A 142,310-nucleotide genomic window follows, 5' to 3' on the forward strand; every position below is an offset into this window, starting at 1 on the left:
GGAAAACAGCTTCAGCACGGGGATATAGCAACCCTACTGACTATAGTGGAAAACAGCTTCTGTACAGGGATATAGCAACCCTACTGACTGTAGTGGAAAACAGCTTCAGCACAGGGATATAGCAACCCTACTGACTGTTGTGGAAAACAGCTGCAACACAGGGATATAGCAACCCTACTGACTGTCGTAGGAAACAGCTTCAGCACAGGGATATAGCAACCCTACTGACTGTCGTAGGAAACAGCTTCAGCACAGGGATATAGCAATCCTACTGACTGTCGTAGGAAACAGCTTCAGCACAGCGATATAGCAACTGTACTGACTGTAGTGGAAAACAGCTGCAGCACAGCGATATAGCGACCCTAAACACTGTAGTGGAAAACAGCCGCTGCACTGGGATATAGCAACCCTAATGACTGTTGTTGAAAACAAACATTATCACAGTGAACAGATGTCCTATCTGAGCACAGTGTCCAGTCTCAACACAAAACATCGTGAAGTGAAGCTGCGAAAATACAGCAGACAGGCAAAGTGTTTGGACATGACATTCGTGTCGAGCAAGCACTTCAAATACATGGCCTACTGCCACCCGTGATCGGACGAGCTGAGTGAGTGAGTGAGTTGGGTTAACGCCTATTTGAACATTATTCCATTTATATCACGAAGTGTCAATTTAATGTGGGAGGAAAGCCCGAAGTGATGCAGGTCTCCGACGTTTACCACTTCGGTGAAACCAGGGAGCACGGGTATGGTGCTGACAAACGTAGAAACATTTCCGTGACAAACTGGAATTGGAACCCACAATCATAGGTTTCTGACGTGCCCAGGAGACGCAACTCGACACAGCAAATTCCGGTGCCTTGGACGACTGGGCCACCCGTGCCCCTCGGACCAGCTGAGGAGATGTCGTTCATCGAGGAAGATAAAGCGGCATCTCCTTTCCAGAGCCTACTTAGCGACTGAGTGAGTATGGTTTTAAGCTGCTTGTGGCAATATGCCAGGTCCTTGGCATAACGAGCGAACGCTTTAACCACTAGGCTACCCGACAGAACCCTAATATATTAGAGCATTGGTGTGAAAAGGCTAGCAAATGATACAAACATGAATGGCACACGTAACAGTAGACGCATTTCAATAAACAATACATTCCAGTGAATTCCATTTTCTATTAAAAACAGTTATATGTTTCTGTTTTGTATTCAGCTTAACAAATATTCCTTCAATTCTATAAGTTGATAAAGAATAACCTTTGATAATAGAAGGATAGACATAGAGAATCTCACTCGAGCGTCTTTTTATATATATCAACGAGTGTTGATATTTTTTAGATCAAAAGACACGAGGGTGAGATTTTGTTTATCATCCAACACCATTCTTCCAACTTTTTCAGTTTGTTGACAGTAATAAGCAGTCTCTTAAGTGTTAAAAGTACTGCTAACAGCTTCAGTAGCAGTGCCTTCAGTGATGTTATTTGATTGTGACGTCATAGTAACGAATGATGTCACAATGATCTGCAAAGCATTGTGAGGCAGTTTCATTGCAGCGATATCTACAATGTACCATTATTAAATTTTCGTTGTGTTCATTGAAATTCCTGTATTCTGATTAGCTGATTTGGTCACGTGTTATTGCATTCATTTCCAAATGAACGTAAAAAATTAAGCCACGCCGACCGAGGCGCACTACTTTTATTACTGCAGAATGTCGGGGAATCCCAATATTACAGTCGAGGGAATTCCCTTTCTGCTCAGGTGTATCGTCATGCACAGGACATTTAGCGACTTTCATGCATATTGATTGTACAAACTACCCTTTGAAACCGAAGGCCGAGAATGAATGAAACAGCAATCGTGCAGGCTCGATCGCCTGTTTTTTCCCGCTCGCCTAGGTTCAACTTTCATGTCTTCTGGTTTCATTTCTAACTAGCATTTTTCCAACTGTGTTTTGGCGGTAATTGACCATGTTATTTGAAAAAGCCGCCTTCTCCCGGACATATTTCTTCCGGTTCGTTACAGTCTGACTGTTGCAGTTCTTTTCGCCTCTTGCCTTAATTGACAGGTCCAATGAACATTGTTTTGATTGGCTACTGACTGTGTAGGCGTGTCAAGTTATGTGCATAAATTAAACGATGACCTGATTCATGTCACGCCAAAATATCTATTCCTGCACCTTGAATGTTTATCAAACTCGTCATTTGTGTCTGTTTTGATAACTGTTTTTGGTTAAATTATTGTAGATAAAACATGTTTTACGTTGTCGAATTTAATCATAAGCATTGACTGTGTATATTTTTCGGTTCCTTGAGGTATAAATCGAAAAACCGATATGCAAACTTTTGTAAGAATCCGCTTCATTCATTTTGAGAGCATTGCAAGTTTTCCTGGAATGTGCGCATTAATATGTATTACGTCATTTGGACAGTGACAACAGTCAATATAGTTCCAACTTAAACCTGTTTCGTGTACAGTGGCATAACAACATGTACACAATTGCCTACACAAATTGTTTCTACTTGCCTTTCGCGGTAGTCCATCGGCCAGAGCAACTGTCCTTTCTAAAAGGGAAGCTACACTCACCCTAATCTATGCGAGGTCACGTTTGTTTGGAGTCTACATGTCCTGTCATAACGTTACGAGTGCAGTCAGATGTACACGCAGCGACAAGGTAACAATTCTGACATATTTCGGCCAAATCCATCTGTTTTAATTTGGGGACTATGTTTCAAGCAACAGAGGTCTACAAGCACAGATATGGAAACTGATCCCGCTAGACTAGTGGCCTCGAATTGTTTCGCAATTTATATCTCCAAAGATTCCGAAACTTGTAAAATGCCTTAGCTAAGTCACAGTTAGACACTGATTTTCAATATATTATCCCAGCAATTATTCCAGATTCCCGATGGTTAATTGTGACTGGATCGCCGAATGACAAGGGCGACGCAATGTTTCTTTGTAAACATTGATCGAGTCCCTACTTGACCTTTGATATTTTCATCTCTATTCGCATATGACCCCAACTGATATCGCTTTTATACGTTGGCTTTATCCTGCCGAGAAACCTACATGTGTCCACAATATGATGAAGTAAATATTGTATCAGTATCAAGAGTGCTATATGTTGTGTTATGCGTTCCGTGTTTCGTATTATACCACGAGCCGGGCATGTTTAAATCTGCCATTTAAAAGAATTGAAACAAATTGAAAATTGATGGAAACAGCTGCTCGATTGAGCTCTCTCATGTGCTTCAAACGTGATTTTCACTGTCACGTAAGCAACGTTCAGTTTTGTGCTCTGTAGTGGGGTGTGTGGGATTTATTCTCCAGCTCTGAAATCCACGTGCAGCCTGTGTTCTTCGTGGTGGGGTAAAAGGGATTTGTTCTCCCTCTCAGATATTTATTTCCCGGGATTCATTGTATTTTATCAAGATCACGTGAACCAGTCAGATTTCTAATTAGTACATTAAGAGTAGTAGAGTCCATTTATTTTCCTTGTATCTCATTGCTTTATAAAGATAAAGCGACGATTTTTGTGAAAGTAAGCAATCTAAGTTGTTTAACAGAAATGTTAAAGAAATTGGTATTTACGAAGTAATATTCAGGGATGTACCTAAATCTTAATATGGAACGAAATGGACTTATAAGAAACTTATATTCATCTTCAATGTCATTCAGGGCGCATTATTGACAAATGCGATCCACCACGTGGTTGGTATGAGGTTTTATTGAAAACAAGAATTGTCCCCGAAAATTCTTGAAAAAAATAATTATGCTTCATTGTGTTGAAACAAAATTGTCTGCAAGAAAAATGACATTGTTGCAATGTGTTTTGCAGAGAGAAAAAAATTGGCTCAAAGTTTTAATAAAAACAAGTGAGTGAGTGAGTGAGTGAATGAGTGGGCGGGCGGGCGGGTTGGTGGGTTGGTGGGTGAGTGAGTGAGTGCCAAGTCACAGAGAAGGGGCCCGTCACGAAAGAATATTATACATGGGATGTACACAGAGAGAGCAGCCATGTTTGTATTCTTTTAGTTATTGACTAGAGTGCAGCCATGTCTCTGAGCTGTTAGTCGACCCGTCTCTTAAGCAACTTAAGACAGTTAGTAAGAATTGTTTTTTAACTGGTTTTAGCGGTACTCTAATATCAGAGAGGGGCACCAGAAATGAGCTCACACATTGTACCCTTGTGGGGTCTCGAACCAGGGTCTTCGGTGTGATGAGCAAACATCTTTAACAATGAGGCTAGCCCCACCGCCACAATTTTATACAATAACAATAAACCAGCAAAATAATGTATAGATTTATACTTCAATTCGATGGCTCGTAATTTGGACACGATGACGTGCCTCACGTTCATTAGCATTCGAGAAATAGGTATGAAATACATGATTCATGTCTTAGTCATACGCTCCTTAACTGACACCAGTCTATTAATATTGCCGTGTACTATTCACCATACTCACCAATGACGTACCAAATACGTACATACGAAATACATGAAAATAACTTCCTTGTCTGGAAAGGTCATGATTGCAACCTTATTAGTGACTAACAGTAAATAGACTTCCTTGCACTCTGATCAGTGGCTAACAGTATACAGACATGGCTGCACCCTGGTCAGTAAGTAACAGTATACAGGTACGGCTGCATCTTGGTCAGTGACTAACAGTACAGAGACATGTCTGCATGTCTGCTGATCAATTTAACTGTCGTAACTGATTGATATAAGGTTCGAAGAAGTTCGTTCGAAATGTTGAACATTCAAGAATATAGGAACAAACTATTCTGGAGAATTAAGAATGCAATCTCTATCGTTTCCATTTCAAATGTGAAGCACTTTTCAAATAAAGTTCAAAATGTATCTTTCTTTCAATAGTGATAGTTCTAAATAGTTCATGTGCCTTTGCTTTGAAGTTTTCAATATGAATTTATTAGGAACTTTATCATGAAAATATCTAGCCGTTTCAGAGATCCACAACTCACAAACACGAAAAGAACAATACGTGAACATGTCACACAGGAGACTCTCTGTGTACATCCCATGTATAATATTCTTGCGTGAAAGCCGACAAGCCGGGCCCCTTCTCACTCACTCACTCACTCACTCACTCACTCACTCACTCACCCACTCACTCGGTGTAGACGTAGGTCGGGGCTCGCGATAGCAATCACTGGGTCGTCTGCTCCAGACTCGGTTTTTTATCAATAAGCACACAAATGTACCTGCAAACCCGTGTAGTAGACAGCATGAAGGGTTTATGAATGCCAGTTCAAGCTGTGGCACAAATACGTCATATACAACACATGTATGTGCAGTGTATACACCTTTTCGGAGAGATGATGGTGGCAGGCTTCGGTTGTGCTGAATACACGGAGGGTGAAGGACTACATGTACACATTTTGCTCCAGTATTGGCAGTAAGTACATTGTTTTACGGGACGTCATATCGACAATATCAAATTTACCCTTTTATTGAAACTATTGAATCATCCACTGGTTCATATAACAATATTTTCAGTCAGTCAGGATCTCCCCGATCCAGCATGTATACTGATGGTAATAAATAGCGGAACGACTTTGACGGGGAAAATGATTTTCATAGGACATGGTCAGCGATGTTTGACAGAACATACCATTTTTAACCAGGACTTAGTGTCTGGAGAGTGTTTGACGTCACGTTATCTATTAAACAAACGCTGTAGAAAGGCACACGTGAAAGGCCGTGTCTCGTGAGGGTTGCAAATTGTCTGACATTGTAGTTACATGACAGTACCTATACACTATAACGTGTGTCCAAACTGCGTTAAACCATATTCACTTAACTGACTGTGCATACTGTGGCATAACCAGTATAGAGCCTATCTGCCATGCAATACATTTCCATAACAACCCCCCCCCCCCCCCCTTGCTCCTACACAACAATATATCAATAAAGCTCCATAGCACACCACGCCTTGCTCCTACACAACAATATATCGATATATCTCCATAACACACCCTGCCTTGCTCCTACACAACAGGGCACGCCAGAAACCTATGATTGTGGGTTCGAATCCCAGTTCGCCCCGATTATGTTTCTAGGTTTGTCAGCACCATACCCGTGCTCGTGGGTTTCACCGAAGTGGTAAACGTCTGAGACCTGCATCACTTCGGGCTTTCCTCCCACATTAAGCTGACACGCCGCGATATAACTGGAATACTGTTAAAAGCGGCGTTAAACCAAACTCACTCACTCCTACACAACAATATATCGATATATCTCCATAACACACCCTGCCTTGCTCCTACACAACAATATATCGATATATCTCCATAACACACCCCGCCTTGCTCCTACACAACAATATATCGATATATATCTCAATAACATACCAAACATTGCTTTTGCACAACAATATATCGATATATATCTCAATAACATACCATGCCTTGCTCCCATACAACAATGCATCGATATATCTCAATAACATACCCAGCTTTGCTAATATACAACGATATATCGATATATGTCATAACATACCCAGCTGTGCTTATATAAAACAGTATATTGATATATCTCCATAACAAACCTAGCTTTGTCTTAGCTTCCAAATACAACTCTAAATCGATATATGTCCATAAGATACCCAGCTTTGCTAATATACAACAATATATCCATCAATGTCCATTCAAATAGACAACGTTGCTCCTATACAACAATATATCTATGTCCATGACATACCAATCTTTGCTCCTTCGCAACAATATATTGATAAATGTCCATTGACATAGACAATGTTGATCTTATACAACAATGTATTGCTGTATGTCCATAACATACCCAGCTTTGTCCCTATACAACAATGCATCGATATATTTCAATAACATACCCAGCTTTGCTAATATACAACGATATATCGATATATGTCATAACATACCCAGCTGTGCTTATATAAAACAGTATATTGATATATCTCCATAACAAACCTAGCTTTGTCTTAGCTTCCAAATACAACTCTAAATCGATATATGTCCATAAGATACCCAGCTTTGCTAATATACAACAATATATCCATCAATGTCCATTCAAATAGACAACGTTGCTCCTATACAACAATATATCTATGTCCATGACATACCAATCTTTGCTCCTTCGCAACAATATATTGATAAATGTCCATTGACATAGACAATGTTGATCTTATACAACAATGTATTGCTGTATGTCCATAACATACCCAGCTTTGTCCCTATACAACAATGTATCGATATATTTCAATAACACATCCAGCTTTGCTCATATACAACACTATATCGATACATCTTCATAACATACCCAGCTTTGATCCTATACAACAATATATCGATATGTGTCCATTAAAATAGTCAACATTGATCCTAAACAACAATGTATCGATATATTTCAATAACATACCCAGCTTTATCCCTATACAACAATGTATCAATATATTTCAATAACACATCCAGCTTTAACATTAACATGAGCAGCATTGCTCCCCCCTCAGGTACATGTATAATCAACTACGTCTCCAATTCATACCATCCGATCCATGATGTCGCCTCGTACGTCGAGCATAGGTTGCTGGGTAACAATTTTGACCCCTTCTCACTGCTCCCTATAAACGATTCTGATGTATAAGGAGACCATGTGGCAGTACGTTGCTCTGTGTAGCGAAAAGTCAAAATAATAAACTGACGTCCAAAAGAAACTTTACCAACTGAAAATATAAATTTCACACAAAGTATACATTTTTTGACGATGAAGTTACCTAAAACACATAACCTAAATACAACAATAGTGTATGCAGAAATATTTCATCGCCTGTTACATGTTTGCGAGATAACACGCGAAAAAGGGAAAAACACGTGCACCACGGACAACTGCAAATGCACGTACGGGTAAGGGTATAAAACGATTGCAACGGAAAGTCAGACATCCACAGTGATACAAAAACACAAAAGAAATGCCACGACTCACAGTCGAACAACGTGAACGAGCCTTGGGTATGGTACAGATGGGAGCCACCCACTCCCATATTGCACGAACCTTTGGTTGCTCCCGTGTTGCCGTTACCAACTTGATGCAACGTTACAGACAGACAGGGAGGAACGCTGACAGGCCAAGAACAGGCAGACCCAGGGTGACCATGCCCCATGATGACCGGTACTTGCCTACCTTGCACCTCAAAAATCGCTTCCTGACAGTGACGTCATTGGCGACAAATGCCTTAGGTCACAGGGTTAGTCGACAGACAGTGGCCAGGAGACTCAGGGCTCATGGAATCAGGGCTTTTAGAACATACAGAGGACAGCTATTGACAGCGCAACATCGTCGTCTGCGATTGAGATGGGCCCGGACTGTACGACGTTGGCAACGACGTGACTGGCAGAGGGTTGCCTTCACAGACGAAAGTCGATTCTGTATGTTTAGGGCTGATGGAAGACAACGTGTTTACCGCCGAAGGGGTGATCGAACGGCGGCGTGTTGCGTGCAGGAGATCGTACCATATGGTGGAGGGAGTGTCATGGTGTGGGGAGGGATCTGTGGGCAGGAGAGGACACCGCTGGTCATCGTTGACGGAAACTTGACAGCTCAGCTAGAGCCCATACAGCCAGAATTGTCACTAACTTCCTCGCAGCCAACAACGTCAACGTCCTGCCGTGGCTTCCACGCTCACCCGACATGTCCCCCATAGAACACCTCTGGGACTTGATGGATCGTCGTGTTCGACAACGACCACACTCTCCAGCCAACCGGCAAGAACTGATCTTGGCCCTCCAAGAAGAATGGCGTCAAATCCCACGTGACCTCATCAGACAACTGACTTTTTCTGTGCGTCGAAGGGTTTTTGCGTGTATTCAGGCATTTGGTGGTCACACAAGCTACTAATGACTTGTTATTGAACGTGAGCGATTGTTTATGTACTCTGCCTATTGTCCATGATTCTGAAAGCTCGAGTTTTGTACCACACCCAACTTTGGGGGGTCTGACGTCATTCTCGGTCGCGGTATGATTGTCATTTTCAGTGTTGATTATGTTGATATATTGATCTTCTCAATACACTTTACTTCATGCATGTATGTTTTGTTGTTTTTGAGCAAGAGTGATTTCAAACACTGGTAAAGTTTCTTTTGGACATCAGTTTATATAGGGAGTTAGTGGTGATGGTTATTGGCCTGAAGTTTGTATTGCAATTTACTGCAATAATGCTTCCTGTATTGCGATACGTACCACAATATGTTGCATGCATTCTTTCATCTGTAATTTGTTATGAACCTGAATAAAACAAACGTCCCACGCGTTAGTTTGACACCTTCGTATTATGAGGGATATTGCTATGGTTACACAGCATTATATACAGGAAACTAACACCAATAGTTTCCAATTTTCGCCATAGGAAAAACTCGCTAATTAGTTAATTTCCGTTTGAGTTGTCACCAGTGTAAAATCTTCCACCAAGATGATATGCCTGATTTTGAAAAACACAATATACCTGTATTTTCTAAACGTATTGTGGTGTGTATTCATTGGTAACTCATATCGTGGTATACCGGTATATCGGAAATATCGCGCAACTCTAGGGCGTAGGACAGAGATACCATTACAGGTAACGCAGGTAAAGGCAAATTTGTCATGAAACGATGTCATCATCTGGAATGTAAAATACATGAAAGAATACAACATCATCAACCAGACAACGTCTAACAGTTTTACTACACTGTGTAGACCGTGTCTAATTGTGTATCCACATTCTGACCCGGCCTTATTCGTTATCCCCTTCTTTAATGTGATTCGTCCGTGATATGTAATGATTCTGTTTGCCTAACGAAACATCACACGTGTGTGTAGCATGACTCAAGATTGACAAAGCACATATTAAACTCAGCTTAATCAAACAGCTGTTTTCTGTCAATTTTCAATTTGTTTCAATTCTGTTACAATGGCAGATTTAAACATGTCCGGCTCTCGGCATAAAACCAAACGCGGGACGCATAAACCAGATACACCTCTCGTGATACTGCTACAGCTTTGAATTTACTCATCAGTACGGAAATAACGACTGTGAGCAACAAACTCTCATGTGTGAACAACCTCGTCATGCGTCATGCGTCTGCTGCTTAGTGTGGGCGTCTGAAAATCCAAATAGGATTCTCAATAAAAGGTTAAAAGGTATTTTGCATACACGCACACAAATTTGCAGAAAGAGAATTAGAAACGGACCCAGAAAATACACACACAAGGAACATTATTCAGATATTACAGAACTCTATGTGGAGTGTTTCATTACTGAAGAAGATCAACTTGCTATCTAAGAGTATATTGTCTCCTGCATAATGTCTGTATCAATCAATGTAAATGTCGCTAAAAGTGGCATTAAACCATTTGTACTCACTGTCTAAAGTTGCCTTAGACATTGGTCGACAACTTCCTCTCCAGTTAGATGTTCGCAGCAGTTCAGATGGAGTAACCTTCAACTTAGGTTTATTTTGAGAAAGCAGAGTTGGAAAATCAGCTATTGACAGCGCAACATCGTCGTCTGCGATTGAGATGGGCCCGGACTGTACGACGTTGGCAACGACGTGACTGGCAGAGGGTTGTCTTCACTGACGAAAGTCGATTCTGTATGTTTAGGGCTGATGGAAGACAACGTGTTTATCGCCGAAGGGGTGATCGAACGGCAGCGTGTTGCGTGCAGGAGATCGTACCATATGGAGGAGGGAGTGTCATGGTGTGGGGAGGGATCTGTGGGCAGGAGAGGACACCGCTGGTCATCGTTGACGGAAACTTGACAGCTCAGCGGTACATGGATAACATTCTTCGTCCAGTTGTCCTACCATTTCTCCAACAGCAGCCACGTGGTGTCATTTATCAGCATGACAACGCTAGAGCCCATACAGCCAGAATTGTCACTAACTTCCTCGCAGCCAACAACGTCAACGTCCTGCCGTGGCTTCCACGCTCACCCGACATGTCCCCCATAGAACACCTCTGGGACTTGATGGATCGTCGTGTTCGACAACGACCACACTCTCCAGCCAACCGGCAAGAACTGATCTTGGCCCTCCAAGAAGAATGGCGTCAAATCCCACGTGACCTCATCAGACGACTGACTTTTTCTGTGCGTCGAAGGGTTTTTGCGTGTATTCAGGCATTTGGTGGTCACACAAGCTACTAATGACTTGTTATTGAACGTGAGCGATTGTTTATGTACTCTGCCTATTGTCCATGATTCTGAAAGCTCGAGTTTTGTACCACACCCAACTTTAGGGGGCTCTGACGTCATTCTCGGTCGCGGTATGATTGTCATTTTCAGTGTTGATTATGTTGATATATTGATCTTCTCAATACACTTTACTTCATGCATGTATGTTTTGTTGTTTTTGAGCAAGAGTGATTTCAAACTCTGGTAAAGTTTCTTTTGGACATCAGTTTATATAGGGAGTTAGTGGTGATGGTTATTGGCCTGAAGTTTGTATTGCAATTTACTGCAATAATGCTTCCTGTATTGCGATACGTACCACAATATGTTGCATGCATTCTTTCATCTGTAATTTGTTATGAACCTGAATAAAACAAACGTCCCACGCGTTAGTTTGACACCTTCGTATTAAGAGGGATATTGCTATGGTTACACAGCATTATTTACAGGAAACTAACACCAATAGTTTCCAATTTTCGCCATAGGAAAAACTCGCTAATTAGTTAATTTCCGTTTGAGTTGTCACCAGTGTAAAATCTTCCACCAAGATGATATGCCTGATTTTGAAAAACACACTATACCTGTATTTTCTAAACGTATTGTGGTGTGTATTCATTGGTAACTCATATCGTGGTATACCGGTATATCGGAAATATCGCGCAACTCTAGGGCGTAGGACAGAGATACCATTACAGGTAACGCAGGTAAAGGCAAATTTGTCATGAAACGATGTCATCATCTGGAATGTAAAATACATGAAAGAATACAACATCATCAACCAGACAACGTCTAACAGTTTTACTACACTGTGTAGACCGTGTCTAATTGTGTATCCACATTCTGACCCGGCCTTATTCGTTATCCCCTTCTTTAATGTGATTCGTCCGTGATATGTAATGATTCTGTTTGCCTAACGAAACATCACACGTGTGTGTATCATGACTCAAGATTGACAAAGCACATATTAAACTCAGCTTAATCAAACAGCTGTTTTCTGTCAATTTTCAATTTGTTTCAATTCTGTTACAATGGCAGATTTAAACATGTCCGGCTCTCGGCATAAAACCAAACGCGGGACGCATAAACCAGATACACCTCTCGTGATACTGCTACAGCTTTGAATTTACTCATCAGTACGGAAATAACGACTGTGAACAACAAACTCTCATGTGTGAACAACCTCGTCATGCGTCATGCGTCTACTGCTTAGTGTGGGCGTCTGAAAATCCAAATAGGATTCTCAATAAAAGGTTAAAAGGTATTTTGCATACACGCACACAAATTTGCAGAAAGAGAATTAGAAACGGACCCAGAAAATACACATACAAGGAACATTATTCAAATATTACAGAACTCTATGTGGAGTGTTTCATTACTGAAGAAGATCAACTTACTATCTAAGAGTATATTGTCTCCTGCATAATGTCTGTATCAATCAATGTAAATGTCGCTAAAAGTGGCATTAAACCATTTGTACTCACTGTCTAAAGTTGCCTTAGATATTGGTCGACAACTTCCTCTCCAGTTAGATGTTCGCAGCAGTTCAGATGGAGTAACCTTCAACTTAGGTTTATTTTGAGAAAGAAGAGTGGGAAAATCCGTTACCAACTTGATGCAACTTTACAGACAGACAGGGAGGACCGCTGACAGGCCAAGAACAGGCAGACCCAGGGTGACCATGCCCCATGATGACCGGTACTTGCGTACCTTGCACCTCCAAAATCGCTTCCTGACAGTGACGTCATCGGCGACAAATGCCTTAGGTCACAGGGTTAGTCGACAGACAGTGGCCAGGAGACTCAGGGCTCATGGAATCAGGGCTTTTAGACCATACAGAGGACAGCTATTGACAGCGCAACATCGTTGTCTGTGATTGAGATGGGCCCGGACTGTACGACGTTGGCAACGACGTGACTGGCAGAGGGTTGCCTTCACAGACGAAAGTCGATTCTGTATGTTTAGGGCTGATGAAAGACAACGTGTTTACCGCCGAAGGGGTGATCAAACGGCAGCGTGTTGCGTGCAGGAGATCGTACCATATGGTGGAGGGAGTGTCATGGTGTGGGGAGGGATCTGTGGGCAGGAGAGGACACCGCTGGTCATCGTTGACGGAAACTTGACAGCTCAGCGGTACATGGATAACATTCTTCGTCCAGTTGTCCTACCATTTCTCCAACAGCAGCCACGTGGTGTCATTTATCAGCATGACAACGCTAGAGCCCATACAGCCAGAATTGTCACTAACTTCCTCGCAGCCAACAACGTCATCGTCCTGCCGTGACTTCCACGCTCACCCGACATGTCCCCCATAGAACACCTCTGGGACTTGATGGATCGTCGTGTTCGACAACGACCACACTCTCCAGCCAACCGGCAAGAACTGATCTTGGCCCTCCAAGAAGAATGGCGTCAAATCCCACGTGACCTCATCAGACGACTGACTTTTTCTGTGCGTCGAAGGGTTTTTGCGTGTATTCAGGCATTTGGTGGTCACACAAGCTACTAATGACTTGTTATTGAACGTGAGCGATTGTTTATGTACTCTGCCTATTGTCCATGATTCTGAAAGCTCGAGTTTTGTACTACACCCAACTTTAGGGGGGTCTGACGTCATTCTCGGTCGCGGTATGATTGTCATTTTCAGTGTTGATTATGTTGATATATTGATCTTCTCAATACACTTTACTTCATGCATGTATGTTTTGTTGTTTTTGAGCAAGAGTGATTTCAAACTCTGGTAAAGTTTCTTTTGGACATCAGTTTATATAGGGAGTTAGTGGTGATGGTTATTGGCCTGAAGTTTGTATTGCAATTTACTGCAATAATGCTTCCTGTATTGCGATACGTACCACAATATGTTACATGCATTCTTTCATCTGTAATTTGTTATGAACCTGAATAAAACAAACGTCCCACGCGTTAGTTTGACACCTTCGTATTAAGAGGGATATTGCTATGGTTACAAAGCATTGTATACAGGAAACTAACACCAATGGTTTCCAATTTTCGCCATAGGAAAAACTCGCTAATTAGTTAATTTCCGTTTGAGTTGTCGCCAGTGTAAAATCTTTCACCAAGATGATATGCCTGATTTTGAAAAACACAATATACCGGTATTTTCTAAACGTATTGTGGTGTGTATTCATTGGTAACTCATATCGTGGTATACCGGTATATCGGAAATATCGAGCAACTCAAGGGCGTAGGACAGAGATACCATTACAGGTAACGCAGGTAAAGGCAAATTTGTCATGAAACGATGTCATCATCTGCAATGTAAAATACATGAAAGAATACAACATCATCAACCAGACAACGTCTAACAGTTTTACTACACTGTGTAGACCGTGTCTAATTGTGTATCCACATTCTGACCCGGCCTTATTCGTTATCCTCTTCTTTAATGTGATTCGTCCGTGATATGTAATGATTCTGTTTGCCTAACGAAACATCACACGTGTGTGTAGCATGACTCAAGATTGACAAAGCACATGTTAAACTCAGCTTAATCAAACAGCTGTTTTCTGTCAATTTTCAATTTGTTTCAATTCTGTTACAATGGCAGATTTAAACATGTCCGGCTCTCGGCATAAAACCAAACGCGGGACGCATAAACCAGGTATACCTCATGCGTCTGCTGCTTAGTGTGGGCGTCTGAAAATCCAAATAGGATTCTCAATAAAAGGTTAAAAGGTATTTTGCATACACGCACACAAATTTGCAGAAAGAGAATTAGAAACGGACCCAGAAAATACACATACAAGGAACATTATTCAAATATTACAGAACTCTATGTGGAGTGTTTCATTACTGAAGAAGATCAACTTACTATCTAAGAGTATATTGTCTCCTGCATAATGTCTGTATCAATCAATGTAAATGTTGCTAAAAGTGGCATTAAATCATTTGTACTCACTGTCTAAAGTTGCCTTAGACATGGGTCGACAACTTCCTCTCCAGTTAGATGTTCGCAGCAGTTCAGAAGGAGTAACCTTCAACTTAGGTTTATTTTGAGAAAGAAGAGTGGGAAAATCGACTGTTATCTCTTGAATCTTTAAGCACTACAGAGAACTGACAGTGAATTGGAAAATGGGCTCGTTGAAACATCAGCTGAGAATTGTCCTTTGTGTCATCTAGTTGCTGGAACAGATCATGATAGCATCACAAACATGTTTTTGAGAATGATGAAGAGACGCCCTAAAGTTTTTAGCGTCATATCAAGAAATAATCGAAAATTTAGGTCTTATTTTGTCTGTAAATCGTTGTCTCATTTGGTTAAGGAAGGTATCTGTCATCAGTTGAAGAGTAAAGATGTAGATATGGTCGGCGGTAGGGTACGTAGACCTGCATCGAGTCGTCAAGACACTTTTTTCCTCAATACTCCGTACTCCGTTACTGCTTGGAATACCATGAGAAATGTCTGTATTTCAAATCATCACAGGAAACGATGGCATATCAAAATGAATGACGCTATTGTTATTTATCGTGTTCATTACATACCTAATTTTTTATTCTGTAAAGTATTGAGTTCGCAATGCGTGAAGGTACATGTCCAATCGCCTTCAAGAAACCTTGGAGCTCACGAAGGATTCCCTTGCACATGATTTCAACACTATTTCATAGTGATTCATAAACATGCTAAGTTGGAATCGTATAATCAACTCATTTGTGCAAGTCTTTCTTATGGTCATGGAAAGTGTTTTGTCGCTTTTATTTACTCTGCATGAAAACTGGAATGTGTGTAGTGCTTGAGTCAATGTTTTGAAAACAATTTTTATTGTAAATGCTGGAAAGCCAGCCTGCGCAGGTTTTACAAAACTAACAGAACAAAACTTGATTTCACTCAAACCGAGAACCTCGGCTTGTGTGAGATACAAACGGCGATTACATATTGAAGCGGACAGAGGTTTAGCTGGGAGTTTAAAAAGGTTTCATCATCAAAACGGTATGTTCACAAAGTTTCTTCTGAATCGAAAATTTAGAAAACTTAAACATTTCTATAAACTTTTGCATATTTGGTTGATTTCTATATTTTTACATGAGAGACACAATTTACGAGCATCGTTTAAATATGTCCATTTAAACTACATGGCACTCCTCACCAGCATGTTTCATTTCACATCATTTATGAACACGATCACTTACTAGTGTGTTATTCCATTATCCTGTTTCAGTTGGCAAGCGGTGACACGAGGCTAAAATAGAGCAATTCAAGAGTTAAAAGGAAGGGAATACTTCATAAATTCGATTCCAGCTTATTCCCCGTGTTCCAAGTTTGCCAATATATATCATGTAGTTTGCATGAAAGATTTACTTTTACTCGGGAAGATGATCTGGAACTTTTTGACAGCCAAACATAGCTCTGGTCAATCTAAAATGTTTTGAATAAAAGTGAATCTTTTGTAATGCCTACAATTGATATTTGTATCTTTATGCAAGAGCATGTATAAGATATGGGATCTGTTTATAAATATTCCAGATAAAACTTTTGAACAAAATGTCATCATTTTTACTTCAATATCTATGAGAAGTGAAGTTCTACCAAGTTCACCATTCAACATTAAATGTGGTGTAATTTCTTTTAACTGGGATAAACGAAAAACGTTTTTAATTTCCAAACCCCAAACTTTACATCCTTATAAGAGAATAGGTTTCATCATAGGATCAAATTATTAAAGTTGACATTTAGTGATAGGTTATATAAGCCTGATTTGTGTAGAACATGACTTTAGTAACTTACCCACACACGTTTCTTACTGATTTTATGATTTTTTTTTCTTTCTGAAAATGAATTCCGAGATACTTATACTCATCAACAAATTCAAACTTAGTTACATTTAAAATTTGCATCCTTTCTTTTGTCAGATGCATTACCCCACAAAAAAGCAAAAAGCTATTTTGTTATCAGTATTTGCGATTTGCGATTTTTTCATTTGTTACGATATAAATCAATACAATCTAACGAATTCAATACATATTTTCTTGAAAGGGTTAGAAGGGCTTGTCATCTGCATATAATCAGTACAAACAATATCAGCGGGCAATCAATCATAATGTCAAGAGAGAACGAATCGAATTTTGAACTGGTGCAGCTTTGTTTATTAAGATAAGATTCAATAACAACATCAAAAGAGAACACCAAGATCACATGGGAATAAGTAAGAGTTTAATCCATTTACATATGCATACGATTTAATACCATTTTACAGCAACTTTATTATCTTAAATATTTACCTTCATCTCCAAGAGAGAGATTTACACCATAAGCCAAATCTCAACAAACTATCAAACCCTTTCTTAAAATCAATAAAAAAAATTAACAATTTGTTTTCCCTTGTTTCAGATAAATAAATTAAACCATGTAGTGTCAATATATGTTCACAAGTAAAATATGTTTTGCTGAAATCATGCTTGAGCTTCTGAAAGAATATTTTCACTTTCAATAAGATTTTGATGTCTGAGACATAATATACAAAGGATTAATTTGCTAAAACAACTGATGAAAGTAAGGGGGCGATAATTTTCAGGAATTTGATAATCTTCTTCCCCTTTAAAAATTGGTCTAATCATGACAGTTAACCATTGTTCTGGAATTTTTTTTTCTCAAATTTCAAATAAAAAAAGTTTCATATATACTGGCAACATAAACAAGCTCTGAACGTAATGGACAAAGGACAAACACATCTAAACTTGCTCAAGTTTAATTACACGTCGCAATGATATGTATGACCAGCCCCCTGCTACAAATAGCATGCGCAAACTGCCCAGCGCACAGAAACAGTCAGTTACCTGATGACCTTACGTGGGATAAGTCGCCATTTTTCAAAGAGGGCCTCGGTTGAGTGGAGGATGTGGTCGCTGTCGAACCCGACGATCCATGACATCCAAGAGGGGAGCGTGCAGGCCACGGTAGTACGTTGACGTTATTGGCTGCAAGGAAGTTCTGTATGATTCGGGGAGTCTGGATGAGAGATGAATCGGGGAGATGAAAGTCTGGCGTTGTCGTGCTAATAAAGGACACCACATGGTATCTGTTGTAGAAATGGCAGGGCAATCGGGCGAAGAATATCATTTATGTATCGTTAAGCTGTCAAATTTCCGTAAAAAAATGACCAGTGGTCACCTTTCCTGCCATTTAATTCCTCCCTACACTATAATATCCCTCCACAATACGGCACGACCTTCCAACGCATCGTGCCGCCATTAGTTCCCCCCTTCTGCGGAAGACATACTATCTTTCATCACTTTGGAACAGATAGAACCGGTTTCATGAGAATGACGACCCTCTGCCAATCGCATCGCTGCCAAAGACGTACAGTCCTGGCCTACCTCATTCTCTGACGATGATGTTGCGCTGTCAATAACTTCGAGGTGTGTAAGCCCCAAACCATTGAGCCATGAGTCGCCTGGCCACTGTCTGTCGAGTGATCATATGCTCTAAGGCATTCGTCGCTAATGACGTCACTGTCAAGAATCGATTATATAGATGCAAAGTACGCATGTACGGGTCTTCATGGGGCGTAGTTACCCTGGGTCTGCCTGTTCTGGTCCTGATATCAGCCTGGACTGTCTATAACACTATCATGCTAGAGAAGCAGCCAAGAGTTCTTGCAATGTGGGCATGGATGTCTTTATGTCATATTTACAAAAGGACTTGGTGCCTTTTTATCACAAGGTAGATAACTTACTTTGTATAGTACTTCTATGAAAGCTGTATGAAACCCTATGCCGTTTGACAACGAATTTATGTCACCGACATTTATTCATACAGACCCAGACAATAAACCCTTGATTGAGCAGTTTTGACAGCATGTAGATGTCGCAAACGAAACAAGTTACTTCCCTTTGCCCTAAACATCGATTCATTACGGATTATACATATGCGAGATAAGCAAGTTACCTTAGGTGTGTTACGATTGATTTGAGGGAACATGGAAAATAATTGTATGCTCCTTAACCAAACAGAAGCTAGTATTTGAATAGGAGGTGAGATAAAGCTATCTATAACATCTTCAACAATGATAGCAACGCCACCAGATCTGGTTCTTGGGTTTCTGTTTTTTGTATAGTGTGGAATGGCAACAGTATCACAATCACCTGGTTTAGTTTCAGCAAGGAGAGTTATATTAGATGATTTAATCAAATGCACAAAGTCAAATATAAATTGACTGGCTCGTAAACATTCATAAAAGAAATTGCTATAGCATCTGGGAGATCACTTTAATGACCACCCTAGATCCAGATGGATTCACATCATCTCCTGGAGTTAAGCCTTGTTGTCTTCTCCGTTGGTGTGGGGCTTGGGTGAGATTCCTGGGTGCTGGTCTGCCTGACATGAGGGCGGGGAAATCCACATTCTCTTTCGCTGTCACAGTGAGGGGTATTTGAATAATATGTTTCCCTCAATGTCCAAAGCATGTCCAATGAAAAGACCTTTGTGATTCAACTGACCTAACATGTGATCAAAATATTCATTCTAAACATTATTGTGTATGTTGTTAAGCAAATGTGGGGGTTAAGAAACAATAATATATATTAGCATCAGGTAGCGTAGATGTGAATAACCATGTCACAGCAGTGCTCCCGTGGAACTATGTACAAGTCTCAGGCAACATTTGTTTTGTGAATACACTGATCCAAGTGAGCAATCCCCGGGTGCATTATCAGTATCAATGATTTTGTAGAATCGGAAATTCATTGTCACAGCTCATATCACATCAAACAAGAAACAAGTGCATGTTTCGAATATCTATTGTTACATACATTAATTTATTTCAAACAGTTCACAACAGTTATCCACTTTCCTGCCCTGGAATTCTCATAATTCTGCCATACTCAATGTGTTTCAGAAATAAGATCGATCCATACACATTTTTGACATGCTAAACAAAGAAACAGCTGGTGTTTTCATTGAAATATCAAAAGGATACTATATGTTTTTCTTTATGTTTTTAATACTTTGACATGCCTACAGTAAGGAGTGCCGCTGGATGTCAGCGTGGAAGAGATGTTCACACATTTGTCTTGGCAAATGAGAAAAGTGGAGGACATGTTAATTCAGACATTACTCATACTTAGTAAGGGCCGAGGTTTTTTTATAGAGTTATGGAACATGTCTACAACTGGAACATAAGCACTTCCTCCTCTATAAAAGAATGTTATATTGTCTTGTCAATTTATAGTTTCGAATACTATTTAATAACGACAGTTGAAGCCATATTACTGCCTTCACCATGAGTCGCAGATTTACTCTCCACTCAGACACAAGGAGGAGTTCAGAAGAAGATACCTTCAACCTGGCTGTCATTGGAGATGGCAATGTGGGGAAGTCAACCACCGTCTGCAGACTCATCAAACACTGGACAGAACTGGGCAGCCAAGCCCACAAAAAAAGTAAGAAACATAAAAAATCTCACGGTGATCTTGGAATCAAAGGGCGAAGTCTGACAGTCGAGATTGTGGACACATCATCAAAGAAGAGGTTCCCTTTCCTGCAGAGACTCCCCTCCTGTGACGCCTACGTGTTGGTGTACTCCTTGGTGTGTGATGACTCCTTCGACTTTGTGGTGGCAGCCAGGGACCAGATCCTCCAGCAAGAGGGACCCTCAGTCCCAATCGTGTTCGTGGCCAACAAGACAGACATTGCTGACTCTGTAGACAAAACAGTGAGAGTGTACCGAGATCTGAACATCAGCTGTGAATGGGACAATGGGCATGAAGAGATCTCGGCTGAGAAGGACACGAGTATCATCCAGGTACTGGAACAAATCATGAAGCGGCATCACAAATATGTTTCTGGGAATAAAGAAGAGACGCACTCGGGTATTTCTAAAAAGTTGCGATCAATCAGAAAATTCTTTTCAAGGAATAAACGACAGTAAAGTGGCATTTCTATTGAGGTGCGTTTACTGTACCTTGCAAAACATTGACTGAAATAGTTGAAGTTAGATATTTTCATGTTTTTCAGCAATATGTCATACTCATTACAAATGTGCATAATGCCAATAAATAATCGAATATTTAGATCTGATTTGTTTTAAATGGTTGCTATAATAACATTTTACAATAAAACTGTGCATGTTAACGTGGTCAGGGATTACTGATTTCTTCAATGGTTGTTTTTAGTTTGTTGTTTAACGCCGCACTCAGCAATATTCCAGCTAAAAAACGGCGGTCTGTAATCTAGTCTGAACCGGACAATGCAGTGATTGATATCATGAGCATCGATCCACGCAATTGTGATACGATGACATGCATCAACCAAGTCAGCGAGCTTGACCACATAGTCGCCTCTTACGACAGGCATAGTCACCTCTTACGGCAAGCTTGAGTTGCTGAAGAGCTATTCTAACCCGGATCTTCACGGATAGTTAGTTATTTGTAATGAATCCCAGCTTTACTGCTCAGTAAAGGCATCTGCGTGTGAGTTGATTCCATGTTTATGATCAACAAAGATATAAACGAATGAAGACGATTCCTCTTTTAAAAATGAATTCAATCATATACAGATATATCGTCAGATCAATATCTGCGAACATCAATAAGTATTACTAGTATGATACCCACGTGATGATCATTGTTTCCAAGGGGAAAAATACCTACACGTTGTAGAAAATGATACTAAATAAATATATCTGTATAGTAAATATGTTAAAAACAATACTGAACACGAATTGGCAGTGAGTCCCTGTGGCCCTGAGGAGTCTTCAATGAGTGTCTGTGACACTTCTGCCGAGCGGGCAATCTGTGTCTGGTGTATCAAACACATGCTCTCTTTTATTAGTTATCCAATCACACATCTATACAACAGAACAGGCATAATGGCCAATAGTGTATGAGTGAGTGGGTTGGGTTTAACGCCGCTTTTAACAGTATTACAGTTGTATCGCGGTGCGTCAGCTTAATGTGGGAGGAAAGCCCGAAGTGATGCAGGTCTCAGTTGTTTACCACTCCGGTGAAACCCATGAGCACGGGTATGGTGCTGACAAACCTATAAAAATAATCGGGGCGAACCGATAATGTCCAATAGAATTAGAAGGGTCTGGATATAGAGTCTCTTTTGATCAACTGAAACTGAATTATCTAATAACTTCCCAGTACCTTTTGATATTCTTCTGAAATTCTTCAGAAGTGTTCATTTGGGCAATACGTTTGTGCCTGACCATATGTTCAAAACTGGCAAGTGATAAAAAGATAAATAGGTAGTTGTTATCCTATTCATTATATTTTCTGTAACTTCAGTAATTAAGATTTCCACGTGGACCATCATGCCCTTTTAACACCGCGTACTTCGCGCCACTTGTATTGGGTCCCAATCCCCGAATTAGTGCAAAACATAATTGAGTGATCTAGGATTCACGACGCCATCATCAATATTTCAGCAGCATCACGGTCGGTGCGCCTACCCATGGGCTCCACACACGGTACCCATGTAGGGAATCGAACCCAGGGCTTCCCACTAGCTAACATGTCCACTATCCACCAGATGACATGTCCACTATCCACCAGCTGACATGTGTCACTATCCACCAGCTGATATGTCCAATATCCACCAGCTGACATGTCTCACTATCCACCAGCTGCTATGTCCACTATCCACCAGCTTCTATGTCCACTATCCACCAGCTGACATGTCCACTATCCACCAGATGACATGTCCACTATCCACCAGCTGACATGTCCACTATCTACCAGCTGCTATGTCCACTATCCACCAGCTGCTATGTCCACTATCCAACAGCTGACATGGCCACTATCCACCAGGTGCCATGTCCATTATCCATCAGCTGATATCTGATATCTGTTAAAGCTACGCATGCTTTCCGCAGTTATACAAAGCCAATGTGATATTATCACTCACGCTCTTATTACGTCTGGACAGAGACTGAACATAGTCCCTCTTTAGTGTTATTCGGGTCGACCGTATTACATTCAAAATCTCATGATCGAGCATAGTCCCTCTTTAGTGACATTCGAGACTACCTGACTACATTCAAAATCTATGATTAACTTTAACTAAGCCGTTCCTCCTTGTATTCAGTTGGTGGATAAATCCTAAGACAACTACCGTGTTAGGGAACTAACTCTCTGTTCATATTAAACTAGTGTCTTTGAATCAGTGTAGAATCAGCACCAATAAACGCAGCATTGAGCATGACGTCACAGCCTACATGACCTTCACCTTCACCTCAGCAGAACATCGTGTACATGAGAAACTGAAACATGGATATAAATATGCAGCAGTTGGTTGAGATATTAATAGTAATAGTTTAATATATATTTCATAGTGGCATGGTCGGCCAAGTCTTGTTAGGCGCCCAACGTTTGATCTTCTGGGATTTGTGTTGGAGGCAGGACAATGTTTCGGTGGTCGATTCTATTCAATGTATTTGAATGGAGCCGAATTTCAACTTTCTCACAGAACACTTTTCACATTTCAGTAAACACCGAAAGACATGTTTTTCATTTTGTTTTTGACTAGAATATTAAATGGTCGACCCCGAACGTGCCGCGACGTCGATATTAGCGTGCAATGTTAAGATCATAAGCATTATGTGTCAGCAGATTTGCGAGTGTTATTGAGTGTTTGATGCACGGAAATTCCATTTGAAACCGACGGTGTCACCCTGAGATGTAATTGGTGTATTCTAGATATCATACAAGAAGTTGCACTATAAGCTACATCTGTTTGATTAGAGAGAGTGACTGGCAAACCTAGAAACATAATCAGGGCGAGCGAGGATTCGAACCCACAATCATAGGTTTCTGACTTGCCCAAGGGACGCAACTCTGCACAACGAACTGCAGCGCCTTGGACGACTGGGCATCCCTTGACCCTTGATCAGCAGGAGTTCTATGATACGTTGTTATATGACATTCATGTCAAATTAGTATGGTCTGTCCATTCCAAATGTATCGTGTCACAAGTACCTCCAGTCACCATCACGGTGTGTCTTGGTTCTATACGTTCTATACGTCACGCCGATGACCCGAGTTCGATTCCCGACATGTGTACAATGTGTGAAGCCCATTTCTGGTGTCCCCCGCCGTGATATTGCTGGAATATTGGTAAAAGCGGCATTAAACCATACTCATTCATTCATTCATTCTTGGGTTTATAAAACACTGTTCGATACCTTCTCTCCGTGGGGATCGAGGAAAGGACAGGTCCTATGGTTGCCATGTTCGTCGTAATAACCAACTGGTGTTCCTAATCAGTGACTTGGTGATTCCGTGTTATCTTATACAGATCCATGTTTTCAGACAGTGGACTGTCTCGTCCAGAATATTAACAGGGCGCCTGATGCAGCTGGTGAATTGCTGAGTGCGGTAAAGCAACATTCGTTTTCATTCATGGTTACGACCAGAACAACAGGCGCGCAGGTTCTTCGTTCAGTTTACCTCATTCCTGGTGAACTCAGCCACGCCCTCCCTGTTTCCCTGACCTTTCTGGTGCTTCACGAAAATACCTGGACAAAAAAACGACATTCATTGTCTGATAGCGACATGCTCAATCTGTGTTTGACGTGGAACATATTACGAGCTCTTCATGTATGTCTAAGATGAGGTGAGGTGAAATGGAGTTTAACGTCGCGTCCAAGATTATTGCACTTATATAGCAGCGTGCATGCACTCGTGTGTGTGTGTGTGACTGCTTATACTAGTCCGGACTAATGCCGATTTATATTGCTAGCTCTCTGAGATACCATGCCACTGAGAGAGTGCATAACGTACCTTGTTTTAGCCCCTTAATGTCGAGCGTAAGACTGGGTAACAACAAGTACCATCTTTTAACGTCTTTTGGTATGACGCGGCCGTTGATCGGACCCTGGACACTCAACTCATATTACTTTAACTGTTAAATTATAAGCTACTTTCCTACTCATATTCATATCGACACAAAACAAATTTCCCACTGTGGTTTGTGTTTTGATTTCGTTAGATTAATTTGCGCTTCAGTACACAGCTAGGAGTACCGCCCCGTGAAGATCCGGGTTAGACTAGGTCTTCAGCAACCAATGCTTGTCGTAAAAAGCGACTATGCTTGTCGTAAGAAGCGACTAACGGAATCATGTGGTCGGACACGCTGACATGGTTGATGCATATCATCGTATCCAAATTGCGTGGATCGATGCTCATGGTGTCAATCATTGGATTGTCGTCTCCAGACTCGATTATTTACAGACCGCTGTCATATAGCTGGAATATTGCTGAGTGCGGCGTTAAACAACAAACAAACAAGCTGGCATCTGTGTCAGACTGCTAGCATTACTTACCGTACATGAGGAGAAGCTTGGACATGACGATGACGAAGTCTTCGAAGATGTTGCGGTTGTCACGGCCGCCTTACCGCCTCACCATGGCTGTCAGAACACTGCGACTCAGGGGGAAGCCTGATTCATGAAGAGCTCGTTAGATTGGTTTTATTTGGAGGTGAGGTGAGGTGAGGTGGGGTTTAACGTCGCGTCCAAGAGTATTGCACTTATATAGCGACGTGCATGCACGTGTTTGTGTGGCTGCTTGTACTGCTGCGGACTAATACCGATTTATGGTGCTAACCAACTGAGATACCATGCCGCAGTTTTACATGAATACCCCACTCAGACATCGTATACTGACTCCGAGCCGCCTAGTCCTTGTTTTAGCCCATCAATGCCGGACGCCAGTTCAAGTAAAACCTGATATGTAAGACCAGGTATGAGGTTTTACTTTGTTCAAGTAAGACATGATGTGTGCGACCGGGTATGAGGTTTTACTTTGTTCAAGTAAGACCTGTTGTGTGCAACCGGGTATGAGGTTTTACTTTGTTCAAGTAAGACCTGATGTTTGAGACCGGGTATGAGGTTTTACTTTGTTCAAGAAAGACCCGATGTGTGATACCAGGTATGAGGTTTTACTTCATTCAAGTAAGACCTGTTGTGTGCGACCGAGTATGAGGTTTTACTTCGTTCAAGTAAGACCTGATGTGTGAGACCGGGTTTATTTTACTTCGCTCAAGTAAGACCTGTTGTGTGAGACCGGGTTTATTTTACTTCGCTCAAGTAAGACCAGTTGTGTGAGACCGGGTTTATTTTACTTCGCTCAAGTAAGACCTGTTGTGTGAGACCAGGTTTATTTTACTTTGTTCAAGTAAGACCTGTTGTGTAAGATATATAAGTGCAACAATCTTGGACGAGACGCTAACCCACATTTCACCTCACCTCTAAAGTCGAAAACAAGAATTGATTGTTTTATTTTAGAGGACGGGGAATAAACCCCAAACCTCCTTATCGGTTGCCAGGTACTCTAACCTTAGACCACAGAACTGCTTCATGAGGAGGTCCCATGTTTAGCGTATATTTCCTGGCCAGATATATTTTAGGAGCGCTTCTTTAGACATTCGTAACGCACTTTTATACATAATATAAAACAAATATTGATATGTTCTTTCCACGGTTCATAAGTCGGATATAATCTTCCACGATTTTGGTAGAAATAGTAAACCATTCGGGCAGCAGTGACCTGCCTAGTAAAACTAACGCCCTTGGTCTTTCTATCTCAGCCACTGCTACCCTCAGGTTGTACTTGGGGAGTGTTTTATACCTCACTTCAAACATTGTGTACGTGGCCAAACACTGCTCATCGCCTTGACACAGTCAGGGTATTGCGTACGGTGAAAAACAGTCATTCCACACAGTGTAGGGAGATTTTACTTACCTAATATAATGCGTTGAAGAGGGATCCCAACTCCAAGGTGTCACTGCTCCCTGTCTTGTCTGCAACAAACTTTCTGTATACGCCCTGCCAATGAAACAGAACACTGTTAAAGAAGAATCATTAAAAACAGATTTTTGTTTTTCGCGATGTTCAGCAGTCATGGTCTACAGCCAGGCATGTCGTCTAGACAACGACAGCGAGCTACATTTCATAGCAACCGTATATTAGTGAACCGTCAGAGTGAGTGAGTGAGTTGTGTTGGAGGCTGTCTTCTATAGAATTGAATCAAAGCCTTGGCAGGAAACACATCACATATCGATCTCAGGCGAACGCCGCACTCAGCAATATTCCAGCTGTATGGCAGCGGTTTGTAAATAACCGAGTCTAAACCAGACAATCCAATGATTGACATCATGAGCATCGATAAACGCAATTGGTATACGATGGCATGCATAAACCAGGTCAGCGAGCCTGACCACCCGATCCCGTTAGTCGCCTCTGCTTCACGGGTCGGGAACATGTGTTGCACCGTCACCCTAGTGTATGCATGTTTACTTTTATTCGTGATAACAGTGTTGTTGCTGCTTACTGAATGTTTAGGAAAACAAAAAACTTATATTCATGTGTGATAGTGTTTTCCAGTTGCTTTCTCGAAGACGGAACAAAATCTATAAGACTGGGTAAACTTACGGAATACGTCTTCACCTCCTTCCACATTTTCTTCACATCTTCAAAGTTCACGAACCCAGTCTGGTTTTGCTGACATTGTCAAGGTTGTACATGTAGATGATAAAACGTGTTGTACAGGAGCACCTCGTTAACTCAAATGAAAATGCAGTAAACTCCGTTTATAACGAACACGCTTTTAACGAACTTACTTTTAATACCGGCAATTTGTTGTATATATCCTTGTAACAAACTACGGTTACTACGAACTAAAATTAGTGGTCCCTATGAGTTCGTTATAACCGTAGTTTACTGCTCTCTTAATCAGAAATTCGAAACAACGTTTTTTTTGGAGGTTTGGGTACAGACTATCAATGTGATTGTATATTAAAATGGAGAGTTGGGTTCAGGGCCGGTTGAAGAATATTTCAGTTATTTCACGGCGTGTTGGGGTGACGTAGGGGGTAAGTCTAACGCCGGGTAAAGGTATTATCAATTTGGTGAAAGCTAAGGTCGGCAGACCCACTTCGTGGTCTGGGGATACAGTAGCTCGCCGGAAATCGGAATGTCGGTGGTTCGATCCCCGGCCGAGTTATACCAAAAGACGATAAAAGAAGGTACTTGTTGTTACCCTGCCTGGCGCTCGGCATTATGGGACTAAAATAGGACTGGTCAGCTCGGTACACAGTGTTTTTCATTCTGTTTAAACTGCAGTATGACATCTCAGTGGGACAGCATTATAAAAATCGGTATTTTGTCCCGACTAGTACAAGCAGGAACAGACACAAACGCACACACGCACGCACGCACACACGCACACACGCTCGCACGCACATGTACATCCACATACAATAATCTTGAACGCGACGTTAAACCCTATGGCACCTCACCTCACCTAAGATCAGCGGATTATTGAGTGAGTGAGTTTGTTTTTACGCCGCTTTTAACAGTATTACAGTTATATCACGGTGTATCAGATTAATGTGGGAGGAAAGCCCGAAGTGATGCAGGTCTCAGACGTTTACAACTTTGGTGAAACCTACGAGCACGGGAATGGTGCTAACAAACCTAGAAACATACTCGGGGCGAACAGGAATTGGAACCCACAATCATAGGTTTCTGGCGTGCCCAGGAGACGCAACTCGACACAGCAAATTCCGGCGCCTTGGACGACTGGGCCAGCCGTGCCCCTCGGACCAGCTGAGGAGTGTACTTAGTTACTGAGTGAGTATGGTTTTACGCCACTTTTAGCAATGTGCCGAGTCCTTGGCGTGACGAGCGAACACTTTAACCACTAGGCCACCCGATCGCTCCTAATATATTAGAGCATTGGTGTGAAAAAACAAGCAAATAATACAAATATGTATGACACACGTCACAGTAGACGCATTTCAATAAACAATCCATTCCAGTGAATTCCATTTTCTATCAAAAACAGTTATATGTTTCTGTTTTGTATTAAGCTTTAAAAATATTACTGCGATAAAGAATTACATTTTATAATAGAATTATAGTCATAGAGAATCTCACTCGAGCGTCTTTTTATATACATCAACGAGTGTTGATATTTTTTAGATCAAAAGACACGAGGGTGAGATTTTGTTTATCACCCAACATCATTCTTCCAACTTTTTCAGTTTGTTGACAGTAATAAGCAGTCTCTTAAGTGTTAAAAGTACTGCTAACAGCTTCAGTAGCAGTGCCTTCAGTGATGTTATTTGATTGTGACGTCAAAGTAACGAATGACGTCACAATGATCTTCAAAGCATTGTGAGGCAGTTTCATTGCAGCGATATCTACAATGTACCATTATCAAATTTTCGCTGTCTTCATTGAAATTCCTGTATTCCGTTTAGTGAATTGGTCACGTGTTATTGCATTCATTTCCCAATGAATGTAAAAAAATAAGCCACGCCGACCGAGGCGCTCTATTTTTATTACTGCGGAATGTCGGGGAATCCCAATATTACAGTCGAGGGAATTCCCTTTCTGCTCACGTGTATCGTCATGCACAGGACATTTAGCGACTTTCATGCAAACCGAAGGCCGAGTGAATGAAACAGCAAACGTGCAGGCTCGCTAGCCTGTTTCTTCCCGCTCGCCTCGGTTCAACTTTCATGTCTATGGGTTTCATTTCTAACTAGCATTTTTCCAACTGTGTTTTCCTGTAATCAGGGAAGTAATGTTTGAATCTGGCGGTATTTGACCATGTATTTTGAAACAGACGCCTTCTCCCGGACATATTTCGGTTCGTTACAGTCTGACTGTTGCAGTTCTTTTCGCCTCTTGCCTTAATTGACAGGTCCATTGAACATTGTTTTGCTCCTACTCTCCGTTGATTGGCTACTGACAGTGTAGGCGTGTCAAGTTATGTGCATAAATTTAACGATCACCTGATTCATGTCACGCCACAATATGCATTCCTACACCTGGGATGTTTATCAATCTCGTCATATTTGTCTGTTTTGATAACTGTTTTTGGTTAAATTATTGAAGAAAACACATGCTTTACACTGTCGAATTTGATTATAAGCCTTGACTGTGTATGTTTTTCGGTTCCTTGAGGTATTTATAAAAAAAACGATATGCAAACGTTTGTAAGAATCCGCTACGCGGATTCATAGAGTTTGCGCATCGGTTTTTCGATTAATACCTCAAGGAACCGAAAAAATACACAGTCAATCCAGAAATGTATCTCACCCAAGCGATATCTCCGGTGGAGCCAGTTTGGGATGATAAATATCTCATGTCGACAAGCACTATTTAATCATTAGAAAATAAGCTGGATATCCATGAAAATCAAAATATACGGTTTGGGGTAAGTATGTATGTGATAAAAACGACAAAACCAAGATCAGATTGCAATAAATCGCTGCTGAATGAAGAGTCCATCGTACGATTCCGATTATTACATATGTGTATATGAATCACTATAACAAATAGTGATGACATCAGGTGTTTTCACAAAATGAGCGTATTCTGCCCCAAAAGGCCTCATAATCACACGCAAATGTGTGTGGCTGCTTGTACGTATCCATTTTTTAAGTGCTACCCCACTGAGATACCACACCGCACGAATACCCCAAGTATACTGACTTCGAGCTGACAAGTCCTTGTTTTATCCACTTAATGCCGAGCGTCAGGCAGGGTAACAACAAGTACCATCTTTTACATCTTTGGGAGTGACGCGCCCGTTGATCGTATCCCGCACCTTGCGCTCTCCTACCGGACGCGGACCACCAGGAAGGCAGTCACCTCCTCTCTTGAAACGTGTGTCGCCCACACGAAGCAGCTGGCGTCTGACGTTGTTTACTCCCAAGTATTGTTGTCCATAGTCATTATATTTGTACTGAGAAGGACACAAAAATTATCACGCAAGTGTGTTGGGGATAAAAATAAACATTCATTTTGAGAGCATTGGCAAGCGTGATTTCCTACTTTATCATATAATGCCTTTCTTCAAATCTGTGCTCCAAACCTCTCTTCCCATCTCTCACAAACATTATCTCAACAGAGCAAGTTTTCCTGGAATGTGCGCATTAATATGTATTACGTCATTGGACAGAAACAACAGTCAATATAGTTCCAACTTAAACCTGTTTCGTGTACAGTGGCATAGCAACATGTACACAATTGCCTACACAAATTGTTTCTACTTGCCTTTCGCGGTAGTCCATCGGCCAGAGCAACTGTCCTTTCTAAAAGGGAAGCTACACTCACCCTATACTATGCGAGGTCACGTTTGTTGGAGTCTACATGTCCTGTCATAACGTTACGAGTGCAGTCAGATGTACACGCAGCGACAAGGTAACAATTCTGACATATTTCGGCCAAATCCATCTGTTTAAATTTTGGGAAAATGTTCCAAGCCACAGAGGTCTACAAGCACAGATATGGAAACTGATCCCGCTAGACTAGTATCCTCGAATTGTTTCACAATTTATATCTCCAAAGATTCCGAATCTTGTAAAATGCCTTAGTTACGTCACAGTTAGACACTGATTTTCAATATATTACCCCAGTAATTATTCCAGATTCCCGATGGTAAATTCTGACTGGACCGAATGACAAGAGCGACGCAATGTTTCTTTGTAAACATTGATCGAGTCCCTACTTGACCTTTTATATTTTCATCTCTATTCGCATATGACCCCAACTGATATTGCTTTTATACGTTGACTTTATCCTGCCGAGAAACCTACATGTGTCCACAATATGATGAAATATATATTGTATCAGTATTACGAGGGGTATATGTTGTGTTATGCGTTCCGTGTTTGGTTTTATACCACGAGCCGGACATGTTTAAAACAAATTGAAAATTGATGGAAAACAACTGTTCGTTTGAGCTCTCTCATGTGCTTCTCACTTGATTTTCACTGACTCGTAAGCAACGCGCAGTTTTTTGCTTTGTAGTGGGGTGTATGGGATTTATTCTCCAGCTCAGAAATCCACGTGCAGCACCAGTGTTCTTCGTGGTGGGGTAAAAGGGATTTATTCTCCCGCTCAGATATTTATTTCCCTAATTTCCCAGGATACATAGTATTTTATCAAGATCACGTGAACCAGTCAGATCTCAACATTTTCACATTGAAATACTCTAAAGTCCTACAGTAATTTTTAATCACATTTAGAGTATTAGAGTCTATCTATTTTCCTTGTATCTCATTGCTTTGAAATCGTCCACCCTATGCAAACTGCCGAGTAAAAACGTATTCAGTCATTATTGATGGTGGTTAAAAATGAAACAAAGAGTTTCGACAGTGACGTATTTGACACGCTTATCAACTTTTGTTTCAACTGTTTCCACTCTAGTACTGATTTGGAAAAAAGGTATTTGTTTGGGCAAATCCTCGTTTCAAGAGTATACTTTCCTAAGACCAAGACCTGACTGGGATTTTGACACACTGGCAGCAAAACAAGATGAAAGAACTGCAGTTAAAGATTGTTACTAGAATTGTTCCTGGCAGAAATTGGTTGTTCAAAATTGATTCGGTAGATACTCCCATCTGTGAAGCAAGTGATGATACGGAAAATGTCTCTCATTATTTCTGTCAATATTAGTATGTTACTGCTTTCTAAAAAGAATACAAAAACCTTCCTAGTAAATACCCTTCACAGCAATGGTTCTCAGAGACATATATGCATGGATCATCAGATAACGTGCACGACTTCCTTAACTTAAATTAATATCACACTTTTTAAATGTAAAAATATCAATTTTGAACGTTAATGCTGAATTGAAACGATTCATGTGAACACTCAAATGTAGCAAATATGGTAGGTGTTTTCATAGTCTAATGCCTATGTGAAAATTACATTGAAGAGACTCGTGAAGATCCGGGTTAGAATAAGTCTTCAGAAACCCACGCTTGCCGTAAAAGGCGACAATGCGACAATGCTGGTCGTAAAGGCGACTAACGGGATTGGGTGGTCAGGTTCGCTGACTTGATGCATGTCATCGATCCCATTTGCGTGGATCAATGCTCATGATATCAATCACTGCATTGTCCGGTTCAGACTAGATTACAGACCGCCGTTTTTTAGCTGGAATATTGCTAAGTACGGCGTTAAACAACAAACCAAAAACAACCATTGAAGAAATCAGTAATCCCTGTCCACGTTGACATGCACAGTTGTATTGTAAAATGTTATATATCCCCCCCCCCCCCCCCCGGGCAGTTTAGGTTTTAGTGTTTTGAATCACCGCCCCCAATTCTTACAATGTATATTCTCCAACACATGACACGACAGTAAAGGGAATACGTTGTGCTAACCATCAACTCATGTTCTGAATCCAGGTCAGTACCAAGTACATATCCAAAGCCTACTAAAAATGGTGGTTAGACACAAAGACTTGGCTGATAGCATGTCATCGTACAAGGAATCCTTCTTTACCACATGAAGCAACCATTTAAAACAAATCGGGTCTTAATATTCGATTATTTATTGGGATTATGCACATTTGTAATGAGTATGACATATTGTTGAAAAACATGAAAATATCTAACTTCAACTATTCCAGTCAATGTTTTGCAAGGCACAGTCAACGCACCTCAATAGAAATGCCACTTTACTGTCGTTTATTCCTTGAAAAGAATTTTCTGATTGATCGCAACTTTTTAGAAATACCCGAGTGCGTCTCTTCTTTATTCCCAGAAACATATTTGTGATGCCGCTTCATGATTTGTTCCAGTACCTGGATGATACTGGTGTCCTTCTCAGCCGAGATCTCTTCATGCCCATTGTCCCATTCACAACTGATGTTCAGATCTCGGTACACTCTCTCTGTCTTGTCTACAGAGTCAGCAATGTCTGTCTTGTTGGCCACGAACACGATTGGGACTGAGGGTCCCTCTTGCTGGAGGATCTGGTCCCTGGCTGCCACCACAAAGTCGAAGGAGTCATCACACACCAAGGAGTACACCAACACGTAGGCGTCACAGGAGGGGAGTCTCTGCAGGAAAGGGAACCTCTTCTTTGATGATGTGTCCACAATCTCGACTGTCAGACTTCGCCCTTTGATTCCAAGATCACCGTGAGATTTTTTATGTTTCTTACTTTTTTTGTGGGCTTGGCTGCTCAGTTCTGTCCAGTGTTTGATGAGTCTGCAGACGGTGGTTGACTTCCCCACACTGCCATCTCCAATGACAGCCAGGTTGAAGGTATCTTCTTCTGAACTCGTCCTTGTGTCTGAGTGGAGAGTAAATCTGCGACTCATGGTGAAGGCAGTAATATGGCTTCAACTGTCGTTATCAAATAGTATTCGAAACTATGACTTGACAAGACAATATAACATTCTTTAACAGAGGAGGAAGTGCTTATGTTCCAGTTGTAGACATGTTCCATAACTCTATAAAAAAACTCTCGGCCCTTACTAAGTATGAGTAATGTCTGAATTAACATGTCCTCCACTTTTCTCATTGGCCAAGACAAATGTGTGAACATCTCTTCCACGCTGCCATCCAGCGGCACTCCTTACTGTAGGTATGTCAAAGTATTAAAAACATTTAGAACAACATACATAATCCTTTTGATATTTCAATGAAAACACCAGCTGTTTCTTTGTTTAGCATGTCAAATGTGTATGGATCGATCTTATTTCTGAAACACATTGAGTATGGCAGAATTATGAGAATTCCAGGGCAGAAAAGAGGATAACTGTTGTGAACTGTTTGAAATAAATTGATGTATGTAACAATAGGTATTCGAAACATGCACTTGTTTCTTGTTTGATGTGATATGAGCTGTGACATTGAATTTCCGATTCTACAATATCATTGATACTGACAATGCACCCGGGGATTGCTCACTTGGATCAGTGTATTCACAAAACAAATGTTGCCTGAGACTTGTACATAGTTCCACGGGAGCACTGCTGTGACATGGTTATTCATATCTACGTTACCTGATGCTAATATATATTATCGTTTCTTAACCCCCACATTTGCTTAACAACATACACAATAATGTTTAGAATGAATATTTTGATCGCGTGTTAGGTCAGTTGAATCACAAAGGTCTTTTCGTTGGACATGCTTTATGCATTGAATACGTGTTTTCGCTCTTCCATTCAGAGAATACAAGTATGTGTCTTGAAGCAGTGACAAAATTAAAAAAACAATTTTCAACCCTCTCAACCATGTAGGTGACAAAGTGATACCCTTCCAGCTGTTTTATCCTCTCCATCCTATTGGTTACAAAGACGATAGCCTTCTATCAGTATAATGTCCCAAGTGATACCAAGTGATACTTTGCTACCTGTGTAATTTCATCAACCCTGTACGTGACAATGAAACCCTTTCAACATTAAAACTTCACTCTACCCGTGTAATCCCCTCACTTGTGAACGCGATATGGATTATGGAAGTAGAATACACTACCAACAAACTGGAGGGTAAGCTAGATATTTGACTTCAGAATTGATAGAAGCATTCATCATCTTGTAGGGGAAGTTATCAATGTTAACAGATGGTGAAAGACTTGTTGTTTACTAGTGTGACAGAAAGTGAGGGGGGTGGGGTGGGGATCTGGAGGTGAAACAACTGAGCACTCAACAGTTCAGTGACATGTACAGTCGAGGGGAAAGGTATAGTGGAAAGGTGAGGCCAATCTTAGTATCTTTCAAGACTATGAAGGATACAGACATTGACTGAAACATATTACTCAAATACCCCTCACTGTGACAGAGAAAGAGAATGTGGATTTCCCCGCCCTCATGTCAGGCAGACCAGCACCCAGGAATCTCACCCAAGCCCCACACAAACGGAGAAGACAACTAGGCTTAACTCCAGGAGATGAGGTGAATCCATCTGGATCTAGGGTGGTCATTAAAGTGATCTCCCAGATGCTATAGCAATTTCTTTTATGAATGTTTACGAGCCAGTCAATTTATACTTGACTTTGTGCAATTTATTAAATCATCTAATATAACTCTACATGCTGAAACTAAACCAGGTGATTGTGATACTGTTGCCATTCCACACTATACAAAGAACAGAATCCCAAGAACCAGATCTGGTGGCATTGCTATCATTGTTAAAGATGTTATAGATAGCATATCTCACCTCCTATTCAAATACTAGCTTCTGATTGGTTAAGGAGCGTAAAATTATTTTCCATGTTCCCTGAAATCAATCGTAACACACCTAATGTAACTTGCTTATCTCGCATATGTATAAGCTGTAATGAATCGATGTTTAGGGCAAAGGGAAAAAACTTGTTTCGTTTGCGATATCTACATGCTGTCAAAACTGCTCAATCAAGGGTTTATTGTCTGGGTCTGTATGAATAAATGTCGGTGATATAAACTCGTTTTCAACCGTCATCGGGTTTCATACAGCTTTCACAGAAGTACTTTACAAAGTAAGTTATCTACCTTGTGCTAAAACAGCACCAAGTCCTTTTGTAAATATTACATAAAGATAGTAAAGACATCCATGCCCACATTGCAAGAACTCTTAGCTGCTTCTCTAACATGATAGTGTTATAGACAGTCCAGGCAGATATCAGGAGGACCAGAACAGGCAGACCCAGGGTAACTACGTCCCATGGAGACCCGTACATGTATACTTTGCATCTCTGGAATCGATTCCTGACAGTGACGTCATCAGCGATGAATGCCTTAGAGCATATGATCAGTCGACAGACAGTGGCCAGGGGACTCATGGCTCAAGGATTTAGGGCTTACACACCTCGCAGAGGACAGTTATTGACAGCGTAACATCATCGTCAGAGAATGAGGTGGTATGAAACCGATTCTATCTGTTCCAAAGTGATGGACGACATCGTGGCAACCGTAGAAGGGGGGAACTAATGGCGGGATGATGCGTTGGAAGGTCGTGCCGTATTGTGGAGGGATGTTATAGCGTGGGGAGGAATTTGATGGCAGGAAAGGTCACCACTGGTCACAGAAATTTGACAGCTTAACGATATATGAATGATATTCTTCGTCCGATTGCCCTGCCATTTCTTAAACAGATACCATGTGGTATCCTTTATTAGCATGACAACGCCAGACTTTCATCTCCCCGATTCATCTCTCATCCAGACTCCCCGAATCGTACAGAACTTCCTTGCAAACAATAACGTCAACGTACTACCGTGGCCCGCACGCTCCCCAGACCCCTCTTGGATGTCATGGATCGTCGGGTTCGACAGCGACCACATCCTCCATTCAACCGAGGCCCTCTTTGAAAAATGGCGACTTATCCCACGTAACGTCATCAGGTAACTGACTGTTTCTGTGCGCTGGGGAGTTTGTGCATGCTACTTGTAGTAGGGGGTGGTCATACATGTCAATGCGACGTGTAATTAAACTTGAGCAAGTTTAGATGTGTTTGTCCTTTGTCCATTACGTTCAGAGCTTGTTTATGTTGCCAGTATATATGAAACGTTTTTTATTTGAAATTTGAGAAAAGTTTTTTTTTCCAGAACAATGGTTAACTGTCATAATTAGACCAATTTATAAAGGGGAAGGAAAATTATCGCCCCCATACTTTCATCAGTTGTTTTAGCAAATTAATCCTTTGTAAATTTATATTGTCTCAGACTTCAAAATCTTATTGAAAGTGAAAATATTCTTTCAGAAGCTCAAGCAGGATTTCAGCAAAACATATTTTACTTGTGAACATATATTTACTCAACATGGTTTAATTTATTTATCTGAAGCAAGGAAAAATAAAATATTTAATTTTTTTATTGATTTTAAGAAAGGGTTTGATAGTGTGTTGTGATTTGCCTGATGGTGTAAATCTCGCTCTTGGAGTTGAAGGTAAATATTTACAATAATAAAGTTGACGTAAGATGGTGTTAAATCGTATGTATATGTAAATGGATTAAACTCTGACTTATTCCCATGTGATCTTGGTGTTCTCTTGTGATGTTGTAATTGAATCTTATCTTAATAAACAAAGCTGCACCAGTTCAAAATTCGTTTCGTTCTCTCTTGACATTATGATTGATTGCCCGCAGATTGCAAGCCCTTCTAACCCTTTCAAGAAAATATGTATTGAATTCGTTAGATTGTATTGATGTATATTGTAACATATGAAAAAATCGCAAATCGCAAATACTGATAACAAAATAGTTTTTTTTGTTGCTTTTGAGGGGGTTATGCATCTGACAAAAGAAAGGATGCAAGTTTAAATGTAACTAATCTTGAATTTGTTGATGAGTATAAGTATCTTGGAATTCATTTCACAAATCACAAAATCAGTAAGAAACGTGGATGATTAAGTTACTAAAGCCATGTTCTACATAAATCACGCTTACATAACCTTTCGCTTAATGGTCAACTATAATATTTTGATCCTTTGATGAACCCTATTCTCTAATAAGGATGTAAAGTTTGGGGTTTGGAAATTAAAAACGTTTTTCGTTTATCCCAGTTAAAAGAAATTACACCACATTTAATGTTGAATGGTGAGCTTGGTAGAACTTCACTTCTCATAGATATTGAAGTAAAAATGATGACATTTTGTTCAAGAGTTTTATCTGGAATATTTATAAACAGATCCCATATTTTATACATGCATAAAGATACAAATATCAATTGTAGGCATTACAAAAGACTCACTTTTATTCAAAACATTTTAGATTGACCTGAGCTACATGTATGTTTGGCTGTGGAGTAAAAGTAAATCTTTCATGCAAACTACATGATATATATTGGAAAACTTGGAACGCGGGGATTGCAAAAGCATCTAAATGTTCAGAATATCGATTCTTCTAAATTGACAATAAGCTGGAATCGAATTTATGAAGTATTCCCTTCCTTTTAACTCTCGAATTGTTCTATTTTAGCCTCGTGTCACCGCTTGCCAACTGAAACAGGATAATGGAATAACACACTAGTAAGTGATCGTGTTCATAAATGATGTGAAATGAAACATGCTGGTGAGGAGCACCATGTAGTTTAAATGGACATATTTTAACGATGCTCGTAAATTGTGTGTCTCATGTAAAAATATAGAAATCAACCAAATATGCTAAAGTTTATAGAAATGTTTAACTTTTCTAAATTTTCGATTCAGGAGAAATTTTGTAAACATACTGTTTCCATGATGAAAACTTTAAACTCCCAGCTAAACCTCTGTCCGCTTCACTATGTAATCGCTGTTTGTATCACACACAAGCCATGGTTCTCGGTTTGAGTGAAATCAAGTTTTGTTCTGTTAGTTTTTCGTAAAACCTGCGCAGGCTGGCTTTCCAGCATTTACAGTAACATTTGTTTTCAAAACATGGACTCAAGCACTACACACATTCCAGTTTTCATGCAGAGTAAATAAAAGCGACAAAACACTTTCCATGACCATAAGAAAGACTTGCACAAATGAGTTGATTATACGATTCCAACTAAGCATGTAACGGAGTACGGAGTATTGAGGAAAAAAGTGTCTTGACGACTCGATGCAGGTCTACGTACCCTACCGCCGACCATATCTACATCTTTACTCTTCAACTGATGACAGATACCTTCCTTAACCAAATCAGACAACGATTTACAGACAAAATAAGACCTAAATTTTCGATTATTTCTTGATATGACGCTAAAAACTTTGGGGCGTCTCTTCATCATTCTCAAAAACATGTTTGTGATGCTATCATGATCTGTTCCAGCAACTAGATGACACAAAGGACAATTCTCAGCTGATGTTTCAACGAGCCCATTTTCCAATTCAATGTCAGTTCTCTGTAGTTCTTAAAGAGTCAAGAGATAACAGTCGATTTTCCAACTCTTCTTTCTCAAAATAAGCCTAAGTTGAAGGTTACTCCTTCTGAACTGCTGCGAACATCTAACTGGAGAGGAAGTTGTCGACCAATGTCTAAGGCAACTTTAGACAGTGAGTACAAATGGTTTAATGCCACTTTTAGCAACATTTACATTGATTGATACAGACATTATGCAGGAGACAATAAACTCTTAGATAGCAAGTTGATCTTCTTGGGTGATGAAACACTCCACATAGAGTTCTGTAATAATTGAATAATGTTCCTTGTATGTGTATTTTCTGGGTCCGTTTCTAATTCTCCTTATGCAAATTTATGTGCGTGTATGCAAAATACCTTTTAACCGTTTATTGAGAATCCTATTTGGATTTTCAGACGCCCACACTAAGCAGCAGACGCATGACGCATGACGAGATGTTCACACCTGAGAGTTTGTTGTTCACAGTCGTTATTTCCGTACTGATGAGTAAATTCAAAGCTGTAGCAGTATCACGAGAGGTGTATCTGGTTTATGCGTCCCGCGTTTGGTTTTATGCCGAGAGCCGGACATGTTTAAATCTGCCATTGTAACAGAATTGAAACAAACTGAAAATTGACAGAAAACAGCTGTTTGATTAAGCTGAGTTTAACATGTGCTTTGTCAATCTTGAGTCATGCTACACACACGTGTGATGTTTCGTTAGGCAAACAGAATCATTACATATCACGGACGAATCACATTAAAGAAGAGAATAACGAATAAGGCTGAGTCATAATGTGGATACACAATTAGACACGGTCTACACAGTGTAGTAAAACTGTTAGACGTTGTCTGGTTGATGATGTTGTATTCTTTCATGTATTTTACATTGCAGATGATGACATCGTTTCATGACAAATTTGCCTTTACCTGCGTTACCTGTAATGGTATCTCTGTCCTACGCCCTTGAGTTGCTCGATATTTCCGATATACCGGTATACCACGATATGAGTTACCAATGAATACGCACCACAATACGTTTGGAAAATACCGGTATATTGTGTTTTTCAAAATCAGGCATATCATCTTGGTGGAAGATTTTACACTGGTGACAACTCAAACGGAAATTAAGAAATTAGCAAGTTTTTCCTTGTAGCGAAATTAGAAACTATTGGTGTTAGTTTCCTGTATATAACACTTTGTAACCATAGCAATATCCCTCATAATACGAAGTGTCAAACTAATGCGGGGAATGTTTGATTTATTCAGATTCATAACAAATTACAGATGAAAGATTGCATGCAACATACTGTGGTACGTATCGCAATACAGGAAGCATTATCGCAGTAAATTGCAATACAAACTTCAGGCCAATAACCATCACCACTAACTCCCTATATATTATTTTGACTTCTCGCTACACAGAGCCACGTACTGCCAGATGGTCTCCTTATACATCAGGATCGTTTATAGGGAGCAGTAAGAATACCGATGAATACGCACCACAATAAAAAAATACCGGTATGTTGTGTGTTTCAAAATTAAGCATATCATCTTGGTTGAAGATTTTACACAAGTGACAACTCAAACGGAAGTTAAGAAATTAGCAAGTTTTTCCAGTAGTGAGATAAACATTATTTGTGGCAGTTTCCTGTAGGTTAATCTTTGTGGCCATAGCAACATCCCACATAATACGAAGTTTTTTTCAGGTTCATAACAAATTACAGATGAAAGAATGCAAGCAATATATTGTGGTTCGTATCGCAACATTATTTCAGTATATTGCAATACAAACTTCAGGTCAATATAACTACTAACGCCCTATATATTATTTTGACTTTTCGCTACACAGAGCCACGTACATGTACTGCCCCATGGTCTCCTTATACATCAACATCGTTTATAGTGAGCAGTCTGAGGGGATCAAAATTGTTACCCAGCAACCTATGCTCGACGTACGAGGTGACTTCATGAATGGGATGGTATGACTCGGAGACGTAGTTGATTATACCTGAGAGGGGAGCAATGTCGATTATGTTAATGTTAAAGCTGGATGTGTTATTGAAATATATTGATACATTCTTGCATAGGGACAAAGCTGGGTATGTTATGGACATATATCGGTACATTGTTGTTTAGGATCAACGTTGACTATTTTAATGGACACATATCGATATATTGTTGTATAGGAGCAATGCTTGGTATGTTATGGACATATATCGATATACTGTTGTATAGGAGCAATGCTGGGTATGTTATGGACATATATGGATACATTGTTGTGTATGAGCAAAGCTGGATGTGTTATTGAAATATATCGATACATTGTTGTATAGGGACAAAGCTGGGTATGTTATGGACATACAGCGATTCATTGTTGTATAGGATCAACATTGTCTATGTCAATGGACATATATCAATATATTGTTATATATTAGAAAAGCTTGGTATGTTATGGACAGATATCGATATATTGTTGTATAGGCGCAACGTTATCTGTTTTAATGGACGTGTATCAATATACTGATGCACAGCAGCAAAGCTTGGTATGTTTTTGAGATATATTGATATATTGTTGCAAAGGAGCAAAGATTTGTATGCTATTGACATATAAAGATATATTGTTGTATAGGAGCAACGTTGTCTATTTGAATGGACATAGATGGATATATTGTTTATATTAGCAAAGCTGGGTATCTTATGGACATATATCGATTTAGAGTTGTATTTGGAGCAAAGCTAGGTTTGTTATGGAGATATATCGATATACTGTTTTATATAAGCACGGCTGGGTATGTTATGACTTAAACAATATATTGTTGTATGTTAGCAAAGCTGGGTATGTTATTGAGATATATCGATGCATTGTTGTATGGAAGCAAGGCATGGTATGTTATTGAGACATATATCGATATATTGTTGTGTAGGAGCAAGGCGGGGTGTGTTATAGAGATATATATTGAGATATTGTTGTGTAGGAGCAAGGCGGGGTGTGTTATAGAGATATATATCGATATATTGTTGTGTAGGAGCAAGGCGGGATGTGTTATGGAGATATATCGATATATGGTTGTGAAGGAGCAAGGCAGGGTGTGTTATGGAAATGTATTGCATGGCAGATAGGCTCTATACTGGTTATGCCACAGTATGCACAGTCAGTTAAGTGAATATGGTTCCACACAGTTTGGACACACGTTATAGTGTATAGGCACTGTAATGTAACTACAATGTCAGACAATTTGCAACTCTCACGAGACACGGCCTTTCACGTGTGCCTTTCTACAGCGTTTGTTTAATAGATGACGTGACGTCAAACACTCTCCAGACACTAAGTCCTGGTTAAAAATGGTATGATCTGTCAAACATCGCTGACCATCATTTTCCCCGTCAAAGTCGTTCCGCTATTTATTACCATCAGTGTACATGCTGTATGGGGGAGATCCTGACTAACTGAAAATATCGTTATATGAACCAGTGGATAATTCCATAGTTTCAATAAAAGGGTGAATTTGATATTGTCGATATGACGTCCCGTAAAACAATGTACATACTGCCAATACTGGAACAAAATGTGTATGTGCTGTCCTTCACCCTCCGTGTATTCAGCACAACCGAAGCCTGCCACCATCATCTCTCCGACAAGGTGTATACACTGCACATACATGTGTTGTATATGACGTATTTGTGCCACAGCTTGAACTGGCATTCATAAACCCTTCATGCTGTCTACTACACGGGTTTGCAGGTACATTTGTGTGCTTATTGATAAAGAAATCGAGTCTGGAGCAGGCAACCAGGTGATTGCTATCGCGAGCCCCGACCTACGTCTGAGTGAATGAGAAATCACAGAGAAGGGGCCTGGCAAGTCGGCTTTCACGCAAGAATATTATACATGGGATGTACACAGAGAGTTCTTGTGTGACATGTTCACTTATTGTTCTTTTCGTGTTTGTGAGTCGTGGATCTCTGAAACGGCTAGATATTTTCATGATAAAGTTCCTAATAAATTCATATTGAAAACTTCAAAGCATAGACGCATGAACTATTCAGAACTATAATTGAAAAGTGCTTCACATTTGAAATGGAAACTATAGAGATTGCAGTCTCAATTCTCCAGAATATTTTGTTCCTATATTCTTGAATGTTCAACATTTCGAATCAACTTCTTCGAACCTTATATCAATCGGTTACGATAGTTAAATTGATCAGCAGACATGTAGACATGTCTCTGTACTGTTAGTCACTGACCAAGATGCAGCCGCACCTGTATACTGTTAGTTACTGACCAGGGTGCAGCCATGTCTGTATACTGTTAGCCACTGATCAGAGTGCAAGGAAGTCTATTTACTGTTAGTCACTAATAAGGTTGCAATCATGACCTTTCCAGACAAGGAAGTTATTTTCATGTATTTCGTATGTACGTATTTGGTACGTCATTGGTGAGTATGGTGAATAGTACACGGCAATATTAATAGACTGGTGTCAGTTAAGGAGCATATGACTAAGACATGAATCATGTATTTCATACCTATTTCTCGAATGCTAATGAACGTGAGGCACGTCACCGTGTCCAAATTACGAGCCATCGAATTGAAGTATAAATCTATGCATTATTTTGCTGGTTGTTATTGTATAAAATTTTGGCAGTGGTGCTAGATTCATTGTTAAAGAGTTCGCTCGTCACAGCGAAGACCCGAGTTCGAGACCCCACAAGGGTACAATGTGTGAGCTCATTTCTGATGCCCCTCACTGATATTAGAGTATCGCTAAAACTGGTTTAAAACAATTCTTACTCACTGTCTGAAGTTGCTTAAGACATGTGTCGACTCAGAGACATGGCTGCACTCTGGCCAGTAACTAACAGAATACAAACATGGCTGCACCCTGTTCAGTGAAGTTGCTAGGAAGTTTTCAATATGAATATGAATGGGAACTTTACAATGAAATTATCTAGCCGTGGCAGAGATCCACAACTCACACACGCGAAAAGAACAATAAGTGAACATGTCACACAAGAAACTCACTGTGTACATCCCATGTATAATATTCTTGCGTGCCGGGCCCCTTCTCTGTGACTTGGCACTCGCTCGCTCGCTCACCCACCAACCCGCCCGCCCACTCACTCACTCACTCACTCACTCACTAACTCACTCACGCACTCACATGTACCTACAAACCCGCGCAGTAGACAGCATGAAGGGTTTATGAATGCCAGTTCAAGCTGTGGCACAAATACGTCATATACAACACATGTATGTGCAGTGTATACACCTTGTCGGAGAGATGATGGTGGCAGGCTTCGGTTGTGCTGAATACACGGAGGGTGAAGGACTACATGTACACATTTTGCTCCAGTATTGGTAGTAAGTACACTGTATTACGGGACGTCATATCGACAATATGAAATTCACCCTTTTATTGAAACTATATTTTCAGTCCGTCAGTCTGATGGTAATAAATAGCGGAACGAGGAAAATGATTTTCATAGGACATTGTCACCGATGAGTTAACCTTGTTTGACAGAACATATCATTTCTCACCATGACATAGTGTCTGAAGAGTGTTTGACGTCACATCATCTATTAAACAACCGCTGTAGGTCGTGTCTATTGATGGCTGCAAATTGTCTGACATTACAGTTACATTGTTACATTACAGTACCTATACACTATAACTTGTGTCCAAACTGCGTTAACCATATTCACTTAACTGACTGTGCATAATGAGGCGGTAATCTTGTGTTGTGCCTATTTGCCATGCAATACATCTCCATAACACACCCGGCCTTGCTCCAGCACAACACTATATCGGTATATGTCCATAACACACACGCCTTGCTCCTACACACCAATATATCGATATAGCCCCACACCATACCTGGCTTTGCTCCTATACAACAATATATCGATATATGTTCATGTCATTCCCAGCATTGCTCCTATACACCAATATATCGATGTATGTGCAAAACATACCCAGCTCTGCTGCTATGCAACAGTATATCGATATATGTCCATAACATACCTCGCATTGCTCCTATACAACAACATATCGATATATGTTCATAACATACCCAGCACTGCTCCTATACAACAGTATATCGATATATGTTCATAAGATACCCAGCACTGCTCCTATACAACAGTATATCGATATATGTTCATAACATACCCAGCATTGCTCCTATACAACAATATATCAATATATGTTCATAACATACCCAGCATTGCTGATATACAACAATATATCGATATATGTCCAAAACATACCCAACTCTGCTGCTATGCAACAGTATATCGATATCTGTCCATAACATACCCAACACTGCTCCTATACAACAATATATCGATATCTGTCCATAAAATGCCCAGCTCTGCCGCTATGCAACAGTATATCGATATATATCCATAAAATACCCAGCTCTGCTGCTATGCAACAGTATATCGATATCTGTCCATTAAAATAGTCAACCTTGCTCCCTGAAAACAATATATCAATATATGTCTATAACACATTCAACTTTGCAAATAATGAATATACAATAATATATCGATATAGCTCTATAATGCATTCAGCTTTGCTAAAATACATTGATATATCGATATATGTCCATTCAAATAGACAACGTTGCTCGTATACAACAATATATCGATATATGTCCATAACACATCCATTTGTGTGAGACGCGTGAAGATCCGGGGTAGAATAGGTCTTCAGCAACCCATGCTTGCCCTGAAAGGCGACTATGCTTGTCGCCAAGGCGATTAACGGGATCGGGTGGTCAGGCTCGCTGACTTGGTTGATGCATGTCATCGATCCCAATTGCGTGGATCGATGCTCATGATATTAGTCACTGGATTGTCTGGTCCAGATTATTTACAGACCGCCATCATATAACTGGAATATTGCTGAGTGTGGCGTAAAACAACAAACCAACCATCTTTGCTAATATACAACAATGTAACAATATATGTCCATTAACATAATCGACATTGCTCCTATACAACAATATATCGATATATGTCCATAACACATCCATCTTTGCTAATTTACAACAATATATCTATATACGTCTCCGAGTCATACCACCCGATCCATGAAGTGGCCTCGTACGTCGAGCATAGGTTGCTGGGTAACAATTTTGATCCCCTCAGACTGCTCCCTATTAACGATGTTGATGTATAAGGAGACCATGGGGCAGTACATGTACGTGGCTCTGTGTAGCGAAAAGTCAAAATAATATATAGGGAGTTAGTAGTGATATTGACCTGAAGTTTGTATTGCAATTTACTGCAATACTGTTGCGATACGTACCAAAATATATTGCATGCATTCTTTCATCTGTATTTTGTTATGAACCTGAAAAAAAACTTCCCACGCATTAATAGAGTTGTTGCTATGGCTACAAAGAATTACCTACAGGAAACTGCCACAAAAGAAATGTTTATCTCACTACTGGAAAAACTAGCTAATTTCTTAATTTCCGTTTCAGTTGTCACTTGCGTAAAATCTTCCACCTTGATTTTGAGAAAACGCAACATACCGGTATTTTTTATTGTGGTGTGTATTCATTGGTATTTCATTTCGTGGCATGCCGGTATATCGGAAATATCGCGCAACTCTAGGGCGTATGACAGAAATACCGTTACAGGTAGCGCAGGTTAAGGCAAATTTGTCATGAAACGATTTCATCATCTTCAAAGTAAATAACACGCCAGTATACAACATCATCAAGCAGACAACGTCATTTACCAGACAACGACTAACAGTTTTACTACACTGTGTAGACCGTGTCTAATGGTGTACCCACATTCTAACTCAGCCTTCATTCGTTATCCTCTTCTCTAATATGATTCGTCCGTGATATGTAATGATAGCGTTTGCCCAACGACACAAACTTCGGAATAGATGTCAACAAGCTTGACACGAGTGGGTAGAACTCTTGACCCCAGCAGTGATAACCCATTGTTTGGATGTCCATTGTGTAATTCCTATTTTTTTAATGACATTGTTGTATACTTGTTACAACTGCTCAATAAATCTAGTTTGTGTTTATAATCAAGTTGGTATTTCCGCTATCCGAAGTGTGCAGTGAATGTGTGTGAATATGTCATGGTGTTAACGGCGAAAGTTTAAAGTTTGTATATGTGATTCTATGTAATGAATGCGCATGTGAAAGCAGTTTGAATCTGTGCTTCGTTTTGCTTACATGGTTTGAATCACATGGACAACAATATTTGTGATCCACAAAAGGGACCTTTTGGGTGCTACGATACAATTGTGCCGTGACTTGAATAAAGATGGACGTTTGACGTCATGTCAGTATTTTTATGCTCAAGACAACATCAATGGACATTGATCTCATAGGCAGTAATATATGGCACTCGCCAGGAGAAAAAAGATCTTATGGATGCTAGAGCAACATTGTGTTTTGGCTTCATAAAGAAAGACGTTTGACGTCAACTTGCTTCCATAAATATCGGACCCGTGAAGATCCGGGGTAGAATAGATCTTCAGCAACCCATGCTTGCCGTAAAAGGCGACTGTGCTTGTCGTAAAAGGCGACTAAAGGGATCGGGTGGTCAGACTCGCTGACTTTGTTGATGCATGTCATCGATCCCAATTTCGTGGATCGATGCTTATGATATTAATCACTGGATTGACTGGTCCAGACTCGATTATTTACAGACCGCCGTCATATAGCTGGAATATTGCTGAGTGTGGCGTAAAACAACAAACCAACCATCTTTGCTAATATACAACAATGTAACAATATATGTCCATTAACATAATCGACATTGCTCCTATACAACAATATATCGTTATATGTCCATAACACATCCATCTTTGCTAATTCACAACAATATATCTATATACATCTCCGAGTCATACCACCCGATCCATGAAGTGGCCTCGTACGTCGAACATAGGTTGCTGGGTAAGAATTTTGATCCCCTCAGCCTGACTCTATAAACGATGTTGATGTATAAGGAGACCATGGGGCAGTACATGTACGTGGCTCTGTGTAGCGAAAAGTCAAAATAATGTATAGGGAGTTAGTAGTGATATTGACCTGAAGTTTGTATTGCAATTTACTGCAATACTGTTGCGATACGTACCAAAATATATTGCATGCATTCCTTCATCTGTATTTTGTTATGAACCTGAAAAAAAACTTCCCACGCATTAATAAAGTTGTTGCTATGGCTACAAAGAATTACCTACAGGAAACTGCCACAAAAGAAATGTTTATCTCACTACTGGAAAAACTAGCTAATTTCTTAATTTCCGTTTCAGTTGTCACTTGCGTAAAATCTTCCACCTTGATTTTGAGAAAACGCAACATACCGGTATTTTTTATTGTGGTGTGTATTCATTGGTATTTCATTTCGTGGCATGCCGGTATATCGGAAATATCGCGCAACTCTAGGGCGTAGGACAGAAATACCGTTACAGGTAGCGCAGGTAAAGGCAAATTTGTCATGAAACGATTTCATCATCTTCAAAGTAAATAACACGCCAGTATACAACATCATCAAGCAGACAACGTCATTAACCAGACAACGACTAACAGTTTTACTACACTGTGTAGACCGTGTCTAATGGTGTACCCACATTCTAACTCAGCCTTCATTCGTTATCCTCTTCTTTAATATGATTCGTCCGTGATATGTAATGATAGCGTTTGCCCAACGACACAAACTTCGGAATAGATGTCAATAAGCTTGACACGAGTGGGTAGAACTCTTGACCCCAGCAGTGATAACCCATTGTTTGGATGTCCATTGTGTAATTCCTATTTTTTTAATGACATTGTTGTATACTTGTTACAACAGCTCAATAAATCTAGTTTGTGTTTATAATCAAGTTGGTATTTCCGCTATCCGAAGTGTGCAGTGAATGTGTGTGAATATGTCATGGTGTTAACGGCGAAAGTTTAAAGTTTGTATATGTGATTCTATGTAATGAATGCGCATGTGAAAGCAGTTTGAATCTGTGCTTCGTTTTGCTTACATGGTTTGAATCACATGGACAACAATATTTGTGATCCGCCACAAAAGGGACCTTTTGGGTGCTAGGATACAATTGTGCCGTGACTTGAATAAAGATGGACGTTTGACGTCATGTCAGTATTTTTATGCTCAAGACAACATCAATGGACATTGATCTCATAGGCAGTAATATATGGCACTCGCCAGGAGAAAAAAGATCTTATGGATGCTAGAGCAACATTGTGTTTTGGCTTCATAAAGAAAGACGTTTGACGTCAACTTGCTTCCATAAATATCGGACCCGTGAAGATCCGGGGTAGAATAGATCTTCAGCAACCCATGCTTGCCGTAAAAGGCGACTGTGCTTGTCGTAAAAGGCGACTAAAGGGATCGGGTGGTCAGACTCGCTGACTTGGTTGATGCATGTCATCGATCCCAATTTCGTGGATCGATGCTTATGATATTAATCACTGGATTGACTGGTCCAGACTCGATTATTTACAGACCGCCGTCATATAGCTGGAATATTGCTAATTTACAACAATATATCTATATACGTCTCCGAGTCATACCACCCGGTCCATGAAGTGGCCTCGTACGTCGAGCATATGTTGCTGGGTAAGAATTTTGATCCCCTCAGACTGCTCCCTATAAACGATGTTGATGTATAAGGAGACCATGGGGCAGTACATGTACGTGGCTCTGTGTAGCGAAAAGTCAAAATAATATATTGGGAGTTAGTAGTGATATTGGCCTGAAGTTTGTATTGCAATTTACTGCAATACTGTTGCGATACGTACCACAATATATTGCATGCATTCTTTCATCTGTAGTTTGTTATGTGTGTGGACTCTACACAAACATCGTATTCTCCTCTCGTTAGTTACTTTCAATTAATCACCCATTATTTTTAAAAACAGTAGTTATAAGTCTGAAAATGGGACTTTGGAGAAAATAAGTCCACATGTTTGATGCCATGTATTTCTGAAATAAATGGTGAAGTGGAGCTTTTGAATTGTAATTTTGTGTTCCTAAGATCCCGTAGTTTTAAAATGTAATGGAGAATACCCTTATCCCATGGTTGGTCACAATTTTTCCACATTGTCCTTTCGCCTGTTGGGTCGTGTTTGAAAGTGAGGTGCGGGGAGGTGTAATGGGTTTAACGTCGTGTTGACGATTATTGCAATTATATAGCGACGTGCACGTGCGTGTGTGGCTGCTTGTTGCAGTTTTATAGTGCTGGCCTATTAAGATAACAAGAGGCGGTTTAACATTTATACCCTCCTCAGACTCCGTGATGACCAGACATGTTATCCCCTTAATGCCGAGAGCCAGGCAGGGTAACAACAAGTAAAATCGTTTAATGTCTTGTGGTATGACGCGGCCGGGCATCGTTGCTTACATTTATATCAAAATTATTTAACTTTAGATTTGACTGCTTAATGTGCTTTCAGTTTGGGTTTCTTGATTGTGAAAGTGTGGAAATTCACTTGGATTAAATGTGTGTATTACAGTGTACGTCATGTGAACCCCATCACAATGCATCGACGTTCTGCTTGCTAAAAGTGTAAAGTGCGATTTCGGGGTAAATGGTTTTAAACGACGCAATCATCAATGACGGTCTGTATGTAACCATGTCTTCACTGGGCAAACCAGTGACTGATTGAATGATCATCGGGGAACGCTACTTTATAGTAAGCCTCCTCAAGACTCGACACTTGTTATTATCAATCTCCTCACGACTGGATACTTATATTATAATTCTCCTCAATAATTCATATCTGTTATCACGAGGCTCCTCAAGATCGGATACCAGCATCATAATCCTCCTCTTAAATGGATGCCTTTATTATCAATCTCCCCTAAAATGGATTCTTTTTTTACAAGTCAAAAATGTACATACTTAGTATAAGTCTTTTCAAGAATGGATACTTTTCTTGCAAGCTTTTTTATACGCCTCGCTAAGAGTGAGTACGTTTATTGTAAGTCTACACAGCAATGGATACTCTTATAATAAGTCTCTTAAAATGGACACATTTGTTTAAAGTCTTCCCAAGAAGGGGCACGGGTGTTAGAAGTCTCCACATGAAGGGATCATATCATGGTAATTCTCAGGAATAGATAAAAATGCCTATGTTGAATCTGTCCTGTAGAAATTGGAGGCTATGCATGTCATAGACATATCAACGCTATGTTCAATCTTGTAAACGTATAAACTCTATCAAATGTACATTTATCAAACTTTGCGTACATTCTCCCAGAAATAAGTCTGTTTGTTTAAATATCTGAATGTGCCTGCATAAATTGTTGTCAAGGTTACGTGTCTTTAATATTTTTTGCTTTTGCATGTTTGTCTGTCTACGAAGCGATATATATATTCATATGGAGATATACACTCTCACGGCGTTAATCCATTTACACACCTAAAATACTAACAAGGTCAGATGATTGATGTGGAAGAATTTGAACCGTGTCACTAGATGCTGAGTTGTGTAGATTGGATTTGCTCAGGCTCTTTCTCTTTGCGATGTCACGAAACCATGGGTTTATTTGACAAGCTACACTCACTTTTGTTTCATTGGACGCTATCCCTCCACCTGACCTCCCTGCTAGAGAAGCAATAGCATCTCCCATATGTCAGATCCTCCTCATCGGACCGGTCATTACCCTGACCTCCACCGTCTGCAACATGGGGACCCTGTTGATGTTCAAATACCTCTTGGTTATCGGTAACGTCAAATACTTCTTTTCGATTTATTTATATTTAATGCAAGCATCGTCGCATATTCATGAATATATTAAAAAGAAAGTATGTAATAGCTTATTTTGGGGATATTTTGTCTTACGTTCGATTAACGTTGATCAGGCTGGGTATAACGCTTCATGACAGATTTCTTTACAGAATTGAGTACTTATTGACGGGTGAGTGAGTTGGGTTTAACGCCGCTTTTAACAGTATTCCAGTCATATCGCGGCGTGTCAGTTTAATGTGGGAGGAAAGCCCGAAGTGATGCTTTTCAGACGTTTACCACTTCGGGGAAACCCACGAGCACGGGTATGGTGCTGACAAACCTAGAAACGTAATCGGGGCGAACTGGGATTCGAACCCACAATCATAGGTTTAGGGACGCAACTCTGCACAGCGAATTTCGGCGCCTTAGACGACTAGGAAACCCGTGCCTCCTTAATGACAGGTGAAACAAGACGTTGTTGAAGTACCCAATCATCTGATATTGTCTTTGAATATTACCTGTTACAGAAAATATGTAAATACGATTGACAGTTTCTGGCCTTTCATATTCGAGTGCAGGTATTTGGCCTTCTACATCTGCGATATTACAAAACGTTTCAGAAATTATCATGAACAGATGCCTTTGATAAGTATTCACAAGTTGAAAGTACATGAAGAGTAAGACCGTTTATCGATAACGATTTCTCTTTGTGAAGGCGGACCGCCTCCGTGGTCTAGTGGTAGAGCGTCCGCCCGGAGAGCGGAAGGTCTGGGGTTCGATCCCCGGCCGCGTCATACCAAAAGACGTTAAAAGATGGTACTTGTTGTTACCCTGTCTGGCGCTCGGCATTAAGGGGCTAAAACAAGGACTGGTCGGCTCGGAGTCAGTGGGATATTCATGTTAAACTGCGGCATGGTATCTCAGTGAGCTAACGCTATAAATCGGCATCAGTCCGGACTAGTACAAGCAGCCACACAAACACACACACACACGTACATGCACGTCGCTATATATGTGCAATAATCTTGGACGCGACGTTAAACCCCATTTCACCTCCCCTTGTGAAGACGTTTCCCTCAGCAACGTTTGACGACAACGGACTTCCATAAAAATCGCCATGTGTGCGAACTGTGCAACAATATCGTATTTTCCTCTCGTTAGTTCGTAATGAAAAGGGGCGGTCGGGTAGCCTAGTGGTTAAAGCGTTCGCTCGTCACGCCGAAGACCCGGGTTCGATTCCCGACATGGGTACAATGTGTGAAGCCCATTTCTGGTGTCCCCCGCCGTGATATTGCTGGAATATTGCTAAAAGCGGCGTAAAACCATACTCACTCACTCACTCGTAATGAAAAATCATCATTTCAAAATATTTCAATACATGTCTATTTAAAATTAATCAGATAGTATTTCTAAAATCAGAAGTTATTTCATAAACAGTCTGAAAATGTGACTTTGCAGAAAAAGAGTCCAAATGTTTGATGCCATGTGTCTCTGTCATAAATGTGAAGTGAAGATTGTGATTTGTATTATTGTGTTCTTAAAATCCGCACTTTTAAGATATAACAAGTAGTCAAAGTGTGATTTTCCCCCCACAAGGTCCTGGTTACATTTATTCCACATCGCCCCCTGGCCTGAAGGAAGGTGTTTTTCACGTCACTACTTATTTGTTATAAACAAGTTTATTTTCGGCACAAGCATATCCGTCAGAATGTCATCCTTGACGCAATCTCAACCTTTACAGTAAAACCCTGTCCACATTTATAAGATATATCTCTGAATCACTATCAAGTAGTGAAGATACCAGGTGTTCGCCAATAGGTGTGCGTATTCTGTCCCACCGGTGGCAAACGTCACAAACACATGCACAGGCAAGTCAATTGTTCACCTGAAAAACACAGGAACATATGGTGCATGTCAAAATACTCATGCATCAAAATACCAATATATGTTCAATAACATTCATAACACTTCCGAATCTTCCACTAAAAATAATATTTCAAGTGGGCATTATATTCCTTTATTATCCATGTACCTGTCCTTTTTTCACATTTGAATATGAATGATCAGCATCCATATGATATCGTGTCCAGGTCTGCATACAGCATGCGGCGTGGTCGTAAACACTACTGACCGGACGGTAATTGAAGGACCAAACCCAGTCGACGTTACCTGCTCCTTCAGTTTGTCTGAAGCGGAGGAAGTGGACTATGTATATATTGACACGTACGTAGACAGTATTGGTTATGTGGATCTGGTGATGTTCTGGCCCCTCAACAACACAGCGGAGTACTTGCCCGGGGGAGCCTGGATGAGGAACAGGACGACCCTGGTGGTGGAAGGGGATCGGGTGGCTCTTAGGTTTAACCTGGTGGAGTGTGGAGACGCCACCAGCTACTACTGCAACGTCCAGACCAATGTGACATACGCCTATGAAGGCATGGACCTACATGTTATAGGTGAGTCTGGAGTGAGTTAACGACGTTTTGAACAGTAGGTCCCCAATCTAATGGCGTGTCAGCTTCATGGAGGAGCAAGCCCGAGTATTCCAGGCAAAATAAGATTTCACTTGGAACAAATTGAACAGAATCTATTTCACCATAATGCATTTCCACAATTAACCCCCCCCCCCCCCCCCCAAAAAAAAAAAACAACAACCAAAAAACAAAACAAAAACATACTGAAAGTCCCAAGCAATCCCAGTTTGGGAAATATGTCTTAGTTGCATAATTCAATATGGCCTCCAATTATCAATATATCTTCCAAATTTCAGATGAGGTTCAATGTTTTGATGAAAAAAGCATCTATCCTTGGGTCTGTTTACCCAAGTGTGCTTGTTTTCGGGACCTTGGCCGCCAAGAGTTTGATGGCTAGACATAGAATATCACCACATTATTGGTTTCTGATGACATATTTCAGTGATTTGAACTTCTGTCCTGGCGTAAACAAACCCAAGGATGCATGTAGAATACTTAATCATTTGCATAAATCCAATACAACCACCAAATATCAACATTTACCTCTTAAATTACATGCTATGGCGAGTTTAGATATCAATGTTGTTTGGGGCTGTCCATCTGTGAGACATTGAGATACATTACAGGGTGTCCATCTGTGAGACATTGAGATACATTACAGGGTGTCCATCTGTGAGACATTGAGATACATTACAGGGTGTCCATCTGTGAGACATTGAGATACATTACAGGGTGTCCATCTGTGAGACATTGAGATACATTACAGGGTCTCCATCTGTGAGACATTGAGATACATTACAGGGTCTCCATCTGTGAGACATTGAGATACATTACAGGGTGTCCATCTGTGAGACATTGAGATACATTACAGGGTCTCCATCTGTGAGACATTGAGATACATTACAGGGTCTCCATCTGTGAGACATTGAGATACATTACAGGGTGTCCATCTGTGAGACATTGAGATGAATTACAGGGTGTCCATCTGTGAGACTCCATTTAAGAACGTTTGGGATACATTGGGGTGTCCACCTGAGATACATTTCCTATGTCCTTTCACGAAAATGACAATCGAGTTATATGATTAGTAGCAGATAAATAATGTGATACCTTATGCATCAGAAGTTAAAAAATTCTCATTGACCGTCTTCAAATTTCCGACGAAATGAACTAGATATGTAACCATTCTTGTTTCTTATCGTCTTCAGGACCAATATCCAAACCAAAAATATTACTCCCTACCGATTGCTATGACGAGGGCCAGGGCCTAGATGTTGCCTGCCTGGGAGCAGTACGAGGCTCTGATACCGAGTTCAGGTGGTATGGTTATCGGGAAGGTCGTGCCCCCGTTGACCTGACGCCGTATGCTGATCCTGGTGCTCCCTATCAACCGGATGGAAGCTGTGGATACAGACTGGTCAGTCATCTGATGGTCAACACGACGAGCGAGGACGACGGCATGGTCCTGCGCTGTGTTGTGAGCGATCAGACAGAGGGGTTGTCGCCATCCCCTGGGGATCCCTGCGGTGAATACTGCACTGATACAGACAATCTCACAATGTCAGGTAGGGCATGTGGCAGTTGCTCCCTTTACAAACTGATAATGTATGTTCCAGATAACATCTAAAGAATACGTTATCCCCTTTTCAAACATCACACCATTAGATGGAGGTAAACGTGTCACACCATACATCACGTCATTAGATGGTTATAAAAGTGTTATATCATACATCCTATCTTGAGATGGATATAAACGTGCCTTATCATACATCATATCATAAGCTAGTTATAAAAGTGTTATATCATACATCCTATCTTGAAATGGATATAAACAGGCCTTATTACACATTATATCGATATAAACGTGCCTTATCATACATCATATCATTTGATGATTATAAAAGTGTTATATCATACATCCTATCTTGAGATGGATATAAACAGGCCTAATCATACATCACATCATTAGATGGTAATAAATGTGTTATATCATAATCCTATCTTGAGATGGATATAAACGTGCCTTATCATATATCATATCATAAGATGGTTCTAAAAGTGTTATATCATACATCCTATCTTGAGATGGATATAGCGTGCCTTATCATACATCATATCATAAGATGGTTCTAAAAGTGTTATATCATACATCCTATCTTGAGATGGATATAAACAGGCCTTATCATACATCATATCATAAGATGGTTATAAAGTGCTATACCGTACATCTTTTATTATTTGGTTATAAACATGTTATAGCATTCATCACATCAGCAGATGGATAGAAACGTGTCCTATACATCAGATCATGAGATGATTATTAACGTTATATATCACACGTCATATCATCCTCTATAACCCCCTATTGTTCTGCAACTGTCACGAGGACTTATGTTGGTATTCTAGGGCGCCCCTCAACCCCTACATTGACTGTGAGCAGAACATCGGGATGTGTTGGTGATATCGTGAACTTCCAGTGTTCTGGACCCGTTGGAGGTCCATCTGCTTCCTTCACGTGGACCTCACGCCGGCCGGGGCAGGTGCCCGTCGACCTGACATCTCTAGCTGACTCAGGGTATTCCCACCGACGTCAGGGGTCCTGTACATATGAGAGGCAGAGTCGCCTCACCCTGACCCTGGTGCAGGCAGACCAGGATATGTCGGTGAGGTGCGAGGTGTCTCACCCATCTCTCAGCATCTCAGCAGGAGGGAGCTGTGGGCTATACTGTGCGGAATCAGAGAGGATCAGTCTTAAGGGTAGGTACAAGGACGGATAGGATTAGTCTTGGGTAGCAACGCTCTTGCTTGTCGGTTCAAGGAACGATAGGATTAGTCTTGGGAAGCAACACTCTTGCTGGTAGGTTCAAGGACCGATAGGATTAGTCTTGTGTAGCAAAACTCTTGCTTGTCGGCTAAAGGACCGATAGGGTTAGTCTTGGGTAGCAACACTCTTGCTTGTCGGTTAAAGGACCGATAGGGTTAGTCTTGGGTATCAACACTCTTGCTGGTAGGTTCAAGGACCGATAGGATTAGTCTTGGGTATCAACACTCTTGCTGGTAGGTTCAAGGACCGATAGGGTTAGTCTTGGGTAGCAACACTCTTGGTGGTAGGTTGAAGGACCGATAGGGTTAGTCTTGAGTAGAAACACTCTTGGTGGTAGGTTCAAGGGCCGATAGGGTTAGTCTTGGGTAGAAACACTCTGGCTGGTAGGTTCAAGGATAGATAGAACGATGGTTCAAACGGACAGGTCGGCCGACGTATACAATGTAACCCATCTAGCAAGAATCCTGCTAGTTCGGAATTCCCGCCTCGCCGATCGCGACTGCTTGACTGTACCGAATGTTCATATGTGTACACACGGCAATACTGCCAAACAATATGCGTTATTTCCAACATTTAATAATCCCAGAGGATTTCACCAGCACTGACGGATTGACGAGGTTTGTCCACTGTTTCAGGGGTGACGACGTGTGGCTGTTCCCCAAATCCCATCAACGGCTTCATCCTCATCTGCTCCCTGTTGCTGGTACGACTACGTCACAACTGGATGCTTGTGTGACACACACCAACTGTATCTACACACACACACATATATATATATATACATACAGAGAACATTAACATCGGTACAGAACACTATTTATTGTAAAATGATTGGGTGCCTGTGTTGTATTTTCATTGGTTGCTAAAGGTTGTTGAATAGCCTTTTTAACAGATTATAAATATTTTTCTCGACAAGTTTTATTCTTAATCCCAAATTTAAAACGTAACATGCCATCGATACTATATTCATTAAAGATTTAATTTGATTCGATTTAGTGGACTTCTTGTCATATTCTTGAATCAAGAAAGTTTCATTTACCACGAACGCATAATGCATTGTATCATGAAATTATGGTATCATCGCAACTTTGGACTGCATCCAATGGATAGAGCATCTGGGATTCAACCCCCGGTCGCATCCAACAAAGACGTAAAAAGATGGCACTTGTTGTTGCCCTGCCTGACGCTCGAAGGAATGGTCGTCACGAAGTCATTACACTGTCTGAGTAGGGTATTCATGTCAAGACACGGCTAGCCCAATGTCCACTTGTTGTGAGGGTGTGTTTGTAATGGGACGACTTTACGCATATTACCTGGGTACCGTTTCTAAAACAGTCCCTAGTATTACGTGCGTGTAAAACATGCGTAACTTAGGGAAGCTGAACTAGGGGCGTTTCACAAAGCCAGTGTAATATTACGTCGCTGTATAATTGGCGGACCGTCGGGTAGCCTAGTGGTTAAAGCGTTCGCTCGTCACACCGAAGACCCGGGTTCGATTCCCGACATTGGTACAATGTGTGAAGCCCATTTCTGGTGTCCCCCGCCGTGATATTGCTGAAATATTGCTAAAAGCGGCGTAAAACCATACTCACTCACTCTCTCACTCACTATAATTGGCGCCCTTGGGAGGTGTAAATATTTAGGCAAGTGATAAATATGGCGGCCAATCTAAACACGGATGAGATAGCCAACAAAGTATTTCGCGACCCCTTCGATCGTGACGTCGTCGAGAGGTACCGCCTATCACGTCAGATAGTTATGCCAAATTTATTGCAGCTTTGGGAAACAGTCTTTGACCTTGGCGTAAACATTGCTTAAATATGACGTTAACTCTACGAGTGTGAAAAGTTACGACTATTTTGTGAAACGACACCCTGGTCGTTGTATTTTACATGACCTTATTCCCAACGTATTTACCATATAATACATAGAGAATACTACACTTCTTCTTGTTAGATACCATTTTTACGAAACGAGTGGACTTTTCATTAAAAGGAGGTCAACCTTGTACGACACACGTGTGATGTACGGATTTAATATCTTACAACCTGTATCTTCACCAAGTGGGTATATAAAAACCCAACTTTACCTTTAGATTGTTATAAGAGTAAGAAGTATGAAAGCACAAAGCACAGTATTGTGCTAAGATAACTGGAAGTGTAATAGCGCAGATCTAGAAATCTTAAAATTTCTGGCATGACAAAGGGGCATAACTCTGCTAATCAAATTGCGTCGCCCTTGTCCTTCTTCAACAACACAGACGTACAATGCTGACGTCGCAACCTGGTTGAACTATTCGTACACTCGGTTGTGGCTGGGACTGAGACATCACATACAGCTGATCATACCACAGGATTACAGGCAGGATTTGTTTGCGTGATGCTAACATTATAACGCATATCAACTATCACAGCAAGGTGGCTCACACAGGCGTTGCTTATTTGTCAGCAGTTGTGATACAAACCAATGTCCACATGTAACAGAGAGAGGGTAGACGACGTGTGGGGGTTTCTGCGGGTCTGGAGGGTACATGTTTACATGCCCACCATCCGTAAACTACGTTTATAATGAACACGCTTATAACGAACTGACTGATATAACGAACCTATTTTTCAGTACTGGCCATTTGTTGTATATATATATGCTGAATATATGCTTATAACGAAAAACCATAAACTGCGGTTATAATGAACCCAAAGGGACCACTAATTTTAGTTCGTAGTAACCGTAGTTCGTTATAAGCATATATACAGCATATATACAACAAAGTTCGGGACTAAAAATCAAGGTTTGTTATTTCGGTCAGTTCGTTATAAGCGTGTTCTTAATAAAAGAACGTAGTTCACTGTACAGTTATTACAAACGACAGTCTATCTATGTATCAACCCATCATCTGTCAATACGACGGTCTATATTTGTATACACCCACCATCTGTCAATACGACGGTCTATATTTGTGTAGACCCACCATCTGTCAATACGACGGTCTATCTATGTGTAGACCCACCTTTAAATAACAGTCTATCTTTGTATAGGCCCACTATCTGTCTATACGAGAGCCCATGTATGTATAGGCCCACCACATATTTAAACGACACTCGATCAACGTATAGGCCCATCATCTGTCTATACGACAGCCTATCTATGTATACGCCCATAATCTGTTTAAACGACAGTCTATATATGCATAGGCCAGCCCAGTTGTCTTCACGTCAGCCTTTCTAGGTAGGGACCCGCCCATCTTTTTAAACGACAGTCTATCTTTGTATAGGCACACTGTCTGTCTATACGACAGCCTATCTATGTATACGCCCATAATCTGTTTAAACGACAGTCTATCTATGCATATGCCAGCCCAGCTTTCTTCACGTCAGCCTTTCTAGGAAGGGACCAGTCCATCTTTTTAAACGACAGTCTATCATTGTATAGGCACACTGTCTGTCTATACGACAGCCTATCTATGTATACGCCTATAATCTGTTTAAACGACAGTCTATCTTTGTATAGGCACACTGTCTGTCTATACGACAGCCTATCTATGTATACGCCCATAATCTGTTTAAACGACAGTCTATCTATGTATATAGGCACACTGTCTGTCTATACGACAGCCTATCTATGTATACGCCCATAATCTGTTTAAACGACAGTCTATCTATGTATAGGCCAGCCCAGTTGTCTTCACGTCAGCCTTTCTAGGAAGGGACCCGTCCATCTGTTTAAACGACAGTCTATCTTTGTATAGGCACACTATCTGTCTATACGACAGCCTATCTATGTATAGGCCCATAATCTGTTTAAATGACAGTCCATCTTTGTATAGGCCCACTATCTGTCTATACGACAGCCTTTCTATGTATAGGCCCATAATCTGTTTAAATGACAGTCCATCTTTGTATAGGCCCACTATCTGTCTATACGGCAGCCCATCTAAGTATAGGCCCACCACATACTTAAGAGACAGTCGATCAACGTATAGGCCCATCATCTGTCTACACGAAAGCCAATGATCCGTTTAAACGACAGTCTATCTATGTATAGCCTTTCTTGGTAGGGACCCGTCCATCTGTTTAAACGGCAAACCATCTATGGATAGCCCCCAACACCCCCTGCCGCCAGCCCTATCCATATTAGCTATAATCCATCATAATACATAGCATGTGGCAATGCTGCCATGACATGATAGGCCGCAACCGAGAGTCGTCAAGATGGCAGCACGCTGGCCGCTGGTGTGGACCCTCCTGTGTGTCGATAAGCACAAACACTTCAGTATTTCCATATTATGTCACAGGAGAAGACCGACCCAAGCCGCGAAATTACTATCATAACCAACCCCGGACTAAGTGGGTTGGGATATCTGTTTCTGCAATCACAAATATAAATCAGCTAGAAACAAATTGATGCACTCACTATTGTTAATTGTGAAAGATACTTGTTATGTAAATATTAATCTGATGCTAGTTGGCAATGCAATTTTACCTAATCATGTGAACGAATGTAAATACATATATAAAGAAAACAAAAAGGTTTGAGTGAGCAATGTGAATGTACATGTATATGCTTTTCTATTTCTTTTCTTTCCTTTGTTAATTAATTTATTAGCTGTAAATAAGAATACATGTAAATCTATAGGAGAGGTCGTTCTAAGTTGTGATAACTTGTGCCCAATCCTTTTCATGAGAATAAAATATGTTTAAACTAAACTTTAATCATAGGAGTCCATGGAATAGCAACACATGTACATAGTGCTAATCCAGCCTAGCCACTGTCCGAGGGTCAAGTCCCGACTAACACCAAGTCTTCTACTTTTTACCCGAAAGTGAATCACTGCAAGGTCACTGCCAAGTCTCGTGCATGGTCAGCCTTCAGTTTCCCGCACCTCATCCATAAAACCATGATTCACTGGCCTATCGGCCGTCGCTAACTTTAATAACAGGATGCTGATCCGGACCTGACTTACTTCCGGTAATTTCCTAGCTGCTGTTATCGAATAAGTGTTGAGAGCAATGTGATAATGAAAACAGTATTATTCAATTCCAAAAGTCATGAAATATATATTAACTCCTACGTCAATCTGATACGCCTATTTTAAACTCCTATAGTCTTGTACACCATCAATATAGTACGCCTGTTTGATACGTCCTTAGTCTTGTAACACCATCAATATAGTACGCCTGTTTGAAACGCCTTTAGTCCTGAACAACATCAATCTGGTACGCCTATCTCATACGTCCTTTAGTCTTGTACACCATCAATCTGGTACGCCTATTTTTGGGGAGGATTGGGTGGCTGTTAGGTTTGGTGCAGCTGTCTGTACTAACACGGGAACCTACACCTGCAGCATCAAGACCAATGGTATTACACCCCAGACAAAGATGTCCCTGGAGGTAGCAGGTTGGTCATGAGAGTAGGATGTGTGTTCATGACGTGTGATGTGTGTTATAGACTGGTGTGTCTTCACAACGTGAGAGTCTGTACATATTGGTACGTGTCTTCAGAGTACCTGTAATTGGAGAATTGTGACACAGTAAACGTGGATGCCATCTCTTGTAAAATATTATAACCTGGTAAAATCTCCCCGAGGCACAAGAGTTAACTGACTCTGAACGTCCAGTTTCCACCCTTGCTGTAATTGCTGTTCTCGATCGTAGCGCTACCAGTGGCTATTACTAGTTAAGTCCCTGCTTTGCCCCTACTATTGACCAAGACCACCTCCGTGGTCTAGTGGTAGATGGTTCTGGGTTCTATCCCCGGCCGTGCCATACCAAAATACGTTAAAGGATGGTACTTGTTGTTACCCTGTCTGGCGCTGTCGGAGTCAGTATACTGTGTCCGAGTGGGGTATTAATATTTATCTGCGGCGTGGTATCTCAGAGCAGCCACACAAACACCTGTATGCACGTCGCCATAGAAGTGCAATACTCGACGTTAAACCCCACCCGACGTTCATCTCAACTCATATTGACCAATCAGATTGCTTCCAACTAATTGCGACGTCCAGTCATGACGATCTGATCGATGATTGAGATCTATATTGTAATAAAACGGGTCTTTCGCGAAGTGCATCAAATCATTTGAGCACCTTGATTAAAAACATGAACAAATTTGGAAAATATCTGTCGATGCCCAGTCCGATTGACGGTACGCATGTTTTGCAAACCCTGCAGTCTACCGCAATCTGCACGTTGAAATCCATGTTGTATACGAACCGGTTGTCGATTTCGTTACGCGAAATTTATAGGACTATGCATAGGACTATGTTAGTCAGGCCCAAATATAACTCAATAATTCCAGCCTAGTTCGGCAAGAGTGGAAACTGGACTTGTATAGTCAGATAACGGCCTTGCCTCGGGAAGATGTCTAGTAAATGCCGAACCTATTTTCAATCAAACAGACACGCGATCATTGAGCACATTTACATATGTGCATGTCTTCCCTCCTAGGACCAGCGTTTACGCCAACCCTATTTCTTCCATCCTCCTTCTACGACGGTCAGGCCCTGAAGGCTCTGTGCGTGCGTTACATTGATCGGTTAACTACAACCTACAAGTGGTACGGCCATCGTGCTGGGCCTCACTGACCAGGCCCGCACTGTCCCTGACACTACCTATGGGAGCTGTAGGGTCAGTCACATGCTAGTGTTCAACATGGCTAAAGACGCCATTCAGGGTAGCAGGTTAAAGTTCGGAACTGACTGAGTGAGTGAGTTATATGTCCATGTGAATCAGTTATTTAATATATGTCCATGTGAATGAGTTAAATAATTACAGTATATGTCCATGTGAATCAGTTATATGATAACATTATATGTCCATGTGAATCAGTTATATGATAACAGCATATGTCTTTGTGAATAAGTTATATGATAATAGAATATAATATAGCTATAATAACGGCAACGCTATTTTTAAGGACATTATCATTTGCAGAAGCCCTCGGGCTTTTCAACTGCCCTCCATCGTCGGACAGTTAATGGAAGACCTCGGGCTTCTGCAAATGATAATACCCTGAAAAATAGCGTTACCCTTATAATATAAGACGTTGTACTCAACATCATTGTACGGGATGGACAGTTCGGTGACTAGATAAACACAGGCTTGATGTCCGCGATGAACAAAAGCACACCAGAAATGGCCTGTATGTGTTTAACAAATCAAAATATTTTTAACCCAACAATGTTTTTTGATAAGGAGATAAAAAGACTACTATGTTTTGAACTTGTATGTAGTCCCACTTTGGATCAGATACCTCTTATGTTTAGGTCTTTGAAAGGCATTTAGAAGTGATACACATAAGGAAGAGAATATATGGATGTCAACTTCTTTATTATGTTGTGTTCCTCATAATAAAGATGTTGACATCCATATATTCTCTTCCTCTCATGGGGGCGGTCGGATAGCGTAGTGGTTAAGGCGTTCGCTCATTACGCCGAAGACCCGGGTTCGATTCCCGACATGGATACATTGTGTGAAGCCCATTTCTGGTGTCCCCCGCCGTGATATTGCTGGAATATTGCTAAACGCGGCATAAAACCACACTCACTCACTCACTCACTCTTCCTCTTATGTTTACATTAGAAACCACGCCCTACATCGTTCCGTTTCAAATTGAAATAAGAAGTACCTGTCTACAGTGGGACTTCATCAATGTCAATACACAAGTGTATCTCCATTCCACATCATGATCAGAACGGTTTCAAAACGGAAATCTTTTGGAACGTGTAATTGCACATGGTTCAATAGGTCAGCGATCTTAGAACGTTTCCATAAGAGGTCACAGGTAGTGATAAAAGTGACATATTACTCAAGTTCAGCATTATTTACTTGTGCTGACTAATTCAAAATAAAGGTTACACAATGCTGTTCGAGTCAGCAGGAGAATTTTATGCTTAATTTTGGAGTTCGAGACAACCTGGAATTCGACATCCAGTTCGACAGATCCAAGTATAAACGATGATGGTGATATATAAGGAATTTGCAGGTCCGGAAGGTGATTCGAGAAAGCTAGGAAACATCGACACAACGAAATTCGACCGTAGGTTTCCAAAAAGAATTGATTGCATATTTAAAAGCAGCATATTGTAAATCATTCAAAAATCACAACAAATGGAGATTAATACTATCGGTGAGTGAGTGAGTGAGTGAGTGAGTGAGTATGGTTTTACGCCAGCAATATCACTGCGGCGGACACCAGAAATGGGCTTCACATATTGTACCCATGTCGGGATTCGAACCCGGGTCTTCGACGCGACGAGCGAACGCTTTCACCACTAGGCTACCCGACCGCCCCTTAATACTATCAAAATATCATCAGAAAGGGTAAATCAAATGTAAATTTTCGATAAATAAATGTTAAAAACATATAAAGATAACACAACAGTGTAATCAAACTGGTGCGATGCAGAATCATATATAAAATATATCTCGTATTTCCGTTCGAACATTTAAGAAGGAACGTTCGTCAATACTGGCATTATAAATTACACTTTTTAGGAGTAGCCCAGGGCGCCAGTCCAGTGCCAGACCTATTTCACTAGCCCTCCGAGTTTGTAGCTTGTCCTGCTAGAGTCCTGCTTGACAGACAGTTCAACATAAAAAAACAAATAACTACAGTGGCAATATATCATTGTTCCATCAATTTATTTATCACAACTTTTGTGACAATGGTGTTTATTTTCGATTTGTAGAAAAATAAGAGCATGGTGAACTGGTTGAGTATAATAACCCTCAAATATTACAAGTCATTTAGGAATACCATCTGCACAATGTACAGTACACTACGGTAATAAGAACTCAAAGGAATCGTACATTTTAATTCGTTATAAACGTAGTTCGTTATAAGCATACATACAACATATATACAGCCAATGGACCGGACCCCAAAACAGTTCGTTATGTCCGTCTGTTCGTTATAAAGATGTTCGTTATAAACGTAGTTTACTTTATCATATAATGGGTGGGCTTCTCGGCAGGATAAAGCCAACAGATAAAAACGATATCCATTGGGGTCATACGCGTATAGAGATGCAAATATCAAAGGTCAAGTAGGGACTACTTTCACTGTTTATAAACAAACATGGCGTCTACTTCTACGTCTATTAAACTACAAGGTTAATTGCTATCATAAGCAGAATAACAGTCTAATATACTTAAAATCAGTGTCTAACTGTGACGTCGCTAAGGCATTTTATAAGTTTTGGCAAGTTTGGAGATATAAATTTCGAAACAATTTTGCGAGGGCACTAGACCTAGCCAAGCGGGATCAGTAGCCATATCTGTGCTTGTAGACCTCTGCGGCTTGAAACCTTTTCCACAAATTAAAATAGTTGGAATTGGCCGAAATATATTTGAATTGTTACTTTGTTTCGTTTTGTCGCTGTGTGTACATCTGATTGCACTTCTAAGTTTTGACAGGACAGGCCGACTGTTAACAACGTCTGATCGTGGCCATGACGTCTCATAGACTAGGGTTAGAGTAGCTTCCCTTTGACAAAGGGCAGTTACTCCAGCGGACAGACCGATGGATTGCCGCGAAATGCAAGTAATTTTTGTTGTTGTTATGCGTATATTTTGCTTCGCCACTGTAAAAGAAACAGATTTCAGTTGGAACTATATTGGCTACTGTCACTGTCCGACTGACGCATCACTTACCCTGTGACGTAATAAATATTAATGCGCGCATTCCAGGAAAACTCGCAATGTTTAGGTATTGTTTGTGAGGGAGGGAAAGCGATTTTCAAGCACAAAATTAAAGAATGACATTATATGATAAAGAGGTTATCACGCTTGTGTGTTTGGGGATGATAACCTCTATGTAACCACACGCCAAGTGGTGTGAATGGGATAGAAATACATGGGAGCCTCGCCAAGACGCCGATGGAGATCATCTACATCCACACATTAACACTGGAGCTAGTCTGTGATGCTCAGACTGCCTCCGTGGTCTAGTGGTAGAGCGTCTGTCCGGTGAGCGGAAGTTCAAGGGTTCGATTCCCAGCCGCATCAGACCAAAAAACGTAAACAAAATGGTACTTGTTGTTACCCTGCCTGGCGCAGCTGGGTATTTTTGTTCAACTGCGGCATGGTCTTTCAGGGGGCTAGCACTATTAAATTATACATTATTCCCTGGTGGTGTAATCGGTGATGGTTGCATCATATATGCTAATGTCCATATTCCCCTACTGAGACTGACATCAACTGACTATGCCGGCATCCCTGGCCAGGTTGTAGAAGGAACCAGCCTTGTCCTGCAGGAGTCTGTCCGGGGTATCAAACTCCAGGATCTGTCCTGCAGACAACACAAGGATCCTGAAACACAAACTGACCATAAATATTATATACTAGTAATTGGTGATGTGCTTTGGGGATCGTATAACTACACTCTGAGACAGTCAGGTCACAGTTTAAAGTGCCTTGTTTTCATAATATATCAGACCTGACATAGACTAGGATAGTGTTCAGCCTGTGAGCTATAGTGATGACACACTGACCTGTCATAGTCTAGGATAGTGTGCAGCCTGTGAGGTAAAGTGATGACACACTGACCTGTCATAGTCTAGGATAGTGTTCAGCCTGTGAGCTATTGTGATGACACACTGACCTGTCATAGTCTAGGATAGTGTTCAGCCTGTGAGCTAAAGTGATGACACACTGACCTGTCATAGTCTAGGATAGTGTTCAGCCTGTGAGCTATAGTGATGACACACTGACCTGTCATAGTCTAGGATAGTGTTCAGCCTGTGAGCTATAGTGATGACACACTGACCTGTCATACTGAAGGATAGTGTTCAGCCTGTGAGCTAAAGTGATGACACACTGACCTGTCATAGTCTAGGATAGTGTTCAGCCTGTGAGCTATAGTGATGACACACTGACCTGTCATAGTCTAGGATAGTGTTCAGCCTGTGAGCTATTGTGATGGCACACTGACCTGTCATAGTCTAGGATAGTATTCAGCCTGTGAGCTATAGTGATGACACACTGACCTGTCATAGTCTAGGATAGTAAACAGCCTGTGAGCTATAGTGATGACACACTGACCTGTCATAGTCTAGGATAGTATTCAGCATGTGAGCTACAGTTATGACACACTGACCTGTCATAGTCTAGGATAGTGTTCAGCCTGTGAGCTATAGTGATGACACACTGACCTGTCATAGTCTAGGATAGTGTTCAGCCTGTGAGCTATTGTGATGGCACACTGACCTGTCATAGTCTAGGATAGTGTTCAGCCTGTGAGCTATAGTGATGACACACTGACCTGACATAGTCTAGGATAGTGTTCAGCCTGTGAGCTATAGTGTTGACACACTGACCTGTCATAATCTAGGATAGTGTTCAGCCTGTGAGCTAAAGTGATGATGACTGACCTGTCTTAGTCTGGGATAGTGTTCAGGCTGTGAGCTATAGTGATGACACACTGACCTGTCATAGTCTAGGATAGTGTTCAGCCTGTGAGCTAAAGTGATGACGCACTGACCTGTCATAGTCTAGGATAGTGTTCAGTCTGTGAGCTACAGCGATGACGCACTGACCTGTCATAGTCTAGGATAGTGTTCAGCCTGTGAGCTATAGTGATGACACACTGACCTGTCATAGTCTAGGATAGTGTTCAGCCTGTGAGCTATTGTGATGACGCACTGACCTGTCATAGTCTAGGATAGTATTCAGCCTGTGAGCTGTAGTGATGACACACTGACCTGTCATAGTCTAGGATAGTGTTCAGCCTGTGTGCTATAGTGATGACTGTACAGTCACTGAAGGCGGTCCTGATGGTGTTCTGGATGAGTTCATCCGTCTCCATGTCGACAGCTGCTGTGGCTTCGTCCAGGATCAACACCTTAGTCCTCCTCAGCAGACTCCGAGCTAGACAGACCAACTGTCGCTGTCCTACACTGGAATACAACACAATAGATTGATCTAGTGTCAGACAGTACGAGCTAGACAGACCAACTGTCGCTGTCCTACACTGGAATACAACACACTAGATTGATCCAGTGTCAGACAGTACGAGCTAGACAGACCAACTGTCGCTGTCCTACACTGGAATACAACACAATAGCTTGATCCAGTGTCAGACAGTACGAGCTAGACAGACCAACTGTCGCTGTCCTACACTGGAATACAACACACTATATTGATCCAGTGTCAGACACTACGAGCTAGACAGACCAACTGTCGCTGTCCTACACTGGAATACAACACAATAGCTTGATCCAGTGTCAGACAGTACGAGCTAGACAGACCAACTGTCGCTGTCCTACACTGGAATGCAACACAATAGCTTGATCCAGTGTCAGACAGTACGAGCTAGACAGACCAACTGTCGCTGTCCTACACTGGAATACAACACAATAGCTTGATCCAGTGTCAGACAGTACGAGCTAGACAGACCAACTGTCGCTGTCCTACACTGGAATGCAACACAATAGCTTGATCCAGATTCAGACAGTACGAGCTAGACAGACCAACTGTCGCTGTCCTACACTGGAATGCAACACAATAGCTTGATCCAGATTCAGACAGTACGAGCTAGACAGACCAACTGTCGCTGTCCTACACTGGAATGCAACACAATAGCTTGATCCAGTGTCAGACACTACGAGCTAGACAGACCAACTGTCGCTTTCCTTCACTGGAATACAACATACTAGATTGGTCCAGTGTCAGACACTACGAGCTAGACAGACCAACTGTCGCTGTCCTACACTGGAATACAACACACTAGATTGATCTACTGTCAGACAGTACGGCCTAGACAGACCAACTGTCGCTGTCCTACACTGGAATACAACAAACTAGATTGGTCCAGTGTCAGACACTACGAGCTAGACAGCCCAACTGTCGCTGTCCTACACTGTAATACAACACACTACAGTGATCTATTGTCAGACACTACGGGCGGGACAGAGACAGACCAACTGCCACACTAAAGTGATTCTTCTGTCAGACAGTATGGACTAGGCAGACAACCTGTCGCTGTCCTACACTGTAATAAAACACACTAGATTGATCTAGTGTCAGACACTCCGGGCAAGACAAAGCAACTGTGATTCTACAGCAGACCATAGGAGAGTTAAGTAACTCACAAACAGCACGAATTAATGTCATCAGCGAGGAACGCGGCTTGTTCCCAATCGACTTGCACTGGAATACATCTTACATCTCATTATTCCTTCTGTTAAAGTGAAATCCTTCCCCCCATCCCTCTCGACACACCTTTTACATTCAGGGTATAGTTCTACCGGGAGGTTGTGAGGCAGGGAGGGAGTGACCTTTCCTCAGATTCTGTCCCCTTTTCTCACACTCATGCTGTAGTCTGGCAGGGAGTGAGTGACCCTTCCTCAGATTCTGCCCCCCTTCCTCACACTCATGCTGAAGTCCGGCAGGGAGGGAGTGACCCTACATCAGATTCTGCCCCCTTTCCTCACACTCATGCTATAGTCTGGCAGGGAGGGAGTGACCCTACCTCAGATTGTGTCCCCCTTCCTCACACTCATGCTATAGTCTGGCAGGGAGGGAGTGACCCTACCTCAGATTCTGTCCCCCTTCCTCACACTCATGCTATAGTCTGGCAGGGAGAGAGTGACCCTACCTCAGATTCTGTCCACCTCCTCACACTCATGCTGAAGTCCGGCAGGGAGAGAGTTACCCAACCTCAGATTCTGTCCACCTCCTCACACTCATGCTGAAGTCCGGCAGGGAGAGAGTTACCCTACCTCAGATTCTGCCCCCTTCCTCACACTCATGCTGAAGTCCGGCAGGGAGAGAGTGACCCTACCTCAGATTCTGTCCACCTCCTCACACTCATGCTGAAGTCCGGCAGGGAGAGAGTGACCCTACATCAGATTCTGTCCTCCCTCCTCACACTCATGCTGAAGTCCGGCAGGGAGAGAGTTACCCTACCTCAGATTCTGCCCCCTTCCTCACACTCATGCTGAAGTCCGGCAGGGAGAGAGTGACCCTACCTCAGATTCTGCCCCCTTCCTCACACTCATGCTGAAGTCCGGCAGGGAGAGAGTTACCGTACCTCAGATAATGTCTCCCTTCCTCACACTCATGCTATAGTCTGGCAGGTAGGAGGGACCCTACCTCAGATTCTGCCCCCCTTCCTTACACTCATGCTGAAGTCCGGCAGGGAGGGAGGGACCCTACCTCAGATTCTGTCCTCCCTCCTCACACTCATGCTGAAGTCCGGCAGGGAGGGCGGTGACGTGTGCCTTGAGATGAGCCTGCTCCAGAGCTCGCCATACGTCCTCATCAGGGTGAGCATCAAAAGGGTCCAGGTTCATGCGCAGAGATCCAGAAAACAGCACAGGGTCCTGGGGGATTTATTTTTTTTAGGTGAAGTTAAGCTAAACCTAAACTTAACATTATTCCAGAAAATAACATGATCGTAAGGGTCGTAGTCGGGCCAAGTTGACATATGTTTCTTGTTACTAGGCATAGGATCTCGTGTCAGACTGTTATCTAATGTGTACTGGCCACCGACAAGTTGTCGCCATTCCTTCATGTTATTTCTGAAATTTTCCGTTTACAAAAATGTTTTGGAAATATAGCTCAAATAGGTTTCAGAATTGTATTTTAAGAAAGAAATAACAGACAGATAGAGTGCAACGACAGAACTGAAACTGCATCATCGTGTTGTTTTTTCGCTTGAATTAGTTACGTGACACCGCCTGCGTGTCTTTTCTAAAGGTGCATTTGCGCAAGGGTGATTATCGTGTTCTTTATTTAAATAATTTCTTACAAGGGTCCGTTTTGTTAAACTTTTTCGGATCAGTATTTTTCTCTTCTAATGGCAACGAGCAAAAGTAAAATGAGGCGCACTGTGACGGGGAGTTGGCGACAACTGGTCGCTAGCCAGTACGGTTTGTGAAAATGTGATCACTAACGTGAATACAGACAACAGGCACCGAAGCAAGCAAAGCAATCGTTCTCTATGGTGGCCGAGAGGGGACATCACTTTCTCGCTTTCTCGCTTTCTCGCTTGATTGCTCTATCGATTTCTCGCGGTTGAGCAATATCCCCTCTTGACAACTATCGGTGCCGCACGGGATATCAGCTGTAATTAGGAGGCAATGTTTATCTTTTCAGACTATTTATTTAAAACATAATTTAACTGTACAGACAGTGGTGATTTTAAATTAATCCACAGAGTTTTGCGTAAAATGTAATTGATTGATTTACGGCCCTATTCAGCTGAATGTGACCATCACGCCGAAAGTGCGTGGCAATACGCTCTAGATAAATCAGGTTAAAATCAAAAGAAAACACTATTGTTTTTTAGGAAGTACGTACTACTCAGCGCTAATGAGCGGTGTTATTTGCTGTTTGTTTTGATAACTTGGCCCGGGGGCGGGGGATCCAATAAAACTCCGTAATAGGACCATAAATCAATCAAATTCTTCTTCTTAATTCTTAATTCTTAAAATTTCTTTTAGAAATGCGTTGGTTTTTATAAAAGCACCTACGTCTGTACTGTTAAATTATGCTTTAGTAGATAGCGAGAAAATTTTAACATTCCATTCATATGTATAATTTGAAATATGACTGGAAAATGTCAGCGCTCTTTTATGATTTAAACCCACCTCAGCCTCCGCCCACTGAGGTCAAGTTTAACAATTTATTAATGTTGTTTTACGTGTATACTTTTTATCGTATAGAAACACATAACACATGCGACCCATATAGTGGCCAAGAGGGAATATTGCTATACCGCGAGAAAGCAATAGAGCGATAAAGCGATAAAGCGAGAAAGCAAAAGAATGAGAAAGTGATAGAATGAGAAAGCGATAGAACGAGAAAGCGAGAAAGCAATGTCCCCTCTCGGCCACCATAGTTCTCAATGAACCCTGTGTGGTCTGTTGAATAGATGGCGGGTGTCTGAGGCATATGCAAGTATATCTTTGTTGTGGGACAAAACCAGGGTCTACCGCGTGACGAGCGAACGTTTTAACCACTAGGCTACCCGACCACCATTTTACTGTATGTGCATTCCCACAAGGTGCATATTGGTATTGCCACAAACGCACAACCTTAACAATGTTCATAGCACTAAATCATTACTCTGGTAAAGGGATCAGTGTGCACTGGATTTTCATTATCAGCACCTGGGGACCATACAACTCACTTGTGGTAGGATGGTGAGTCTGGAACGGAGGTCATGCAGACCTATGTTGGCGATGTCCTGTCCGTCTATCGTGATACTTCCCCCTTCAGCTTCCAGGATGCGGAACAGGGCCAAGGTTAAGGATGATTTACCTGCCCCTGTCCTGCCAACGACACCAACCTGAATGAGAGAAAACCAACATGGTTAACACAAACCTGGGCCAGAGGAAACAGACATGCTTAACACCAACCTGGGCCAGAGGAAACAGACATGTGTAACACTAACCTGTCCCAGAGGAAACAGACATGCTTAACACCAACCTGGACGACAGGAAACAGACATGTTTAACACCAACCTGGGCCAGAGGAAACACATGTGAAACACCAGCCTGGGCAAGAATAAACAGACATGTTACACACCAGCCTGGGCCAGAGGAAACAGACATGCTTAACACCAACCTGGGCCAGAGGAAACAGACATGTTAAACACCAGCCTGGGCCAGAGGAAACAGACATGTTTAACACCAACCTGGGCCAGAGGAAACAGACATGTTTAACACCAACCTCGGCCAGAGGAAACAGACATGTTTAACACCAACCTGGCCCAGAGGATACAGACATGTTTAACACCAACCTGAGCGACAGAAAACAGACATGTTTAACACCAATCTGGGCGACAGGAAACAGACATGTTAACACCAGCCTGGGCCAGAGGAAACAGACATGTTTAACAGCAACCTGAGCCATAGGAAACAGACATGTTTAACAGCAACCTGAGCCAGAGGAAACAGACATGTTTGACACAAACCAGGGCGACAGGAAACACACATGTTTAACACCAACCTGGGCCAGAGGAAACAGACATGTTTGACACAAACCAGGGCGACAGGAAACAGACATGTTAAACACCAACTTGGGCCAGAGGAAACAGACATGTTTAACACCAACCTGGGCCAGAGGAAACAGACATGTTTGACACCAACCTGGGCGACAGGAAACACACATGTTTAACACCAACCTGGGCCAGAGGAAACACACATGTTTGACACAAACCTGGGCGATAGGAAACACACATATTTAACACCAACCTTGACCAGAGGAAACACACATGTTTAACACCAACCTGTTCCAGAGGAAACAGACATGTTTGACACAAACCTGGGCCAGAGGAAACAGACATGTTTAACACCAACCTGGGCCAGAGGAAACAGACATGTTTAACACCAGCCTGGGCCAGAGGAAACAGACATGTTTAACACCAACCTGAGCGACAGGAAACAGACATGTTTAACACCAACCTCGGCGACAGAAAACACACATGTTTAACACCAACCTGAGGAAACAGAGGAAACAGACATGTTTAACACCAACCTGGGCGACAGGAAACAGACATGTTTAACACCAATCTGGGCCAGAGGAAACAGACATGTTTAACACCAACCTGGTCCAGAGGAAACAGACATGTTTGACACAAACCTGGGCGACAGGAAACAGACATGTTTAACACCAACCTGGGCCAGAGGAAACAGACATGTTTAACACCAACCTGGGCCAGAGGAAACAGACATGTTTAACACAAACCTGAGCGACAGGAAACAGACATGTTTAACACCAACCTCGGCGACAGAAAACACACATGTTTAACACCAACCTGAGGAAACAGAGGAAACAGACATGTTTAACACCAACCTGGGCGACAGGAAACAGACATGTTTAACACCAACCTGGGCCAGAGGAAACACACATGTTTAACACCAACCTGGGCCAAGGAAACAGACATGTTCAACACAGTCTTTAGCACATCTTTAGGGATGGTGCATATCCTGTATTAGGAATGAACATTGTGTTTAAAGAGCCTTTGCGATAGAGGATATTTGCTAGGAATGCCACGATTTACCTATATATTGATGCATCGATAATATTCTCAGGCGATACGATAAGCGATACATACTTACCTGCATCGATTCATGTTTGAATACAATATCGATTCAGATTGCATTCCCGTATTGTTGGACACATGAAACATTTAGAACATCAGTGAAACGACTTTGCTGGCAAAATGGATCCTGCCTACATTTTAGTAAACAATTTAATCCACTTTGTAGAATGTACACAGGTTTAAGACTAAATTCTGTTCTAGTCATTTTCTAACTGGTGTTGACATTCAAATTATATTTGAAATACAATATTGATTGAAATGAGACATTTTGACAAATGAAACCGAAATGAAGTTTTAAACCATTTTAATAATATTAATGCCATAGGAAATTTTAAGATTCACGCACAATTGCCGTAAATTAAATATAGTGATACTTATCCTTCTGGGGGATAGTCGTATCGTGACATCCCCAAAATCCGCCATCCCCAAATACACAAGCATGATAAGCCCTTTATCATTAATGTCATTATCATATTCTCTCATAAAAACCTGTTATCGTTTTCTCACAAGCGGTACCTAAACATTGCAAGTTTTCCTGGAATGTGCGCATGAATATATAATACGCCAGAGGGTCAGCAATTAGAAGTTTGTTAGCTGGACAGTGACAGCAGTCAAGATAGTTCCAACAGAAGCTTGTTTTAGACAGTGGCTTTACAGTTGCCGACACAAATTTCTTCTACTTGCCTTTCGCAGCAATCGATAAAAGCGGTCAGATGTCTACGTAGTAAAACAAGGTAACAAATCCATCTGTATGTATGTTAAGGAGTAATTTGTAATTGTATTTTTTTTCAACATTTGGACTTTTAAGGAGCGGCGCATCCGTAAACCACGAAATAAAAAAAATGTCGTCTTATATGTTAAAAAGTAGCATCTTAAACCATTTATGTCTTGCAAAATGAAAGTATCCTTCATTTAGAAAGAATGCCTACAAAAATAGAAATTGTCATAGCCCTTACATGAATCTATCTGTAAAACCAAACTTACTATAATGGTCAATGCATGATATACTTGGTAGACATGTATCTTCAGACAGCTAACATTCACTATCTGCACCCAAATTTTACTTCCTAACTTCTCATAAATAATCATTAGGGCTAAATACATTTGGAAATCAAATCCCTTTTATCATACCAATGAGGAACAGCCACTGGCCAGTTCCAAATGGAATCTAAGATAATGTATTCCGTCAGTGTTTCACTTAATGTGGACCAACCTTCTGCCCAGGTGTGATACGAGCTGTTATCCCCTGTAGCACCAGGTCCAGTTCCGGCCGGTACCTCACCTGCAGGTTGTCCAGCTCCACCTGCCCCCCTTCCGGCCACTCCGGCGGTGGGCGCTGGTCATCAACTATCCAGGCTCCCTAGGAAAAGGGGGAGGAGTCTCAGTGACCTGTTGCTCATTTTCGGTCATGGTCATATGCTAGTACTGTCAAATAGTCAGTTGGCCATCAGCGGAAAGGAGGCATAATTTAGATTTTCGTTCCCACATTTTCCTGTATACCTTTAACATTTACTATTGCATAAAGAAGGTATATGTACACAATTTTCATTTGGTAGTAAGCTTGCAAGTGTGTGCGTAAATTTTCACGGCGTCAAAATTGTATAAATTGAAGGAAAAATGCATAATTTCACAAACTTGGCTGTAACATTTTCATTAGTCATTAAGCTATCCAAATTATGTCTTTGATTACAGGTAGTACGTTCGGTTATATGAATTTGGCAAACGTTTTGTTTCATATAACTGTTATTCTAATTCTCAGTGAAAATATTGTTAAAAATCATGGTTTTTTTCCCTCCTTTTTCAAATCTTGTGAGTAGGTAAAACACTAATTCCATCGTATTTTGGCAATAAAACCACTATAACTGCATATCAAAATCTGCCTTAACCATTGTGCCATCCTTTACAGAAAACAAAATGAAAATATATTAAATAAAGGCTGTTATATTTTATACAATGTTACACCACCCCCACAACCAATTTTGAAGAAAATTGCTTATTGACATATGGTGGTAGATTATGTTGATATAGTGGATGAGTGGGATAATTGCATTGTATAATTAAAGCCATCACCACTGCTTGCCTGATGACAGATGTCTCAACCACCTGACACATGACCAATATTCTCTAACCACTACTCCCTGACCACGACAGTAACCACCACTCCATCACCTGACACATGACCAATATTCTCTAACCACTACTCCCTGACCACGACCGTAACCACCACTCCATCACCTGACACATGACACATACTCTCCAACCACTACTCCCTGACCAAGGAGTGCTATACACTGACCTCTGCAGGGAGTTCTGTGTACTCCACGATCCTCTCCACGGACACGATATTGGTCTCCAACTGTGTGGTCACCTGGACCAGGATGTTGAGCGCTGACGTCACCTGGCAGCATACACGTTATCATAATTCATACTCAGTATCATGATTATTGAAGATATGTAATACAGAGCACTGAGTCAGCACAAACATTGTCCTACGTGTACAGTGTACATGACAGACAGTCCCACTATTGTCATACCTGTACATGACAGACAGTCCCACCATTGTCATACATGTGCATGGCAGACAGTTCCACCATTGTCATACCTGTACATGACAGACAGTTCAACACTTGTCATGCCAGTACATGACAGACCGTTCCAATATTGTTATACCTGTACATGACAGACCGTTCCACAATTGTCATACCTGTACATGACAGACAGTTCCACCATTGTCATACCTGTACATGACAGTCCGTTCCACTATTGTCATACAAGTACATGACAGACAGTCCCACTATTGTCATACCAGTACATGACAGACCGTTCCACTATTGTCATACAAGTACATGACAGACAGTCCCACTATTGTCATACCTGTACATGACAGTCCGTTCCACTATTGTCATACAAGTACATGACAGACAGTCCCACTATTGTCATACCTGTACATGACAGTCCGTTCCACTATTGTCATACAAGTACATGACAGACAGTCCCACTATTGTCATACCAGTGCATGACACACAGTCCCACAATTGTCATACCAGTACATGACAGACCGTTCCACAATTGTCATACCTGTGGATGACAGACTGTCCCACTATTGTCATACCTGTACATGACAGACAGTCCCACAATTGTCATACCAGTACATGACAGACCGTTCCACTATTGTCATACAAGTACATGACAGACAGTCCCACCATTGTCATACCAGTACATGACAGTCCGTTCCACAATTGTCATACCAGTACATGACAGACCGTTCCACTATTGTCATACAAGTACATGACAGACAGTCCCACTATTGTCATACCAGTACATGACAGACAGTCCCACAATTGTCATACCAGTACATGACAGACCGTTCCACTATTGTCATACAAGTACATGACAGACAGTCCCACTATTGTCATACAAGTACATGACAGACAGTCCCACTATTGTCATACCTGTACATGCCAGTCCGTTCCACTATTGTCATACAAGTACATGACAGACTGTCCCACTATTGTCATACCTGTACATGACAGACAGTCCCACAATTGTCATACCAGTACATGACAGACCGTTCCCCTATTGTCATACCTGTGGATGACAGACAGTCCCACTATTGTCATGCTAGAAGATGACAGACAGCCCCACCATTGTCATGTCAGTGCATGATAGACAGTCCCACTATTGTCATGTCAGTGCATGGCAGACAGTCCCACAAATATCACACCGGTACATGACAGACAGTCCCACTATCGTCATGCCAGTACATGATAGACAGTCCCGGTATTGTCATGTCAGTGCATGACAGACAGTCCCACTATTGTCATGTCAGTGCATGGCAGACAGTCCCACTATTGTCATACCTGTACATGACAGACAGTCCCACACTTGTCATGGCTGTACATGACAGACAGTCCCACTATTGTCATACCTGTACATGGCAGACAGTCCCACTATTGTCATGCCAGTACATGACAGACAGTCCCACTATTGTCATACATGTGCATGGCAGACAGTCCCACAATTGTCATACCAGTACATGACAGACCGTTCCACTATTGCCATACCAGTGCATGACAGACCGTTCCACTATTGTCATACCTGTGCATGGCAGACAGTCCCACCATTGTCATACCTGTGCATGACAGACAGTCCCACTATTGTCATGTCAGTGCATGACAGACAGTCCCACTACTGTCATGTCAGTACATGGCAGACAGTCCCACTATTGTCATACCAGTACATGACAGACCGTTCCACTATTGTCATACCAGTGCATGACAGAGAGTCCCACAATTGTCATACCTGTACATGACAGACCGTTCCACTATTGTCATACCTGTGCATGACAGACTGTTCCACTATTGTCATACCAATGCATGGCAGACAGTCCCACCATTGTTATACATGTGCATGGCAGACAGTCCCACTATTGTCATACCAGTACATGACAGACCGTTCCACTATTGTCATACCAGTGCATGACAGAGAGTCCCACAATTGTCATACCTGTACATGACAGACCGTTCCACTATTGTCATACCTGTGCATGACAGACCGTTCCACTATTGTCATACCAATGCATGGCAGACAGTCCCACCATTGTTATACATGTGCATGGCAGACAGTCCCACAATTGTCATGTCAGTGCATGATAGAGAGTTCCACTATTGTCATGTCAGTGCATGATAGACATTTCCACTATTGTCATGTCAGTGCATGACAGACAGTCCCACTATTGTCATGTCAGTGAATGACAGACAGTCCCACTATTGTCATACATGTGCATGACAGACAGTCCCACTATTGTCATACCTGTACATGACAGACAGTCCCACACTTGTCATGGCTGTACATGACAGACAGTCCCACTATTGTCATACCAATGCATGGCAGACAGTCCCACCATTGGTATACATCTGCATGGCAGACAGTCCCACAATTGTCATACCAGTACATGGCAGACCGTTCCACTATTGTCATACCAGTACATGGCAGACCGTTTCACTATTGTCATACCAGTACATGACAGACAGTCCCACCATTGTTATACATGTGCATGGCAGACAGTCCCACCATTGTCATACCTGTGTATGACAGACAGTCCCTCTATTGTCATACCTCTGCATGGCAGGCCACTATTGTCCTATATGTGTATTATAGATAGTTATAATATTGTTCCACCTGTACAGCTTACATCATAGACATTCCCATATTTTCCAAATCCGTTCATGTTTTTAATCAAAGTGCTCATGTGATTTGATGCCCTTCGCAAAGCATGACCCGTTTTATTACAATATAGATCTTGATTATCGATCAGATCGTCTGCGCCGCCATTTTGAAGCAAATGCAAGTGATATTGGAGGTGGAATCTGATTGTCAACAGGGACTATTTTGGCAAGGGTGGAAACTGGACTTTTACAGTCAGTTAACTCTCTTTCCTTTGGAAGATGGTCCCACCATTGTCCTACCTGAACAGCATACATCACAGACAGTCCCACCATTCCACCTGACACCCCTGGGGTCACCACAGCAAAGAAGGCGGCGCTCACGATGACGAGATTACCTAGGAATTCTAGTCTAATTTTCAACCACCTGAAAATACCAGAAATGCAGTCAGTGATTTGTTTGTTTCCCACTCAGTGTGAAGGTGAACATGTTTCAATCCATGGTTCACAGACTTATCTAGGTAACAATCGTCAGTCTGATCTGACCCAGCACATGACGCATCTGTAGAATGACACACCTTTGAACACATGGAGGCTGAAACAAGACTTGACTCAGCTGTAGAGTTGAACATGACATGATGGATGGCAGCGCATGACACCAGTTGATTGAAAATGGAACTCACCTGTTGACACGCCATATGCCTCACCTGTTGATACATAACATGGCTCAATTGTTGGGGGACACAGCACATACTTCACCTGTTGATTGATGCACTACATATTTCACCTGTTGGGAGACACAGCGCATGCCTCGCCTGTTGATTGACACAGCGCATGCCTCACTTGTTGATTGACACAGCATGTGCCTCACCTGTTGATTGACAAAGCACGTGCCTCACCTGTTGATTGACACAGCACATGTCTCACTTGTTGATTGACACAGTATATAGTTCACCTGTTGATTGACACAGCACATACCTCACCTGTTGATTGAGACAGCACGTGCCTCACCTGTTGATTAACACAGTACATACCTCACCTGTTGATTGACACGGCACATTCCTCACCTGTTGATTGACACAGTACATAGTTCACCTGTTTGGAGACACAGCGTATGCCTCACCTGTTGATTGACACAGCATATGCCTCACCTGTTGATTGACACAGCACATACCTCACCTGTTGATTGACACAGCACATACCTCACCTGTTGATTGACACAGCACATACCTCACATTTTGATTGACACAGCACATACCTCACCTGTTGATTGACACAGCACATACCTCACCTGTTGATTGACACAGCACATACCTCACATTTTGATTGACACGGCACATACCCCACCTGTTGATTGACACAGCACATATCTCACCTTTTCATTGACACAGTACATGTCATACCTGTTGATTAAGAGTAGAACTCACCTGTTGGCCGACACAGCAGCATAGTGGAAGATATTGTTCCTGTCAACGCGTCTCAGGAATTCACGCAGGAACCTCTTGTCCATACCATATGCTCGTATTAAGGTGGCGCCACTGATTGTCTCAGAAAAGTGTTGGAAGATCGGTGATCTTGAAGTGGAATCATTCCGTCTCAGTTGGCGGGAGGTAGGTATGTACATTCTCTGTGGAAGCCGAACATCAAGCAGCCATTTTCGTTCATTGCAGTATGTGTATCACATAGTGAGTGAGTGAGTGAGTATGGCTTAACGCCGCTTTTAGCAATATTCAAGCAACATCACGACGGGGGACATCAGAAATGGGTTTCAGACATTGTACCCATGTCGGAAACGAGCCCGGGTATTTGGCGTGAAGAGCGAACGCTTTAACCACTATGCTACCCGCCCCTTATCACAGGTGAGTATGTTAACAATGAAAGCTGATATAACAATAAAAATGGGGAGACATAATATGTGCAGAAAGACTGATATAATGTCAGCACTGGAACAGCCATGAGACACATTTTCTCACCTGTATCAGACCATATAGGACCAGTATTGGGACGGCCACAACGAGAAACAATGGCGTGCCGTATGAGATGATGGTGACGATGGTAACGAACCTGGACACATTGTTCTCACCTGTATCACAACGTATAGGACCAGTATTGGGACGGCCACAACGAGAAACAATGGCGTGCCGTATGAGATGATGGTGACGATGGTAACGAACCTGGACACATTGTTCTCACCTGTATCACAACGTATAGGACCAGTATTGGGACGGCCACAACGAGAAACAATGGCGTGCTGTACGAGATGATGGTGACGATGGTTATAAACCTGGACACATTGTTCAGCCATTGCCTCAAGATCCGTGCCATCTGGCCGTCAATAATTCCAACATCGCGGGTAAAGCGGTTCATGATTCGTCCCGTTGGAGTTGTGTCGAAGAATGCCATTGGTTGTCTGAGAACGTTGTCCAGGAGGTTCTGGTGGAGTGTGGCAGCAGCACGGACCATCTGCGTGTAGGTGGCAGCCACGAAGAAGAATATCATGATGGCTGGAAGCATAATAAGGTTGGGAGGGATGAACAGCTGCAAAGCAAATACGAAAAGAGCATGTGCACAGAAATAAGCTCAAGCAGCATGTCTTTCTTTAACGATATAAAGCACGTAAGCAACGTTAGCACGTTACAACCTTGATTAATCGCTTGAAGGTAGTATTGTTTGAACGAGACAAAAATGTTTACTATGCTTACATTTTCTGTCAGTTTTATTCAGTTCGAATTTGTTGCAAAATTACAGCCTTGCGAACAGCTTCAGAATTACAGTCCTCAAATGCTGCAAGTCGATGAGGAGAACCCTCATTCGAGTTTTACGTGTTCTCGGCACGATTTAGTTGTCTCGGGCTAGCGGATTAGCATGTATTTCGATAAACACAGACGTTGGCACCGGCAATTCCTGTTGACTGGGTGGACAGAATGTACTGTACTCTGTACACAGCTAGGTAATGGATTGTCCTACCCTGAGAGAAGGTTGCTGTACTGTACACTGCTAGGTATTGGATTGTCCTACCCTGAGAGAAGGTTGCTGTACTGTACACAGCTAGGTAATGGATTGTCCTACCCTGAGAGAAGGTTGCTGTACTGTACACTGCTAGGTATTGGATTGTCCTACCCTGAGAGAAGGTTGCTGTACTGTACACAGCTAGGTAATGGATTGTCCTACCCTGAGAGAAGGTTGCTGTACTGTACACTGCTAGGTATTGTATTGTGTTACCCTGAGAGAAGGTTGCTGCACTGTACACAGCTAGGTAATGGATTGTCCTACCCTGAGAGAAGGTTGCTGTACTGTACACAGCTAGGTAATGGATTGTCCTACCCTGAGAGAAGGTTGCTGTACTGTACACTGCTAGGTATTGTATTGTGTTACCCTGAGAGAAGGTTGCTGTACTGTACACAGCTAGGTAATGGATTGTCTTATCCTGAGAGAAGGTTGCTGCACTGTACACTGTCAGGTAATGGATTGTCTTATCCTGAGAGAAGGTTGCTGCACTGTACATTGCTAGGTAATGGATTGTCTTATCCTGAGAGAAGGTTGCTGCACTGTACACAGCTAGGTAATGGATTGTCCTACCCTGAGAGAAGGTTGCTGCACTGTACACTGTCAGGTAATGGATTGTCTTATCCTGAGAGAAGGTTGCTGCACTGTACATTGCTAGGTAATGGATTGTCTTATCCTGAGAGAAGGTTGCTGCATTGTACACAGCTAGGTAATGGATTGTCTTATCCTGAGAGAAGGTTGCTGCACTGTACACTGCCAGGTAATGGATTGTCTTATCCTGAGAGAAGGTTGCTGCACTGTACACTGTCAGGTCATGGATTGTCTTATCCTGAGAGAAGGTTGCTGCATTGTACACAGCTAGGTAATGGATTGTCTTACCCTGAGAGAAGGTTGCTGCATTGTACACAGCTAGGTAATGGATTGTCTTACCCTGAGAGAAGGTTGCTGCACTGTACACAGCTAGGTCATGGATTGTCTTACCCTGAGAGAAGGTTGCTGCATTGAACACAGCTAGGTCATGGGTTGTCTTACTCTGAGAGAAGGTTGCTGCATTGTACACTGCTAGGTAATGTATTGTCTTACCCTGAGAGAAGGTTGCTGCACTATACACAGCTAGGTAATAGTAGGACAACGATGTTGCATCGCTTGTGTTGGCCGAGAGGGTCAGGTTCTTCAGTCTTGGCTCGTCTGTCCAGACACTGAGCCACACGTTGCTGAAAATTCCGGTGGACCGGAACAGCAGGAAGAAGAACAGGATGATCACCCCTCCAGTCACTCCCAGAGCCCGGAAATACGTCCGGATCACAGAACACTGCACCTTGAAGAGACAGATGTAACTCTGTGAATAACTCGGCAATACAACATATATCATCAAGCGTTTGATTAAAAAGGAAAATACAGTGAAAATGACATAATGGACAATATATCCTTCGTTTTCCACTAAATGATCACAAAGCTTGTAAAAATATAATTTGGTATTAACAAATGGGGTTTAACGGCGCTTTTAACAGGTCTCAGACGTTTACCACTTCGATGAAACCCACGAACACGGGTATTGTGCTGACAAACCTAGAGACATAATCGGGGCAAACCGGGATTTGAACCCACAATCATAGGTTACTGGCGTGCAACTCTGCACAGCGAATCGCGGCGCCTTAGACGACTGGGCCACCCGTGACCCCTGTTGGTGAGCGGGTGAATTGGTGGATGAGGTAAGAGGAAAATTAATGAATGAGCTGTTGGTGAGCGAGTGAATGGGTGAATGGTTGAAGAAGGATGGTGAATTAATGAGCTGTTGGTAAACCAGTGAATGGGTGGATGAGTTAAGTAGGAAAACCAATGAATGAGCTGTTGGTGAGCGATTGTATGGGTACATTAGTGAAGCAGGGTTTGGGTGAATGAATGTGCTGTTGGTGGATGACTGGATAGGTGGCAGGATGGGTAGGTGTTCGGGTATAGATAGCTAGGTGAGATGGATGAATGGGTAATGATAGATGCAAGGGGATGAGGAAGGATAGAAAGGAATATAATAGCTGGTGGGTAATGAGAATATATGGGAAATTGATATATGGAAGGATTGATGGGTGATGTGAAAAATGACAGATGAAAGAGTATGAGGATGGATGGATGGATGGAAAAGGATAGATGAAAGGGCATGAGGATGGATGGATGAGAAATGGATAGATCAAAGGGCATGGGGATGGATGGATGAAAAATGGATAGATCAAAGAGCATGAGGATGGATGGGTGAGAAACGGATAGATGAAACGCATGAGGATGGATGGATGAAAAATGGATAGATGAAAGAGCATGAGGATGGATGGATGGGAAATAGATAGATGAAAGAGCAAGTGGATGGATAGATGGGAAATGGATAGATGAAAGGGCATGAGGATGGATGGATGAGAAATGGAGGATGAGTATGAATGGGTAATGATAGATGCAAGGGCATGAGGATTGATGGATGGGAAAGGGATAGATGAAAAGCACGAGGATGGATGGATGGGAAATGGATTGATGAAAGTGCATGAGGATGGATGGAAGGGAAAAGGATAGATAAAAAAAATGAGGATGGATGGATGAAAATTAATGGATGAAAGAGCATGGGGAGGCATAGACGAGAAATGGATAGATGAATGGTATGAGGATGGATGGATGAGAAATGGATAGATGAATGGCATGAGGATTGATGGATGGGAAACGGATAGATGAAAGAGCGTGGAGATGGATGGTTTGGAAATGGAATGATGAAAGAGCGTTGGGATGGATGGATTCAAAATGGATAGATGAAAGGGCATGAGGATGGATGGATTGGAAATGGATAGATGAAAGGGTATGAGGATGGATGGATGGGAAACGGATAGATGAAAGAGCATGAGGATGGATGGATGGGAAAAGGATAGATAAAAATGCATGATGATGGATGGATGAGAAACGGATAGATAAGAGAGTATGAGGATGAATAGATGAGAAGCTGATGGATAAAAGAGCATGGAGATGGATGGATGGGAAATAGATAGATGAAAAAGCATGGGGATGGATAGATTTGAAAGGGATGGATGAAAGGGCATGAGGATGGATGGATGAGAAACGGATAGATGAAAGGGCATGAGGATGGATGGATGAAAAATGGATAGAGGAAAGAGCACAAGGATGGATGGATGATAAGTGGATGATGAAAGAGCATTGGGATGGATGGATGAGAAATGGACAGATGAAAGGCCATGAGGATGGATGGATTGGAAAAGGATAGATAAAAAGCATGAGGATGGATAGATGAGGAACGGATAGATGAAAGGGCATGAGGATGGATGAGAAACGGATAGATGAAAGAGTATGAGGATACATAGATGAGAAGCTGATAGATAAAAGAGGAAGGAGATGGATGGATTGGAAATGGATAGAGGAAAGGGCATGATGATGGATGGATTGGAAATGGATAGATGAAAGGGTATGAGGATGGATGGATGGGAAACGGATAGATGAAAGAGCATGAGGATGGATGGATGGGAAAAGGATAGATAAAAATGCATGATGATGGATGGATGAGAAACGGATAGATAAGAGAGTATGAGGATGAATAGATGAGAAGCTGATGGATAAAAGAGCATGGAGATGGATGGATGGGAAATGGATAGATGAAAAAGCATGGGGATGGATAGATTTGAAAGGGATGGATGAAAGGACATGAGGATGGATGAATGAGAAACGGATAGATGAAAGGGCATGAGGGTGGATGAGAAACGGATAGATGAAAGAGCATGAGGATGGATGATAAGTGGATGATGAAAGAGCATTGGGATGGATGGATGAGAAATGGACAGATGAAAGGCCATGAGGATGGATGGATTGGAAAAGGATAGATAAAAAGCATGAGGATGGATAGATGAGGAACGGATAGATGAAAGGGCATGAGGATGGATGAGAAACGGATAGATGAAAGAGTATGAGGATACATAGATGAGAAGCTGATAGATAAAAGAGGAAGAAGATGGATGGATTGGAAATGGATAGAGGAAAGGGCATGATGATGGATGGATTGGAAATGGATAGATGAAAGAGCATGGGGCTGGATGGATTCCAAATGGATAGATGAAAGGGCATGAGGATGGATGGATGGGAAATGGATAGATGAAAGAGCATGGGGATGGATTCGAAATGGATAGATGAAAGGGCATGGGAATGGATAGATGAGAAGTTAATGGATAAAAGGGCATGAGGATTGATGGATGGGAAACGGATAGATGAAAGAGCATGGGGATGGATAGATGAGAAGTTAATGGATAAAAGAGCATGGAGATGGATGGATGGGAAATTGATAGAGGAAAGGGCATGAAGATGGATGGATGGATGGGAAATGGATAGATGAAAGAGCATGGGGATGGATGGATTCGAAATGGATAGATGAAAGGGCATAAGGATAGATGGATAGGAAATGGATAGATTAAAGAGCGTGGGGATGGGTGGATGGGAAATGGATAGATGAAAGCGCGGTGGGATGGATGGATTCGAAATGGATAGATGAAAGGGCACAATGATGGATGATGGGCCGTGGTTTGATGAGTGGGGCAACAGATTAATTCGTCAATTGAATATCTCCACTAGGTCATGACAAGACTTGTTTCTATGATAACAGATGGATGAGTGAATGGATAAATGGGTGGTTTATTGCTATTGAAAATGTGAACTGTATACATTTGTATCATGGCGCCAGAGCTTAATGTTGGAGGAAAACTAGTGATGCAGGGTGTGTGTCACCTTGGCGAAATGCACGAGCACAGGTATATTCTCACAAACCTAGGACCTGGCGAATATGGGATCCAAGTGTCTGGATCGCCCAAGGAATGCAACTCTGCACAGTAAATGCGAGACCTTTGCCGACTGGGACGCCCTAACTCACGAGTTATGGGTGAGTGAGTGGATTGGCAGATGGATAGGTGAAAGGATGTTCATGTAGGTGTTCTTATATAAGTATGTGAGGTGATGGATGGATACCTACAGAAGGGCAAAATGATTGATGGATAGATTGACGGGTGGTGGTTTGATTGATAAATGGATTATTCGAGTGAGTGTCTCAGAGCTAGACCATTAGAGGTGCGCGTTATTACCGATATACCGGTATACCACGATAAGATATACCAATGAATACGCACCACAGTACGTTTGGAAAATACCTGTAAAATGCGTTTTTCAAAATCATGCATATAATCTTGGTGGAATATTTTACACTAGTGACAACTCAGTTGGAAATTAAGAAATCAGCAACTTTGTCCAGTGGCAAAAAAGTGAAACTATATGTGAGAGTTTCCTGTTTATAATACTTGTAACCACTGCGACATCCCACATAATACGAAGTTGTCAAAAACATGTGGGGGAAGGCATGCAATATATTGGGGTACATATAGCAATACATGAATCATTATTACAATAAATTGCAATACAAACTTCAGGCCAATACCCATCACTATAGGTCATGACACGACTTTGGCTCTTGTGTTACACAACATCAGAAGTCATGGGGAATCAAGTGGTTCTGGTTTCCATGGGAACAATATTACAGATCAGGACTGACCCTGCCCAGCTCTGACTTCTCGTCGCCAACCAGACGATGTTCCTCCGCTGACCGAGGGTCTTCATCCATGTCCTCGTCCTCCATGTCCTCGTCCTCGCTATCCTCATCCTCACTGTCCTTCTTGTCCCTGAGACGCCCAGTATCGCTCACCTCCCTGACTGCAAAGTGCTGGAGACTTTTCATTTCTACGGCTGATGCCTGTCTGTCGGTCTGCTTGACCTTGTGTTGGTCTGAGTCCAGTGTGGTTCTGATGACAGCCTGATTCAGACTTCTGAAAAAATGGAAGGTAGAGTTTAACACCTGCCCATGACTAGTAAAATGCTCAATGGCGAATGAGAAATAAAGATCCCCCCCACCCCACCCCACCCTGTAAAAAAACAATAAAAAAACAACAACTTTTGTTTCCCGAATTAAACGAAATTCGTAGTGATGCTTAAAAAGTTAATATGTAGGAAGCGTATAACAGAACACCCACTTTATCCAGCGATGGACTAAGACAAGAAGCTATTTTATGAGCCCACTCAAGGCCACTGAAACCGCCCATGCCACTGCAGACCACTGAAACCATTTCAAACCAATACAGATCACCACCGACCACCACCGACCACTGAAACTACTCAAAACCAATACAGACCACCACAGTCAACTGAAACCACTCCAAACCAATACAGACCACCACAGACCACCACCGACCACCACCGACCACTGAAACAACGCCAAACCAATAGAGACCACCACAGACCATCACCGACCACTGAAACCACTCCAAACCAATACAGACCACCCCCGACCACTAAAACCACTCCAAACCACCATCGACCACTGAAACCACTCCAAACCAATACAGACCACCACCGATCACAGAAGCCACTCCAAAGCAATACAGACCACCACCGACCAATAAAACCACACCAAACCAATACAGACCACCACAGACCACTGAAACCACTCCAAACCAATACAGACCACCACCGACCACTGAAGCCACTACAAACCAATACCGACCACCACAGACCACCACAGACCACCACAGACCACTGAAACCACTCCAAACCACCACAGACCACCACCGACCACTAAAGCCACTCCAAAGCAATACAGACTACCACAGACCACCACCGACCAATAAAACCACTCCAAACCAATACAGACCACCACAGACTACCACAGACCACCACCGACCAATAAAACCACTCCAAACCAATACAGACCACCACAGACCACCACCGACCACTGAAACCACTCCAAACCACCACAGGCCACTGCAAAACACTAGCCTACATTGCATTAATGTTAACTTCAATAATCCTTTGTGTGGAATGTGATGTTGGTTCTACATATGAATGATTATTCCAACTAAATATATTATTTCTACACCCACCCAATGACCAACACATCACTAACAGGCAACAGAGCAAGAAACGTAGGAACAACCTAAATTATGTCTGAAAAACAGCGTTCTGAGACTTGACGAGGGGGCTTTCTGCAGTGATTAACACGAAATGTAAAAGCAAAACAATTTCCATTACACTTCATGATGAGGAAGAGAGAACAAAAAGAATTTGTGGAGGGTGAAATGATTATAATTAACATATCAAAATTGTTATCATGAGAATGAAACTGAGAAACATTGATGATTGCTAATGTAGTGATACAGACCACCACGGATTTCGTATGATCATCTTGAGAGAGACATGAAAACAGAAAATGATGATATTCATCATGGTGTTAGTTGTGTACTAACTCTCATAAAAGCAACGATTACAACGTCGGATTTATGCTGTTATTAATGAACCTACCTGGGTGATTCAGAGAGTCTGTTGGTATCTGACTTGATTGAGCCAGTTGTCTGTGATAGTCCAGGCTTGAAGCTGACAGGAGATGTACTCAGGGGAGATAACTGTGGTATGGAAACCACTGATTCAACTCTCTGCAGCATGCCTGCCTTTATGTGGTCCACTGTATTGAATGGAGTGAAACACATGAACACACCAGTATGAGCAATATCTCAAACATACACTCAACAAAGAATGAAACAGATCTACTGGTCCACCTGACGCATATGCTGAACCACAAGGCAAATAGGCCTAGCTTGTAAACAAGACACAAGACAAGTATGCTCATCAACTGGACAATAATGGTGGACCACTTAACAATTATGCCAGCTCACTTGAAAAATGCACTTGTCCACTGACATATTACCTTGTATTCCTGAAAAAAGGTTTATACATCAGCAAGGTTGACACAAGCTACACTTACATTCCTTCCTCTGCTCCCCGTCTTCAGGAACAACGACACAACCAATACTTACATTCCTCATCCTATTCCCCGTCTTCAGGAACAACGACACAACCAAGACCTACATTCCTCATGCTGTTCCCCGTCTTCAGGACCTACGACACAACCAAGACCTACATTCCTTATCCTGTTCCCCGTCTTCAGGAACTACGACACAACCAAGACCTACATTCCTCATGCTGTTCCCCGTCTTCAGGACCTACGACACAACCAAGACCTACATTCCTTATCCTGTTCCCCGTCTTCAGGACCTACGACACAACCAAGACCTACATTCCTTATCCTGTTCCCCGTCTTCAGGAACTACGACACAACCAAGACTTAAAATCCTCATCCTGTTCCCTGTCTTCAGGAACTACGACACAACCAAGACCTACATTCCTTATCCTGTTCCCCCGTCTTCAGGAACTACGACACAACCAAGACCTACATTCCTCATCCTGTTCCCCGTACGCCACAACCAAGACTTACATTCCTCATCCTGTTCCCCGTACGCCACAACCAAGACTTACATTCATCATCCTGTTCCCCGTCTTCAGGAACTACGACACAACCAAGACTTACATTCCTCACCCTGTTCCCCCGTCTTCAGGAACTACGACACAACCAAGACTTACATTCCTTATCCTGTTCCCCGTCTTCAGGAACTACGACACAACCAAGACCTACATTCCTCACCCTGTTCCCCGTCTTCAGGAACTACGACACAACCAAGACTTACATTCATCATCCTGTTCCCCGTCTTCAGGAACTACGACACAACCAAGACTTACATTCCTCACCCTGTTCCCCCGTCTTCAGGAACTGCGACACAACCAAGACCTACATTCCTTATCCTGTTCCCCGTCTTCAGGAACTACGACACAACCAAGACCTACATTCCTCACCCTGTTCCCCGTCTTCAGGAACTACGACACAACCAAGACTTACATTCCTTATCCTGTTCCCCGTCTTCAGGAACTACGACACAACCAAGACCTACATTCCTTATCCTGTTCCCCGTCTTCAGGAACTACGACACAACCAAGACTTACATTCCTCACCCTGTTCCCCCGTCTTCAGGAACTACGACACAACCAAGACTTACATTCCTTATCCTGTTCCCCGTCTTCAGGAACTACGACACAACCAAGACTTACATTCATCATCCTGTTCCCCGTACGCCACAACCAAGACTTACATTCATCATCCTGTTCCCCGTCTTCAGGAACTACGACACAACCAAGACTTACATTCCTCACCCTGTTCCCCCGTCTTCAGGAACTACGACACAACCAAGACTTACATTCCTTATCCTGTTCCCCGTCTTCAGGAACTACGACACAACCAAGACTTACATTCCTCATCCTGTTCCCCGTACGCCACAACCAAGACTTACATTCATCATCCTGTTCCCCGTCTTCAGGAACTACGACACAACCAAGACTTACATTCCTCACCCTGTTCCCCCGTCTTCAGGAACTACGACACAACCAAGACTTACATTCCTTATCCTGTTCCCCGTCTTCAGGAACTACGACACAACCAAGACTTACATTCCTTATCCTGTTCCCCGTCTTCAGGAACTACGACACAACCAAGACTTACATTCATCATCCTGTTCCCCGTACGCCACAACCAAGACTTACATTCATCATCCTGTTCCCCGTCTTCAGGAACTACGACACAACCAAGACTTACATTCCTCACCCTGTTCCCCCGTCTTCAGGAACTACGACACAACCAAGACTTACATTCCTTATCCTGTTCCCCGTCTTCAGGAACAACAACACAACCAAGACTTACATTCCTTATCCTGTTCCCCGTCTTCAGGAACAACAACACAACCAAGACTTACATTCCTTATCCTGTTCCCCGTCTTCAGGAACTACGACACAACCAAGACTTACATTCCTTATCCTGTTCCCCGTCTTCAGGAACAACAACACAACCAAGACTTACATTCCTTATCCTGTTCCCCGTCTTCAGGAACTACGACACAACCAAGACTTACATTCCTTATCCTGTTCCCCGTCTTCAGGAACTACGACACAACCAAGACTTACATTCCTTATCCTGTTCCCCGTCTTCAGGAACTACGACACAACCAAGACCTACATTCCTTATCCTGTTCCCCGTCTTCAGGAACTACGCCACAACCAAGACTTACATTCCTTATCCTGTTCCCCGTCTTCAGGAACTACGACACAACCAAGACTTACATTCCTTATCCTGTTCCCCGTCTTCAGGAACTACGACACAACCAAGACTTACATTCCTTATCCTGTTCCCCGTTTTTCTCCGTCTCCTGTAACAGGTACGTCTTCAGGAACTGTGCAAAGGGGCCATCATGACTCAGCAGCTCTTCATACGATCCCACTTCAGTTATCTCCCCTTTATCCATGACAAGTATAACATCCACCATAGGCAGCCACTGCACGCCATGAGTCACAAGTATTCGAGTCTGTAACATGAACATGAAACATATCAGGAGGATGTTGATAGTATTTGTTTCTTAGGAATCGACATCCGTGTGTTATGAACAAAATTCAACAAGGCTGTTATGATGTTGCCTGTGGTCTAAACTTCTAAGGTCAAGGACATGATTCAGTGTGGTCGGCACATGACATTTCCTTGAATAATTCCAAAACATTAGCTGTGAACATGTTAATGCTCATAATATATACAGAAAATACATAGATAACTGTAGTATCAGTACAACAAACCAACATATATATGTCATACAGATGGACAATGGCAGGCAGAAACCAACACAATTAAAAGGCATGACAGGTTATTCCACACATTGAAAAAACGTCCACTAATATTGCATTCCCTGGTGTCCAATAACATGACTGAAGATGTGTTTGTCCTTTGATACAGGACCTGCCCCCTCACCTTGTCCTTCAGCATTCCCTGGTGTCCTATAACATGCCTGAAGATGTGTTTGTCCTATGATACACGATCTGCCCCCTCACCTTGTCCTTCAGCATTCCCCGATGTCCAATAACATGCCTGAAGATGTGTTTGTCCTATGATACACAATCTGCCCCTTCATTCTGTCCTTCAGCATTCCCTTTGGTTCCTTTAACATGACTGAAGATGTGTTTGTCCTATGATACACGATCTGCCCCCTCATCCTGTCCTTCAGCATTCCCTGGTGTCCTATAACATGACTGAAGATGTGTTTGTCCTATGATACACGATCTGCCCCCTCACCTTGTCCTTCAGCATTCCCTGGTGTCCTATAACATGACTGAAGATGTGGTGTCTGTCCTATGATACACGATCTGCCCCCTCACCTTGTCCTTCAGCATTCCCCGATGTCCTATAACATGACTGAAGATGTGTTTATCCTATGATACACGATCTGCCCCCTCACCTTGTCCTTCAGCATTCCCCGATGTCCTATAACATGACTGAAGATGTGTTTGCCAACATGGGAGTCGACAGCACTGAGCGGGTCATCCATCAGATATATGTCCTTGTTACTGTACACAGCTCGGGCTAGAGACACTCTCTGCTTCTGTCCTCCACTCAGGTTGATGCCCTGGAAACACGAGCATCTTCAAATTGTTGTATACCATTGCCAACGGAATCTCACAAATTATAAGAAGGCAAGAGTGGCGCTACAATGCTCTGATCGTGGGTTGGAATCCAAGGTTTGCGCTGATTGTGTTTGTTGTGTTTGTCATCCCCTCTGCCCATGCTGTATGTCTCAGAAGTAGTATACACTTACGACCAGAACCACTTCGAGGTCACTCACTGTGATAGAACTACAATTACAATACTGTTCAAAATGGCACTAAATATAACCGACAAAGCTTTTCCATATTCACAAGAAATCTCACTCACCCACTAGCAGATCATAATGTCACCTTTTCGAAACAATAGGTCAAGATTGTAACCATTTCAAACAAGATGGCAACCCTTGCTAAATGTATTACAGTAAAGTTGCATCAGCTGGGTCAGGTGTTTTTGTAAGCACTTTACCCCTGCTTGATGCTACCACCAAAGTGGTGCATTTCTATGATCTGAAACACTTTCTGATCACCTCCACAAACATCCGACACACAGTAATACTAACTGACAGAAGACCTGGGAAGATCCGGGTAGAAAATAGGTCTCCAGCAACCCATTCCTGCCGTAAGAGGCAACTATGCTTGTCATAAGAAGCGACTAACAGGCTCGGACGGTTAGGCTCGCTGACTTTGTATGTCATTGTATCCCAAAAGCGTAGATTGATGCTAATGATCTCAATCACTTTATTTTCTGGTCCAGACCCTATTTTTTACACACCGTCGTCACATAGTGTGAGTATTGCTGAGTGCGGTGTTAAACAGCAAACCAACAAACAAATAACTGACAAAATGTTCAAAGTGACGCTTTAAGAAACTCACTGACTCATCCATTTAAATAATCTCCTCTGCCAAGTGAACCCACCTTCTCCCCGATCTCAGTGTCATCACCACCAGGTAGGAGGTCAAGGTCAGGTTCAAGGGCACATGCGCCTATCACATTCTGATACTGTTTCTCCTTACACCGACGCCCAAACAGCAGGTTCCTCCGTAGTGTCATATGCTGTATCCAGGCTTGTTGAGGAACGTAGGCGACAGAACCCTGCACAGAGCCACATTCTTTTCAGATGAGAAGATGGATATGTTTTTACAATAAGTTCCATAAAATGAAATAGACAAACTTGTCTCCACTTGTACAAAACAACCAACACTTCCTTACCATACACAACACATATATACCCCCTCCCCCCACCCCCTAGTTTACACTCACCTATTACCATAAAATAAGCCGAATTTTGAGGATCAGAAAAAAGATTCTGTAGAAAGGGGTCGGTTCAAGAAACGGCTACACTTTCATCAAACTGCATCGTATCATCAGGTGAATAAACAACGCTATAACAAACTTTGTCAATGAAAATGTGAAATTTGCGATTAAACATCACAAGACATGATGATTCACCATTTCGACCGTGTTTCTTGTGTGTTTTATATGCAGGGATTAAGATTATCTTGTGTATAGTCTGGAAATAGCCATCAGCTGAACACATGTTTTCTGCCAATCTACTGATGATCACTTTAAAATACACACAATAATATAACGGAAAAGAATTTTGATGTAATGATCAGAAAAAATAGTATCTTAATCTTCTATTTCACTACAAATAATATATTCTGATATGTTATTTTAATTGTAGGCTTTACTATATATCTTCATACTCATGATAACCATAACCAGGGTTAGGCGATAGCACTTTTGTGTATTGTCGGATATTTTTTTCGCATAGGCTTCTGCTTACCAAGTATCTCACATAGACTGGTGGATGAGAGCTAAGTGCAGCCTCAACCTACCCTTGTTCACTCATTAACCAATCATCATCAGTGAGTGAGTGAGTGAATGTGGTATAAAACCGGTACTGATTAGTCCTGCAATACCGCGGTGGGGTATGCTTAAGATAGGGTTCACACACTGTACCCATGTTGAGAATATTACGAGGGCCTTTGACGTGACGGCCAATGAGACTACTACCAGGCTACACGGCCGCCTCTGACACCAGGTGTCTAACTGTCCCTACCTTCATCTGCACAGAGCCTGACAGCTTCTCCATCTCCCCAAGCAGGGCCGACAGCAGGGACGACTTCCCCGCACCAACCGACCCCACCACCGCCACCAGCTGCCCTCTCCTCACTTCAACATTGACACTAGAACAAACAGAGTCAGGGTCTTGTAATTCACGTTCGCTTAAATAAAAATATAGCCAGAGTCTTGTGTTTCCCTTGCACTTCAACATTGACACTAAAATATAGTCAGAGTCTTGTATTTCCCTGCACTTCAACATTGACACTAAAATATAGTCAGAGTCTTGTACTTCCCTGCACTTCAACATTGACACTAAAATATAGTCAGAGTCTTGTACTTCCCTACACTTCAACATTGACACAAAAATATAGTCAGAGTCTTGTATTTCCCTACACTTCAACATTGACACTAAAATATAGTCAGAGTCTTGTATTTCCCTACACTTCAACATTGACACTAAAATATAGTCAGAGTCTTGTACTTCCCTGCACTTCAACATTGACACTAAAATATAGTCAGAGTCTTGTACTTCCCTGCACTTCAACATTGACACTAAAATATAGTCAGAGTCTTGTATTTCCCTACACTTAAACATTGACACTAAAATATAGTCAGAGTCTTGTACTTCCCTGCACTTCAACATTGACACTAAAATATAGTCAGAGTCTTGTACTTCCCTACACTTCAACATTGACACTAAAATATAGTCAAGGTCCTCTGTATATTTGAAATGGAGTGTGAGCGAGAGTTCTTCCGAGAATGACATAACTTCTGTATTTCACATTGTCAATAACCACGTAGTCAGTTCTAAATGAAATTTTCGGTTATCGACTACCCCAAAAGACTCACAAAACACACAAAGTTTATCTTATAATTAACTAATGCAATTAAAACTCTCATATTTAGAGATTGCTGCGATGACAATGAACGTCATTATTATGTTACTCTCAGTTTTATATTTCAACCATTTTTCTTAATGCTTTCGATTATACCTGGAAATAAATACCTTATATTTTCTAACCAGAGATCTGCATAAGAAATGCAATCCATCTACATGATACATGCAAGCCATCTACATAATAAATACAATCCATGTACATGATACAAGCATAAGAAAAGGAATCCGTCTGTATAAAAAATGCAAGATTTCTACATAAGAAATGCAAGCCAACTACATGAGAAATGCTCACTTGTTGAGAGTGGGGGCTTGCAAGGATCTGTTCCAGGTAAAACTCCCATTCCGGATACTTAGAGCAACACCTGGAAAGTTAAACACAATTATATAGTGTGTAAGAGGTCTTGTGAAAGGATACGAGTGAGCCAGTTAAGATGATGTAATATGTGCTAGGTTCAGCTGCAACAATCCATAACAGCACTGGACCAAAATTGATGGACATGACCTGCTTCTGTGTCTGGCGTGACACTGTGTGGGTCAAGGTCCTCTCCGTTCAGATAATTGGACAGTCGCTTGATGGACATTACCTGTTTTTGTGTCTGGCGTGACACTGTGTGGGTCAAGGTCCTCTACGGTCACATAGTTGGACAGTCACTTGCATTACCTGTTTTTGTGTCTGGCGTGATACTGTGTGGGTCAAGGTCCTCTACGGTCACATAGTTGGACAGTCACTTGCATTACCTGTTTCTGTGTCTGGCGTGACACTGTGTGGGTCAAGGTCCTCACCAGTCAGGTAGTTAGACAGCATTTGTTAGACATTACCTGTTTCTGTGTCTGGCGTGACACTGTGTGGGTCAAAGGTCCTCACCGGTCAGGTAGTTAGACAGCGTTTGTTAGACATTACCTGTTTCTGTGTCCGGCGTGACACTGTGTGGGTCAAGGTCATCTACGGTCACATAGTTGGACAGTCACTTGCATTACCTGTTTTTGTGTCTGGCGTGACACTGTGTGGGTCAAGGTCCTCTACGGTCACATAGTTGGACAGTCACTTGCATTACCTGTTTCTGTGTCTGGCGTGACACTGTGTGGGTCAAGGTCCTCACCGGTCAGGTAGTTAGACAGCGTTTGTTAGACATTACCTGTTTCTGTGTCTGGCGTGACACTGTGTGGGTCAAGGTCCTCTCCGGTAAGGTAGTTGGACAATCGCTTGATGGACACGAAGGCCTAGAAAACAACACAGTACATGAACCCTAGTTCACTCTTCACCACATATACCAGGTACTTGTAGCAAACACATTATTCAAGGCGTTCATGAGAGGTCATGGAAAGGCTTTCAAACCTGAGCCCTGAACCATGTTCGTGGGTTTTCTGGTGCCTTACCTGGACCAGCATAGATACACAGTTAGGCAGAGAGTTCATGGGTTGTCTGATGAGGGTGAAGAGACTGAGTGACACGAAAGCAGTCTCGGAATCCAGATAGTGGTTGTCAGACAGCATCACGTAGATCACGAAACTCGTCAAGGTCACCTGAGGGTCAAATAAGTCTTCAATATTAAGACACAGCAGGCTTCCCAAAGGTAAAACAGTCCATGTTGTTTTACAGTAAGTTGAGTCAAATTAACACGAGTTTCACTGGGTCAAAAGATCAGTAGGTCATACATGACATAAACGTTATTATCACAGCATGCATCTCCGGGGTCACAAAATACATTATGTCTTAGATATAGAGACGTTGCGTTAACTACACAGAAGGATCATGTAATATTCCAGATTCAAAACAATGGGTTTTGGTACACAATCCGTAGGACGTGGAGTCATCCCACAGGTGAGATGCTTACCTTGTCAGCTTGCTTAGGGGGCTTAATGGCTTAATGTTGACAAGGCGGAAATATCAAAAGACACAGTAAATTACGTTTATAACGAACACGCTTAAGACGAACTGACGGATATAAAGAAATGTGTTTTGATCCCATCTATTTGCTGTATATTTGCTGTATATATACTGTGTATATGCTTATAACGAACTCCGGTTATTACGATCTAAGGTTACTTGTCCCTTCGAGTTCGTTATAACCGTAATTTGCGGTATATGATTCGAATCCCATCATTCCCGCTACACTGGCAACAGACGTGGGGCTAGAAATTTCACATCTTATCAAAACTTCAGTTTTATATTTAGTGTAGCTCGCAATTATTTCACGTTAAACAATATTTATCTTAAACATTTCCACAGTTCTATTTCAAAATCAACATTTCATTCGATTGTTGCTCGTAATTACACTGGTTCGTCTCTTCCAGACTGCCAGGTTGCCATAACATAGCTTGAATATTGTTGAGTGCACCATAAAGTTAAACATTAAACGAGGAAAAAACATAAAGCACCATTTGATCTTCCATAGGAATGAATACCTAACCGAACAGTATCTAATACAGTAAACTACGGTTATAACGAACACGGTTATAACGAACACACGGATATAAAGAACTAACTTTTTAGTCCCGACTATATGCTGTAGTTATGCTGTATATATGCTTATAACAAATTACGGTTATAACGAATTAAAATTAGTGGTCCCTTTGAGTTCGTTATAACCGTAGTTTAATTTACACTTAAACCAATTAAAATAATGAGGTCAGAATATTTTAAAAAATATATGATTATTTTCTCTATAATAATTGTCACCCGTATATATCTACAAGTATTACTTTTGTAACATACCTGACCTATCGATATCACACATATATCCTGACACAACCTATAACATTTGTTTTTTATATGAATATAAAAAAACTCCAAGTCGATCATTTCGTTCACGACAGCATGTTTTTTTTCATACTATCCATGGACAATTTGGTTGTTGAGGAGATTTGTTTTAGCTTTTTTGGTAACATTTCTTGTTGAAAATGTCTCTCAAGAATATCCTAGGTTGGCTCCTCATTGAGACGTTGCCTGACCGAAGCTGACTGACCAGGGACGGTCGGGTAGCCTAGTGGTTAAAGCGTTCCCTCATCACGCCACACGGGTTCGATTCCCGATATGGGTACAATGTGTGAAGCCCATTTCTTGTCCCCCGCCGTGATATTGCTGGAATATTGCTAAATGCGGCGTAAAACCATACTCACTCACTGACAGGGTGACTGACAGACTGACCAGAGTTGGAGCCCCCGTGAAGCAGAAGGTGTTGACAGAGTTCAAGATAGCCAGCTTCTGCAGGATGCGGATCTCCGTGTTGCGAATGGCGGTGATCTTTTCACGGAACGAGGCCTCCCAGGCGTATAGCTTTAACACCTGCAGTCAGTCAGTGAGACATCATTACAAAGAATATGGGACATTCATCTTTTTATGTAGATACAGCCAGAAGAATTGTTTTACTCTGAAATGGAATGTTTGCTTGTTTGTATGTATGTTGTCACACTCACACACTCAGCAATATTCCAGCTATATGACGGCTGTCTGTAAATAATCGTGTGTGTGGGGATGTGGGGGGTGTTGGGGGGCAGTTTTATTTGAATCAAGTTGGGAACAAGTGATACTTGTACAAATAAATATTCAAACTATGTACCCTCAGCCTACCTTTATACCTACTTTTATTTCTACCTCTATACAAGCATACCATAACAACGTCCTCTATATAAGCATACCATTACACCTACATGTACCTCTATACAGCCAGAGGTTCCAAGCATTGTAAAAAAAAGCGAGTACAAACTCAAACTATGTACCCTCAGCCTACCTTTATACCTACTTTTATTTCTACCTCTATACAGCCAGTATAACATTACATCTACTCTACACAAGCATACCATTACACCTACCTCTATACCGCCAATATACCGTTCTACCTCTATACAGCCAGTATAACATTACATCTACTCTACACATGCATACCATTACACCTACCTCTACACATGCATACCATTACACCTACCTCTATACAAGCATACCATTACACCTACCTCTACACATGCATACCATTACACCTACCTCTATACAAGCATACTATTACACCTACCTCTATACAAGCATACCATTACACCTACCTCTACATATGCATACCATTACACCTACCTCTATACAAGCATACCATTACACCTACCTCTATACCGCCAATATACCGTTCTACCTCTATACAGCCAGTATAACTTTACATCTACTCTACACAAGCATACCATTACACCTACCTCTATACCGCCAATATACCGTTCTACCTCTATACAGCCAGTATAACATTACATCTACTCTACACATGCATACCATTACACCTACCTCTACACATGCATACCATTACACCTACCTCTATACAAGCATACCATTACACCTACCTCTACACATGCATACCATTACACCTACCTCTATACAAGCATACTATTACACCTACCTCTATACAAGCATACCATTACACCTACCTCTACACAAAGCATACCATTACACCTACCTCTATACAAGCATACCATTACACCTACCTCTACACAAGCATACCATTACACCTACCTCTACACATGCATACCATTACACCTACCTCTATACAAGCATACAATTACACCTACCTCTACACATGCAAATCATTACACCTACCTCTATACAAGCATACCATTACACCAACCTCTACACATGCATACCATTACACCTACCTCTACACAAGCATACCATTACACCTACCTCTACACATGCATACCATTACACCTACCTCTACACAAGCATACCATTACACCTACCTATACACATGCAAACCATTACACCTACCTCTACACAAGCATACCATTACACCTACCTCTATACAAGCATACCATTACACCTACCTCTATACAGCCAGTATAACATTACATCTACTCTACACAAGCATACCATTACACCTACCTCTACCCATGCATACTATTACACCTACCTCTACACATGCATACCATTACACCTACCTCTACACAAGCATACCATTACACCTACCTCTATACAGCCAGTATAACATTACATCTACTCTACACAAGCATACCATTACACCTACCTCTACACATGCATACCATTACACCTACCTCTACACAAGCATACCATTACACCTACCTCTACCCATGCATACCATTACACCTACCTCTATACAAGCATACCATTACACCTACCTCTATACAGCCAGTATAACACTACATCTACTCTACACAAGCATACCATTACACCTACCTCTACCCATGCATACCATTACACCTACCTCTACACATGCATACCATTACACCTACCTCTACACAAGCATACCATTACACCTACTTCTACACATGCATACCATTACACCTACCTCTATACAAGCATACAATTACACCTACCTCTACACATGCAAATCATTACACCTACCTCTATACAAGCATACCATTACACCAACCTCTACACATGCATACCATTACACCTACCTCTACACATGCAAACCATTACACCTACCTCTACACAAGCATACCATTACACCTACCTCTATACAAGCATAGCATTACACCTACCTCTATACAGCCAGTATAACATTACATCTACTCTACACAAGCATACCATTACACCTACCTCTACACAAGCATACCATTACACCTACCTCTATACAAGCATACCATTACACCTACCTCTACACAAGCATACCATTAGACCTACCTCTACACAATCATACCATTAGACCTACCTCTACACAACCATACCATTACACCTACCTCTATACAAGCATACCATTACACCAACCTCTACACAAGCATACCATTACACCTACCTCTAAACAAGCATACCATTACACCTACCTCTATACAGCCAGTATAACATTACATCTACTCTACACAAGCATACCATTAGACCTACCTCTACACAACCATACCATTACACCTACCTCTATACAAGCATACCATTACACCAACCTCTACACAAGCATACCATTAGACCTACCTCTACACAACCATACCATTACACCTACCTCTACCCATGCATACCATTACACCTACCTCTATACAAGCATACAATTACACCTACCTCTATACAAGCATACCATTACACCTACCTCTACACAAGCATACCATTAGACCTACCTCTACACAACCATACCATTAGACCTACCTCTACACAACCATACCATTACACCTACCTCTATACAAGCATACCATTACACCTACCTCTATACAGCCAGTATAACATTACATCTACTCTACACAAACATACCATTACACCTACCTCTACCCATGCATACCATTACACCTACCTCTATACAAGCATACAATTACACCTACCTCTATACAAGCATACCATTACACCTACCTCTACACAAGCATACCATTAGACCTACCTCTACACAACCATACCATTAGACCTACCTCTACACAACCATACCATTACACCTACCTCTATACAAGCATACCATTACACCTACCTCTATACAGCCAGTATAACATTACATCTACTCTACACAAACATACCATTACACCTACGTCTACACAAGCCTACCATTAGACCTACCTCTACACAAGCATACCATTACATCTGCTCTACACAAGCATACCATTACACCTACCTCTACACAAGCATACCATTAGACCTACCTCTACACAAGCATACCATTACACCGACCGCTACACAAGCATACCATTACACCAACCTCATGCCGATGCGACGTTAAATTTTAACTCACTCACCCCATACAAGCATACCATTACACTTTTCTCTATACAGGCAGTGTACCATTACACCTACCTCTATACCGCCAATATACCGTTATACCATACCAGGTACGATATATTCATAACAGCCTACCTTTATCCCGGTTAGAACTTCATTCATGAACTTCAGCCTCTGATCCTTGACAGTTAGGCGTTTATTGTGGAACTTCCTCAAGTAAGTCGATATCTTGAAATTGATTGGCGCCAGGACTACCATGACGGTGATGCCGGCAAAGATTGCCACCCCGATTGTCTGGTACAGGAAGTAGAGGCCAACGCTGAGCATGAGTGGTGCCGACCACAGCACCCACAGACTGCTGGTGACTTCTCGAACACGTGCACAGTCCACGGACATCATGTTGACGATGGCGCCAGTCGTGTACTGTCGCCTGGATTCATTGTTCATAGTCAGGGCCTGGGAGACCAGAGGAACCAAACCGAAATCATAAGAATTACTTTGTGTATGTTCAATGGAGAATTAATCTTCATAAAGTCAGGGCTAGGCTGTTTTAACATCCAAACTTGCTATATAATGTCATTTAAAACATATTAAACGCGTTTTCATTTTCTTAACAATAAAAATGAAAATGAATCTATCTATTCCTACCAGGTACACCCATTCACTGCTTGGCCAACATTTAGCATTTCAGTTATTGAGTAATAAACCCAGACAGCTTAAGAGTCAGGTTCAATAACACGCTAACCGCTTGACTGCCAAGCTGATCAAAATGTAACTTTTAAAAAAAGTTCTGTTTCAGCTTATATTGGGATACATTTTACCTTCCTATACGACCCCTGAATATCCAGGTTAGACAAGGCCTTCAACACTCCAAGCTTGCCGGAGGAGCGACTATCCTTGTCGAAAGCGGCGATTAACGCGATCAGGTGGTCAGGCTCACTGACTTGGTTGATGTATGTCATTGTATCCCAATTGCTTGGGTCGATGCTCATGATATCAATAATTGAATTGCCATGTTCAGATTTTGTACAGATCGCCTTCATATAACCAACCAACCAACAAACAAACCTTCTTATACACAGCAGTGACAAGGGCAGTCTTGATCTTCAGGCCGATGTTGAAGGAGAGGAAGACACACTGGGACAGGACAATGGACTGGAACATGGATACAAGGAAGAAGGATGCCACGATCACATACCCCTTCCAGTCCGTCTTGCTCCCATGGTGCTCCACATACCAGATCAGCTTCCTGAAGGGAGGGAGAACACATGGTTACATATATGTCTCTTTGTCATCTTCTTAATGCTAATAACTTGCTTCAAATATTCTTTTCCAAAATAATTTCCCTACAGACGATTTCTTCTTGGTGTTGCTCCTTCTGTGTCCTCATTAATTTATTACTAGAATAGATTCTACGGGCATTATACTTACTTGAACAACACCGGGCTGAGAGAGTCATATCTCTGACACACTTACTTGAACAACACCGGGCTGAGAGAGTCATATCTCTGACACACTTACTTGAACAACATTGGGCTGGGAGGGTCATTTCCCTGACACACTTACTTGAACAACACTGGGCTGGAAGAGTCATATCTCTGACACACTTACTTGAAAAACATTGGGCAGGGAGGGTCATATCCCTGACACACTTACTTGAACAACACCGGGCTGAGAGAGTCATATCTCTGACACACTTACTTGAACAACACTGGGCTGGGAGGGTCTTATCTATGACACACTTACTTGAACAAAACCGGGCTGGAAGAGTCATATCTCTGACACACTTACTTGAGCAACACTGGGCTGGAAGAATCGTATCGCGGACACACTTACTTGAACAACACCGGGCTGAGAGAGTAATATCTCTGACACACTTACTTGAGCAACAGCGGGAAAAGGAACTGGACCAGATCAGCACAGAATCTCAGCAGATGAGCCACCAGCAGTTCACTGCCGTACATCTTGAATAAAACTTTGACCAACGTCCACTTTTTGGCTTGACCTGTCCAGGATGACGTCTTCTTGTTCCTGATCTTCACGCCAGGGTGTGTGTCGAGCTCAGCGTCACTGGTCGCCCTCCTCACGTCTAGTTCCAACAGACCCTCCTTCTCTGCTGTGTCTGAAGCTTCAGTCTTCTTGTTCCGGATCTTCACACCAGTGTGTATGTCGATATCAGTGTCAGTGATAGCAGTTCTCACTCCCATTTCCAGGAAACCTTCCTTCTCTGCTGTGTCTGCAGCTTCAGTCGGCTTCTTTGATGTGATAGCTTCGTTGCGGTCAGTTTTGTTTCTAAAATAATGTAGAGTGTGTTGCTTCAGAGTAGCAATAACCGGTCTTTGATTTGATTTGAAATTGCATTATGGGTAAGTGTGTCGGACCATGCCGTCTACCCTTGCAGTAGAAATATAAACCACTATATGATAGAAAAAAGTAATTTGGCACATTAAACGTTACACAAACAAGAAACAGTGTGTTATATGTGTACGTTAGAAATCATGTTTTGACCTGATGAAAAAAATACCACTACCATCGCACATTTATAATAAAACCAGGCCAGCTTGATGTTTTCAGCTATTTTTTATGACTCGATCTAGGTCATAAATGAATTCAAAGAATGGTACTTAGTGCTTTAAACTTTTATATGTCATAAATGAAGTTACATAATATATGAAAAACATGCTTGTTTATTTTTTCGCCTGCCTGCACTCGTGATGGTTGAGGTTGGGGATGAGAAACACATAATAACAAAACATGGATTCCCTTACTGTAAACATACTGCATAATGTGCAGTCAAGAGTTTTGACATGATTTGCTATAGATTAAAGGCGAGGTGAAATGGTGCTTAACGTTGTGGCTAGTCTTATGACTGTATCATACATTGCTGACATCCATTTCATGCAATATTTGTCATAATAAATCTCTATGTGTGAGCTTAATGTGGGAGAAAAGCTTGACATGGTGTAGGTGTTTGACATTTCAGATTTGTTTTTGTTTACAAAATGTATCTCAGTATTAATTTATAAATTGGTCTCTTGCAGTTTAACCATGTGTAAGCTCATGTTTTTGTTGTTAACACCTACATGTGAATTCGGCGAAATGGTGTCAGAGGTTTCACTAAATGTTTAACATTTCACACAACAAAATTGCCACCACATGTGATAATTATTATATAACAGCACACCTTTAAGCTATCTCTAACAACCAATATACCTTTAAACCTACCTCTATATAACAAGCATACATTAACGCCTACCTCTAAACAACTAGTATACCATTACACCCACTCTATATAACCAGCATACATGAACACCTACCTCTATATAACCAGTATACCATTACACCTACATGTACCTCTATATACCTAGCATTCATTATACCTACTCTACACAATAGTACTGACTGTGTTATAAGTACTGACTTCGACGTGAGTGTGTTCATCTCCTGCTGCCACTCCGTGTTAAATGGGGGGACTGTGACCTCGCTCTTCAGACTTGAAGGTAGGTCCCATAGATCGCTGGCTGTAATTGGCTGTCTCCAGCCTCTCCATACCAACCTGGGAATAATAAAAACCTTCCACTGAACCTTAAGTTCGGGAGTAGTCGGTGTGGAACAGGACATGAATATAGGGTGTAGTCAGTGAGGAACTGAACCTGAACACTTGGAGGAGTCACCGTGTTTACCTGAACCAGATCATAGGGAGGAGATACTGTGAGAACTGAACCAGATTATAGGAAGGGGTGACATAGGGAACTGAACCAGATTATAGGAAGGGGTCACATAGGGAACTGAACCAGAATATAGGGAGGGGTCACATGGGGAACTGAACATAGGAATCTATAGTCACTGTTGAAGGGAACCAGTACTTAGGGAGGAGTCACAGTGTTCAACGTAGTCACTGTTGAATTGAACAGAACACGTTGAGAAGTCACTGTAGACATTGAACCAGAACATAAGATGGGACATTGAACCAGAACACGAGAAGCTTTAGTCACTGTTGAATCAAACAGAAGATAAGAAGAAGTCACTTTGGAAATTGAACCAGAACATGAGAAGCTATAGTCACTGTTGAATTGAACAGAACATAAGGAGAAGTCACTGTGGAAATTGAACAAGAACATGAGAAGATGGAATCACTGTTGAATTGAACAGAGCATAAGGAGGAGTCACTGTGGACATTGAACCAGAACATGAGAAGGGACATTGAACAAGAACATAAGAAGCCATAGTCACTGTTGAATTGAACAGAACATAAGGAGAAGTCACTTTGGAAATTGAACCAGAACATGAGAGGCTATAGTCACTGTTGAATTGAACAGAACATAAGGAGAAGTCACTGTTGAAATTGAACCAGAACATGAGAAGCTTTAGTCACTGTTGAATTGAACAGAGCATTAGGGGAAGACACTTTGGAAATTGAACCAGAACATGGGAAGCTATAGTCACTGTTGAATTAAACAGAATATAAGGAGAAGTCACTGTGGAAATTGAACCAGAACATGAGAAGCTATAGTCACTGTTGAATTGAACAGAACATAAGGAGAAGTCACTTTGGAAATTGAACCAGAACATGAGAGGCTATAGTCACTGTTGAATTGAACAGAACATAAGGAGAAGTCACTGTTGAAATTGAACCAGAACATGAGAAGCTTTAGTCACTGTTGAATTGAACAGAGCATTAGGGGAAGACACTGTGGAAATTGAACCAGAACATGAGAAGCTATAGTCACTGTTGAATTGAACAGAATATAAGGAGAAGTCACTGTGGAAATTGAACCAGAACATGAGAGGCTATAGTCACTGTTGAATTGAACAGAACATAAGGAGAAGTCACTTTGGAAATTGAACCAGAACATGAGAGGCTATAGTCACTGTTGAATTGAACAGAACATAAGGAGAAGTCACTGTTGAAATTGAACCAGAACATGAGAAGCTTTAGTCACTGTTGAATTGAACAGAGCATTAGGGGAAGACACTGTGGAAATTGAACCAGAACATGAGAAGCTTTAGTCACTGTTGAATTGATCAGAGCATAAGGAAATGTCACTGTGGTCATTGAACCAGAACATGAGAAGCTTTAGTCACTGTTGAATTGAACAGAACATAAGGAGAAGTCACCGTGGACATTGAACCAGAACATGAGAAGCTATAGCCATTGTTGAATTGAACAGAACATAAGGAGAAGTCACTGTTGAAATTGAAGCAGAACATAAGGAGAAGTCACTGTGGAAATTGAACAGAACATGAGGAGCTATAGTCACTGTGGAAATTGAACCAGAACACGGGAGGAGGGGGTCTTTATAGGGAGAGAGGACACTCGGCGATTTCCGCTTGATTTCAAGCACAATTTCTGCGCATGCATCTGATGAGTACCACATGTGTTGCCAAATTTATGCTCTCACCAGATTGTGAATCCTAACTCAGGGAAGACGCTACAAAGAGTCTACTTCGAGACAGAAAAGGTGAATAATACCTTCTTTCTTTTTGTGACATATGAATTTAGTAACTGTCGTGAAATTGCTTTCTTTCTATTTACAACGATTTGTCATCAACTTCGGCCATCTCGAAGCTGTGAGACTTAATAGTTGACCGTTTATTTTGTTCCTGAAAAAAGGTCTTTGTCACACTTCCCTGAATTCCTCATTCGGAATATTTCTTAAATTGAAAGTCATATCATGGTCGTTTAGAGTTGATTTTTTTCTCAAATATTCCGTTTTCGTTTGGTTTCCAAGAAATTGCATTGTCTGTTACATGGTGCGTTGGCTTCGCCGACGATGTCCATACATATAGAGTTTTGAACTTGCCAAAAAAAATAAATCACTTTCCTAAATTCTTAATTTGGAATATTTCTGAAGTTAAACTGAATAAGGATCGATTAAAGTTTAAATATTTTGTGTTGCTTTGGTCCGAAACCGAAATCAATTACACATACATATATTTTTAAAAGTCTCTTTTATATAAATACCAGTATTGGTTTTTTTTCTGTTTCAGAGAATGTGGATACAACCCGTATTGAAATCATGAGCAGGGACGTCACACTATCGGATTAAATGTTGGCTGTTTTCCCTGGTTTCAGGCGCTACCCTGTTGCCGTTTTCGAATATTTACGAGTTAACCTGAAAACCATTGAACGGAGATATTCCCATTTTTCACAGTCACGCACTGAATCAGCCATGGAGCATGACCACAGGCCGCTGAGGCACGCGCCAATTAACAGATCCAATATAAGGCTTAACAAATAGAACAACTGATTCTCAGGCAATGCCTTCTGAAAATATAGTTCGGGCGGGCGGTGTCTTTTTTTTTGCTTGTTCAAACTAGTATGTAACCAAATAAACAGTTGTGTACTATCGTTTTGGGAAAGGGCCTTCCTACAGAAATAAGCATACAAACTCATATTGCCTCCATAACCTTAACGCGAGATGTGCAGTAAACCAGTGCTCATGTAAAGGGAAGTAACTGTGTGCTATATTGGATCGCATTGTTTTTTTAGAAATCCACGTGCAGCCTGCCTTCTTCGTTAAGGTATCTCCCGCTTAGAAATGTATTTATCAAGATCACGTGAGCCAATCAGGCCTCATCATTCTGTCATGGAGGTGTGATGATACATATTGTAGGTAAAGAACCAATGAATGTCCACTCCCTCTTTATAGGGTCTCCCGGATTTTAGCAAGAAGCCACGTAGTGAAACTAGTGTCTATACGGCAATTTGCCATCCAGTTGCAGATATTTAAGGAAAGTGATGAAACAACACCGAGATGACGTCAATGAGGTACATTTGTCATCCAGTGTAAAGAGTAAGACTGTCAGCTACTCTACCCTGTTACCAAGTGTAAGGCGTGAGACTGTGAACTACTCTACCCTATTACCCAGTGTAAAGAGTAAGACTGTGAGCTACTCTACCCTGTTACCCAGTGTAAAGCGTTAGACTGTGAGCTGCTCTACCCTATTACCCAGTGTAAAGAGTAAGACTGTGAGCTACTCTACCCTGTTACCTAGTGTAAAGAGTGAGACTGTGAGCTACTCTACCCTATTACCCAGTGTAAAGAGTAAGACTGTGAGCTACTCTACCCTATTACCCAGTGTAAAAAAGTTAGACTGTGAGCTACTCTACCCTATTACCCAGTGTAAAGAGTTAGACTCTGAGCTACTCTACCCTGTTACCCATTGTAAAGAGTAAGACTGTGAGCTACTCTACCCTGTTACCCAATGTCAATTGTGACTCTAAGCCATTCTACTCTATTATCGCGTGTGGGGCGGTCGGGTAGCCTTGTGATTAAAGCGTTCGCTCGTCACGCCGAAGACATGGGTACATTGTGTGAAGCCCATTTCTGGTGTCCCCCGCCGTGATATTGCTGGAATATTGCTAAAAGCGACGTAAAGCCGTAATCACTCACTCACTATTATCGAGTGTGAGACTGTGAGCTATTCTATCCTGTTATCCAGTGTAAAGAGTGAAACTGTGAGCTACTCTACCCTGTTATCCAGTGTAAAGAGTGAGACTGTGAGCTACTCTACCCTGTTTTCCAGTGTAAAGAGTGAGACTGTGAGCTACTCTACCCTGTTATCCAGTGGAAGGTGATCTTACTGAGAAAGGCTGCGGATGTCTCGGGACACGGTTCCTGGAACATACAAGCGGCGTCAAGTTTGCGTGGCATAGAAACCAGAAAGTGTGATTTCCCGAAAGAATTTGTCGCTAAATGAGGACGGTGATATTATACACTGATGGCAAAGTGATAATTTCTGTGACGAGACTGTTGAAAACGTGTAGTCAACGCGTGCCCTGCTCAACCTTTCTCGCCATGTCTCCTATGTAAACAACCCGTGAATATCCGGGATAGAATAGGTCTTCAGCAACCCATTCTTGCCGTAAAAGGCGACTTTGCTTGTCATAAGATGCGACTAACAGGATCTGGTAGTCAGACTCGCTGGCTTGGTCGATGCATGTCATCGATCCCAATTGCGTGGATCGATGCTCATGGTGTCAATCACTGGATTGTCTAGTCCAGACTCGATTATTTACAGACCGCCGTCATATAGGTGGAATATTGCTGAGTGTGGCGTTAAACAACGGACAAACAAACTAACAATCTAACAGCGTAAGACGTTCTTGACCTCAACCCTGCTGACTTAAGTCGATTTCTTTATGTCTGTGATGACCATGGGCATCCAGTTCTCCTTCAGACAGGTGCTGGGTGGCACGGGTGGCCCAGCCGTTTAAGGCGCCATGATTCGCTGTTGCGTCCCTTGGGCATGCCAGAAACCTATGATTGTGGGTTCGAATCCCGGTTCGACCCAATTATGTTTCTAGGTTTGTCAACACCATACCCGTGCTCGTGGGTTTCACCGAAATGGTAAACGTATAAGACCTGCATCACTTCGGGCTTTCCTCCCACATTAAGCTGACACGCCGTGATATAACTGGAATAATGTTAAAAGTGACGTTAAACCCACTCACTTACTTACTCAGACATATACTTATGGCTGAAGGTTGTCGCCTAACCAAGCGTGCTGACGTTACACGAAACCGCTCAGACCTTGGGCAGTTCTTGATCTCATTACACATGCCCATGTTTCTGGACATTCCTACATCAAGCATGCTAATTATTCGCCACCTTTAGTCAGACAATCTCCTACCATACCTGATGAACATAAACAAAGACTAATGATGCGCGTCGGAACTTCTAGCAAACATTCAAATCTTAGCAAGATAGTAACCTTTTTCTCAGGTGTGTATATTGAAGAAGAGATAACACTGCCACGACAAGTAGTTGTGAATTTACAGAGATGGGTATCTACAAACATTTTGGCATATCATAGAACACTTGATTGTCTACTATACCATGCAAATAGTCCACTGGCAGCTGTCCAACAACAGATGTACCCACATCACTGGTACCTACCAGCTTCCTTGACACCAATGACGCCACCCGGGCACATCAAATGTTGACAGGCAGCTGTGCAGTAAAATGTTTGTTTGTTTATTGCAAGCAATTTGTTACACCTGTGACAGATCTTACCTTTGCTCCACTCTTCTTGTGAACTGGGAATCTCTACTGAAGCTAGATCATCAAGTTGGGGCACCTGTGACAGATCTTACCTTTGATCCACTCTTCTTGTGAACTGGGAATCTCTACGGAAGCTAGATCATCAACTTGGGGCACCTGTGACAGATCTTACCTTTGATCCACTCTTCTTGTGACCTGTGAATCTCTACTGGAGCTAGATCATCAAGTTGGGGCACCTGTGATAGATCTTACCTTTGCTCCACTCTTCTTGTGAACTGGGAATCTCTACTGAAGCTAGATCATCAAGTTGGGGCACCTGTGACAGATCTTACCTTTGATCCACTCTACTTGTGACCTGTGAATCTCTACTGGAGCTAGATCATCAAGTTGGGGCACATGTGACAGATCTTACCTTTGATCCACTCTATTTGTAAACGGGGAACGTCTACGGAAGCTGGATAATATATTTGGAGCACATATGACAGATCTTACCCTTGCACTACTCTTCTTGTGAATGGGAAACCTCTACGGAAGCTGGATAATATATTTGGAGCACATATGACAGATCTTACCCTTGCTCCACTCTTCATGTGACTGGGGAACCTCTCAGCAAATAGATGGAGGACAAATTGGGAGAAGAGGATTGCGTAACCGGTGAAGAATAGTATGAGTCTCGCAACAGGGGGCTTCGCCTGTTAAACACATTTACAGAATATCACCAGTGTACTTTAAATGAATAAATAAATATGTCATATTATAATACTCATACTGAGGAAACCCATAGCATAGTGGGGACACCCATATCAAACTGAGGATACTCAGATCGTACTGAGAACATCCAGATGCCACTGTGAAAATATTGAGCATACGTAGTGCATCCAGATCGTGTGAGTGGGTTAATATTTAAGGTCGCACCGGCATTTTTACATCCAATTTGATATATGTATATACAATTGAATCTTGAATACAAAGTTATATTGAAAACAAATTTGTAAAACATATTGAATGCTATAATTTTATTTACAATTGTTTAAAACACGGAGTAGGAGCAACAAAGCTAGGCCACTACGCTGAGTGTCATTGAGGCCTCCTGCACGATGCCCTAGCAGGGTTCACATCAGGACACCCAGTCCACACTGAGGACACTCCGGTCACACTCAGGACACCTAGACCACACCGAGCACACCCAGATCACAACGATAACATTTAGAGCGCACGGAGCAAACCTAGAGCATACAGCTACAGCACCCTGAGGACAATAGGCAAGACCAAGAGCACGATGAGGAGACCTAGACCACACTTAGGAAACCTAGAACTCACAGAGGACACCCTGAACACACTGAGGACACCCAAATCAAACCATTTAGGACACAGTTATGGTTAGACTCACCCACTGAATGATGTATGTGTAGAAGGGGATGATGTTACAGGTGACAATCAGAAACCAGAAGATGAACAAGATACAGGAACTTGACAGCCCCTTCCTCTGTGACTGTAGTGTAAGGTACATACATAGCACCTGCAACACAACATGATAAGCACCTGTAACACAACATGATTAGCACCAGCAACACAACATGATTAGCACCAGCAACAGAACATACACAGGACCTGCAACACAGCATACATAGCACCTGCAACACAACACGCAGAGCACCTGCAACACAGCACACAGGGCACATGGAATGCAACAGAAAAAAAGGTTAGGAAATAAGCCACAACACTATTTGTTTTTAACAGCAACTTATAAAAGTGTCTTGAAAATATTAAGTTAGTACTTTAAGTACTTCATCACCTAGGCACTGACTGACCAACACGTACTCACAAAAGAGAGCATCTTCAGGATGTGAGCATGATAGGAGGCTGGGGAGGAGGTTGACCTAAAGATGGAAGCCGCAATGGCCATATCAACACCTGCCAGAAGAGCCAGGAGAGCACTCACAATCTGAAAACACAACCAAACGTGTAGTGTAACAATGTGGCTTAAAAATTGCTAACGGAATTAACTGCAAATATTTCTGAGTTTAGCGCCCTGATTTTTCAAGCATGTTTGGACAAATTCATATAAAATGGGAATGTTTTGGCCTGGTCTCAATGGCTCTGGGTGAAAGGAGTGATCTTCACATTCAATATTGTTTAATCATCTACCAGAACACTTACTATAGCTGCAAGTGTGTTACATTTATGACATTTCCATCCAACCTTTTCTGAATGTACATGTCGTTACATAACAACAAAAACAACAACAACAACAATAATAATAAATAACACTAATAACAGTTTTATTGTGCACTTTTGATCTTGTCCTTTTTGGTACATCAATCATATAATTTAGATAATCGAATTCTCTCCCTTTTGACACTAATGTGATTATCAAGATTCAGGAAAGACATGACAAATATGTAGAGCTCGCTTACGAAATGTCACGCTTGCATCCCAAGTAACACGTTGTCCAACTCAAGTTGTTCACGGTGCCTTAGGTTTGGTATCTCCCAATCTGTTGACTTACATTGGGACAATCTGACAAGCATGGTAATACAGAAGGCTGCAGTGTTGGGGAGTCTTCATATTCTCCAGATATTTCTGATAGGTTCTGCCAGCAACGCTTCCTGGGAGAAGACCTATTCGCTGTCTGGGATGCGTGTTGTGGTCGTCTTTTGGTAAATTGAAATATTTAGAAACATAGCGAGTGGGTTAGTTTAAGGGATTGTAGGGACTGACGTTGTACCTGTCTTTGTAGTCATTGTTGTGGTAGCTTATAATGAGTGAGTGAATATGGTTTTACGCCGCTTTTAGCAATATTCCAGCAATATCACGGCGGGGGACACCACAAATGGGCTTCACACATTGTACCCATGTCGGGAATCGAACCCGGGTCTCCTGCATGACGAGCAAACGCTTTAACCACTAGGCTACCCGACCGCCCCTGGTAGCTTATACCCACGCGGGTATAGTGGCGAGGGAGCAGTGACGATGTCATGCTCCTCACATGCTCGGCTAGGCGTGAGGCATGATCGAGAGAGCCGAGATGTAAGGAGCGTGTTCAATGGTTAGGTCCGTTTTCCTGGTCACGTGGTCCACGTGTCATCTGTATTAGCCGACCGTGGATACGGAATCGTCAGTCGTCTTTCACCAGCATCTGTTAAAGAATGTAGTCGACTCTGCTCACTTTTCAAAAGTTATTACTGCTCTTGAATGTGATAATGTTCTTAGGTTATTGTTAGATGTGGGTGGAGGAGAATTAGCACTGTAATAAAATAGGTCTATTTTATTATATATTAATACAGGAGTTAGAGTGGTGGTTTTTAATATATAAAGTTCAAGAGTTGGTGTATAAAAGTTGTCTGTGGGTTGGGAGGGAAGGGGGAGAGTAGGTCTATCAATTAAGTTGATGAAGGTTTGCCACTTGTTGCTGTTGTTGTTTTTTGTTGTTGTTGTTGTAAAAAGAAACTTTAAATCAAATTTCACTCTTTGTGTGTTATCTATTATTAGAAATGATAACCCGGACAGGAGCCTCACAGGACATATATACATAATAATACTGCACAGGGAGAAGAGAACACAACACAAAACACCGCAGTAAAATATAAGACCTTTAGCCACTAATTTATATAGTTCTACTGTCATTTTAGAGCCGTTATATGGCGCCTATTACAGTGTGGAGGAGGCAATTGGTTGGTTTGTTTGTTGTTTAACGCCGCACTCAGCAATATTCCAGCTATATGACGGCAGTCTGTAAATAATCGAGTCTGGACCAGACAATCAACTCATTGATATCATGAGCATCGATCCATGCAATTGGGATCGATGACATGCATCAGCCAAGTCAGCGAGTCTGACCACCCGATCCTGTTAGTCGCCCAAGCATAATCGCTTTTTACGGGAAGCATGGGTTGCTGAATACCTATTCTACCCCGGCTTTTCACGGGTCCCTGGGCTGATAGTGACAAGTCTGACTTGTTGCATTTTTTTATATTAATCTGTTAATAATAGCTTTGTGTCCTGCCTTTTGGTTGTCTGCAGGTCTCATCTATCTGTCTGGGGTGCACAGCTTTAGTAGTACCCATATATATATATATATATAGAACCTTGAGTGAGAGACCCTGAACATACCTTTACAGTTAACACAACTATGACATATTACACTGTTTCTATTGGTACCTACTATCTTGGTGAGGGTGAGAGTAGACATCTGCTGGGCTGACGCCGGTCGTCGGTGGAGATGGAGGAGAAAGATCGGGAGAGTCAGCCACAGCCAGCCACACGGCACCCACACCAGCACTGTGTGATGGAAGCATGGTGAGAACTCGGGCCACGTGTTGTTCAACAACAGATCCACGTCCTGGAATACAGAACATCATATTATCGGGGGAGGACTGTCTTATGTGGAGGTGGAGGAAAAAGACCTGGAGAGTCAGCCTCAACCAGCCACGCGGCACCCACACCAGCACTGTGTGATGGAAGCATGGTGAGAACTCGGGCCATGTGTTGTTCAACAACAGATCCACGTCCTGGAATACAGAACATACTATTGGGGGAGGACTGTCTTATGTGGAGGTGGAGGAGGAAGACCTGGAGAGTCAGCCACAGCCAGCCACGCGGCACCCACACCCGAATCATGTGAAGGATGCAAGATGAGAACTCGGGCCACGAGTTGATCAACAACAAGATCCACGTCCTGGGATACAAAACATTGCTTGACCCACAACATCTAACATGATTCAAGCTAAGCTAAAAAGAATAGATGTTGAATGGCTGTGCTCTGGAGCAAATTCCCCAACCCCAAGCTTGGCTCAGAATAGGTTAAAACAGGTGTTGATGGTACTCTTGAGCACCAAGTCTGACCCAAACCTGGCTGTAGCACAATACACACATTGTTACAACTAAACCCACACAAACTAATCTAAACCACTAGTTCGACTAAACTACTAGTTAAACTAAACCATAACAGTGGGTTCGAATCCCGGTTCGCCCCAATTATGTTTCTAGGTTTGTCAGCACAATATCCGTGCTCATGGGTTTCACCGAAAGGGTAAACGTCTGAGATCGCATCACTTCGGGCTTTCCTCCCATTTTAAGCTGACACGCCATGATATAACAGGAATACTGTTAAACCCCACTCACTCACTCACTCACTCCAGATAAATCAAAGATTTAATATTTTGTGATAACTAATGTGTTTTGTGATGCTGGCATGCATGAATGATAAAGCTGTAGTAATCCTCCAGGTACAGATGGGATAAAACTGTAGTAAACCTCTAGGAATCAAGTATGACAACAATGTAGTAACCATCTTGGAACAAGAATGATAACGTTGTAGTAATCCTCTAGGTACAGGTGGAATAAAGCTGTAATAGCCCTCTAGGTACAGGTGGGGTAAAGCTGTAGTAACCTTCTAGGAACTAGTATGATACAACTGTACTAATCCTCTAGGCACAGGTGGGATAAAACTGTGGTAACCGTCTAGGAACAAGTATGATACAACTGTAGTAATCCTCTAGGAACAAGTATGATACAGCTGTAGTAATCCTCTGGGCACAGGTGTGATAACATTGTGGTAATCCTCTAGGAACAAATAGGATACAGCTGTAATAATCATCTAGGTACAGGTGGGATAAAACTGTAGTAAACCTCTAGGAACAAGTATGATAAAATGTAGTAATCCTCTAGATACATGTGAGATAACATTGTGGTAAACCTCTAGGAACAGGTGTGATAACATTGTGGTAAACCTCTAGGTACAGGTGTGATAAAACTGTAGAAACCCTCTAGGTTCCGGTGTGACAAAGCAATAATAATGTTCGTATTATAATCGCTATACAAGTATCAATCATTACCTCTCTCAATACTTGGTGATAAGTGTGTAGTCCTAATCACTATCATCAGCGAAAAATAATTATAAATATTCTACAGTTTAAAGATTTTAAAGGTCTTATGCCACTTCTGCAGTTTGATCACCGTAATACAATAATAAACAAATAATCAATACCAATCAATATGACCACTCAAAATGTGTTATATGTCAACAGCTACAGCATTCCATTAATTGAAGATTTTAAAGGCGCTATCCTTTTTCTGGTCAAGGTGATATGAGTAATAATGTAGTAAAAAATTATTTTACATAAACAATATTGACCCATTGCATTCAGCTTCTGCACTCACATGTATGCCAAGAAGAAATCTAAATATTTCATTAGTTGTAGATTTTAAAGGCCTTATCCCACTTCTGGTCGAGGGGACATGAGTAATGATACAGTTACAAATCTCTTCAAATTAGCAATACTCACCCATTGCATTCAGATGCATTCTGCACATGTCATTTACTATCATCAGTGAAAAGATCTTAGGACTCCATAAATTGTAGATTTTAAAGATTTATTCTGTAACCAGGATTCTATATTTGATCTTCGGATCAGGAGACAATACAACAGGAACAAAACAACTCGATGGTCAATACGATGAGTTATTTATTCAAATGTTTTCGAAATACAGTAATCAGTTGTTTCACAAACGTACTTAAAGCAATCCGAAAACTGGGAAATCTGAAAACTGTAATATTTTTTCCTAACTTACGTCTACCTGGTTCGGACCATGTTTCTCATACTAACACCACTGACTAAGCTCTGACCTATTAATGCCTCGTAAATCTTATTGGTTGTTTATCTGTCAACTATAGCTTTCTAAATAGCCCCGAGATTTACCTACTCTTTCAAATACACGTCCCCTGTTCAGAAAACAAACAGTTAATTAAGGGTAAATGTTTGCTATCTCCGTCCCCCGTTTGACATACATTGAGAACTTTTATATACATACACAGATACATATATATACATTTAAATAAAACGTTTACATACTCTAAGTATACTTCATACACAAGTAAAAAAATATCAATTAATTATTTTTTAATTATATAAACATAACCGGGAGTGTAACTATCTTCTGGTCGAGGAGAAATGAGTAATTATATAGTAACAAATCCCATAAAATTAGCACTATTCACCCATTGCATTCAGGTTCTGCTCATCAGCCATAAAGAATGAAGGTAGCTTCAAATGTAGGATGTATGGAGTGTTCCCTCTGTTGTCTGCAGGTGTAGGATGTATGGAGTGTTCCCTCTGTTGTCTGCAGGTGTAGGATGTATAGAGTGTGCCCTCCATTATCTGCAGGTGTAGGATGTATAGAGTGTGCCCTCCATTATCTGCAGGTGTACGGTGTATAGAGTGTGCCCTCCATTATCTGCAGGTGTAGGGTGTATAGAGTGTGCCCTCTGTTGTCTGCAGGTGTAGGATGTATAGATTGTGCCCTCTGTTGTCTGCAGGTGTAGCATGTATAGAATGTGCCCTCTGTTGTCTGCAGGTGTAGGATGTATAGAATGTGCCCTCTGTTGTCTGCAGGTGTAGGATGTATAGAATGTGCCCTCTTTGTCTGCGGGTGTAGGATGTATGGAGTGTTCCCTCTGTTGTCTGCAGGTGTGGGATGTATGGAGTGTTCCCTCTGTCGTTGGCAGGTGTGGGATGTATGGAGTGTGGCCTCTGTAGTCTTAAAGTGTAGGATGTATAGAATGTGTCCTCTGTTGTCTGCAGGTGTAGGATGTTTGGAGTGTTCCCTCTGTTGTCTGCAGGTGTAGGGTGTATAGAATGCCGCCCTCTGTTGTCTGCAGGTGTAGGATGAATGGAGTGTTCCCTCTGTTGTCTGTAGGTGTAGGATGTATGGAGTGTGGCCTCTGTAGTCTAAAAGTGTAGGAAGTATAGGGTGTGTCCTCTGTAGTCTGCAGGTGTAGGATGTTCTCTGTTGTCTGCAGGTGTAGGATTTATGAGGTGTTCCCTCTATAGTCTGCAGGTGTATGGGTGTATAAAGCGTCCCCTCTGTTGTCTGCAGGTGTACGAAGTATAGAGTGTGTCCTCTGTAGTCTGCAGCTGTAGGATGTATATAGCGTGCCCTCTGTAGTCTGCACGTGTAGGATGTGATCTGTAGTCTAAAAACGTTTCTGAATCGTGGCAACTACTCAAACTATATCCTTACTTTGTGGAGTGAGTGAGTGAAAATGTATCTTGTAGGGTGGTAGGGTGTACCCTCTGTAGTCTGCAGGTGTAGGATGTATAGGGTGTACCCTCTGTAGTCTGCAGGTGTAGGACGTATAGGGTGTGCCCTCTGTAGTCGGCAGGTGTAGGGTGTATAGACTGAACCCTCTGTAGTCTGCAGGTGTAGGACGTGTAGGGTGTGTCCTCTGTTGTATGCAGGTGTAGGATGTATAGGGTGTACCCTCTGTTTTCTGCGGGTAAATACTTGTTCACATCATAAGTTTTCAAGAAATGGGCTTTAAGACTGTATGCATTTAAACTTCTTGTACGTAATGATATGAGTGTTCTTTCAACAGAGGGGCGGTCGGGTAGCCTAGTGGTTAAAGCGTTCGCTCGTCGCCGAAGACCAGGGTTCGATTCCCGACATGGGCACAATGTGTGAAGCCCATTTCTGGTGTGATATTGCTGAAATATTGCTAAAAGCGGCGTAAAACCATACTCAGTAACTCACTCTTTCAAAAGCCAGAATCTACACAGACGTTTGGCGATTATTGTGATTTGATTTGTCAAATATACCACTTTCAACTACTGGAAAATGTTTTTGTTTTGGAAGCTGCATTATAGGTTTGCCACATCATTATCATTGAGAAAGTCAATCGTAGTGATAGTCATAGGTTATCTGTAACTTTGGACATATACTGTAGACAAGCGGGCTCAATAAGACGTTCGATACGGATCCCTATATCGTGAATCACAACGGTATAAGGATCTATACGAAAACATCACCTTTACAGAAATTATTATCCATAAATTGTCTTAACTTTGTCATCCACCAACTTCTAAGTGACGCAAACAATCAAACAACTCATCCGTCGTCTCCATGGGGACAGGGCAATCAACACCGTGAACAACCTCACAGTTTGCTTGAAGACAGAAATATACAAATGTATCAATGACGTATGCTATCCCAAAACAAGATAATTACTTTTCAGAAATAATGTTAGATTCTGATGATTCAATGATCAATTTCCCTTTTCCTTATTCTTAAAGAAATAAACCAAAACACATTCACTGAGCTAGAGACGATAATTATAGAAATTTAAAACAGTGTAAGAGAAAACTTCAGAAGTATCAATGAAAGTATGTTATCAAGTCTTTCAAAAGATGAATTTTATCTTACAAAACTACTAGAAGATGAGATACATGGAATACAGATATGACATTTAATCCAAAGGCCGAAGGAGAAAACAAGCATCCAATTACTTCTGACTTCTTGTGAATATAAAGTACACAAGTAACGGTTTACTCTTAGAAAACTAATAACAGACCTTGTGTTTTCTCAAGAGAATTTTTTAATTGTTTTGGAAAGTTGTAGAAATGTGGAATTATAGACATATATAATATACAAAAAATAACAACCAAATGTTGTTTGTTGTCAAATGAATAGTGGTGTCATAGCATGTATTCATAACTTAATTCAAAAAATGTTGCAAAATGACACCCTTGACGATCCGGGGTAGAATAGGTCTTCAACAACCCATTCTTGCCGTAAAAGGCAACTATGCTTGTCGTAAGAGGCGACTAACGGGATGCATGTCATCGATCCCAATTGTGTGGATCGATGCTCATGATATCATTCACTGGATTGTCTGTCTCTCCCACCGAATTAATCACAAAACCCCTAAATCCTTAAAAACTCAAACACACCCTTTCATCTCAAACTCTTACAAATAACAAACACCTTATCCTCCCCCATCTCCTCAACACAACTCGCACTCATTTCTAATCACCACCCACTCCCACCACTCACCTCTATAACACCACTCAAACACACCCTTTGTCCCGCTCCTAAAATCAACAAACACCTAGTCCCCCCTCCCCCTCCTCCTCCCCCCCCCCCCCCCCCCCCCCCATCTCCTAAACACAACTCACACTCTTTCCTACTCACCACCCACGCCCACCACTCACCTCTTTAAATACATACCTCCACTCCTTCGACTAGATATTCACGGCAGAACTAATGGGCATGGCCTCAGCCCTCCATAATCAAGAATAAAAAAAACCAAAAAAAATCCTTATACTTACCGACTACCTAAGTGGACTGCAAGCCCTCCAATACAAAAATACCAAAAACCGACCTAAATTAATAAATCAAATACTTAAAAGCTCCAACGACCTAACTAAGGCAGGCAAACAAATAACCTTCTTGTGGATACCCGCCCACGTAGGCATATACGGTAATGAAAACGCCGATAAGGCAGCCAAACTATCCCTCAAAATCCCAGAAATAAGCTTAAACTTACCCATCTCAAAATCAGAAATTAAAAGTGTAAACAAGCAAAAAATCACCAAAAAATGGCATAACCTTTATCTAAACTCAAATAGCCAAATTAAAAAAGTGCTCAGCAAACAACTAACCAAACCAAAAATTCTCCATCCATCAAAAAAATCGACAGAGTAATCACTAAACTCCAAACAGGACACACCAACCTAAATAACCACCTAAAAAAATAAAAAAACAAACTACAGGTAACTGCCCACACTGCAAACAACTAGAAACCCCAGAACACGCACTCATCCACTGCACACACTACCTAACACATCGAACCGTATACAAACCACCCTCATTCTAAACAAGGCTCTCACTCTAGAAGCAATACTAAACCCACAAAATAAACTAGAAAACTTCAAGGCCTTAGGCGTATTCTTAATCAAAACGGAACTAATAAAACGCATGTAAAAACAGTATAATCTACCAAATCAAAATCACATAAACAAACAAACATCCACCATACCCAGCTCCCTTAGTTGAACTCCCCAACCCCATCGGCATCTATTCCAAATCTCAAAATTCCCAAATTCTATATAAGCAGCCCCTAAAGCCCCCTCTTGGGTTGCACAGACCACTTTTTCCCCATTTCGGAAACACATTAAATGGCCTGGCCGGGCCCGTGTGCGAAATACGCATCAGTCCGAAAGCGCACATTAAATCTCCAAAGTAAGTAAGTAAGTAAACTAAATATCTCCTAATCCCCGCTTTCCACTACTCTCATCTAAATCAATACTTCAAACAACACCTTAATCTCAAACCCACGCCCATCCACAAGGCTCTCTTCATAACTACATACGCCCTCTTCATCTTTTCAACAGTCTTTTCAACAGCCAAAATCCTCTCCACAGCATACACAACAAACAAAATAGGAATTGGGTTCAAACGACACAACATCCCCTACTCTAAGATAAAACGCCAAAACAAGGGTTTCCAAATTATACTTCCAAACCTACACGCTTTCAGATCAGCCCAACAAATAAGACAAATCTTTGAAGTAAACGTCACAACTGAAATCCCATACTGGCAAACAGTTACCCGAGGTGTCATAAGAGTCAGCCCTAGAGACACGGACGAGGACCTCACACTATACACCCAAAAGGCTCGCTCCATCACACACACAACCCAAAAGTGTCAGTACCCGCAGAATATACACAACTAGGAATGGAAAATCTCACCCCACACAAACCGTAATCATCAATTTCATAAAATGAGAAAAAAATCCAAAAGCTCCAGAAACTGTCTCTTTCGGCGCCCCCCAAAATGTAGAAATTAAACCTTATATCAAACCAGTCAAACAATGTACTAAATGCCTAAAGTATAACCACACGACCTCCCAATGTACGTCTAAAATAACAAAATGCAAAAAAATGCGCCCAACCACATTGTCTAGGATCATGCGCCTCGTTGTGCATACAGTGCAAAACTATAACTCACACCTCACTATCAAATCACTGCCCCCACAGATACACCCTCACACAACAGGCAAACAAACACATACACATCGACACAGCAAAACTACAAACAAGAAAACCAGCACCACGCACATCCAAACCACTTCTCCCCACACCACAGACGAACATCATACCATTACCAAAACCAACCCAGCAGCACACACAACATCTAGAAAACATAAAATCTGTTTAGGACACGTCTACCGAAAATACCTTTATGGTTTAAACATATTTTTATTTCAAAAGAAATCTGGATCGGTAAACAAGCAAAACTTGCTTATGTAAATACCTTTCCAGGTAATAACTTTACAACAGCTGGTTATATATCAGATTATATGTAAGATAGTGCTAAACATAAACATACTAAATGCACAAATGAAATATATGAAGCCAATACAAGTGGTGTCTGTGAAATAAGATATAGCAGTTTTCCATTACTACATGCATAGAATTAAGCTACTCGAATCTTTTGCTTTTGACAATGAAATCGTGAACTGATTTAAGAAAAGTCATGTTTGTAGAACTGCTAACTGAACTATTGCCATGTAATATCGTTTTTAAATCATACCCATGTGTGTAGAAGTACATAGTGTTTCTGATATTATCGTATTTTTGATGGGTATAAAAAAAGTGAATACCTTTATCGCACCTAACCCACCAACATCCAGGAGATCTCTAACGGCAGAGTTCTTCAGACACAACAACGCCACAACATCTACACCCGCAGGCAAAACAAGCCGCAGAGCAAGCAGCATACCAATACCGACACTAGGGCAACAACTACCAGACCAAAACAAGCACAACAACCAAACATCGCAGCCTCCAAATCAACCATCACCAACAAACAAACACAACAGCGACCCACAACACGACAAAAAAACCCACAACAAACCAACATGGACACCTCAACCCAAACATTAAGCGAAGAAGACTCACTCGACACATCCAATGTCTTCCTAAAAAAAAATAAAAAATATAACCATAAAACACAAAACCAGACAGGATTCAAAACCCTAAACAACCTTACAATGTTACTAGCATATATACTCAAACAAGGTACCGAGAGTAATATACGCCTGTTCGCAGACGATGCATCTAAACATCTCATTGATAATCAAATCTCTGCAGCAAATTGTATCAACAATGATTTGGCAAAAATCTCAAACTGGGCCCGAAAATGGCAAGTAAGTTTCAATCCCGATAAGACCAAAACTATAACATTCAGTCGCAAAGTCAATTCTGGTTTTAGACCAAATTTATACATGGAGTGTCCTGTTATTGAAGATGTACAAAGTCACAAACATTTAGGAATTATACTTCAATCTGATTGTTCATGGAAAATACATATTAACGAAATTATTAAAAAAATCAGTCCAATGATCAACTGCCTAAGGAGCTTTAAATACAGACTAACAAGAAATACGCTTGAAACTATGTACACATCTTTTATCCTACCAATCTTCGACTACTGCTGTAATATTTGGGACAACTGTACAAACGAACAATCATTGTTACTCGAGAATTTACATTTGGACGCATTGAGAACTATTTGTGGGGCGGTTCGGTGTACCAGTCATGTTAAGATTTATAACGAAACAAACTTTCAGTCCTTAAAAGAACGACGACACCGCTTCAAATTGATTACATTTTACAAAATGAAAAACAGTATTTCACCTGTATATCTCAACGATCTCATTCCAAGATCAGTCTCTGATAATAGCAATTATAACAATAGAAATAGATCTAACATACAAACAATCAAATGTAGAACCCAGACCTCTGCTAAATCATTTCTTCCAGATACGATTAACCTGTGGAACACTCTACCCAGTGAAGTTACTAATTCTTGCTCATTAAAAGAATTCAAATCCTTAGTTGATCGTTCTGATGCAATTATTAATAATTTTGACTTAAAACACGGTAATAGATAATGTCAAATTGTCCACTGTCGCCTTAGACTCGGCTGCAGTGACCTAAATGCTGATAAGTTTAGACGACATGTATCAGACATGTCAGACTGCACTTGTGGGTATCACTTTGAAGACGGAATTCACTTTTTCTATACCTGTCAAAAATACGATAATATCAGAAACACTATGTATTTCTACACACATGGGTATGATTTAAAAACGATATTACATGGCAATAGTTCAGTTAGCAGTTCTACAAACATGACTTTTCTTAAATCAGTTCACGATTTCATTGTCAAAAGCAAAAGATTCGAGTAGCTTAATTCTATGCATGTAGTAATGGAAAACTGCTATATCTTATTTCACAGACACCACTTGTATTGGCTTCATATATTTCATTTGTGCATTTAGTATGTTTATGTTTAGCACTATCTTACATATAATCTGATATATAACCAGCTGTTGTAAAGTTATTACCTAGAGAGGTATTTACATAAGCAAGTTTTGCTTGTTTACCGATCCAGATTTCTCTTGAAATAAAAATATGTTTAAACCATACTCAAACAAAACACCCCCAGCGCCAACATTAAATCCTTTCACACAGTGGCTTCCAAACTAAATCTTACTAGTCTCTCTTTTGAATACTTCAATAACACATTAAAAGAAAACTAAAAATAGAAACCACAACAACCTACGCCTAAACAAAACTTAATCCCCAAACTCGAAGCTCTCTAAATAATGGAAGGACTACAAATATTACGGTGGAATGCCAATGGACTGGCCGCCCACGGCCACGAATTAAAAATTATGTTTCGGAAAAACCTAGGTCCTCATATCATATGCGTTCACTTCTCCCCAAAATCTAAATTCACCCTACCTAATCATAACTTGGTAAGACTCGACAGAGTTAAATCTCGACAAGGCAGAGCAGGCGGTGGCCTAATCATATATGTAAGGGAGGACATAAACCATAAAGAAATACCAATTAAAACCCAAAATCTTGACGCTGATGGTATACAAATAACTCATCACAACCAAAAAATAAACATTGCAAACATATACAACTGGACAGTGAAACAAATTAAACCTGAAGACTTATAAACCCTTAATCAGCTAAGCCATAAATCCACCATCTTTTTAGGGGACTTAAACGCCAACCACCCTTCCTGGGGTGTTAAAGATAAAACAGACCAAAACGGCAAACTCATAGCCGAATGGATAGGACAAAAAAACTAATGCTACTAAATAACAACCAATTGCAACCAACTAGATATGATAAAAAAATCAAAATATGTCAGCCATAGACCTAACAATCTGTACCCCTGATCTCGCCCAAAGCACTTTGTGGGAGGTGCATGAAGACCCACTTGGCAGCGACCACTTTCCAATCCACATAACCACAGGAAATATAAATATCCAAACCCCAAATGAACCCCAAGAACCAAATTTCAATGAAAACAAGGCAGACTGAGACATTCAAAGCACTATGCAAACAGATCAACCCAGCGGATCTCGAAAATAAAGACCCCGAACAATACTGCCAAGACTTAACAGAATGCATAATCAACATAGAGAAAAAAACTATCCCCTTCACAACACCAATAATAGGCATAACCACAGTACCCTGGTGGACCGAGGAAATTTAAAAAAATAGGAAAAAACGCAAAAGCGCAGTTAATAAAGCAACACGAGACTACACATATCTAAAGATAGCACATCAATTAAACCATGAAGTACAAAGCTTAGTCAAAACGGCAAAAGCCAAAAACTGGAAAAAATTCTGCGAAGAAATAAACCATCGCAAATAAATGGGGTTTCGCAATAAATGCCGAAAACCCACAGGGATAGTATTCAAACACAGAAATGTGCGTGCAAACACCTCCAAACTACAACTAAACAAAAGAACCATACAATTCCAAAAAGAAACCAAATTGTTTGGACTAATCTTTGATCAACACCTCACCTTGGGTGCTCACATTAAAAACCTAACAAATAGATGCACTAAAGACCTAAACACGCTACGCTGTCTGACAGGCTCCAACTGGGGAGCCTCCAAGGAGACCCTACTATCACTTTCCAAACCACTAATTAGATCAAAAATAGACTATGGATGCCAAATATACAACACCTTTAACTCCTGATTAAGCCATAAACTAAACTCAATTCAATATCAAGCACTCAAGATAAACACACGCACTCAGCATTGTACGCCGCGCATATCGCTACAGGCACTAACAGGCGAAATACCCCTGGATCTACGCCGAGAACATCTTACAATAAATTACTGGGCCTCAACCAAACAAAACCAACAAATCCAACAGATCCTTAAAACTAACATAAGCCCCAGACTCCAAGCTCTAGCTCGCAAAAAAACTCAATTAACACCAATCTCTCAACGCATAATAAATTACCTAAATACACACAACCTAAATAATTTACAGTTAAACACAGCCCCAAATAATACCTTCACACCCAAACTTCAACCCCCTAAAATCGACATATCTCTCTCCACTAGACTAAATAAAGAAACTGATCCAAATTGGTGTCACATTTACACAGACGGGTCCTTTGACACGGGCTCAAAACGCACAGGATTCGGCATCCATATCAACAAACCCCCAAAAGAAACACAATCATATAGGCTCCCAAATAATCAATTTTCACAGCCGAATTAATGGGGATAGTAACAGCCCTGCACAGTGATCAAACAAATAGACACCTAAAAACCCTAATCCTTTCAGACTCATTAAGTAGGCTCCAGGCCATAAAAAAACAAAAACACAAAAAAACGCCCAAAACTAATACAACACATAATTTAAAGCGCCAACAAACTACGTAAACTAGGTAAAGACATAGAAATGGTTTGGACCCCTGCCCACGTTGGAGTGTTTGGCAACGAACACACAGACAAAGCAGCCAAATCAGCACTAAAATTAGAAGAAGTAAGCATCAACCTACCAATATCAAAAAACGAAATTAAAAGTATCACAAAAGAAAAAAACGTCAAAAAGTGGCAAAATAACTATCAGAAATCTGATTGCAAACTAATAGACCTGCTAAAAAAGCCACTCCAAAAACCCAAAATCCATCATAAAACCAAAAAAAAATGACAGAGTAATAACTAAACTACAAACAGGCCACATTAAGTTAAACTCCAACCTGCACCAAATTAAAAAACACAAAACCAGTAAATGCCTCCACTGCAACTTAAAAGAAACGCCCAAACACGTAATACTATATTGCTCACAATACCAGCAAGACAGAACAACACTCCAATCCACACTAAATTGCAACAATCCAATGACACTAGCAACTTTACTGAACCCCCTAAATGACTTAAAAACCTTTAAAGCACTGGGCATATATCTAATCAAAACAGGCCTACTTGGTCGCATTTAAAAATAAAAGTACAACAAACAAGCTGCCAATAAACCCTAAAATTCTAAACCTATAAAAGCACACAAACTCCTTTTAGTCCCTACCCCAGAACAACCAACAGATTCACCTCATAAAGTGATGATTTTGGATGAATAATGCCACATCAGTGTGACTGTGGGTGGTTTTATTACGACACTTATCAAGTCTGAATGAGTTTATGCCACAGCACTGTGAGTATGTCCAGGTTGTGTACACTGACGCTGACTAAACAAATCTGAATTACTTTTGTGGTTTACTGCAGAAACATAGTTTAGATAGTTTAGACTTTAGATATTCTTCTTCAATGAAATTCTTCTGAGATTTGACTAATTTGTTTATTTAGAAAATGGCAATGAAGCGTCTGTTCTGTAAGTTCTTGCAAATACCACTGGTTACTTTATGCTAGTTCCTCTTCTTGCTTGGTCAAATTTCAATTTGAGATATGTACCAATGAAATGTCATATAATCAATAAATATGACTTTTTTCCAAAACATTATTTGTTTTGCTTCATAAGCATAAAGAAATATAACACTGATCAGCCATAACATGGGTTCTGAACATATATAAAATATACTAATGCCCTGAATGTTTTCCTACAATTAATACAGCTCACTAAACAAAGGTTTTAGTTCCATGTTAGTAGACAAATGACATTGATATGTTTTTCTGTACTTTATTTAGGTGTTTTCTATGGATGCCATTAGTCGTATGCACCTATTTGGGACAGTTGTATTCTGTTTCGAACACCCATGAAACTACACTGACCAGATATAACAAGTACTGATACCATTCCAAACCAATCTTTTAATTTCATCAGGGCCAAATGCCAAAGCACATAGCCAATGACTTTCCATTTTTTCTGAGTGGGAATGGTGTTATGCCACTTTTAGCCATATTGCAACAATATCACTGTGGGTGACACCAGCTATCAGCTTCACACATTTGTACCCATGTCGCGAATCGAACCAGTGATCGCCAAGTTTACGCTTCAACCACTAGGCTACCCAACTTCCCCTTTTTCTCATAACAAACAGGGGATATGAAAATTGAAGGATATCACCATACTGGAACTGATGTTTGTTCATTAAAAATGCGTAACATCTAAAAAGAACTTTATATGAAATTGAAAATTTGTCTTCTCCAAAATCTGCATGCCCATAGATCTCAGTTTTAGGAGGATATTTACAACTAAAATAACACAGAATATTACAACAGCTATCAGATATGCACAGGCTAACATTAATAACCAGAAACAAGACATGAAGAAAATTTGCATCCGGATACTTTCCGGAAACCTTCAAATTTCTTGGTAATTTTCAGATAATTTCTTATATGTGTTTCACACTTAAGTGAACAAAATGCACCCCCCAAATTTTGACATTTTGTTTTGAAGGTTTCCGGAAGGTATCCGGGCCGGATCTAAAGTGAGAAGGTATCCGGGAGGTTTCCCGAAGGTTTCTGGATAACGAAACCCTCCACTTTTTTTGGTGCATCCCCTATTGGCCTACGTCCAATATGGCCTAAAGAAACAGAAATTACCTTTCCCATTTGGCCTACTACATATTATTTTAAACAACCTACACCCCTATTGACAAAAATGGTTCGGTTTGAGCTTAATTAGTCTCTTGTTATTTCACACAGGCTTCTTCAGTATGTTCAGTCACGGAGAGGTGGTCGACCCGGAGACAATACAAATAGTCTTTGAATGTTCCGGACGTATGGTTCGAAGCTATTGAGGCTTTAGAACAGGCTGAGGTTGAGAGTCCTGCATTTCAACTGTTCAATGATTATGTCGTGTCAAACTGGGTTGGGGATGATGCTAGATTTGGTGTTGAAATCTGGAGTCACAATGACAATGTTGGTCCAAGAACTAATAATCATATGGAAGGTTGGCACAGCCACTTGAATGCCAAGATGAACTCTGCCCACCCAACAATGTTCAGCTTCCTGGGTGTCTTGAAATCACTGGAAGCTAGCCACACCAAACATCTAGCCAAGCTGGTCCATTGTGCCAAGCCCCCACCGTGGAGGAGAAAATATGTGTACCTCGATGGTCAGCTGCTCGGACTCCGAGACAGACACCAGCCAGGAGAAATATCTTCCTTGGCATTAGCAGATGCAGTAGGAATTCTTATTAAATTACATAAAAAAGATTATGTTAGTTTGCTGTGCAATCAAACAACTCATCCGTCGTCTCCATGGGGACAGGGCAATCAACACCATGAACAACCTCACAGTTTGCTTGACAACAGTATAAAATAGCAATACACCTGGGGGAAATTGAAGATAAAAAATATACAAATGTATCAATGACGTATGCTATCCCAAAATAAGATAATTACTTTTCAGAAATAATGTAAGATTCTGATGATATAATGAATATATTATAGCATCCAATTACTTCTGACTTCTTGTGAATAAACAAGTAACTGTTTACTCTAAGAAAACTAATAACAGACCTTGTGTTTTCTCAAGAGAATTTTGTAATTGTTTTGGAAAGATGTAGAAATGTGGAATTATAGACATATTAAATATACAAAGAATAATAACCAAATGTTGTTGGTTGTCAAATGAATAGTGATGTCATAACATGTATTCATAACCTAATTAAAACATTGTCGCAAACGTTGTGCCAGGTAGAAAGATAAGTGAAAAGACCACTGACACCCGTGAAGATCCGGGGTAGAATAGGTCTTCAGCAACCCATGCTTGCCGTAAAAGGCGACTATGCTTGTCGTAAGAGGCGACTAACGGGATCGGGTGGTCAGGCTCGCTGACTTAGTTGATGCATGTCATCGATCCCAATTATGTGGATCGATGCTCATGATATCAATCACTGGATTGTCTGGTTCAGACTTGATTATCTACAGACCGCCGTCATATAGATGGAATATTGACGAGTGCAGCGTAAAACAACAAACCAACCAACCAACCAACCAACAAGACTACTGTTTGATATCCTGTACGTCTCAGAAGAAAGTTTAAAAGTCAACTATTGAAACTATCACATTATTTTATAAAATGTCAGGATTAAAAAGTTAACATTGACAAGACTCTCGATAGGATCACTGGGTAGTTAACTATGAATCTACGTTCATGCTCTCCCCTACACTGATATGACAAACAACTTGAAGTTCTAAGAACACAAAATTAAAGGCTCTCTTGGTACTAAATACTTGTTCATGTTTGTTTCACTCTTTACCTTATCCTCCACATAATTGTATTAAACACATGAACGAGATCTTTTATTAATTTATGCTGAGTGATAAACCACACACACTAATGGAAAATTATAAGGGTGGAGGTTTCAGAATAATACTAAAAGATATATACATTCTGTGAAGATACCTTAAGAACGTAAGTACAGTCTTCGACTTTAGCCACTAGTTCGAGGCCCGAGTCTAGTAAAAAATCTTCTGGTTCAGTAAGACCGCACACTACTAGTCCTTAAACGAAGACTAAAATATACTACAAATAATAGCAAAATGCATTTGTTGGCTGGTAGATTTTGGCACAGACTGTAAGTATAGTGACACAAAGTGGTTTTTTTCCCTTAGCTCCTAATTTTATTATACATAATTGGAATAAGAATGGTATTCACTTAGTAAAAAATAATAAATAACTATATTACTCTTGATGTTATTATAATAATCTGAATAAAAATGGTAATCACTCAACTAAAGACATTTGTATTATGGATGGCTTTATCCCATTTGACGTTCTGAAAAAAGCTGTGGTATTAAGGGAACAAAATTAAAATTGAACAGTGTGCATACCTTTGCTGGGCACAACTATTCATTGTACAAAATGAAAACATAATGTGATACATAGGATAGACATAATACTTATTTGCTCTACCATTTGATCATCTCACTATTTTCCTTTGACAGTAATCTTTCACGTGAGTTATATAGAATTGACAGCTGTGAGTGAGTGAGTGAGTGAGTGAGTGAGTGAGTGAGTATGGTTTTACGCCGCTTTTAGCAATATTGCAGCAATATCACGGCGGGGGACACCAGAAATGAGCTTCACACATTGTACCCATGTCGGGAATCGAACCCGAGTCTTCGGCATGACAAGCGAACGCTTTAACCACTAGGCTTCCCGACCGCCCCTTGACAGCTGTGAGGTGTGAGTACCCGTGACGTAGGTCACGTTCTGCCACATCCAAGTTCAGGGTGGAGAGACATTTATTTTGATGTTATTATTGTTTACTGGGGGTAATTGCTAACTAACTAATAACACTTGCACATGTTAAATGTGTAATAGAACGTTACTCATAACGTTCGCTGTAGAAATATTTTCGTTTAGCATTTAAAAACCCTTTTCTATTACCCGTCACCTCTACAATAGAAATGATGGCATGTTCGATTTCCAAGAAATGACCTCACTCACAAAATTCCGAGAAATGACAGCCAGTCCACAGTGTACAACAGTTCGGTGGAAATTAAAACATCTCTCCTTGGACTAAGTTAGGAGTGTTATTTGTCATCTTTTTTGAAAATCTATGTGTTTTGAACACTTATTATGAACTACTCACGACTATGGTGGTTTTAATCTTGAACTTTAGTAATAATTGTTACATATATAACTACCTGTGACCACTTTTCGGAATGTTCTAAGAATTCGGACCTGTGCACATGTGTTGTTACGCGTTGCAAGAGAGCGCCGTTTTCAAAGCGTTGTTGCCGTCATGGTAGAATGGAGATAAACCTACTGTGTTTTCTACAGTGGGACTACATCACATTTCAAAACACAGTAGGTTTATCTCCTAAATGTTGAAAACAACAGAACATAAGCTACCAGGAATGGTTCAATGAGTTTCCCAGATATTGTCATGCTGACGAGGAAGGAGATTTTGTAATACCGGGTATTACATATGCTAGTTTTTCCTTTAAAACACAAGAAATAGAATAGGGTGGTGGGTGATTCAAAGGAACACTAAAGAAATATTTTTTTCAAGACTTTCTACTCATTTCTACACGTAATTGTTTTCTTTTTAAAGTTAGCCTTCTGAGATGAGGCACAAACACTCTCACACCTTTCATCTCTTATGCGTGGCATCTGTTACATCAACCTCAAAAAACATTGTTTTTGCTTCTGTCATTATGAAAGATTTTATATAATTGTTACCACTAGAGTCTAACATGATAGTGATAGTAATATTAACAAAAATGACTTAGGGGCTTAATAATACAAACAAAAATAAACACACCAATTGCTAGAGGGCTGTCAAAATTTGGTGCTTAGACATGCCTTGAATAATACAAATTTTATTGTACCCCTTTTCACTCTTTGTCTTTGATGTTTAATGACACACTCAGTAACATTGAAAATTGATGGTTATTATAATTATATTACGCACATACCCTCCCATATATATATTTTGAACATCATTGCCTATTGTAAAATGCCATGAGTGTATACTCTTATATATTTTTGTATCAGAATACATTTGTCCCTTTATAACTCTCAAAAAATAGCATAATATATTGTTTTTCCATTTGGCTTTTGCTATTTTTATGAAAAATACTGTGTCCAGAAGTGACCGTGATAGCTATTTAAGAGGACTTTTCCTGTATAGTTAAATATGTCACCACCTCAAAAAGTAGATAGTCATATTTCAGGTTATAATATGATAGACAATCAAAAATACATTTGGGAGTGGCATCGTGCTTAGAAATTAAACATGGCAATGGGTAATAATTACAAATAATAAGCAATACGACAATTTTTATACGAATTTGCACTTACTCGTTTGCGATTTGAATAAAAACAGAAGAAATTGTAGTCCGGTTTAGGTCCGCGTTCCCACTTTTATAAGCTGTGATATTTAGCTGCGATGGCGGACATCGAGTCAGTATCACTGCCTTTGACGCACTTTGCAAAACGGATTTAAAACATAAAACCCCACAAGAAGTGCAGGTGATTGTGTTCTTATAAATGTTTTCCCTCTAAATACATTAGTTGCATGCGACAGATATAATATAATAATTCTCTGTGGTGTTATCCCAGTTCTGGTCGTTACACCATGCCATTCTGAATTTAACGACCAAACAAACACCATGTATTAAGGTCATTGTTACAAATATGTAGATCATAGATACAGGTGTTTAGGTCATAATGAGGTCATAGTTACTGTATTTAGTCCAGAGTTACATCATTTAGGTAAGATTTACATATGTATATAGATAAAAACAAGGATACATGGTGGAATCATAAACTCACAAGTATATGGGATCCTCCACAAAACTGTAATATTCTTTCCTCCATTGATGCTGTGATCGGGTTTTGATTAATGTGCGTGTGTCATTATTGATCATAATTTCACTCGCGTCTGCTGTTAATCGTTTGCTCATAGATCACCTTCGTATAAACAGAATATTAAAATAGTATCTTCATGGTGTCATTAAAAATCGCTGTACATTCAGGGACAAACGAGCCAAGGCACACTTGTTTATCTTCGATGACCTTCCACATCCAAACAGAGAGCCGTTCATGAATGGAGCATTGCGTTAACATGCACCTGTGTGACGCTGATGTCTCACCGGACATAATCAAACATCGACCTCTTTAATCAGTTCAGATGCAATCTAGAGAAACAATATTCCTTTTCTTAGTGACAATAAACACGATATGGAACTACAATAAATGACGTCACTGAAGAATGACGTAATCAGGCAAGTGAATGTGTGATTGTTCAATATGACACAAACATAACTACTTAGTGAATACCCAACCCGTTTAATAACAAAAGACTTGCATTAGACAGTATATAATATCATTACATTGTGAGGACTATTTTTGGTCATTCGAATGTTATTCAGCTAAGTGGCTGAAATAATGCTGATGCGACGTTAAATTTTAACACACGTTCGAATGGTAGCGTCGCGATAGCACTGGACAAATGCAAACAACAAAGTCTACTCTGCTCCCAGACGCATTTTTATCCACTCCCAATTGACCCGACCGTCTCCGTGGTCTTGCGGTAGAGCGTCCGCCCGAAGAGCGGAAGGTCCGGGGTTCGATCCACGGTCGCGTCATACCAAAAGACGTTCATAGATGGTACTTGTTGTTACCCCGTCTGGCGCTCGGGATCAAGAGGCTAAAACAAGGACTGGTCGGCTCGGAGTCAGTATACGAGTACAAATTATTGTTTACTGAGATCGCGGATATGTGTAAATCAATTTCTTTCATCTAAAATAAATTTGCAGAAAAAATTCTTCTACATTCGATTATTTTGAGGCCGTCCTGGTATAAATGTGATTGTAACTAGTTCGGAAAACAACATGTTCGTTCACACTAGATAAAAGGACAGTTTGTAACGTTTTTACGCAAGTCCCGGGGCGTCACACATTGCCGGGCTTATGAAACGTATCCATGCGCTGACAAAGTCCGGAGTTCGTAACGTTCTATCAGCACAAAGATAACATAGCTCTCTGTGTGTGGTTGTAGGCCGGTACGAGCTGTCAGAAAACAAGGTGACGGCGGTTTGACGATATGACGGGGAGCCTGGGGCGATAGCTGTCATGTCGTAGTTATGTGCTCAGCGTTAACTATCCAACCTCTACTGGTCGCTACTATATCGTGAGTTTGAATTGGCCTCAGCCAAACAGCGCTTGTCGTCAGAGGCGGCGAGCTGACTTGGTTGATGCATGTAATCGTATCTCAACTGCTTAGGTAAATGCTCATGATATCAATCGCTGGATTGTCTGGTCCAGATCGATTTTTTACATACCGCCGTCACTAGAATATTGCCACGGAGTGGGGTGTTAAACAACAAACAAGGCTAACTACTACATATATATAGCACCCTTCGCAGTAAAGTTCTCTTATCATGGAGTTCAATGCTGATTTTATTCGAGCTTCAGTAGCCATGTCATACTGCACATTACAGAATTCCGTGGACATGTTTATACGTAGTTCACAAACCATTTATATTCAAGTACACCAAATATGTCGATTGAAAATGTATTTTCCAAGTTTTCCAAGATCGAGTTTAATATCTCAGCCGTTGTTTCTGTTTGTAGAACCCAGCAATAGTCCGACAAGTCGACAACCTTGACGAAATTCAGTTTCAAATCGGTCATTAAGTTATACTACGTGACTTGTGAAGCGTTCGATGTGCAATCGCAGTTGTCTTATCTTACACGTAAACTTCACCTGTGAAGATTCGGGTTAGGAAAGGTCTTCAGCAACCCATGTTTTCGTAAAAGACGACTATGCTTGTCGTAATAGGTGACTAACAGGATTGGGGATCAGGCTCGGTGACTTTGGTCATAAACCACCCCTTGAATCATTAACCACCCCTCGAATCATAAAACACCCCTTGCAATTAGCATTATTTAGTACATCATGAGTCATTCTGGCCAGAATGTTGGCCGGGTTAAATAAAACAAAACAAATTGAAAGAGTAAACACAAATAAATATAATGAATCCACTTGAAATAAACTTCAGTAGAAAATTTGAAAATATGTTCAAACATTCATAAAGAGAATCCCATTTATCAAACAGCAAGTTAAGAACATACAGTCATCAATAAATTTTGAGAATTACATGTATCTTACATAGTGTATAAACAAGGTCCGTAGGTCACATTTCTCAAAACCTGATTTAAGTAATCACAAACTAAAATATGAAACTGGTAGATATACAAAAACACCAACCCCATTGAAACGTTTCTGTAAAACATGTAACGTCTTAGAATAAGTCATCAATTAATATTGAGAATTACATGTATCTTTCGTATTGTAAAAAACAAAGCTCGTAGGTCACATTTCTTAAAACCTGATTTAAGTAATTACAAACTAAAAAATGAAACTGGTAGATATACAAAAACACCAACCCCATTGAAACGTTTCTGTAAAACATATTACGTCTTAGAATCTTGTCTAAAATACAACCAAGAAAGAGAATCACAAATGATCCTCAATCATGAAAACGAATTCGGTACAATATGTCAAAAGGAACAATTCTTAATACTTTTTAACAACAGTTTTCCAGACACAATTTCCAAGATTTGTTATCATATCTACAATTATAAACAAATTCCTTTTGTGCAAAACATTACCATAGTTTTGCTCAATACTCATATTGTTTCCATATAACTATAATACACTTGTTTTAAAATAAAATTGTTATAAAATACCGCCTTTGTATGTTGAAAGCACCTGTGTGATTTTCAGTTATTGTGCATATATTTTGTAGTTTGTGATAGTGTAATACTGCCACTGTTTCTACATAGAATGCTACGCAATACATATCTCATCTAAAACATCTCTGTTGTATGATATTTAGTTACAGTTGTGTACGAATGCACGATTGGCCCAATTGCCCAAGGCGCTGCAATTCACTATGCAGAGTTGTGTCTCTTGGGTAGGCCAGAAACTTATGAAAGTGTGTTCGAATCCCGGTTCGCCCAGTTCGTGCTCGTGGGTTTCACCAAAGTGGTGAACGTCTAAGACCTGCATCACTTTAGGCTTTCCTCAAACATCAAGCTGACACGCCGTGATATATGTCGAATACTATCCAAAGCGGCCTTAAACACAACTCACTCACTCACTCACTCACTCATCACTCTTGTGTATGGTTCCGTTTGGTTAATTGGGTTTGTGTTGTAATTGCCTCGGGTTTAGATTTAAAGTATGTTTAGAAGAATGTTACAATGTTCAACTAATTGCCGTGAATATATCATGCAACCGTATTATATTCTAGGAAAGTAATTGCAAATTACAGACCAAAATGTTGATTTCTTATGTATCCAGACGCAAAGAACATATACGGTCGTACAATCTCTGCCGGAAGTTAAAAAAACTGTCAAAACAAAAAAGCATGCAGAACAGTCAACTACCGCATGAAACGGTATGAATCATACATTACATACAGTGAACTACTTCAAAATGTGCTTAACTATGCGACCCGTGAAGATTCCGGGATAGAATAGGTATTCAGCAACCCATTCTTGCCGTAAAAGGCGACTATGCTTGTCGTAAAAGGCGACTAACGGGATCGGGTGGTCAGGCTCGCTGACTTGGTTAATGCATGTCATCGGTCCCAATTGCGTTGATCGATGCTCATGATATTAATCACTGGATTGTCTGGTCCAGAGTCGATTATTTACAGACCGCCGTCATATAGTTGGAATATTGCTGAGTGCGGCGGTAAACAACAAACCAACCAACCAAGCTTAACTATGCACAGCAAGCACCATACATGTGATTTTGAAGGTAACTGATTACAAATTTCTCATATCAAACCCGTTGTTTTACATGTGTTACTGTGAAGGGAGAAAGAATGAATGCGTTTACATGTTTGACCTGAATTCCTCCCGGGAACCTTTCTCGCTGGCTGCCTGAATAACATACGATACATTGCAAAGGTAGTGCGCAATAGCGCTATTCGGGTAAGGAAGATAATCACTCACTCTCAGTGATACAGCTTGAATAAGATACTATGTACAGCACGTGGTCACACGTGATAAAGCTCTTTACTACGCCTATTGCTAAAGGAGATCATTGCTCAATGCGCAATAGTTTATTCTTACAAAATATAGACCGCTTAACTTTAGCGAAAGGAGGTATATTTCCCCTAAACATGTTCAGCTCTTTTAAAAACAAAATGAACAAATTGCATTACGAAACATGACTAAGTCACAGAATGTGACAGGCGATTGATTATAACATGTCCAGATTAAGTCACTCGCATTTCATTTTAAACACTCCAAAATGTTTAGAGAAACTAAAATGGCGCTCTCCAGACTAACCCTTATACGCCCCTCATGGGTACCCCAGAAAAAGAAACTATCTCAGGGAACGCCTATATTTACAAATATAAAGATAAAGCGGACATAAAATATATACTTGATTGTTGCATGTGGCGGAAATGTGATTGCATTCTATGGCTACGGTCAAGGTAATTCCGTTACTTACATACGCTTACAATGTCCCAGTCCGTCACTTACATACGTTTACACTGTCTCAGTCCATCACTTACATTCATTTACAATGTCCCGGTCAATCACTTATATACGTTTACAATGTGCCAGTCTGTCAATTACATACATTTACAATGTCCCAGTCCATCAATTACATACGTTTACAATGTCTCAGTCCGTCACTTACATACATTTACAATGTCTCAGTCCATCACTTACATACGTTTACAATGTCTCAGTCCATCACTTATATACATTTGCAATGTCTCAGTCCATCACTTACTT

At 41.2% G+C, this 142,310-nt stretch overlaps 4 protein-coding genes and 1 long non-coding RNA gene across 5 annotated transcripts; 2 read left to right on the forward strand and 3 right to left on the reverse strand.

The window, feature by feature from the left end:
- The first annotated feature begins 20,427 nt into the window (after positions 1 to 20,427).
- On the forward strand, positions 20,428 to 23,252 carry LOC139457409 (GTP-binding protein Rhes-like). Its single transcript, XM_071238809.1, has 2 exons — positions 20,428 to 20,949; positions 23,235 to 23,252. Exons 1-2 carry the CDS (start codon positions 20,428 to 20,430, stop codon positions 23,250 to 23,252), a joined length of 540 nt encoding a protein of 179 aa, XP_071094910.1.
- An 80-nt stretch (positions 23,253 to 23,332) lies between these two features.
- LOC139457941 (uncharacterized) lies at positions 23,333 to 25,548 on the reverse strand. Its single transcript, XR_011652645.1, has 3 exons — positions 25,471 to 25,548; positions 24,596 to 24,663; positions 23,333 to 23,409 (listed from the first exon to the last, which is right to left on the reverse strand). It is a non-coding gene; the product is annotated as an uncharacterized lncRNA (long non-coding RNA).
- Positions 25,549 to 26,890: 1,342 nt separating this feature from the next.
- On the reverse strand, positions 26,891 to 34,277 carry LOC139457411 (GTP-binding protein Rhes-like). Its single transcript, XM_071238811.1, has 2 exons — positions 33,756 to 34,277; positions 26,891 to 26,974 (listed from the first exon to the last, which is right to left on the reverse strand). Exons 1-2 carry the CDS (start codon positions 34,275 to 34,277, stop codon positions 26,891 to 26,893), a joined length of 606 nt encoding a protein of 201 aa, XP_071094912.1.
- Positions 34,278 to 52,427: 18,150 nt separating this feature from the next.
- On the forward strand, positions 52,428 to 58,504 carry LOC139457943 (uncharacterized). Its single transcript, XM_071239286.1, has 5 exons — positions 52,428 to 52,467; positions 54,561 to 54,926; positions 56,153 to 56,509; positions 57,351 to 57,701; positions 58,404 to 58,504. The coding sequence occupies exons 1-5, from the start codon at positions 52,428 to 52,430 to the stop codon at positions 58,502 to 58,504; spliced, it is 1,215 nt and encodes a 404-aa protein (XP_071095387.1).
- Positions 58,505 to 66,691: 8,187 nt separating this feature from the next.
- Positions 66,692 to 118,320, reverse strand: LOC139457412 (multidrug resistance-associated protein 1-like). The gene is made up of 30 exons (XM_071238812.1): positions 118,125 to 118,320; positions 116,469 to 116,479; positions 115,785 to 115,904; positions 115,350 to 115,478; positions 114,532 to 114,651; positions 112,512 to 112,573; positions 108,373 to 108,507; positions 106,833 to 107,243; positions 106,020 to 106,200; positions 105,087 to 105,407; positions 101,478 to 101,615; positions 99,707 to 99,853; positions 99,466 to 99,550; positions 98,622 to 98,691; positions 97,427 to 97,553; positions 96,280 to 96,456; positions 95,219 to 95,386; positions 94,111 to 94,300; positions 91,359 to 91,518; positions 89,560 to 89,830; positions 85,071 to 85,305; positions 83,175 to 83,485; positions 82,409 to 82,608; positions 81,285 to 81,408; positions 78,113 to 78,214; positions 77,030 to 77,176; positions 73,900 to 74,058; positions 71,922 to 72,088; positions 69,467 to 69,661; positions 66,692 to 68,075 (listed from the first exon to the last, which is right to left on the reverse strand). The coding sequence occupies exons 1-30, from the start codon at positions 118,318 to 118,320 to the stop codon at positions 67,961 to 67,963; spliced, it is 4,974 nt and encodes a 1,657-aa protein (XP_071094913.1). The 3' UTR covers positions 66,692 to 67,960.
- Between the last annotated feature and the right edge of the window lie 23,990 nt (positions 118,321 to 142,310).

This window comes from Haliotis cracherodii, unplaced genomic scaffold (assembly GCF_022045235.1).
Source record: "Haliotis cracherodii isolate W230 unplaced genomic scaffold, xgHalCrac1.p SCAF_12, whole genome shotgun sequence".
Lineage (NCBI taxonomy): Eukaryota > Metazoa > Mollusca > Gastropoda > Lepetellida > Haliotidae > Haliotis > Haliotis cracherodii.

What these genes read in the sequence shown, in the direction of transcription:
- LOC139457409 (XM_071238809.1), top strand. Translation starts at nt 20,428, where the DNA reads ATGAGTCGCAGATTTACTCTCCACTCAGACACAAGGAGGAGTTCAGAA.
- LOC139457412 (XM_071238812.1), bottom strand. Translation starts at nt 118,320, where the DNA reads ATGATGTTCTGTATTCCAGGACGTGGATCTGTTGTTGAACAACACGTG. An exon ending in TCACTGCTGTGTATAAGAAG is followed by an intron (nt 105,408 to 106,019) that starts GTTTGTTTGTTG and finishes CTGGTCTCCCAG; the next exon opens with GCCCTGACTATGAACAATGA. An exon ending in ACTATCCTAGACTATGACAG is followed by an intron (nt 68,076 to 69,466) that starts GTCAGTGTGTCA and finishes TTTGTGTTTCAG; the next exon opens with GATCCTTGTGTTGTCTGCAG.
- LOC139457943 (XM_071239286.1), top strand. Translation starts at nt 52,428, where the DNA reads ATGGGGACCCTGTTGATGTTCAAATACCTCTTGGTTATCG. An exon ending in CAAATACCTCTTGGTTATCG is followed by an intron (nt 52,468 to 54,560) that starts GTAACGTCAAAT and finishes TATCGTGTCCAG; the next exon opens with GTCTGCATACAGCATGCGGC. An exon ending in AGACAATCTCACAATGTCAG is followed by an intron (nt 56,510 to 57,350) that starts GTAGGGCATGTG and finishes TTGGTATTCTAG; the next exon opens with GGCGCCCCTCAACCCCTACA.
- LOC139457411 (XM_071238811.1), bottom strand. Translation starts at nt 34,277, where the DNA reads ATGAGTCGCAGATTTACTCTCCACTCAGACACAAGGACGAGTTCAGAA. An exon ending in AGGACACCAGTATCATCCAG is followed by an intron (nt 26,975 to 33,755) that starts GTACTGGAACAA and finishes TTTCATTGGCAG; the next exon opens with GGCGTATACAGAAAGTTTGT.